This window comes from Apodemus sylvaticus, chromosome 10 (assembly GCF_947179515.1).
Source record: "Apodemus sylvaticus chromosome 10, mApoSyl1.1, whole genome shotgun sequence".
NCBI lineage: Eukaryota > Metazoa > Chordata > Mammalia > Rodentia > Muridae > Apodemus > Apodemus sylvaticus.
This window is the reverse complement of record NC_067481.1, coordinates 104,788,738-104,910,633: the sequence shown is the minus strand read 5'-3', so window position 1 is coordinate 104,910,633 and position 121,896 is coordinate 104,788,738. Positions and strand designations below refer to the sequence as shown.

The 121,896-nt window shown below is 43.4% G+C and overlaps 1 protein-coding gene and 1 pseudogene across 1 annotated transcript; both read right to left on the bottom strand.

Annotated features, from left to right (window-relative positions):
- Nucleotides 1-2,123: 2,123 nt before the first annotated feature.
- LOC127694788 (60S ribosomal protein L39-like) lies at nt 2,124-5,353 on the bottom strand. The gene is made up of 3 exons (XM_052196460.1): nt 5,316-5,353; nt 5,091-5,168; nt 2,124-2,463 (listed from the first exon to the last, which is right to left on the bottom strand). Exon 3 carries the CDS (start codon nt 2,432-2,434, stop codon nt 2,279-2,281), a length of 156 nt encoding a protein of 51 aa, XP_052052420.1. The 5' UTR covers nt 2,435-2,463; nt 5,091-5,168; nt 5,316-5,353; the 3' UTR covers nt 2,124-2,278.
- A 9,600-nt stretch (nt 5,354-14,953) lies between these two features.
- On the bottom strand, nt 14,954-100,862 carry LOC127694510 (dnaJ homolog subfamily C member 30, mitochondrial-like; annotated as a pseudogene).
- Between the last annotated feature and the right edge of the window lie 21,034 nt (nt 100,863-121,896).

Below are 121,896 nucleotides of genomic sequence, written 5' to 3'. Positions count from 1 at the left end.
GTTGTGATTAACAAGATAACAGAATTACTTAAGTGAAGCCTTTGCATTACTTGGACTATTAATGCTGGTTAGCATTAATTAGATAAGCATCACTGAGGTGAAATCTTCTGGGAAGTGTTTTCTGAGAGCACAAAGAAGCTGTGTTCCAGAGATAGCCAAGATTGTACTGTGCTGCAGCTTTACCTGGTAATGTTTAAGAGTCATTCAGGTGGTACTGGTTTTGAAGGCGTGAAGGGGTCATGAAGAGCAGCTGAGGCTTGGCACTGTGTGAGGCCATGGAAGGCCATTGGTGAAGGTGCAGCCTCAGTTGCAATTGATGGCTCAGGACTGAAAGGATCATGCAAAGGATTTGAGGCTTGGCACCATGAAGAGAGACTATGAGAGGCTATTGGTAAAACCTAGTTGCAGTGTTTTGGAGATGCCAGTACCATGAGATGACCACCAATAAGTGGATTGCAGGAGTGGACTGTAGGCAGCTGGAGCCTATTAGACAAGCTGTGTGCTACAAAGGGCAGTGCTAGAGAAGTGACCCAAGCCCTTGGAGGAGCCCAGAAGACTGTGACTGGATCCCAGACATTGGATGGTTGGAGTTTTAATTTGGTTTTGATTGTGACTGTGCCCTGCTATATTTCCCTCCTGAAGGAAGAAAGTATTTTAATGGAGTCCACAGTTAGGAAACTTTTAATTTTAAAAAGACTTTGAATTTTAAAAGATATTGGATATTTTAAAGGAATTGAACTTTTAATATGTAAAGACTGTGGGACTCTTAAAGATATTTAGAGATTGGGGATGCCAGTACTATTAATCCTGTTGAGGATTAATAGCAAGGTGTTTGTATGTAAAGTTGCCAAGGGGTCAATTGTACTGGCTGGTTTTGTGTGTCAACTTGACACAGGCTGGAGTTATCACAGAGAAAGAAGTCTCCTTTGAAGAAACGCCACCATGGGCTCCAGCTATAAGGCATTTTCTCAATTGGTGATCAAGGGCGGGGGGCTTTGTGGGTGGTGCCATCCTTGGGCTGGTGTTCTTGGGTTCTATAGGGAAGAAAGCTGAGCAAGCCAGGGGAAGCAAGCCAGTGAGTTAACATCCCTCCATGGCCTCTGTATCAGCTCGTTTCCTGACCTGCTTGAGTTCCATCACTTCCTTTGGTGATGAACAGCAGTGTGTAAGTTATTGAATAAACCCTTTCCTCCCCAACCTGCTTCTTGGTTGTCATGTTTGTACAGAAACACAAACCATGATCCGACACCAGGCATACATTTTTATACAATGTGTCCCTGACCTCAAGGTTATTAGTTAAGCCTGATGCTTCACTACCTCCCTGCTTCGTGGATCCCTTAGGCACAGTAATTAAAACTTAAAACAAGCTGGGCGGTGGTGATGCACACCTGTAATTCCAGCACTCTGGGAGGCAGAGACAGGCAGATTTCTGAGTTCGAGTCCAGCCTGGTCTACAGAGTGAGCTCCAGGACAGCCAGGGCTATACAGAGAAACCCTGTCTCAAAAAAAAACAAATTCAAAAAACCAAACAACAACATCAACAACAAAAAACCTTAAAACAGCTTTGGCTCTCACAAAAACTGCAAAAATCACTAAGGGATTAAAGAGCATCAGAATCATTTACAGAGATGTCAGAAATATGCCAAGAGATTTGATGTCACTTACTTTGAAGACAATCAGATTATAACCATGTCCTGGAACTAGCTTTGTAGGCCAGGCTATCCTCAAACTTACTGAGATCCACCTGCCTCTGCCTCCTGAGGCAATAGCCGCTTTTTAACATTTGTTAATAAGATATAGATCAAGGACCAGAGAGCAATTATTGATTGAAAAAGAAATAATCTAATTTCAATAATCATGTGAAATGATAGAGAAAATGAGTCTTGACAAGTTTCTTTTTACTTCTGTCACTCAGGTTTGGAGTCCTCCAAGCATTCAGAAGGCTGCAGAAGGAGGATCATGAGTTTGAGGGAAGTCTGGATATGTCTCAACCCCAAACTACCCAAACAAGATCCAGGATATACCTCACTGATAGAATACTTGTCTATTATGCAAATGTTCCTGAACCACAAAATAAGTTGTAACACACAAGCAATTTTGTTCTAAAGAAAATGTTTCACATATTTATTACTGAACTACTGTATGAACCCCACAAGAGCACAGAAAGAAAACTTATATTCCTAATAAACACACACAGCTGTCCAGACAATGGTAATGTTGCAAACTTGATACACTAAGTTAACGGTAACCTTCAAACAGCATAAGTATGTGTGGTTCCTTATAGACCCAATTTGGTTCGTCTCCAATGTCTCCGCTTGGAGTTGTACATGATTTTATTGCCAGTTTTCATCTGAATCCATTGTGGAATGGGACGATTTTGCTTTTGTTTCTTGGCCAGGAATCGCTTGATCCTGAAGGTCTTGTGAGAAGCCATGGTGAAGAACCAAGTCAGATGGGCACACACTGAATGAAAAAGAGATTGGCAAAAACGTCTAGTCATTAAAAACAAGACAATGAAAGAGGCAATCAAAAGAACAAGCAAGTGAAGCACCCACACAGTTGATCCAGAAATGGTGGTTATACACAAAAAACTCCACTGAAAACCCAACCAATAAATGTGCATATAGTCCTCAAGGTCATCCTGTGCTGAGACCCAGCCTAAAATTTTCAAACAAAAACACAGGAGTGGGGAGGGATAAGAAGCTTCTCAATCAGTCAATTCAGTCAGGCAAAGATTTTGATAATCAGAAAAAGGGGTTGTACGAAGTAATTTTCTTTAGGTATCATGAAATTAGCAGAAATATATTCTACGAATAACCTAAGAAATATGTCCTATGCTATGTAAGTTAAAGAATTTTATAGCCTTACTCTTATGACATTTTAAGTACTTTCTCAAACAGTATTGCCTGTGTGTATACAATTTTTTGCCAGTATTTAAAAATCTTTTGAGTGCTAAAATGATCACCTATTTCTTTCTTTTACTTTACTATAACAAAATTAGTTTTAAAATACATCAAACAAGTATACTACCTAATTCTGATAATGCAATGATTCAATTTTATTTGAATTCAAGTATGCTACAAAACAAAAAGATGATCCAGGCATGGTGGTGTATGTATGCCATTTATATTAGTATTTAGGAGGCAGGAAGATCTCTACTGAGTTCAAGGCCATCCTGGTCTATCTACACAGCAAGATTCTAGCCATATTGCCAGTGAAAGCTATAAAGTTAGAACCTGTCTTAGGTGGGGGGGGGGGGGATGGAGAAAAAAAGGAGAAAGATCATTTTTTCTTTTGTTACCAAAATAATAATTTGATGGTGTAAAAGATAGTTGAAAAATAGAGTACTTGTTCTTCCAGAAGATCTAAGTTCAGTTCCCAGAACCCACATGGCAGCTGACAAACATCTGTAACTCCATCTCCAAGGGACCTATCACCCTCTTCTAACCTCTGTGGGACCAAGCACAGTGCACATGCATACATGCAAGTACTCATCAAACTTATACATCAAAATAAATGTAAAAACATTTAAAATTAAAAACAAAAATGAAAGGAGACAAAGATGCTGAAATTCTCCTTTATCACAAAGGCAACTTTGCCTTAAGTTTTCCCACATTGAAATCAAGATCTACTTTAAGATTTTATATTCATTTCCTAGCTTTTTCCTCTGGAAAAGAAGATCGACTGATATAGTGAGAACAGACTCTCCTAATATGCTTGCTATTTGTGGTGGTTTCACTAAGAATTCACCCCACCCAGTCCCACAGCCTCATATGGATGGCTAGTCATCAGGGCTTGGCACAATTTTGAAAACAATTAGGAGGGATGGCCTCATTGAAGGAAATGTGTCTCTGCAGGTGAGCTTTGAATTTTCTAAGCCCACACCAGACCCAGTGTATGTCTCTGCTGACAGATGTGGTTGTAGTTCTTAACTACTCTTCTAGTACCTTCCTACATCCCACCATGCTCCTCATCATGATGATAATGAACTAAGCCTCTGAAAATATATGTAACCGCCCCCATTTTTATACCAGTTTGCCTTGGTCATGGATCTTTTCACAGCAATAGAACAGGTCTAAATTCCAGCATTTGAAGAGTCAGTAAGAACACGGACTATAGGTCAGGATGAACCTTGGTATGGGGGAAAAACTACTAAGATTAAATTAAGTGGAATCAAATTAAGCTTAGCCTGGTATATTGATGTTTATATGTAATCATAACCCTTGGCAGTTAGAGGCGAGAGATCAGTGAGTTCAAGGTCAGGCTGGACAGTGAGATTTTTCTTTCTCTCATACTCAAACAACCAAAAATGGAATTAAATTTCACCTTTCATTGATCTCAGAGATATATGCATCTCTTGGGATAGTTGGGATTAAAGACACATGTTACCATGCCTGCTTATGGGTATATTTTGAAACCAACATAAATCTAGTCATTGTAGCACTGTTATTGTTTAAATTTCTTGTGAGATGTCCTCATGTAGCAGGGAAGACCTCAAATTCTTAAGTATGAAAGATGCCCTTAACCATGGATCCTCCAGTTTCCCTTTGTATAAAACAGTGACCTCCAGCCTGCCCCTTGCCTGGTGTGCTATCTGAGAATAACCTCAGAGGCATCTCCTTTGAACACAGAGATACCACCAACCATAAGGCTTAAAATGATAAACTATAAAAAGACAACAGTATAGGAGGCACAAAGATATAAAACCGTCTCAAAACAAAAGGCCCCACACATACCGAACATACCAAATGAAAGCCTTAACACCCTCAACTGGACGCCTTTTAAAAAGCCCGTGCCATGCAAAAAACAAACAAAAAAACCAAACATAAATAAATAAACAAATAAATAAGTAAAACAAAAGGATTTCTGAGTTCGAGGCCAGCCTGGTCTACAGAGTGAGTTCCAGGACAGCCAGGGCTACACAGAGAAACCCTGTCTGGAAAAACAAACAAACAAACAAAGTGGGTCAAGAGGACGAAATTAGTGGAAATTTTTTAAGGGAAACAAAAGGGGCCGAGGAAAGGAGAGGTGGGAAGGAACTACCTAAAAGGAAATTGCTGGGCTTTTTAAAAAACAACTAATTGCCTTACCTCCTCCCGGTGAGTCTAAGCCAGTGGATTAGAAAATCTTGGAAAGGCAGGGTGGAGCGCCTGACTCTGCCAGGTTTCCTAGAAAAAGACAAAAACCCGAAAGGTTTCCTTAGCAGCGAGGCGCAGGCCCGAGCCCCAAAGCCGAGGTGGTACCACAAGCCCAGGCCGCACCGCCACACCGACCCCACCGGTGAGCCCTGCACAGCGGGAGCCCCGACCACACACCTGAACAGCTGGCCCGCCTGGCAGTTAAAAGAATGGCGGCCGCCGGAAATCCGGTAAGGCCTCGTGGCTAGGGAGAGGCAGTGGGTGTTAGTACGCAGGCGCAGATTCGCAGGCGCAGATTACGTAAAGGCAAAGCCCGTAGCGCTAGCTTCCGGGCAAGGAGCCTTCTGGTACATTTTGCTTGCAGGTCTTCCCGGGATGACCGTTAGAACCGTTAATGCCTTAGGAGCTTGTGATCCAGAAACTGCAACATACTGGTGTGCAGACGGAAGTGTCCACCTCTCAAATATAACAGGAATGCTGCTCTCCGCCCCCAAGACTCAAAATGTTTACTAGTTGTGAATTATCTGCAGATAAAAAGGTTGCAGACATGAAAGATTAAAAAATAATAATAACATGACATGTGCCGTCGTGGCTCTTGGTCATAATCCCAACATTTGCGAGGTACAAGAGAGAAAAAAGCCACGCATAGCAAATGCCAAGTCAGCCTGGGCTACATAAGACCCTGCTCCAAAAAAGCAAAATCACATGTCAATGCTACGTGTATGATCCATGCTGGCAACTAAGTCCAGGAACTCAGGTGGACAAAGCTGTTAAAGAATCCGGCAAAGGCTTCTGACCTCAAACCCATATTTATACAGAACCCACGTAAAAAACGCCATTCTGCCAAGGATAATTGATTCTACAGTAGTTTCAGTCACTTGTTTCGGTGGCTCTAAGGACATGTAATGCCAGGCATTTTGTGCTAAGTTATAGCTCCTGTGTCCACTGTCAGCCGTGTTTTCTCTGACTCACACCATGTTGTCTAAAGATAAACTGGTCCCTATTAAAGGGTAAAAATATCTCCATTTGAGATCGAAGCTTCCCACACTCAGTGGTACCTGATAGCACAGATGGTTCCTATCTGAAACCATGACTCAAAAATCTCGGCACAAGTGTTCCTTATCTGAGAGGGCTGAGTGGAACCTAAGCCAATAAGTTTTTCACTGGACCCATCCTGATAGTCATCTCTGCTTTCAAAGCCCGCAGGGCCTCACCCTCATATGACAACCTCTCATTCGCCAAATGAGACTTGGAGTTATGCTCATGTTTCTTTGTCACATGGTTCCAGGATTTCTTGGTGGGTAATGTCCAGGGTGAGGATTGGTGGGTATTTCAAGTCCTGAGCTTGGGTCCAGTTCAGGGATTTGGTAGGATTTTGTTTCCTGGCCCTGTGCCTGAGATCAAGTCAGCATCAGGGTGTTTTTCTTTTTTTTTTCTTTCTTTCTTTCTTTCTTTCTTTCTTTCTTTCTTTCTTTCTTTCTTTCTTTCTTTCTTTCTTTCTTTCTTTCTTTCTTCCTTCCTTCCTTCCTTCCTTCCTTCCTTCCTTCCTTCCTTCCTTCCTTCCTTCCTTCCTTCCTTCCTTCTTTCTTTCTTTCTTTCTTTTCTTTCTTTCTTTCTTTCTTTCTTTCTTTCTTTCTTTCTTTCTTTCTTTCTTTCTTTCTTGAATTTGGTTTTTTCGAGACAGGGTTTCTCTGTATAGCCCTGGCTGTCCTGGAACTCACTCTGTAGACCAGGCTGGCCTCAGAGTGAACTCAGAAATCCACCTGCCTCTGCCTCCCAGAGTGTTGGGATTACAGGCGTGCGCCACCACCGCCAGGCTCAGGGTGTTTTTCCTTTCACATTTTCCCCCTACATTGCTCAGATTCAGATCTAAGCCAAAAGAAAGTCCGTATTAGCAAGCTGGTAATTATGCTGGGTGTTTAGGATCCCAGTGTAACCCCTTTCTTGGGGTGAGATTTAAGCACAAAAACCATATCCTGGGTTGGCGTGCTTTAGCTAACAAGAACAGATGGCCAGAAGCAGAACTACAGAATCCAAAAAGCAAGGTTATACATTTATAGATCCTCCCAGACCTGTGGATTTTGATGGATTAGGTCTTTATTTTTGTTTTGGAGGGTGGTACTGTCTACATGCCTGAATGGTACTTCCATCATGGAATCAGTTGTGCTAAGGTATGGGACCTACTAAGTTCAGGGAGCCTGTTACACCTCCTTCTTGTAATAACGTACTTCCGCAGCCTATTTCCTTAGAATGCATGTCCTACAGTCACATCTACTGCTCTCCAAACAATGCACCTAGCTTCCAACACCAATCTCTGAACACTTGTGACGATTAAAATGAAATAATTTCTATTCAAGTATACTCTCAGGATATCTGAGTATACAGAATAATGCTAGGTCCAAATTGGGCTACCAAATGGCAGTGCTGTTGACAATGTCCTAACAGGACTCTGACCTTTTAACAGAGGGATTGATATATTGAGTAAGCAGAAGGATGCATTCAGCATTCCTAAGGACTAGAGTAAGGCAGGCCTCTATTTACCAGGTCAGCCACTACTCCCTTATCCACTAACTTAGTGTGGGTTTCCATTGCTGTGAACAGACACCATGGCCAAGGCAGCTCTTATAAAGGACGACATTTAATTGGAACTAGCTTATAGTTTTAGAGGTTTAAGTTCATTATCATGGCAGGAAGCATGGCAGCGTGCAGGCAGACACGGTGCTGGAGAAGGAGCTGAAAGTTCTACATCTTCTTTCAAAGGGAACAAGGAGAAGACTCTCAAAGCCCACCAGTAACACACTTCCCCCAACAAGACCACACCTATTTCAACAATGACACACTTTCTGATAGTATCACTCCCTATGAGCCAAGCAGTCAAACACATGAGTCTATGGACACCAAACCTATTACTACATCCACTCCAATGATCAACTATCTCGGGCAAGGGTATGTAGTTCATGATTAACTCAGTCTGCACCAATTCCAAGGTTTTTCTGGCCTGTACTACTTCTCCTGGTGCTAACTGTCCCCTTAAAACTGACAAACCTTTCCCCACTGCCTAGTGTTCTTTGTCTCCTAAAGACAGCCCAGCAGTTTGATTACACAGATAAACTCTTCTTTTTACTCACAGAGTGGTTTAGTTCCATGGTTTTACTGCACTCTCTCTCAGATGGAAAGGCTGGTCTGTCCTGAACTTAGCTGTTGGTTGTTGCCGAGACAGGCGTCCACTGCTGCACATTTAGAGATATCTTACCATCCTGGTCATTATTGGGCTTCATAGACATCACAGCTGGGTAGGAGTAGAAGTTTAACCACTATTTGTTCAGAAAAACAAACAGCAAAACATTATAATACCCCAGAGTGCAGAGTCCAGACAGTTGTGGTCAGTGCCTTTACTATCCCAGCCCTTGTCTTTCCCTTTTGTAACAGCTGTTAGATTGGAAAGGTGACAGTTACCCCAACATTGCTAAAAATAAATTTTTTGGGGGGGGGAGGTTCAAGACAGGGTCTCTTTGTGTAGCCCTGGTTGTCCTGGAACTCACTCTGTAGACCAGGCTGGCCTTGAACTCAGAAATCCCCCTGCCTCTGCCTCCCAAGTGCTGGGATTTCAGGAGTGTGCCACCACTGCCCAGCTAACTTTTTTTTTTTAATCTTTTAAGTTTAGTTTAGTTTAGAGGATCTTTCCCTGGTGGTATCAAACTCTGCAACACACACACACACACACACACACATACACACATGCACACGCACACGTGTGTCACTCTCTTGTACCACATATAACATATAACGTTTAGCAAATATAAACCATGTGATTCTTTAAGGTTTTTTCAAGTATCCTTTGTGTTACTTGGCCCCCTTCCCTTCTCTCCATCTGTATTGACCTCCCCAACCTCAAGCATGATGACAGCCCTGCCCCCTACTTGTTTCATTTCCCTCTTCATATCCCGTGTCCTGCTCTTCCTGGTTTCAGCATCAGTCTACATTGTGTACTCAGATCTGAAGATGTGGTGCTGGGAACCACAGACGGAAGAACAGTTATCATTTGTCCTTCTGCATCTGGGTTAATATAAAGGCTTTTTGAACACAAAGTTATCTTAGCAATCAGGAGCCAAGAAACACCGCAAAGTCACCCCATGCAACAAACCTCATGTAGAGACCTGCTCATGAGAAACATAAAGTACAGCCACCTCTGAACAGGAGGAGAGACAGCAAGAGGGCTGGGCAGGAAGAGAAGCTTCTATAGCGTTCTTGGATCATTGGTAGTGAGCTAGTAGAAAAGTACAGCATGGCTGGCTTGGACACCAGAGCTGAGTCACCAGGGGACGGGGGAGCCAGGGGCAGGGTTTTCTCTTGGCCCCAGTCCCTACACACTCCATGTACTATTTTCTAGTTCCATGTGGCTGCAGATTATATTTTCCTTTATAGCCAAGTGCATACGCACCACAGTTTCATCACTCTTTCATCAGCTGAAAGACATTTAGATGGGTTGTGAAAAAAAAAATCTCTTCCAAGAGTAAAACATTCAGGGAATGTCCTACCTAAAACAACTTCAGAAGTCCCTGAAATTGATCAGATTCTCTAGTTTCTCCCTCCAAGCAACAGAAGTGGAGAATCCCTACCAGACAAAGGAAAGCAAGCTGCAAAGACACCTCTGAGGACAGCCTGGGAGAAACAAACTAGCCAAGCTGCCTGGGAAGGTTCAGACTAGACTCAGTTGGAAAGTACACTCTCCACCCTGCTGAGCCTCTTGCGGGCTGTGCAGACTCCCAAGCTTTTGTCAGGTGTCACCATGCTGTGGTGGCCTTGGTGATACAGCTGTCTTTGAGTCTTTTCTGCCCCTGTAGGTAATCAGACCCTCACCCATACTCCTGCAAGTAACCCTAATGAAAGTCTTGGGTTCACCAAGTCAAACTTTGATGGTATCTGTACTTTAGTTTGCCATGGGATCCCTGTTCTGAAGTATAATGTGGCAAGGGGGTGTCTTTGGCAGCCTGAGCCAAGGCGTAAAACCGAGAAATTATACAATGCAACAGATATGGTATAAAAGAGTTTTGTTTATTGGGGCAGGAGAAAGGAGTGGGGAAGGGATAGAGGCAGATAAGTAGATATTTAGACAGACAGACAGACCAACAGACAGACAGGTGGGGAACAATGAGAGAGCCATGAGGGCAAAGAGAGGGCACACGTGGGGGCAAGGGGGACATAGTTGCAGGGAACAGAGAAAAAGAACACTGGGTGGGGACTGGGGTTTCTGGTCATCCTTTCTGTCTGCAGCACTCCTGCAATCCTGGTGGTAGTGGCAGGTGATAGCGGCAGATGAAGACTTAAGCAGTTTCTAGGCAGCTGAGAACAGGCCAGTAAATTGCCTGTACACTACCATCCCGCCCTTTTTGTTTAATTAAAAATGAGGAACTAGGAAGGGGTAGTGAGGTAGGAATGAGGGCACTGTGATCTTTAGACTGCTTCCTGCTGCCTAGAGGTATCAACATCTTTGGGGACCTTAAGGAAATTAGGGTGCTGGCCAAGTCCTGAGAGAGGTGGTTGTTTCACTTGTCAAGGGTTTTGAATGAAGCCAAGTTGTAATAAAATCTGAGCCTTTGGAGGAAGAGATAGATAGACAGACAGACAGATAGACAGATAGATAGACAGACAGATAGATAGATAGCTCCACTTGCTTAGCTTAGCATAGGCAGGAGGCAGGAAGGGCACATGGTCCACATGGGAAGGCTTTGTGTGTGGTGTGTGCACTGCAATTTCTGCTCCTATCTGGCTCCAACTTCTAGTCATTGCACACTTACAGGCAAAAAAACATTGATGCAGTGTGGGGAGGGAGATCAGACAGAAAGAAATAGGGCTTGGAGTAAGGAAAAAGGAATAATGAAAGAATGTTTTCATGTTCCCCTGATCTCTTGGGCAGTATTTGGAAGCCAGGCTTGATAAGTATAGAAACTAGATGTAGAGGCTCTGAGGACACTGTCCCATGGGTGAGGAGTGTGGTCCCAGGTCTGGGTGTGAGGCATCCTGGAGACCTAGGGCATACTAAACCAAAAAGGCACAAGCTACCTAGTAAATCATCCTCCAGTGGACAGGGGCCAGCACTAAGAGCACAAGTAGACACAGTTTACCTTGTACCAGGATTTTCAAGAGAACCCAAGAGGGCAAGAAACCATGCTGGAAAAACGAAGTCTTATCCAGGGAAATGTTCAGAGAAGTATTTAAGCTGAGTTAGAAATAGAGGAAACTCACCATTTTTTTGTGTGTGTTTGTCCAGTGGACCAGAAAACAGATCTGTTGTAGGTATAGCCAGCAGATGGGTTCCCAGTGTTGCCAGACTCTAAGACTATTCCTCAGATGACATGACACCAATGTTATAAAATATAATGCAGTGAGGGGCTATCCTTGGTAGCCAGAACCAAGGTGTACTAAGAGATCACACCATGCAACAGATCTGGTGTAAAAGAGATCTGTTGAGGGAGGGGGCAGAGAGAGGAGTGAGAACCTGTGGAAGAGATAGAGGCAGACAAGTGGACATATAGACAGACAGACAGACAGGGAACAGCCAGAGAGCAATGCAGGTAGAGAGAGAGAACATGCAGGGGAGATGACATGCAGGGAACAGAGAGAGGCCTGGCATGGCTGGCAATGCTTTTCATCCTCAGCACAAACCTGATGACAACTGCAGGTGATGATTTGTCACCCAATGGGTTGTTTCTAGTCCCTTGCTAGTGTGAGTAGAATAGCAATGAACACTGCTGAGTGTCTGTGGAGTATGATGCTGAGTCCTTTGGGCAGATGTCAGGGAGTGATGTAGTTGTATTGTATGGCACCTTGAGTTTTGGTTTTTGAGAAATCACTACACTGATTTCCAGAGTGACTGCACCAGTTTACAACCCTACCAATAGTTACTGAGCCCTAGCCTTTCCTCCACACCAGCTCCAGCATTTGTCAACAGTTGCTTTGTTGGTCTTAGTTATTCTGATTGGGGTTGGCTGAAATCCAAAGCTGTTTTGATTTGCATTTCCATAATTGCTAAAAATGATGAACATTTTTGAAAAATTTTTAGCCTGTTTGTTTGTTGAGTATCTCTATGTAGCCCAGGCTGGCCTGGAACTCACTATGTAGATCAGGCTGTCCTCAAAATCTAGATATCTACTTGCCTGGAGTGCTAAGATAAAGGTGGGAACCATATTGATCAACCTTATTTCTTCTTTTGAGAATTCTCTTCAGATATTATTCTGGTTAGTATTTTGTCAACGATACAAGCTAGAGTTCTCCAGGAAGTAGGAACTTCAGTTAGGAAAATGATTCCATCAGACTGGCCTGTAGGCATGACTATGGGGCATTTTCTTGGTTGTGATTGGTGTGAGAGTGTCCATTGTGGGTGGTGTCACCCCTGGGCAGGTGATCCTAAATTATACAACAAAGCAGACTGAGCAGCCACGAGGAGCATGACTATTAACAGCACCCTTGCATGGCTTCTGCTTCAGATCCAGCCTCCAGCTTCCTGCTTCCTGACTTGACTTCCCTCAGTGATAGATTTACTTGGAAGTGAAAAATGCAGCAAGCTTTTCCTCTACAAGCTGCTCTGGTCAGGGTCTCTAAAGCAGCAACAGAAATCCCAACTCAGACAGACCAATTTTTTTTTTTTTTGAATGGATGGCTGATATAGGATAGCTGATAAGTTTAGGGATAGAGATTTCTGTGCCCACCAGTTGTGTTACCTGCTGAGTTTTAAAATAATCAAGCGGTCTAGTGTTTTTCTTCTGCGGTGGGCAGGAGAGAGAAAGAAGACAGGGCAGTTGACGGTAGCTTGGTGAAGGTGGCCAGGAGGAAGAGGTCTGCATATAGCAGCTCCCGGCTTTCCCAAGTTGTGAGTGATCCAGAGCTAAGCTGGAAGCGCAGGCCTTGGTCCCCATCAAAGGAGGAAGCATGGCTTTAAAATTACATGCAACATATTGTAGTCATTAACTCTCTATCAGATGTGTGGCAGACAAAGATCCTCCCCTAGTCCCCGGGCACCCTGTCACTCGATTGCTTCCTGGGCTCTGCAGAAGCTTCTTCAGTTTGTGAGGCTCAACTCGTCCATCTTTGTCCTTAATACCTGGGCAAATGGAATATGATTCAGAAAAGTTCTTGCCTACACCCAAATCCTCTTTTATTCTAGTGGTTTCAGGTTAAAGGGTTTCACGGTGAGGTTTTTGATCCATTTAGAGTTAGTTTTTATGCAAAGCAATAGATATGGTTTTAATTTAATTCTCCTACATGTAGATATCCAGTTTGCCCAGAAACATTGTTGGGAGGTACTTTTGTGATGGCTAACATTATGTTGATTGCTAAGTTTATATTTAAAAGTTTAAAACTTACTGTGCTTAAGAGAACTACCAAGCAGAATTAGACCTCCAAACGTTAATTATTTTAAAAACTAATTATCTGGTCTTATTTATGCAACTCTTGCTTATGGTCAGAAGGTTAACTGCTGTTTCTGCTTCTGTAAATAAAAGCTTGTTTTTGTTTACTGGAGATAACCAGGATATCTGCAAGACATGTATGTGCAAAATAGAATGTAACCTTGTGCTTGTAGGATGTATGTTTTCACATAAACAGAATATACCTTTCTGTTCCTAGCTAATGTGGCTGGGCATTGCATTTGGGATTCTCTAGTCCCTGTTATGGTCCTGGTGTCTGTATTGTCAAAATTGCCTCTTTTGTTCAATATATTCACAGTCACAGGTGAATCTCTGAATGACCTCATGACTCATATGAATGATCAATAACATGTTCTTTTCTTCAAGCTGCGTTTTTAGCATATTTGTCAAGTATTAAATAGCTGAAGCTATGTAGGCTCATATTTGTATCTTCCACTGTTTCATTGGTCTACACATCTGCTTTTCTTGCAGGGGGTGGGGGTGACTGGCAATCTTTGACTGCCTTTTTTCTTTCTTTCTTTCTTTCTTTCTTTCTTTCTTTCTTTCTTTCTTTCTTTCTTTCTTTCTTTCTTAATTTCTTTCTTTTTGTTTTTTTGGATTTGTTTTTTGTTGTTGTTGTTGTTGTTTTCTCGAGACAGGGTTTCTCTGTATAGCCCTGGCTGTCCTGGAACTCACTCTGTAGACCAGGCTGGCCTGGAACTCAGAAATCTGCCTGCCTCTGCCTCCCAGAGTGCCAGATTACAGGCGTGCGCCACCACCGCCTGGCAACTGCCTGTTTTCTTAGCGGGGAAGGGGTTTGCGAAGACAACCAAGCTGCGGCCTAATCCCAGTGCCTTCGGCTGCCGGCATCCGCTCACTGAGTCCCTAGCGCCTGCTGGGTCGGTGATCAAGTCTCACCTGCGGCTTGGGGTAACACAGAAAAACAAATATCACTGGAGTCCCCAAGAATTAAGTCTTTGTGGCATCGGACAACCAGTCGTATTGCACGGTTCAGAGGTTACAGGGGAAGCGCCACCTATTATACAGACATGCGGCAGGGGACAGGGCAAATCTTGCTCAGGGCTTCCGGATGGAACCTGCTGCAAGTGCTCCGGGAGTTGGCTTCTGGAAAGTAACTTCTAGAAATGACCAGGCACCCAGGGCATTCTGGAAAGCAGTTAAATTTCTGGTTTTCACAGTTATCTTTATACCGGGGCCTCTTTCTTGCCCTCTGAGAAGCATCTTTTTCTGGACCAAAGGAGAGTGATGTGTTGGTCACTGGCCAGGCTGGAGGGTCTCAGGAGGGTCAAGAGGACACCCCTAGAGGAAGTCAATCGCAGACCAATAATAGTTCAACGGTCTAGAAAGGCAGGTTCCTTGGGATGGATTCCTTTCCCTCCTTTTCTCTGATTAAATACAAAAGCCAACACAGATGAAGATAAGGAAATATGACAAAGAAAGTGGTGTCGTCCCAGCAGGGCGCCTTGTTGGCCTGATCCTCCTGCTTTTTGAGAAGGACTTCCCTCCAGGCACACAGTCAGTCGCAGCTCTTTCTCTAGCTATTCTCCTTAGTGTGCCTGGTAGAGGGTGTCAAAGTCAAACATAGTGGAAGGTCACCAGGAGAAACCCGAGAGCCACCGTGAGCTCGAGGGGTGTAGGGAGGAGGGCAGGGAGGAGTGAGATCGGACGGGGGTGTCTTATACCCCAGGTCCACGCACTGGTCCTGGTCGCTGAGCAAACCTCGGTCATACCTCCGACAGGGGATAGTACGACTGCCCAAGATCAGATAAGCTTCGGAGATGTGCGTGAAGCGCCTGGTGGCCTCAATGCTTCTGGGACTGAGATCGGGATGGTAGAGGAAGCTCTGCTGGTAGGTAATAGGCTGCTTTGATCTGCGCCTGCGTGGCCATGGAGGGGATGCCCAGCACATAGAGGGTGGTACTGGAGGTAAGTCCTCACTCGCGAGCATAAGACCGTGGCCAAACTTTGAGGACCTGCCACAATCTCCCTGGTGGTGACAGGGGCCACCCAGGCAGCACGCGGCCACCATGTTGTCTACACATCTGCTTTTATGCCAGTACTATACTGTTTTTATTACTATGGATATGTAATTAATTAACTAATTTATTTATTTCGGGGAGATGGTGTCTCTATATAGCCTAGTTGCCCTGGAACACGCTATGTAGACCAGCTGGTCTCAAACGTACTTAGTCCCATCTCTGTCTGCTGAACGAAAGTGCTGGGATTAAAGATGTGTGCCACCTTTCCATCTTCCATACTACATCTCGAATTCTGGAATGGTGATGGTAATCCCACTAGCATTTTGGATTTTTTCCCTCAAGGGTTGATTTGCTTATCTGATGTTCTTTGTAGTTCCAAGTGATTTTTATGATGTTCTTTCTATTTCTGTGACTGCAACAAACCTGCAAATAGCTTTTGGTAGAATGGTCATTTTTCACACCATTAATTCTACCAGTCCATGAGCATGGAATAGCTTCCCATTTTCTGGTGTCTTTCTCAGCCTCTTTGACCTGGACCAGTAGGTTCTTTTTCAGTGACATGTTCATAAGAGAAAGGACCAGGGAATAAGAAACAAAAAAGAAGATAAGGAAGCTTGACAGCAGGAGATCTTGCACAAACTGGTGGCTCTCACAAGCAAGTTTATTGAGAAATATAGTAATTATGTGCTGTTCTCAGGGGGAAACTGGGACAGAGTCATCAGAAAGCCATCACACAATCAGAAGAGGACAGAAGGTAGCTAAGCAAACAATGGCACACAAAAGAAACACAGGATATCTCAAGTGTATCATAGACAGAGCTCCCAGTGATCTTAGCACTGATGACTTCAGATTCTTCTGGGGGAAAAGTCAGGTTCCCAGAAACCTTAACTCCTTCAATACCTGAGCTGCAGCTGAAAGGTTAGAAAATACAGCCTAACTCTCTAATGACCCCAAGAAGTCAGAAGTTTAAAATGCTATTTCACTCCAAAAAAGCTCTAACTCCAGCCTTCTAAGGAGCCCCAAACACTTCATATTCCCGAGCCCACTTTTTGTGCTCTTTGTTAGAAACTAAGTAAAAGGTCACATTCCAGAGCCCACCCTTTGTTAAGGGCTAGGCAAAAAGGCCTTGAATAGGTTATCCTGGCCCCGTAAGGTAACTGGAAATGAGCTAATTATCTGCTTATCTTGCTTCTGTAAACTGCTTACACCATTACCCCCACCCAGGAGTTCACGCAGCTATAGACCTCCAAGAAAATAGGATACTAATTGGTCCACAGAGTGTGGGATCTGATAATTTAAACCGATTGGACTAAAAACTATGGAGTGGTACAAATCGATTGGCTTGCACTATGCGGGCTCTCAATGCTAAGGAATAATAGGTTTGTGAATTGAGGGCTTTGTTGTAAACTTATAAAAGCTGCCCCAATTTGGAACTCAGGGTTCCACAGTCCTCTACCCCTGTGTGGTGTATGACTGTGGACCCCAGAGCTCTGGAATAAAAATCCTCTTGCTTATTGCATCGAGACCATTTCTCTCGAGTGATATGGGTGTCACCTTCCGAGGCATGGGACGTTGGGGCGCCCTTGTTTTTCAGGTCTACACAGCCTTGTCTGGACCTTGGAAAGTCTGCTCCTGGTAAGGACACAGAATTGCTGTTCTCTTTGTCCTTTCGTCGTGGCCTCTGAGAAATCCTTCTGTCTGCCTGGTTTCCAAGACTTGTTATTTAGAAACTTGAAGTTTTAAGTGTAGAAGTATTCCATTTCCTTAATTAGGTTTAATACTTGTCTTAGAATTTCCATTGTTGTCAAGAGACACCATGACCAAGTCAGGTCTTATAAAGGACAACATTTAATTGGGCCTGGCTTACAGTTCCAGAGGTTCAGTGCATTATCATCATGGCAGGAAGCATGGCAGTATCCAGGCAGGCATGGTGCTGGAAAAGGAGCTGATCCACATCTGAAGGCTGCCAAGAGGAGACTCTATCTTCCACACTGGACAGAGCTTGAATATAGGACCTCAAAACCTACCTCCACATGCTTCCTCCAACAAGGCCACACCTTCTCCAATAAAGTCACACATCCTAATAGTGCCACTTGCCATGGGTCAAGTATATTCAAACCACTACAGTCCTCACTATTTTTTTCTTGAGGCTATTGTGAATAGGAACGTGTGCATTTCTTAGTGTGTTTGTTGTTGGGGTATAGAATATTTTTGTTTGTTTCTTTTTTATTTTTCATAAGTTGTTTTTGCGTTCTGCCACTTTTATAACAATGTTGATCATTTTGTGAGGCCAAGATGGGAATGATATGCCTTGCAGGTTAAAGGTTCTGTTTGTAGAAATAAAAACAGTTAAAAAAAAAAGTTCCTGTGCGTCCTATGTAAGGTCTTACAAGTTAAGGTATTTATTTATAATTAAGAAGTTCCTGTTTTTGTTAAATCCTAGTTAAAGAGTAAGTCCCATCTGGGTTGTGGTGGTCCGTGCCTTTAATCCCAACCCTTGGGACACAAAGGCAAGTAGTTCTCTGTGGAGAGCTCTTGGGGCTGCTTCCAGAAATTTGGTAAGAATATAATATTGGGCTAAGACAAGAAAGCAGGCTCAGGATGAATACAGCTGAGGAACGTGTTCTTTGTATCTTGATGAGTCTTGCTTGTTAAGACCCTGAATACAGTAATCTTGGGACTTTTGTTTATTCTTTCTTGGTCTTTAACTACTTTGTTTATGCCTTTGGACTGACCATATTCTTTATAATGTACCTAGAATGAACAAATTTAATTCATCCTCAGCACTGACTGGAGTCATGTTATAATGTTGTCTAATTGTCTTTTTCTTTTCAGGCCTTAACCACCTCCCTTGAGACCCTGTTTGGATGACTGAGCTGGTTTGGTCAGATGGTGCCTTAACACTGGAGCTCAAGTATGAGGGATATAGTGAAGGATACTGAAGAAAAGGATGTGCATGCAAAGGAAAATTTGGGCCAGTGGGGAATAAACCCTGTAAAATGGGACAAGGCAATGGTAGAATGCTTTTTGTATATTTAGAGTTATGCTAAAATCTAATGGAGCAAGGATAATTCTCATCCTGGACCCTGACTAGAGATAGTTCAGACTCTGGACTTGACAGCGAGAGTGAGTGAGGGAGAGAGAGAAAGAGAGAGAGAGAGAGAGAGAGAGAGAGAGAGAGAGAGAGAGAGATTTTTAAAAGCAGTTCTCTCCCCTGTGTAGGATGCTTTGGTAAAAGAGAAGGAAAATAAATTAAGCTGTTTCAGAGCTCTTCTACTGACAGGAGCAGGTTATATTACATCCTACTCCCTCTCTGCCTCCTACTGGAAGAAAGTTTATTTATGGCTCTAGGTCCCTTGGGTAGGATATCTGGGTCCCTTTGGTGGCATATCTACTTCTCTTCCCTCTCTCTCTATATTGTCTGTCCTTGGCGCACCAATCTGTCCCTATCTGTCAGTTTACATCTGTGTTTTCATTTTATTGCTTGATTTGTGCTCTGTGTTTCATGTTGAGAAGAAAAAAATGGATAAAACTTTATCTGCTGGTCATTCACTCCTCGATTTAGTTTTAACTCATTAAAAAAACAAACAAACAACAAAAAAACAAACCAAAAAAACCGGGAGTCCCTGCACTGGTAACCTGTAGCTAGGAGTCTAGCACAGGTGGAGAAGACCTGCCGGGGACTGATTGACTGTAGAAGCAACACTTAAAAGGGGGCCAACAGCTTCTAGGCTTCTCTGGATAAGAAGCTGATGTCTCTTAGAAAAATCTCTGTGACTGTTGTTTATTAGGTTCAGCAGGTGACACGGTGTGTCTCCCTTGAAATTACAGTTAGAAAAAAAGTAAGAAAATTTTGTTTAGTCTAAATAAGTAAATGTGCGTAGCCACTTCATTTTTGATTCTGACTGGTCTTAGATGAATAAGTATGCTCTACATGTCTTGGTTATATATTATTGACTTATAAGTTATTGGGTATGGTTAAGAATTTGTAACATTGGTGACAGAAAGTTAGCTTAAAACTGGCAACTCAGGGTTGGAGTTATTCTAGACAACAGCACATGGTTTGAGCCAATCTAGGGAAACAGGTCTCTAAAGACATCTCTAAATTGGGATGATTAATTCTTGTCCTAGAAACCAGACTTATGACATATAGGGTTTAAAACAATGTCTCTTTAATGAGGTATTAAAAGCTGCATCATCATGCATTCATAAATAAGAACTGGCAGACAAACTTTTTAGTGGGAAAGCAATGAACTTGGTATTGATTTTAGAGAGAATAGATTGTTTACACTGTTAAAAATTGGTTTTGCCTTCCAAAATTATGGTTATGTTCTGATACTGCAAAAGAAACTTTTAACAATTATAGTGAAGTATATATAAAGCTAATGGAACATTGAGAATTTACAATTGAATCACAAGCTCAAGATTTTAATTCTTCATGCAACTCACTTATATATGTAAGTATGAAAAATTAGGCAAGTATAAACTATTTCAAGATTTATGAAAGATTGATGAAACTATGGGACTTATGGGGCATTACAATCTGGCTTACCTACTCCAGGTGCCATTTTAAAAACTATGTATAAAATTATTATAGATTTAAAAGATTGTTTTTATACTATTCCTTTACATCCTGATGATTATAAAAGGTTTACATTTAGTGTGCCTGACTGTAATTAAAAAAAAAAAAAAAAAAAAAAAAAAAAAAAAAAACCCGTGAAGTAATTTCATTGGAAAGTTTTGCCTCAAGGAATGGCCAATAGCCCTACATTATGTCAAAAATTTGTTGCTGCTTCAATACAAGAGGTTAGAACGTTGAATCCTTCTGTATATATTATTCATTATATGGATGGTATTTTATTAGCTGGCCCCTCTGAAGGGGTTTTACTACAAGTCTTTGCTCTTATACAACAAGCTTTAAAATAATGTGTATTAGTTGTTGCTCCAGAAAAATTTAAATTTTCAATATTTGGGGCATCACTTATATCCTAAACATTTTGTGGCACAGAAAATTCAAATAAGAAAAGATAACTTATTTACGTTAAATGATTTTCAAAAGCTGATGGAGAACTTAAGTCTCTGTTTGATATTCTCAAAGGAGGTGCAAATCCTAATCCCCTGAACAATTAACTGATGAGGGAATAGCTTTGCAGAAAGTAGAGGAAGCTATTAGTCAACAACAGATACATTATATAGACTATGATCTATATAATCATATATAATACTGGCTGTTTGCATTCTTGCTAATTCTCATGCACTCACAGAAGTTCTTTGGCATAAGGGACCATTAATGTGAATTTATCTCTCTTCATCTCCAAAGAAAGTCTTAACACCCTATTATGAAGCTGTTGCTATGTTAATACTACAGAATTGCAGGTTAGAATCATGAAAGTATTTTGGGAAAGAACCTGATGAAATATTTATGCCTTACTCAAAACAGCATTAAATTGGTTATTGCAGAATACTGATATTTGGCCTATTGCATGTACAAACTTTTCAGGCAAAATTGATCATCAGTATTCAAAAGACAAGTTGTTACAATTTGCTTCTATGCATGCTGTGTATTTCCTGTAAATTTACACATGCGGCCCATAGAGAATTCACTTATTATATTTACAGACAGCTCATCTAATGGGAAAGCAGCACATGTAATTGGATAGCATGCTTATTCTCTTGAGTTTCACCCTGCTGCTTCAGCAGAAATAATTTAAATATGTGCTGTAGCCGCTATTTTTGAAATGTTGATAGCTTATGGTTTACAATTTCTTGAGAAATTATTTCTTTTTTAGATATGGCTAATTCTCAAATTTTGCAATTATTTATGCAAATATAATTTAATTCAAGAGAACATAGTGTTCCTTTTTTTGTTTTGTTTTTTTGTTTTTTGTTTTCTTGGGTTTTTTTGAACATACTGTTCCTTAATTTATAGGACATTTAAGAGCTCATACTGGATTGCCTGGACCCCATAGTGAGGGCAATGGCACAGCAGATTTGTACACCAGGCAGATTATAGGCCTTACACAGGAACAATTAACCAAACAATCCCCTTCTTTACATCATCAAAATAGTAATAGCTTGAGACAATAATCTGGTCTTTCTAGAGAATGTGCACTTCAAATTGTAAACACTTGTCCTGAATGTACTCAATTTCTTATTGCACTGTATAATGGTGTTAGTCCTCAAGGACTCATACATAATCAATTATGGTAAATGGATGGTACTAATATTTCTGATTTTGGAAAATTAAAATACACACATGTGACTATTGACAACTTCTTAGGCTTTCTGGTTGCAACTGCTTTAGCAGGAGAAGCATCTAAAAATGTAACTAGTCATCGCTTACACTGTTGCTATATTCTGGGTGTTTCAAATCACATTAAGACAGATAATAGAACTAGCTATTGCATTCAAGCATCTGAGATGTTTTGTAGACAACTTGATATTACCCATATTACCAGGATTCCTTGTATTGAAGGGCAAGACATTGTGGAACTTCAAAACAATATCTTCATAAAATAAAAAAAAATGGGAATTTATATCCCTGTACACAACCGAATTACTTGAATTATACTCTTTTTATTTAAACATTTTAAAATTTGGATGACAAGGAACTTCCTGCTGAGTGTCTATGGCATCCTTATGTCTACATGAAATGTAAAGATCCACTTACTGGTATCTGGAATGGTCCCAGTCGGGTATTAATATGGGGAGAGGGCATACTTGTGGGTTTTTTTTTGCAGGATGCTGCAGGAGCATGGTGGCTTCCAGAGTGGTGAGACATGCTGAAAGTGGGACAAAGAATGATGCTGATTGTGAGCTTGCTGAGTGCCCTGACAAGGGTGACAGGAAGCTGTATTGGACATAAGTTCCTGACCCACCTTTGCTTGACTATATTCCAGACAGGTCAAACTGCCTTGCCTCAAGCTTTTAGATCCTGTAGGATAGAGAACATGTGTTGGACCGTAAAAGACAGTCTGTGTTTTGGTTGAGCTAGGTTTGAACCCCGGCGACCCAGTGGATTTAATCCATGAGGGACAGAAGACTGTTTACCCATGCTCCCAGACACCAGGCTTACTCCACAAGGCCTTCAACTCCATAATTCTGTGGCCATCAGTCACATAGGGCCAGTCCCCAAACCCCTGGTATTCTGGCTGAACTCCACCCCCACAGTTACCTGGCTACAGCCAGGTTTGTCCTGCCCTACAGTTACCTGGCATTATCCAGCCAGGTAGCCCAGCCCACTATAAGAGGGATGCTTGGCCCCTCCTTACTCTCTTGTCCTCTGTCTTGTCCTTTTCTCTTGCCCTTTTCTCTTCTCTTCTCTTCTCTTCTCTTCTCTTCTCTTCTCTTCTCTTCTCTTCTCTTCTCTTTTATCGTTTCTTCTCTTTGCCTCCCCCTCTCTTCCCTTCCCTTCCCTTCCCTTCCCTTCCCTTCCCTTCCCTTCCCTTCTTTCCTCTTCTCTCTCCCTTTCTCTTATCTTTTTCTTTATTCTCTTCCCCTTCTTTCCACGTGGTCATGACAGGCTTTTACCTCTCTATCTCCCCTCTCTCACTTTATTTCTCTACAATAAAGCTTGAAAATCATGGGCTGTTTCTTCTTATCTAAACCTGCCATGTTAGAGTAATGGAACAGGCCTCTCAGAGTCTCCAGCCAACAGACCGAACCGAGGACTCCCCTGCCCATCTGGGCTTCCTCCACAGGTACATGGGCCTGTAAAAGAACAGGCACAGCAGGAGACTGTGGAAACTGCCTTAAAAAATTTAATCAATCAGAAAAGTTGTTATAATGACCCATTTCTTTCTTTCTTTCTTTCTTTCTTTCTTTCTTTCTTTCTTTCTTTCTTTCTTTCTTTCTTTCTTTCTTTCTGTCTGTCTGTCTGTCTGTCTTTCTTTCTTTCTTTCTTTCTTTCTTTTTTTTTTGTTTTTTTGGATTTGGTTTTTTCAAGACAGGGTTTCTCTGTATAGCTCTGGCTGTCCTGGAACTTACTCTGTAGACCAGGCTGGCTTCGAACTCAGAAATCCACCTTCCTCTGCCTCCCAGAGTGCTGGGATTACAGGCCTGCGCCACCACTGCCCAGCCATTTCTTTCTTTTAATGTGACCAGTTATTCTGACTCAGTCATGGACTGATCTGGAAATCAATCAAACATTGGGCCAAAGGAGATGCCAATAGGTTTTTGGCAATCAGAAACAGGACATTTCCAATACCATATCTAGAAGCTAGCTACAGCTGTCTATGAAGTTTCGTTGTCAATAGACAAAATTGGGACAGGATCTGGATTTTGAACAAATGTTAGTGCATGTGTTAAGGCTCCTATTCTCTTATTAATTGGTCATGTTAAAATTACTTTTGTTGCCCGGCGGCGATGGCGGTGCATGACTGTAATCCCAGCACTCTGGGAGGCAGAGGCAGGCAGATTTCTGAGTTTTGAGGCCAGCCTGGTCTACAGAGTGAGTTCCAGGACAGCCAGGACTATACAGAGAAACCCTGACTCAAAAAAAAACCAAAAAGCCAAAAAAAATTTTTTTGTTTCTTCTACTGTATTTGATGTAAATTGTATTTATTGTACACTTTCTAATTAGTGTTAGCATATTGAAATCTGGCATGTCTGTTATGGTGGTCTATCAACCAGCTTTTGTTTTATTGCCTGAAAATGACAGGACCTTGGTATTCTGAAAAATGCTTGCAGATAATGGGAATAAAGGAGTCAGGCATTAAGCAGAAACAAGAGGGTAGTGAGCTTGATTATATCTGGTATAGCAGCTTTGATTAGATTAATAACTAGCACCACTGCTTTTGCAATTCTTTGACACAAGAAGGTGAGACAGCCACTTTTGTCAATAATTTGGCAAAAAAGGTACAATTTTCTGAGTATTAAAGAGGATTTAGATAGGGATTTGGAACAATGAATTGATACTCTTTATGATACTATTCAATTTCTTGGACAGGAGGTTCAGAGTTTAAGAGTAAGAAGCGATCTTGAGTGTCACAAAAAATACGAATGGATTTGTGTCACTTCTAAAATTAGACAATCACTGTAATTGGAAGAAAGTTTAAAGACACTTGTAGGGTATTTAGCATAATTCTAACACCTCTTTTGCTGAGAGCCAAAGGGTATATCTTAGCATATTTGACTCCATGTTTGATTCACTTATGAAAATAAGTTAGAAAATAAGTTTCTATTTCTCACAGATTGAACTGTTTTTCAGTAATCAGCTGACCTTCTTTTGTAGTTAGGCAGTTAGTTTGAAAGTAGATGGCTGCCCTGATAATACATCCTGCTTGGCAGAATTCTCTGTTTCACCATAGGAATTTCTACCCCCAAACAGTTTAGAGTTTCCTCCTCGTTTACTGCTTATAAGCCAGAAAAAAGTTTCTTTCGAGCTTGATCAGATAACCTGTCTTGCTCTCACTCTTTGTGTCTCTTGTTTCCTTCATTCGTCGGTTCTCTTCTCAGGTTCATGCTGAAGACCCCATTGGCTGGGGCACTCTCTGGATGTTTTAACTTTGCATAACGAGAATATGAATTTAAAGAGTGCTGCTGTGCTGGGTTTTAATACTGCAAATATTGCTGATAATATTATTCAAGTCTTAAGGTCTGTTTTTCCATCTTGGTCAAGCTTCAAGAATGGCTAATAAGCTTGATCATACTAGGCCTTCTTGTCTTGGGAATAATTTTATTCCTGCCCATCGTGATAAAACTTGCCTTTAACAACATCAACAATTTGGTGACCAAAATACATGGCTTGAAGCTAAGAATGGATCCCTGTACAGAGTCATTAATTTAACAGGCTGGCAGTCAAAGATAGGTAAGATTCTGCACATATCCTAATCAACCTAAGACAGAAATGCATTGCTTTTGACAATGCATATCTCATGATAGGTAAGTAAGGTATTTTTGTCAGAATGATCAAAGACATGCTCAGTCTTGTTTATGACATAAAAAAAAAAAGAGGGAGATGTATGGAGTTCATAGGGATGCTTCTAGAAATGTGGCAAGAATTTGACATTGGGCTGCTAAGACAAGAAATTAGACTCAAGATGAATACCGCTGAGGAATATGTTCTTTGTATCTTGATGGGTCTTATTAAGACCCTAATACATGATTACTGTATTTAGTGTCTTAATAAGACCCATTAAGATACAAAGTTTATCCTTTGTTTATCCTTCTTTTGTTCCTTAACTACTTTGTTTATGCTTTAGGACTGACCATGTTCTTTGTATGTACTTAGAATAATATAAAAGCCATCTAGAAAAAAATAACCCCCCTTCAGCCTCAGCACTAGCTGGAGTCATGTTATAATGTTGTCTAATTGTATTTTTCCTTCAATCCCCACTCTCTCCATTGAGAACCTGTTTGGCTGACTGAGCTGGCTTGGTCAGATTTCTATGAGTTCAAGGCCGGCCTGGAGAAAACCTGTCTTGAAACCTCCCTCACTTCTCCCAAAAGAATAAGTCCCTGTTTTTCCTGTGTTAAGTCCTTGCAAGTTAAGTTTTATATTAGTAGTTAAGAATAAGTTTATGGCTGGGGCAGTGGTGGCACACGTCTGTAATCCCAGCACTTTGGGAGGCAGAGGCAGGAGATTTCTGAGTTTGAGACTAGCCTGGTCTACAGAGTGAGTTCCAACACAGCCAGGGCTATACAGAGAAACTCTGTCTCAAAAAAACCAACCAAACAAACAAACAAACAAAAAAGAATAAGTTTATGTTTCATAGATCTGTTGTAAACTGCTTGCAACTCTGTGGTGGTTTGAAGAAAATGGCCACCATAGGCCAGTAGGAAGTGACACTATTAGGACATGTAGCCTTCTTGGAGGAAGAATGTCACTGGAGGTGGTCTTTGAGGTTTCAGAACTCAAGCCAGACTCAGTGGATCACTCTTTTCTTCCTGCTGCATTTGGATCCAGGTGTAGAATTCTGAGCTACGTCTCCAGCACTATATCTTCCTGCATGCTGCCATGCTTTTTGCTATAGCAAAAATAGACTAAATCTATATGCCAGCCTCAGTTAAATGCTTTCCTTTATAGTAATTACTGTGGTCAAGGTATCTTTTCACAGCAATAAAACCCTAAGACCAACTCGTTCACATAATTCATATAACCTTACCTTGCTCTTTCCCTTTCATTGTACCTTTCTACCAATGTGTAACAACCAACTTGTCCCTATGAACACCTTTCCTTTCCCATAAAAGGACTTCAAGAGTTCATCAGGGGCTGCTCTCTCAAATCTTGACTTAGGGTTAGACAGCAGCTGGCCAGTCCCAGATGCACCCCCAATACATCTTGCTTTAATTATGCAACCATTGATTTGGTTTTGTTCTTCATGATTTTTGTTGTGTACAAGATTCACCCACAAACCACACAAACACCAGTCTCAGTCAGACAGGGATGGTTTATTGAATGCACACCCTGAGAGTAATCAATCAGGTCAGGGCTGTAGCCCAGAATTCAGGGGCTGATGCCAGCCCAGTATACAGAGGAAGTTCTAGGGAAAGTCAGGGCTTCTCAGAGAAACCCTGTCTCAAAAAACCAGATAGATAGATAGATAGATAGATAGATAGATAGATAGATAGATGATCAATAGATGATAGATAGATGATAGATAGATGATAGATAGATAGATAGACTATTCCCTCACCAAATTTTGAATCATTGGTACTGTTGTAATGCTTCCCTGTTGGTTTCTGATTTGATTAGTTTAGGTCTTCTGTTTCTTTCAGATATTGGGGCCAACGTCTCCTGAAAGAACCACCCTTTCCTTTCATTGATTGTTTCTTCTTTTCTTTGTTTCTATTTCATCAATATCTTTTCTGAGTTTTATTATTGTTTGCTATCTACTAGATTTGCCTTTTTATTCTTTGTTTTCCAAACACTTGGGTTGCATCAAGTCATTTCTTTCTAATTATTTAATGTAGGCATTTAACATTTACCCACAAATTTCTCATAGGGTTTTTTAAATGCATTCCAAATTATTTTCTTTTCTTTTCTCTTCCTTCCTTCCTTCCTTCCTTCCTTCCTTCCTTCCTTCCTTCCTTCCTTCCTTCCTTCCTTCCTTTTTTTATGGTTTTCTTTTGAGATAGGGTCTTTACATGGCTGGTCTTCAACGACAATTTTAAAAGTCCAAAGTTCAAAGTCTCTTGTGAGATTCTTCCAGTCACTTAACCATAATTCCCAAAGCAAGACAGGGTTTGTTGACTGCAACAAACTTCTTTATCCTGGGCTGGTCCTATTCCCTTTTAGCAGTTTTCCTTCCTGACAGCGCCCGCGGTGCCACAGTCTGAGTATCAGGCGTAGGCCTCGGGGATTAACAGAAAACACAGACTTGGGTCATTCTGGTGAGGAGAATGCCAAAACTTTACTGAGGAACTAGCAATATATACTAGAGGCCAGGAAAAACAGCAGGAAAAAACAATCATAGCCATAGGTCAGGCACCTGGGAAGTCCCTACCACACCGGGCAGGAAAACAGGAATCAAGCTAAGCCGCAGGATGTTCCGCTCTCAGGAAACCTGTGCAAACAGCTCAGCTGGGGGCGTTGAGCTAAGCTCACCGATGCCCAACACATTAGCAGATAGCCCATGGCTCTGGCATCTCCAGGTGCCATCGTGGGGGTCTCCCAAGCAACTTCAACTTTACACCTTCTTGTCCCACTGTTTCTTGTTAATCACTGCTAATGTCTTAGCTCCAGCTAACCAGCATCAGTTGTCCTAGTAGTTTCCTTCTCCTCTTGATTCTAAAACCACATGGCCTCAAAGCTGTCAAGTTCTGGTGCTGGAACATGGCCCCCTGTACTATTTTATTATCATTCCAATTCCTTCACTGTTTAAACCTGACTAGCCTGGAGCTTGCTCTGTAGATTGACCTTGGACTCAGGCCTTTATGGCTCTGTTTCCTGAATGCTGGTATTAAAGCTGTGTGTCACCACATCTGGACTTTACCTTTCTTCCCTTGACACTTGCTCTGTTCCAGGTTGGCCTTGAACTCAGAAACCTGCTTCCCTCTATCTTCTGGGATTAAACACTTGTATTACAATATCTGAACCTAAGCTTTTCATAGCCTTTATTCCTCGTGATCTGGATTATATGCCTGTGTATTCCATTTCTGGATTGCCTTTCATTCCAGATTGAAAATACAAATGAAAGCAATAACCAAATAATAACAATGTGTAGGTATAGCTATTCCTTGTTCAATAGCAAATGTATGAACAATAAGCTTAGTTGGGTGGGAGCCTGCCCCAAGGTCTCCACCTCCTTTATCTCTTTACCTCCTTGAATATAATATTTAGCTCCTTTTTACTTCTTGGTTCTCTTTTGATACTTAAAACATACATTTTGTATTTTTTCTTTCTAAGTTTTCTACTTTTCATTAAAACTCTCTTCATAAGAGTAAACTTCAGTAACTGTACAACAAAATTTATATCTGACTGTTTTGAGACTTCCTTTGCCAAAGTAATTAATCTAAATCTTTTCACCTTAGCCATAGTCAGACTCTTTGGACAATGGCAAAAAGCAGCCATATTCTTTACCAAAATATCACAAAAATAGTTGTAGGCCGCATACTAAAAGCATGGAGGCCAGGCAGTGGTGGTGCATGCCTTTAATCCCAACACTTGAAAGGCAAAGAAAGGTGCATTTCTGAGTTTGAGGCCAGCCTGGTCTACAGAGTGAGTTCCAGGAAAGCCAGGGTTTCACAGAGAAAAACCCTGTCTCAAAATAACAACAACAACAACAACAACAAAACCAAAAAAAAAACCCAAACAAAACAAAAAAGCCTGGAGGCTTCCCTCTTATTCCCTTGTGTGTCTTGTCTGGATAGGGAGGTGCATTCTGTTTTACTTTCAGTTCACGTGGTATCTACAAATAAAGACTGACCATCCAAGAGACAGAACCAAGGACTGGCACCTCCCCACATGGCCTTCCTCTACTGGAGATGCTGCAGGGCATACAGCTGTGGCATAACGAACCACAGAATTCCCCCACTAAGCACAAGGGTAAGTCTAACACACGCTTTCCTCGATTCTCCATTTCTTGTTAGTTAACCCTTGATTCTTGTCTCACCATGGGTAGCCTCCCCTCCCACAACAAGGAGCCCTTAAATGAGTTCCTCTTTGACCCCAGGGGCATGCAAATCAAGTCGTTGGATCTGGAAACCTGTGTTGAGGCAGCAGTTCTAGCCCCATGGATCTCTCCTGAGAATGCTGGACCTGTTTCGCGAACCCCAAAGGCCAAGGAGATGATTCTGATACAATCACACTAGGGTCTTTATTCAAGCTCGAGCTTGGGCCACACCATTGTCACTGACTCAGCTGGACAGGAGGGTGAGGCCCTGAGCAAAGGCAAGCACACAAGCAAGGGGGTTTCCAGCTTGGCACATATCTGATGGGGCCCCGGGTGGGGGGGGTTAGGGAGTTTGTTGCCTTTTAAAATGATTGTCTGGTGCTGGGAACTAATCCATAAACTTTTATAAGTAAATATCTTTAGATACAACTGTAGCTTCTGCTTTCTTCCTGGTTGGTGGTTGTTAGGGAGTGACCTGGAGACTACTGCTAGGTGCAAACTTGTTAGAGCCTGGAGGCTACTGTTGGGTGCAGGCTAGTTGGTTAACTTGAGTTCAACCTTAGTTCAGGTTCACTGAGATGAAGCCTGAGCCCAAGATGGAGTTGGTCTGGTCCCTTATTCCCCCCTTTCTCTATTAACTAGAAGTCCCAATCATGGGGCTTCCTAGAGCTTGTAGTCTTCATTGTCTAAGTTTTGGAGGATTGATCGTGACTCCTAATGACCATAAGCTGAATAGTCTCAAGTCTTTCTTTTATGAACTGGACAAATCTGTTTAGAATGCAGGGACCAAAAGTGAGTGGCAGAAGCAAAATGAGCAGAGGGCCCAGTAGGGTGGATATCAGGGTGGTTGCCATGGGGAACTGTTGAACCATGATTCAAGCTGACCTTGTACCTGTTCTCTTTCTCTTCCTTTTCACTAGGCCCTCCCTAACTTTGGCCATTGAGTCTCTGACTTCCCCTGACATAGAAACAGTATTCTTCTTTGAGGGCTGCACATAGTCCTCCTTGTTGATCTAGGCCCCTTCTGTCTTGATGTAGTACTTCTTCCAGGGAGCCTAAACAATCTTTTCTTTTTTTTTTCTCAACATATTTACATATTTTTATTATTTGAGAATTTCGTACAATGCATCCCGATCATACTGGCTTCCTATTCCTCCCAGGTTTACACTCTCACCCTCATACTGCAACCCTCAAACCCTACCAAGTCTAATTTGTGTTGCACATATATTCACTGGTGCATGGCTAAACTCCCAGTAGCCGGGCCCTTAAAGAAAACTGAGCTGTCCCTCTTGCCCCTGCCAGAAGCTGTTAACTGTGAAGAGCTGCACCTCAGAATCTCCATCCCAGTCTATAAGGACTCTTTTCAGTAGCTCCCTTTCTATATGGTTTCTTTTTTTTTGAATTAGATATATACTTTATTTACATTGCAGATGTTGTCCCCTTTCCTGCCCCCCCTGTCGAAAATCCCATAACCCACCTCCTCTCCCCCTGTTCCCCAATCAACCCACTTCCGAATCCCTGTTCTGGAATCCCCTACACTGCAGCATCGAGCCTTCCCAGGACCTCTCCTCCCCTTTGGTGTCTAACAAGGTCATCCTCTGCTGCCTATGCATCTGGAGCCATGGGTAACTCCATGTGTACTCTTTGGTCAATTGTTTGTCCCTGGGAGCTCTGGGGGTACAGGGTGGCTCAGCTTGTTGCTCCTCCTATGGCGCTGCAAACCCCTTCAGCTCCTTGGGTCCTTTCTCTAGCTCTTCAATTGGGGACCCTGTGCTTGGTTCAATGGTTGGCTGAGAGTGTCCACCTCTGTATTTGTCATGCACTAGCAGAGCCTCCCAGGTGACAGCTATACCAGGCTCTTATCAGCAAGTACTTGTTGGCATTCACAATACTGTCTGGGTTTTGTAGCTAACTGTATATGGGATGGATCCCTAGGTGGGGCAGGCTCTGGACAGTCTTTCCCTCAGACTCTGCTCCACATTTTATCTCTGTATCTCCTTCTATGGGTAGTTTGTTCCCCCTTCTAATAAGGACCAGAGTATCCATATTTTGTTCTTCCTTCTCCTTGGGCATCATTTGATCTGTGAATTGTATCTTGGGTATTTCAAGCTTCTGGGCTAATATCCACTTATCAGTGAGTGCATACCATGTGTGTTCTTTTGTGATTGGGTTACCTCACTCTGGGTGATATTTTCCAGTTCCACCCATTTGCCTAAGAATTTCATGAATTCATTGTTTTTAATAGCTAAGTAGTATTCCATTGTGTAAATATGCCACATTTTCTGTATCCATTCCTCCATTGAGGGACCCAGATGGGTTATTTCCAGCTTCTGGCTATTATAAATAAGGCTTCTATGAGCATAGTGGAGCATGTGTCCTTATTACATGCTGGAAAATCCTCCTGGTATATGCCCAGGAGTGGTATATACCAGGAGTGGTATATAGCAGGATCCTATTATGCCAAATTTTCTGAGGATCTGCCAAACTGATTTCCAGAGTGGTTGTACCAGCTTGCAATTCCACCAGCAGTGGAGGAGTGTTCTTTCTCCACATCCTCACCAGCACCTGCTGCCTCCTAATTTTAGCCATTCTGACTGGTGTGAGGTGAAATCTCAAGGTTGTTTTGATTTGCATGAGCCTAAATAATCTTGAAGGTGGGAGATCGCTTTTTCTAATCTTTCTGCATCGGGAGATGAGCTGTGCACAAATAGTCTGGGACCAGGTTAGGCACTGATCTTGAACCCTGGTGACCTAGTAGGCAGGGCTTCTCCCTACATGGATGGAAGGAGGTTGCTCACACCCCCTAGGTTCCCTAGTCCCTGTCATAGTTACAGCCCCCATATCCCCCTACAGGAGAAGTGTGTGGTTATCAGTCACATAGGAGCAGCACTAAGCCTTCCCTCATGTAAATAAGGTTTCACCAAGCTCTCTGTGCAAGCCAATGAGAAGTACCTGCTGTCAAACCCCGAATCACCCCAAAACTGTATATAAATCCTATCTAGGGAATTAAAGGTGTGCGAGAACTACTCCGTTGTCTGAGAGTTCCTGTCATAAGAGCTTCCCATAGGAGGGAAGAGGTCTGGTCTCCTGAAACACTACCAGCAGCTCTGCTGCAATCCTCCCTGGATTTTGTCGGCCCACCAGACCTGACTCAGTGCTTGGCGATGCAGGTAACCAAGACAATAGCACAGCAAAGACTGAGGCAGAAGCGACTTCTCTGCCTTCTCACCTCCTCTCCCCTCTGCCAGAACTCTTGAACCCAGCAGGGCCTCTGCCCCACAGGCCCACATTTCTGTATCAGTGTGTATGGTCCAACTTAGACCATCATAATGTTTGTTTTGCAATGCCAGGGAGGTTATCCTGGTTTCAGTGTCAGCTATATCTAATCCCATGGGAACAGCTAGTGTCAGGGCTGAGATCACATCTCTCTTGACTCTAGCGGGGGCCAAGTTTGATGCTCCATACAGGAAGTATAGGACTTGGTCGTCAATGTGGTAGATGATCCTAGGCAATAGCTGAACAAGTACACAGAATTCTTTACCTTTTAAGTTTGATTACAGACGTGGCCATTGATCTCAGGAACTGTCCTTACAGAAGTGCCCTGAAATATATTAATTGTAAGGTTAGCTTGACCCCTCTTTGCTGCCACCTGCATTCATTAGGGTCCTCAGTCTCAGTGAAGTTCCCAATTAGGGCTGTCTTCAGAACAGGGCAGCATTATCTCATAACAAAACCAGCATGACTCAGTTAATTCAGACCTGGAGGCATTGGTGACCTGAAAGGACTGGACCATCATACTTCAGAGGGGCCAGGGTTGTCATCAAACTGTTCCCATAGTGTCCCTGGGGCTTGGGTAGGGAGCCCTGAGGTTGAGTTGGCAATGGGGGAGGTGGTGTTAGTATAGGGTAAGGGCCTAGAGCTATATGGGGCACTTGGATGTATAATGAGATCATAAACAATCCTCCAGAGTCTTTTCCAGGCCTTTTTTTCCCCCGTGTATGTGTGTGTGTGTGTGTGTGTATATGTGTATGTGTGCATGTGTGTATGTGTGTGTGTAGTGGATCCATGCTGCAATCACGTCCATCTTTAGTGTGCTAGGTGTGGTCAGGATGATGGCAGTCAGGTGTGGTCAGGATGATGGCCGTCTCAGCTATCTTTAAGTTGGCATCTAATCCTGACATGTGCACGCCTGATCAGGTTTCTCAGCTTTTGGATACCCATGTGGGAGGAACGATGAATCTTTTTCAGCATGCAAGACACCAAATCAAGCCTGTTATTTTCCATAGAGATTAGATTTTTTCCTTTCTGATGTTGGGGGGCAATGGATGGGGGGCCCTTTAATGCTTGTAGAAGGGTGACAATCATGTCTTTGTTTGTCTTTGTTTTCGATAGTCTATCCTTCAGCTGTCAAAAGGCCCCTCTCTCTATAGATGGCCTTGTGGACATGTACTGTGGTAAATGCATATAGACTGTCTGTGTATATGTTCAGTCTCTTGCCTCTTCATAGTTCTAGGGCCTTTGTTAAGGCCATTAATTCAGCCTTCGATGCTGATGTCCCTGTGGCGAGGCTTTAGCCCACACAGTTTCAGTCTCTGATGCCATGGCTGCTTATGTGTCTGTGTCCTTCTTAGATGACACTGCTGCCATAGGTGAAACATGTCACCTCAGCATTCATCAAGGGGGTATTCTGAAGGTCTGGTCTGGTCCTGTAGATGTGGGCTAAAACATCAGAGCAGTCATGCAGTGGTCTGTCAAGTTCTGCGTCAGATAGGAGGGTAGTGAGGCTCAAGGTAGCTGGAACCTTAAAGATTATCCTAGAAGGATTTAAGAGGAGGGACTGGTAATGAGTCATTCTGGTATTGGTAACTGGGTGTGGTGCTGTTTGAGTACCCCTTTGATAGCATGAGGCTTTGGCCTAGTGACAGTTTGTTGGTATCCTTAACCTGGAGGGCCATGACAGTGATGATGTTTTGTTTTGTTTTGTTTTTTTGGATTTGGTTTTTTTCAAGACAGGGTTTCTCTGTATAGCCCTGGCTGTCCTGGAACTCACTCTGTAGACCAGGCTGGCCTTGAACTCAGAAATCTGCCTGCCTCTGCCTGCCTCTGCCTCCCAGAGTGCTGGGACTATAGGCGTGCGCCGCCACCACCACCCGGCTAGTGATGATGTATAAACAGGAGGCAGAAGGCAGCCTCTGACAACTGGGTCTAATTTCTTTCACAGGTAGGCTACTGGTTGACCCCAGAGAGTGAGAGTCTGAGGCAATATTCCTTTTACTATCCCAGATCTCCTGTCTATGGAGAGATGAAAGGGCTTAGTCACATCTGGAAACCCCAAAGCTGGTGCAGAAATTAAGGCTTTTTTTTTTTTAGGCATTGAGGGCTTTCTGATGTTCATCCATCCAGACAAAGCTCTCAGGAGGTCCTTTGGTGGTCTCATATTTCTGCAAAGCCTGGTGTCCTTATTCTGCAGAATCCAGCAGATCCTAAGAATTGTCTTACCTGGTAGGGAGTCTTGGGTGTCAGGAGACACAAGACAGTTTCCTTCCTGTCCTCAGAGAGCTTCCTCTGACCTTTTAATATGTAACCTAGATAGGTTACCTGTGGTTGGCAGATTTGGGCCTTCTTAGCAGAGGCTCAATAGCCCAAACTCCACAGGGCTTCCAAGAGGTCTCCTTTAGGCATTATTGTTTGGTTTCTGCTGTCACCATAGAGTCATCCACATACTGTAAGAGAGTTGGGTTAGGATGCTGGGTTCTGTACTCACTGAGGTTTTCATGAAGGGCCTCATCAAAGATGGTAGGCAAGTTCTTAAGTCCTTGGGGCAGATGGGTCCAAGTAAGTGGTCTGCTAATCCTATGCTCAGGATATTGCTTTGCTACTGGGAAATTCAGTCCAGAAAGCTGAACTAAAGGTTCTAACCCAGGCCTTAAAACTGACAAAAGTGCCCATAGTTAGCATCTACACTGACCACAGATCTGCCTTTGCTGTGGCTCATGTGCATGGGTCCATATACCAAGAGAGGGGATTATTGACTGCTGATAGAAAAGCCATCCAAACAAAGGAAGGATTACTTGCTTTATTAGAGGCATTATGGCTTCCTTTCAAGGTGGCCATAATTCATTAGCCTGGGCATCAGAAAGGGACATCAGAAATTGCTCAAGGAACACAAACAGGCTAACTGATAAAGCTGAAAAGGCCACCCAAGCTTCCGCTGCCAACGTCCTGGTAGATTCTGCAACCCCTGCACTCCCAGCCATCCCTGAATATACTGCTAATGACAGATGAGATCATGTGAAATGCCAAGGAGTTTGCAGAAGAGACAGATGATGCCGACCTCTGAAGACTGCAGCATCCTACCTGAGGAGTTTGCTGAACAACTTATACATCAGATTCATCAAGCTTCCCAACTGGTCGCCAACATATGTAGGAATTGCTGTGAGAGGTAAGATACAAAGTATTTGACTTAGGCCACTTGGTTGATCAGGTAATCTCAGACTGTGCCACCTGCCAGGCTGTGAATTCCTCAATCAAGGAGCCACTCCAGGCACCAGAATCAGAGGTCAACGGTCAGGGGCTAATTGGGAAACAGATTATACAGAAAGGAAACCAGGAACATATGGATATAAGTATTTGCTAGTTTTCATAAATACCATTGCTGGATGGGTAGAATCCTACCCTAAAAAGAAGGAGACTGACAATGTAGTGGCAAAGAAGCTTCTGGAAGACATCATACCCAGGTATGGTTTTCCTACCTTGCTTGAGTCTGATAATGGACCAAGACTTATCTCTCAGGTAACTCAATCTCTAGCACAGATTCTGGGAACCAATTGAAAATTACATTGTACATACAAACCCCAGAGTTCAGGGCAAGTAGAGAGGATGAATCAGACCCTGAAGGAGGTCTTGACCAAATTAAACCTTGAAACTGGTGGTAACTGGGCATCCCTCCTACTTTATGCCTTATACAGGGCTAGGAACATGCCCTATATTTTAGATTTCACCCCCTTTGAGATCCTATATGGGAGGCCCCCTCCCATGCTGCCTAGCCTCCAGTATGATATCTTTTATAAAATTGAATATTTTCTTCATTTACATTTCTTTTTTGTTTGTTTGTTTGGTTGGTTTTTTGGGTTTGTTTTTTTCAAGATAGGGTTTCTCTGTACAGCCCTGGCTGTCCTGGAACTCACTCTGTAGATCAGGCTGGCCTCAAACTCAGAAATCTGCCTGCCTCTGCCTCCCAGAGTGCTGGGATTACAGGCATGGGCCACCACTGCCTGGCTCATTTACATTTCAAATGTTATACTCTTCCCCAGTTTTCCCCCTCCCACCTACCCCCTCCTCAATTTCTCCATGCTGGGGCATCTTTCAAACCTTCATAGGACCAAGGACCTCTCCTCCCACTAATGCCCAATAAGGCATTCCTCTGCCACACTTTTGGCTGGAACCATGTGTACCCCTTCATTGATGGCTTAGTCCCTGGGAGCCCTGGGGGGTCTGGTTGGCTGACATCATCATTCTTTCCATGGGGCTGTAAACTCCTTCAGCTCCTCCAGTCCTCTCTCCAATTCCTCCATTGGGGACCCCGCATTCAGTCCAATGTTTGGCTGCTAGCATCTGCCTCTGTATGTGTAAGGCTCTGGCAGGGCCTCTCCAGAGACAAAGATAACAGGCTCCTTTTGGCACTCACTTCTTGTCATCCATAATAGTGTCAGGGTTTGGTGGCTATTTATAGGCTGCATCCCCAGGTAGGACAGTCTCTGGGTGGCCTTTTCTTCAGCCTCTGCTCCACACTTTGTCTCCAGTATTGCTCCTGTGAATATTTTGTTCCCTATTTCAGAAAAATCAAAGCACCCACACTTTGGTTTTCCTTCTTCTTGAACTTCCTGTGGTCTGTGAATTGTAACCTGATTATTTTCAGGTTTTGGGCTAATATCCACTTATCAGTGAGTACATACCATGTGTGTTCTTTTGTGATTGGGTTACCTCACTCAGGATAACACTTTCTAGTTCCATCCATTTGTCTAAGAATTTCATGAATTCATTGTTTTTAATAGCTGAATAGTATCCATTGTGTAGATATAGCTCAATTTCTGTATACATTCCTCTGGACATCTGGGTTCTTTCTAGCTTCTGGATATTATAAATAAGGCTTCTATGAACATAGTGGAGCATGAGTCCTTATTACATGTCAGAGCATCTTCTGGGTATATGCCCAGGAGTGGTATAGCTGGATCCTCAGGTTCTACTATGTCTAATTTTCTGAGGAGCCACCAAACTGATTTCCAGAGTGGTTTTACCAGCCTGAAATCCCTCCAGTAGTGTGGAGGAGAGTTCCTCTTTCTCCACATCCTCATTTTCTCCTGGGTTGTTTTGATTCACATTTCCCCGATAACTAAGGATGCTGAACATTTCTTTAGGTATTTCACAGCCATTCAAGTTTCCTCAGTTGGGAATTCTCTGTTTAGCTCTGTACCCCATTTTTAATAGGGTTATTTGACTCTATGGAGTCTAACTTCTTGAGTTCTTTGTATACATTGGATATTAGCTCTCTATTAGATATAAGATTGGTAAAGATCTTTTCCCAATCTGTTGGTTGCCGTTTTGTCCCATTGACATTGTCCTTTGCTTTACAGAAGCTTTGCAGTTTTATGAAGTCCCATTGACAATTCTTGTTCTTAGAGCTTAAGCCATTGGTATTCTATTAGGAAAATTTTCCCTGTGCCCATGTGTTCAAGGTTCTTCCCCACGTTCTCCTCTATAAGCTTCAGTGTATCTGGTTTTATGTGAAGGTCCTTGATCCACTTGGACTTGAGCTTTGTACAAGGAGAAGAGAATGGGTCAATTTGTATTTTCTACATGTTGACCTCCAGTTGATCCAGCACCATTTGTGAAAAATGCTGACTTTTTCCACTAGATATTTTTAGCTCCTTTGTCAAATATCAAGTGACCTTAAATGTGTAGGTTCATTTCTGTGTCTTCAATCTATTCCATTAATCTTCCTGCCTGTCTCTGTGCCAATACCATACAGTTTTTATCACTATTGCTTTGTAGTACTGCTTGAGATCAGGGATGGTGATTCCCCCAGAAGATCCTTTGTTGTGGAGAATAGTTTTCGCTATCCTGGTTTTCTTGTCATTCCAAATGAATTTGCAGATTGCTCTTTCTAGCTCTATGAAGAATTGATTTGGAATTTTGATGGGGATTGCATTGAATCTATAGATTGTTTTTGGCAAGATGACCATTTTTACTATATTAATCCTGCCAATCCATGAGCATGGAAGATCTTTCCATCTTCTGAGATTTTCCATTTCTTTCTTCAGAGGCTTGAAGTTCTTGTCATACAGATCTTTCACTTGCTTGATTAGAGTCACACCAAGGTGTTTTATATTATTTGTGACTATTGTGAAGGGTGTCATTTCACTAATTTCTTTCTCAGTTTGTTTATTTTTTGAGTAGAGGAAGGCTACTGATTTTTTTTAGTTAATTTTGAATCCAGCCACTTTGCTGAAGTTGTTTATCAGCTTTAGGAGTTCTCTGGTGGAATTTTTGGGGTCACTTAAGTATATGATCATATCATCTACAAATAGTGATATTTTGACATCTTCCTTTCCAATCTGTATACCCTTGACCTCCTTTTGTTGTCTAATTGCTCTGACTAGGAATTCCAGTACTATATTGAATCCATAGGGAGAGGGTGAACAGCCCTGTCTGGTCTCCGATTTTAGTGGGATTGCTTCAAGTTTCTCTCCATTTAGTTTGATGTTGGCTACTGGTTTGCTGTATCTTGCTTTCACTTTGTTTCGGTCTGGGCCTATCTGCTAGGTTTATGAGTTGCACATCCTCCTAACCTTCATTGCTTTGAACCAGGTGATGAGGTCTGTATTAAGAGATATAACCACAAGACATTGGAACCTCACTGAAGGATCTCACACCATGATCCTGACTACACCTACAGCTTTCAAGATAGATGGGATCAGGACATGGATATACCACTCCCACTTTATTGCTGCAACGGTGGATAAACTGGGATAAACTCAATATCTGGGTACCCAGGGGGTGATACAACAACCTTGTCATCAAGTTCACAGTGACTGGCAAGAAGGCTGATTGGACACCAGTTCTTAACTCCTCTCATCCCTGACTTAACACAGAACTATTGGTTATCAGACAGGGATTCTGTATTGGAAATAAGGTATCCCCAGACTATTCCCACATCTCAACTGCACTGTAACCTCTACTGTTGCAGGATACATGCTGCACTCAGTGAATTCTTGATAGGCTTGTACCTTGGGGATTACTCCCTGATTTTATGACATGGTTGTAAATATGACTGATGATTTTTATGTTCTAGTATAGCTTGTACCCAGAGTGACTTATTACTCTGGGGAGGATATTGTCAACCATCTAGCTCCTCCAACAATCAGGTTAAAAGGGTGGCTGTGTTACTAGGTTCTCTTCTTGGCATAAGGCTGGTCATAGTTGCTACTGTAGGAGCCTCAGTTTGCCCTTCCCCAGCCTTGAGCAGGCTGAACAGACCTTGAGTGTTTGCCATGGGCTTAACTACCTAGGTGGAGTCATCAGCCTTGGCTGCACATGCAGCTTCCTACAGGAACTTAGAAGAATAGACTGCCCCCTGAGCTTGCTTTGCAACATAATCCAGGTGAAACAAAGGAACGGTCTGTGAACTCTTCCTATATAAATGCAGGATTGAATATTAAACTTTGAGTCTTGATCAGAACCTTGCCTTGGCTTCATCCTTCTCTCATCCCCCTTCCTTTTCATTTCCAGCCCCCATTTCAGGTAGACCCAGTTCATTCATGGCTGCAGGATGGCTACACCTCAGCTCTAATACTCTAACATAAAAATTACACTGCCCTATAGATGGCAATAGATGCAGGTATACAGGAGAGAGAAAAGTCCATCAAGGCCCTGCAGGATTCCATGTCCTCCCTGGCAGTGTAATACCCCCAAAAACTGAGGGTGTCTCAGCGCCCCATGCTTCGGAAGGCGACATCCAAATCACTTGCGAGAAAAGGTCTCGATGCAATAACATGAGGATTTTTTATTCCAGAGCTCTGGGGTCCACAGTCATACACAATGCAGGGATAGAGGACTGTGGGACCCCATGTAACTGAAGTCAGGGGTATTTAAAGGGGAAAAATCACAAGAAAAGGGGTGGAGGACACAATTCACAAGGCAAGGAGTGGAGGACAAATTATGCATTGAATGGGGAAGTACAGAATGAGGAAGTCAGGCAATAGTTTATGCCTTAAGGAAGGTTAGATATTATTTGGAGCAAACATCCTTGGGGCATTGTATAAACATTGGAACAAGAACAGGGTGGGCTATCTTTCTCAAGCTGAAAGCAGAAAAACAAGTTACTCTGTGCTGGGCTAGTTTAGGGGTCTAAAAACATTGAGTTGAGGTCTCTCAGCAGAAGGAGTCTTACAGAACAGAAGAGGCCTAGACTCTTCCTCCAGCAAGGAGGACTCTGTGCAGCCTCAAGTGAGGAATGTTGTTTCTATGTTGATCATTCAGGGATGGTCAAAGAATCCATGGCCTTAGTCAGAAAGAGACTCCATGAGAGAAGAATAGAAAGAGAACAGCCTCAGGGTTGGTATGAATTCCTCTTCAACTGGCCTCCTTGACTGACTACCCTTGTCTTTGCTCTGACCAGTCTTCTTCTTATTCTATTGATGTTAGCCTTGACTTTTGATCCCTGCATAATCAATGCTTTAGTTAGGTTTTTTAAGGAATACATTTCTACCCTTCAATTGATGATTCTCAAACGACAATACTGGCTAATAGAAACATCTCAAGGATTTGAGATGGCCCAAAACTGAAGGGGGGAATGAAACAGACTGACTTCATGTCAGGCTTCAAATTGAGGCCTAAATCTCTGCTTCCAAGAACTGGGCAGTCCAGGCAAGTTCAGGCCTCAGAAGCTACCCTGACACCTGGCCGGAGGCAAGGACAGTAGGTCAGCAGCAGTTTCCAGACTTCCTTAGCAACAATTTCCAGACTTCCCCAAGAATGGTTCTGGAATGTCCCTAGAGATAGGGCTAAGGACAGAGGTCACCTACCCTTCCATGGAATTCCCCTAATGTGCTCTAAGTCAGGCCTGCTCGCTCACTTGGGAACATCCATCTTGGAATGGGAGACCCCAGGATGCTGGACTTCGGCAGAATAAAATACTCTTTGCTTTTACATGCTATATGAGTCTGGGGTGTCATTCTTCAGTGAATCATGGACCCTTACACCTAGGGGCATACATCAGTGATAGGGGTCAGGCATGGTGGAAGTTTGCTAAGGATCAAGAGGTACTGGTGAACCCATCCCACACAATTATTAAAGTGTAGTTTCTTGAGTTTTAGCTGACCAGTGACACATGCCCCAGGTACCTGGATAGCTGGAAGGTGCACTGACTCTTGGGAAAGGTGTTTTATAAAGCAGTTTTAGTTGGAAGGAGTTGGTTTCCAAGCAGAGAGAAAACAAAGGGGTGTGGGGAGTGAGGGGTTGGGTGTGGGATATTACAGAAGCTAGATATTAGCCCTTAAAGCCCCCACACCAGGGTAAAGTTTTCCCAGCAAGGGTTTAAACAATTTCTTTTTCTCTTTTTTCTTTTTTTTCTTTCTTTCTTTCTTTTTTTTTTTTTTTTTTGGTTTTTTGGATTTGGTTTTTTTTTTTTTTTTCTGAGACAGGGTTTCTCTGTATAGCCCTGGCTGTCCTGGAACTCACTCTGTAGACCAGGCTGGCCTTGAACTCAGAAATCCGCCTGCCTCTGCCTCCCAGAGTGCTTTCTCAGCCTGCTTATCCTTTGAGTATAGGAAGGCCACTGATTTGCTTGAGTTGATTTTATAACCTGCCACTTTGCTGAAGTTGTTTATCAGCTGTAGGAGCTCTCTAGTGGATTTTTTTGGGTCACTTAGGTAGACTATCATGTCGTCTGCAAATAATGATAGTTTGACTTCCTCCTTTCCAATTTGTATCCCTTTGACCTCCTTATGTTGTCGAATTGCCCGAGCTAGTACCTCAAGTACAATATTGAAAAGATAAGGAGAAAGGGGGCAGCCTTGTCTGGTCCCTGATTTCAGTGGGATTGCTTCAAGTTTCTCTCCATTTAGTTTGATGCTGGCTACCGGTTTGCTGTATATTGCTTTTACTATGTTTAGGTATGGGCCTTGAATTCCTGTTCTCTCCAAGACTTTAAGCATGAAAGGATGCTGAATTTTGTCAAATGCTTTTTCAGCATCCAATGAAATGACCATGTGGTTTTGTTCTTTGAGTTTGTTTATGTAGTGGATTGTATTGATGGATTTCCGTATATTGAACCAACCCTGCATTCCCGGGATAAAGCCTACTTGATCATGGTGGATGATTGTTTTGATGTGTTCTTGGATTCGGTTGGCAAGAATTTTATTGAGTATTTTTGCATCGATGTTCATAAGGGAAATTGGTCTGAAGTTCTCTTTCTTTGTTGGATCTTTGTGTGGCTTTGGTATCAGCATAATTGTGGCTTCGTAGAAGGAATTGGGTACTGTTCCTTCTGTTTCTATTTTGTGGAATAGTTTGAAGAGTATTGGTGTTAACTCTTCTTTGAAGGTCTGGTAGAATTCTGCACTGAAACCATCTGGTCCTGTGCTTTTTTTGGTTGGAAGACTTTCTATGACTCCTTCTATTTCTTTAGGCTTTATGGGACTGTTCAGATGGTCTAGTTGGTCCTGATTTAATTTTGGTATTTGGTATCTGTCAAGGAAATTGTCCGTTTCCTCCAGATTCTCCAGTTGTGTTGAGTACAGGCTCTTGTAGTAGGATCTGATGATTTTTTGGATTTCCTCAGTTTCCGTTGTTATGTCTCCCTTTTCATTTCTAAGTTTGTTAATTTGGATACTTTCTCTGTGCCCTTTGGTCAGTCTGGCTAAGGGTTTATCTATCTTGTTGATTTTCTCAAAGAACCAGCTCCTGGTTTTGTTGATTTTTTGTATGGTTCTCTTTGTTTCTACTTGATTGATTTCGGCCCTGAGTTTGATGATTTCCTGCCTTCTACTCCTCCTGGGTGAAATAGCTTCTTTTTGTTCTAGGGCTTTCAGGTGTGTCATTAAGTTGGTAATGTATGCTCTCTCCATTTTCTTTTTGGAGGCACTCAGGGCTATGAGTTTTCCTCTTAGCACTGCTTTCATTGTGTCCCATAGATTTGGGTATGTTGTGTTTTCATTTTCATTGTGTTCTAAAAAGTCTTTAATTTCTTTCTTTATTTCTTCCTTGACCAAGGTATCATTGAGTAGAGTATTGTTCAATTTCCACGTGTATGTGGGTTTTCTGTTGTTTCTGTTGCTATTGAAGACCACTTTTATTCCATAGTGATCAGATAGGAGGCATGGGATTAGTTCTATCTTCTTATATTTGTTGAGGTCTGTCTTGTGACCAATTATATGGTCGATTTTGGAGAAGGTACCATGAGGTGCTGAAAAAAAGGTATATTCTTTTGTTTTAGGATAGAATGTTCTATATATATCAGTTAAATCTAATTGGTCCAAAGCTTCAATTAGTTTCATTGTGTCCTTGTTTAGTTTCTGTTTTCCTGATCGGTCCATTGAGGAAAGTGCAGTGTTGAAGTCACCCACAATTATTGTGTTAGGTGCAATGTGTGCTTTGAGTTTTAATAAAGTTTCTTTTATGAAAGAGGGTGCCCTTGCATTTGGAGCATAGATGTTCAGGATTGAGAGTTCTTCTTGTTGTATTTTTCCTTTGACCAGCAAGAAGTGTCCCTCAGAGTCTCTTTTGATGACTTTGGGTTGAAAGTCAATTTTATCTGATATTAAAATGGCTACTCCAGCTTGTTTCCTGAGACCATTTGCTTGTAAAATTGTCTTCCAGCCTTTTACTCTAAGGTAGTGTTTGTCTTTGACCCTGAGGTGTGTTTCCTGTAAGCAGCAAAATGTAGGGTCCTGTTTACGTATCCATTCAGTTAGTCTGTGTCTTTTTATTGGGGCATTGAGTCCATTGATGTTAAGAGATATTAAGGAATAGTGATTGTTACTTCCTATCATTTTTGACGTTATTTTTTAAATTTGATTGCTTAACTTCTTTTGGGTTTGATGAAAGGTTACTATCTTGCTTTTTTCAGGGTGAAGTTTCCCTCCTTGTATTGGTGTTGTCCTCCTATTATCCTTTTTAGGGCTGGGTTTGTGGATAGATATTGGGTAAACTTGGTTTTGTCGTTAAATATCTTAGTTTCTCCATCTATGGTGATTGAGAGTTTTGCTGGATATAGTAGTTTTGGTTGGCATTTGTGTTCTCTTAGAGTCTGCATGAGATCTCCCCAGGACCTTCTAGCCTTCATAGTCTCAGGTGAAAAGTCTGCTGTGATTCTGATAGGTCTTCCTTTATATGTTACTTGGCCTTTTTCTCTTACTGCCTTTAATATTCTTTCTTTGTTTAGAACATTTGGTGTTTTGATTATTATGTGACGGGAAGTATTTCTGTTCTGGTCCAGTCTGTTTGGAGTTCTGTAGGCTTCTTGTATATTCATGGGCATCTCTCTCTTTAGGTTAGGGAAGTTTTCTTCCATAATTTTATTGAAGATATTTGCTGGCCCTTTAAGTTGTAAATCTTCACTCTCATCTATGCCTATAATCCTTAGGTTTGGTCTTCTCATTGTGTCCTGGATTTCCTGGATATTTTGGGTTACAAGCTTTTTGCATTTTGCATTTTCTTTAACTGTTGAGTCCATGGTTTCTATGGAATCTTCAGCATCTGAGATTCTTTCTTCTATTTCTTGTATTCTGTTGTTGATATTTGCATCTCTGTCCCCTGATTTCTTCCCAAGGCTTTCTATCTCCAAAGTTGTCTCCTTTTGAGTTTTCTTAGTTGTTTCTACTTCTGATTTTAGATCCTGGATGGTTTTGCTTAGCTCCTTCACTTGCTTGTTTGTGCTTTCCTGTAATTCTTTAAGAGATTTTTGTGTTTTTTCTTTCATGACCTCAGCCTGTTGACCAAAGTTCTCCTGTATTTCTTTAAGAGATTTTTGTGTTTCGTCTTTCATGACCTCAGCCTGTTGGCCAAAGTTCTCCTGTATTTCTTTAAGTGTTTTTTGCATTTCCTCCTTGTTGGCTTTTGTATTCTCCTGGATTTCTTTCAATGATTTTTGTGTTTCCCTTGCAAGGGCTTCTAACTTTTGATCCATTTTCTCCTGAATGTCCTTCATGTGTTCCTGTACCAGCATCATGACCAGTGATTTTAAATCCAAATCTTGTTTTACTGGTGTGATGGGGTATCCAGGACTTGCTGGTAGAGGAGAATTGGGTTCAGATATTGCCATATTGCCTTGATTTCTGTTAGTGACGTTCCTGCGTTTGCCTTTTGCCATCTAGCTCTCACTGGTGTTACTTGGTCTTGTCAGTGCTGGACTCACCAGTGCAAGCTGTCCCTTCCCCGTTGGCCTCTGGTGCACAGCTTACACCCTGCACTGCCTGTAGACAGGGTGCTGTTGTCCAGGCTGTTCAGATCCCGAAGCAGGCACCTGAAGGCTCCCGCTGGGGCCCGCAGGATTTATTGGAGCACACCGACTTCTCCCAGCTGGCCGCCCGGAAGCCCCCACTAGCCTCTTGAGGGACCTGGAGATATGGTGCGGCCACCCAGGCTGATCTGAAGCGGAGAGAGTTGACCTGAGGGCTTCTGCCTGAGGCCTTGCCCCAGATTGTGTCTGTGGACCAGATGGAACCCGTGTGCACCCCCAGGGAGCTCCGAAGGTGTATGCTGCTGTGACCTCCCCTGTGTTCTGCTCACTCTGCTGGGCAGCCGATTTCCCCAACCGTGCTGGCGCACACTAGGTTAGCCTTGTCGCCCAGGCCCTGAGTCCAGGCAAAAGCCTGGGAGGCCAAGGTCCGAGCAAAGTTCCCCTAGGGCTATGACTGTTATTTGGGTCCGCCAGGTGACCCGGATGGCGGGCGTGCGCGTCCGCGCTCCCCGAAAGCACCGGGAGAGTCTGTTGTGCTAATAACCTCCTGGGCGGGTTGACACACAGATGGCCCACCAAGCCGCCCAGTTCTTGGGGTCAGTCCTGTGCCTTTTGGGGCCTAGACCCCCGTTTTGTTAGCCTCAGGCTACGCTTGTTAGCAGTCTCTGCCCTCCCGAGCACTCTGGGTCCTGTAGGCAAAATGGCGGCGCGTGCGCCGGCCGGGGCAAAAAAAAAAACTCCTGGCTGGGTTGGCGCCCCGATGGCCACTCGAACAGCCCAGGGCCTGGGTGCAGGCCAACGCCCGTCAGGCTCAGACCCCTGCGGTGTTGGGCCTAGGATTATGTTTGTGTACCTTAGTCTGTCCGATCTCTGGAGCCCGGAATGAAGATGGAGGTGAGTCTCTCCTGACTGGCGGGAAGCCGAGTTCTGAAGTGGCTTCCGTGCAGCGAAAGGCTCCGCAGAACCACAGCTGCTTGCCGCCCGACTGGTCAGCGAAGGTCAGTGGTCGTGGGCGCAGGGCCTAACTGGACCCTGTGTCGCCTTGGTTCCACCGCTGATGGCCCTTCAGCTGGACCAGCTACTGCTGCAGCCGCCGCCGCTGCCGCCGCCGCTGATTCGATCCAGGGGCTTTTTTCTTATGTAATCCAGCCATCTTTTTTGATTACCTATTCTTTTTGTATCTCTGCTCTCTTGACTGCTACATCTGGTTCCCCTTTCTTCCCTCTCCTTTCCCCTCCCCCATCTCTTCACAAGGCTCAGAGTCATGACCACTAGGGACTCTCCCAGATGTGTCTGCCTCTGGCTACATTTTCCTGTTTATCTACAATAAACTTTCTCCTCCTTGATTCCTAGGAGTGGTCATTTACTTTCTTTTTTATTTCTCTTTCTCCTTTCAGTTTCTATTCTAACTCAAGAGGTGACTGTCCTTTGCCCATTAGTTGGAGTTTGACCTATTGGATGGGCTGGTCTGAGAGAATGGATACACAGGAAATGAAGTGGGAATCACTGGTCCGGCCATCACATTTCTGTAATGCCATAGTAGATATTTGTGTAAACACAGGTTTTGTCAAAGTCTTACAAGTTGGGGGAGATAAAACATTTGTTTTATCTTTGTCTTATTTAGAGTTTCATTGCTATAAAGAAATACCATGACCACGGCAACTCTTATGGAAAACATTTAATTGAGGCTGGCTTATGATTTCAGAGTTCATTACCCTCATGGTGAAGAAACATGGCGAGTGCAGGCAGGCATGTGAGATGGAGGAACTGAGAAGTCCACATCTGGATCTGACAGCTGCACAAAGAGATTATGTGCCACACTGGGTGTAGCTTGATCATATATGAGATCTCAAAACCCAGATCAACAGTGACAGGCTTTCTTCAGCAAGGCCATGCCTACTAATAGTGCAACTCTCTGTGGGCAATCATTCAAACACACGAATCTATGGGGGCCAAACCTATTCAAACTACCACATTCCTAAATACAAGTCTTACAGTATTTGATAGAAAAAGACTAATATTTAATACTGTTGTGAGTTAAGTCCACCAAAAAACACACAGAGACACAATTAAAGCAGAATAGAAAGTGTATTGCTGACTTGCTACTGAGAGGAAAAGTTGTACATGGAGCCCACAGCTTTTTGGCATTCGTGTGTGTGTGTGTGTGTGTGTGTGTGTGTGTGTGTGTCTGTGTGTCTCTGTGTCTCTGTGTATGTATGTATTATGTATAAAAACCACATCCTGGTTGACACAATTTAGTTAGCAAGAGCAGTTAGCAGAAAGCCAAAAGACACAAAAGTAGAACATTTAGGGACTTTCCTGGGTCCTGGAAAGATGGACTAAACCTTTCACAGATTAGGCCTTTGATCTGATTTTGGTAGGTGTTGGAGCCTTTGTGCTGGGAGCCTGTTGGAGCTGGGTTTTAAGGTCAGAATGGTGCCTCTACCATGCCTTAGTTGTGCTAAGGTATGGGGGCCTGTTACAATATTTTCTTGTATTCAATAAACCAATTAAAAGAGCCAAATTAAAGGGGACAGCAGCAAACAGATTGATTCAGTACGGCTACATTGGCCAAAGGGATGGAGTGATCCAGTGAACAGCCGGAGTTTGGCTTCAGGATTTTTTTGTTTGTTTGTTTGTTTTTTTCTGGATAGGGTTTCTCTGTGTAGCCCTGGCTGTCCTGGACCTCACTCTGTAGACCAGGCTGGCCTTGAACTCAGAAATCTGCCTGCCTCTTCCTTCCAAGCGCTGGGATTAAAGGCATGCGTCACCACTGCCCTGCCAGCTTCAGGATTCTTAAATGAGATTAAAGTTTAAATAGAGGATCTAAACAGAACCAGTCAAGACTTGATCTGGCTTGCAGTTTCCTGCTTTCGATCTCATCCTAAAATGTGGTCTTACCAGTGTGTGTTTTGTGTCCAGGAGTTAATTTCCTCTGGGCTGGGGCCTTTTCTTTCTCCCAGCATGAAATTCCTGGTGGAATTTTCATTTCCTTGGGGTCCTGAAGGACTAGGTATTAAACAAACCCCCTGGTAGGAGACAAATAAAAGAAAGTGAAGGGGCCCTGGCTAAATAATAAAATTTATGCCAACTTCCAAGATGGCTGGCTTCTAATTCACTCTTCGGACCTGAGACAGAAGCCCAGCAGCTTAAGACAAAGGCCTCAGAGGCCTTTTTTTCTCCTACTGCCAGCAAGGTGGACTGGATACACATTCAGGGCTGCGGGGGTGGGGGAGGGTGAGGAGGGGAGAGGGAGGGGAGGGGGAGGGGAGGGGAGGGGGAGGGGAGGGGGGGACAAGTGTTACACAACAGTTAAGGGCCAATCAGCTATCTTGTCTTTCTTAAAACTGACATACTTTAGGGAGAAAATCTCTTCAAAAACTTTAACCTTAGTTCTCCAGAAGAGACTGGAATTTTCAGCCTCTTGAGTTCAAGTCTGCTTTGTGAGGTGTGTGTGTGTGTGTGTGTGTGTGTGTGTGTTTGCTGCATGTGTGGGTTTGTTCACACCAATAAATGCTTTTCTTCGACTGCTGATTTTTGTCTGTCCCTGTTTGCAGGGTTTGTGATTTCTCTATGCTATTTATAATGCTCAAGATATTTTCTGACTTTTAATTCTTCAACTGGTAGAGAAAATGAACCTATTCAAAACCAGTAGATCGTAACAGCGTCAATTGTCTTAAAGTTAGATTAAAATACACAATTGTTTCTTTAGAATGTCTTCATTTTTGTTGAAGGGATAAAAGACTACATAAGCCCTGCTTGTCTCCATTTAAGAACCAGGCTTGATTTTGAAAAGAAGGCCATAAGGCTCCAGCTCCAGGAGCAGACCATAAAATCATCAAACAAGGTCATAATCCCTCATTCCCTCCCAAAGAACAGCCTGGGGATAACCACAAAAATGGGGAAATACCTTATCTCAGAATGGGCCATCTGCCCTAATGTATCACATGACTGAATGCTCATGACATAGTAATGCAGGCCACCTGTGACCCCCTAGCACCCACCAATGGAATATTAGATTATCTAATCCTTCAAGAGAGTTTCTTCAGGCTCCCTAAAAAAATCTTGCCTGCCTTTGTTTGGGGTAACCATGTAAAAAAATGGTTGACCCCTGCATGCTGGTCATGCATGCAGAATAGTAGCTCCCTGTCTTTGCATATCATCTGAGCCTGAGGTCTTGCTTCAGTGATTTTGGGACCCTTACATTGTCAATTCTAGATTGGGATTAAGGTCACAAGTCTACTCTCTGCTTATACAGTGAGTTCAACTCCAGACTGGCCTGCAGGAGACACTCCAATAATATTTCAGTGAGTAGATAAATACTTAACAAACCCTTAAAAAAAAGTATGATAGTTCTGGCCATGACTCCTTAGAATGCAGCCTGTGGACAATGCAGAGAATGCCTGCTGTGTGACAAAACTTCTTGGAGAGACGTGATACACATGTCTACTTGAAGAGGTCAGCTCCAAGCCATTGGAAAATTCTACTGTGCACTCCTCCCCTCCTGGAAGAGATAGGTCAGAGAGCAATAGGCCAGAAGGAAGATACTGATTAAGCCCCTACTACCTCATTCCCTAAAGACCAACCAGTTTAGAGGGTGCACTGTTCTGCCAATCCTATTGTGCCTACTTGCTGATGCTCTATTCTGCCCCTGGAAACTGTATAGAAACTTGTCAAACATGTGCTGTCCCTCCTTTGGGTGCAGGAAGATGAACCCAGCACACTAGAACAATAAATTCCTCTTGCTTTTGCATTGATCCCCTGCTCCAAGTTACTGCCCTCATTTATATCTGACGTGTTACCTGGATGGGAAGCTGGGGATGTGAGATGCATAAGACCAAGACAACAGTTGCTGATCAAGGTCCCAAGGTTTAAAGGAGGACTCAGAATTTAAAGTTTCAGGAGAGACCCCTCCCCCAAATTCCCAGGTCTGTTCAGGAGAACTGCTCTGACTGCTCATCGGGCATTGGTTCCACTGCTCAGATGGTAGGGCAGGTCACCTGCTTAATTCAGGAAATTATAGATCTGGAGGAACAATGAACTTCACCATGGTCTGGGCACTCCACCCTAGATGGGGTGAATTATGGCTAACACAGGTCTGGAATTCCTGCTCAAGGGCTTGGAGGGGAAGGCACAATTTCTCCCTTTTGATTTATTAAAAATTGACTGGTGTCCTAACCCACAGGACAGTCAACAGGGTCCCCGGAACTACCTAAGAGGAAGGAGAGAGACAAGAGACATGGAGATGAACAGCAAGTCTGTATTCCAATCAAGTTGGCATGGAGATCTAAGTGAGAATGATTCCTGGTATCAAGATCTCCTGGTATTGAGATCTAGGTGGGGATGGCTCCTGGTATGGAGAGTTCTTGGCATTAAGATCTAGGTGAGAATGGCTCCTGGCAGACTGGACTGGGGTAAAAGACCTTCTTATGCTCCATAGTCCCATCTGGGAATTATGGTGGCTGGGGCCCCGCCTGTCTTAGGTCAGAATTCTAGACTTTCTCTTACCCATCTTTGGAAATGCATGACAGCCTGTTTGTGTATGTTTATTCGCACAAACACGGCCTTTAGCATTTATTATAAATAAGCACGGCCTATAGGCACAAGTTCCTGTCTTAGGTTGATGAAAGGTCATAGAATTACATGTATCCATCTCTGGCTTGAAGACCTTCATAGCACACCTTTTCCCCCATATCAGACCAAAGCCACACGGACCTAAATAAATACACTCAGGAAAATTGTCATGGCGAGTCACTGAGCCAGGGGAGCCTGGATGGAAACAACCAGCCTGCTTAAAATATTTTAAGCATGTCAGAAGTTAGAAGCAAAACAGGACTAACTTGTCTGCTGATGTCCCAAGATATCAATTCATTTGCAAATTAGCAACTGTCAGACACAAGGCCTGACTTCCCAGTGTGGCTGAGGTGACTTTGAAAATCAACAGAGAGACTGTTTTTTTTTTTCAAGTATACACCAGATAAGTCAGCTGATAAAGATTTTTAGCCATCCTTAGTGATTAGAATCATAATTACTAGAGAATCCACGATCTGTGTCCACTTGATGAACCAATCTTTCCAACAGCCATTGGGCTGCATCTTCTTTTTGTGAAAAAACACAAACAGAACCTCTTCCCCATATCAAAACAAGGTCTGGACCATTCCATGTATTAGTTAGAGGGTCCAGCCATTTAACCACAGCACAAGAATTGGAAATGGCCAGGCGTGGTGGCGCACGCCTGTAATCCCAGAACTTGGGAGGCAGAGGCAGAGGCAGGTGGATTTCTGAGTTCGAGGCCAGCCTGGTCTACAGAGTGAGTTCCAGGACAGCCAGGGCTACACAGAGAAACCCTGTCTCAAAAAACCAAAAAAAAAAAAAAAAAAAAAAAGAATTGGAAATGACTGGATGCCAGTGGCGATCTGATGCAGACTGACCTTTAGCATCAGTTTGCAAAAAAATCAAAACAAATAAAACAAAAGCAAGATGTGCTTTTGGTGATTTTGAAGGGTATAATTCCACATTTTTTGTTTTTAAAAGCAAATTTTTCAGAGTGCAGTGTGCATGCTCAACAATTTCTTGACCCATTGGGTTATAGGGAATCCCAGTTTTATGTTCAATACTGAATTCTTTACAAAATGATGTAAAGTTGTTGCCAGTATAAGCTGACCCATTATCGGTCTTTTTTTTTTTTTTTTTTTTTTTTTTTTGGTTTTTCAAGACAGGGTTTCTCTGTATAGCCCTGGCTGTCCTGAAACTCACTCTGTAGATCAGGTTGGCCTCGAACCCAGAAATCTGCCTGCCTCTGCCTCCTAGAGTGCTGGGACTACAGGCGTGCGCCACCACTGCCCAGCTCCTTTATCTGTCTTAATGACTTTAGGTAATCCTGTAGTATTAAAGGCTTATAAACAATGATCAATTACATTTCTAGAGGCCTTTCATGTATGCATATAAGCAAAAAGGAATCCTGAATAAGTATCAGTGCAAACATATATATATATATATGCATAATTTTTCCAAATTTGGCATAGTGAGTTACAACCATTTGCCAAATATGATTGGGCATAAGGCCTTGTGGATTAACCCCTAAATGAGGAACTGGTGATAATGTAAGTCAGTTAGGGCATTGTTTCACAATCTTTCTTGCTTGCTCCTTAGTTATCTTATGTCTGAGCCTTAAGATGTGGCTAGAAAGATGAAACTTATTATGATCACTTGTATCCAACGCAACAGGATCTGAAATTAACACCTCTCCTATTAGAGCCCTGTCAATACAATCATTGCCTGTAGCTAAAGTTCCAGGAAGACTGGAGTGAATTCGTATATGGCCAATATAAAAGGGATTTTATTCTATCAAGAATGACATTTTGCAATTGTGAAAACAAAAATCCTGCTGGCATATTAAAAGTAAATGTGCCACAAGTTTCCAACAAAGGAACAGATTTGGCAACATACAAACTATCAGTAAAAAGGTTAAAAGTAATATCAACAGATTGAAAAAAAAACATTTAGTACTTCTGTCAGTTCTGCTAACTGGGTTGAGAGCACAGGGGTCTCTATTACCACCTGTGGATTATTCATAAGATATCCAGCTCATCCTTTAGAGGAGCCATCTGTGAAAATCAAAAGAGCATTATGCAGCTGCTGTAAAGCTGTCATATAGGAAATACAACCTTATGCACATTTAAAAATTGTATCAACCTATCTTGAGGATAATGGTTATCTATAGTTCCTTTAAATTCTATTTGAGCAAGCAACCAATCTGTACTGTGCTGCTTCAGCCAAGCATCTTGCTCTACGTTCAAAGGCTGAATAATGGTATTTGGTTCTTTGCCGAAATAAGTCGGCACCTGCTTCCTTCCAAGTATAATCACCTGGGCTACTGCTTCATAATATGGCAGGATATTACGTTTAGGAGACACCCTCAAATGAATCCACATAAGAGGAGCCCTTTGCCACAATAATCCTGTAGGCGTATGAGTCATACTAAAAATCAACAGATGTAAAGGCAAAGAATAATCTATATAGGTAACAAATTGTTTTTCAATAGCTCTTTCTACTTGCTGTAAGGCCAGCAGCCCTTCTGGGGTTAAAGATCTAGGGAATGTATAATCAGCACTCCCTTTTGGAGTATCAAATAAAGGTAGTAAGCTTTAAATAGTGGGGAAGCCAATTAATGTCACCTAACAACTTTTGATAATCATTTAAAGTTTTAAAACTGTCCCTGAAAATAATTATCTTCTGGGGGACAAGGCTTGATCTGTAAGTCTGAAGTCAAAATAATTATAAGGATCCTGAGTTTGCACTTTTTCTGGAGCTATTTGCAGTCATTTATCAGCTAAAGCCTCTTGCAAATCTCTATAACATAAAAGCAAGTCCTGAGGGTCTTTTCATGTTATAAGGACGTTGTCTGTGTAATGAAGAATGTATACTTCTGGTCATTGCTGTCTTATAGGCTGAATGTCCTGTGCCACAAACTTCTGACATAAGGTAGGACTATTGTCCATGCCCTGAGGAAGAACTTTACATTGGTATCTTTTCATAGGTTCCATGAAGTTAACAGAAGGAACACTGAAAGCAAATCTTTCACAATTTTCAGCGTGCAAAGGAATAGTAAAGAAACAATCTTTCAAATCAACTACTATTTTATAATATCCTCTGGGAATAGCCACTGGAGATGGAAGCCCAGGTTATAAAGCTCCCATAGGTACCATGGTTTCATTAACCTTCCTTAGATCTTGTAACAATCTCCAATTACTGGATTTTTTCTTGGTAACAAATAAACATGGGGGTTTCCATGGAGCCTGAGATTCTCTTAGATGTCCTGCCTCTAGTTAGTCCTACACTAGCAAAGAGATGGACTCTATCTTTTTCTTTAGATAAGGACCACTGATCAACCCATACTGAATTATCATTAAGCCATTGAATTTTATCAGCATGGTGGCTCTTATGGAAAATGCCACAAACCTCTATTGTTAGTGTGAGGCTTAGGACTTTCAAATTTTTTAATGTCTTGTTCTTCTTTTTCTAGCCCCCAACCAGGCAAACATCCTTGTTCTAGCATTTGCTTAGCCACTACCTCATTAGGACTATACATTATAAGGCCCATCTGTGACAAGAGATCTCTTCCCCAAAGGGTAATAAGTAAGTTTGGAGTAACATAAGACTGAATTTTTCTGAATTCAGGAAGATTTTCCAAAGATGAAGAAGATGCCTTTTTCATCTTTCCAGGTTAGAAGTTCAGCGCTTTGCTTTGGGTTACTGGCATAACTGATCCCTTGGAGGTGCGTGAGTGTTTCTGACAAGGGCCAAGTTGAAGGCCAATCTTGTCCTCTAATAATTGTCGCACCAGCTCCAGTATCTATCAATCCTTCAAAGCTTTATCCCTCAATTGTTAATTTTAGGTTAGGTCTCTTACTAGTAATAGATTGAACCCAATACATATCAGAGGAACCAAAGCCACTCTGTCCTCTCTTACTCTTAATGAATCTGGAAGGTAGCAGATGCAAGGGAACTAAGATAAGTTGAGCAATTCTTTGGTTAGCAGGCACAGTTATAATACCATGAGGGGAAGCAGCCATAATTTTAATTTCTCCCCCATAATCATTATCTATGACACCTGGGTAAATCTGCAGTCATTTTACAATGGTCCTGCTTTGTCCTAGTAGCAATCCCCAAGTTTCTGCAGGCAAAGGTCCAAGACTCATGTAGGCAGGGTCTGAACTCCCATTTCTCCCACTGCATGTGAGGTGGAACAGAGGTCCAGTCCTGTACTTCCTGGTGTTAGCCTGATAAGTTGACAAACAGATTTCCTTGACCTGGCAGCAGCTTCATGGCCCCATAAGCTGCTTGCCGTGGGCGTCTGGGGGTCTGAAGCTGGCCCTGCTGCCCATTTCCTGACACAGGACAGCCCTGAATATCTGTCTTAGACTTAAAGACTCTGGCCCAGTGATTACCTTTCCTGCACTGAGGACAAACTCCTGGGGCATAATCTGATTGCCTGCTTATGGCACTTCTGTTCCTAAAACAATCGTTTTCAAAATGACCCAAACCTCCACATTTAAAACAAGCTTTACTCCCTCATCTCTGTGAGAGTATTGCTTGCACAGTGGTTCCTTGCAAAGATGCAGCTATGACTTGACCTGATTGTATGAAGGCCCAATCTCTGCACAAAGGCAAATATACCCAGTTAAGTCTGTTCGTCCTCCTAAGGTCTAATGACAGCACGACAAGCTACATTAGCATTCTCATAAGCCAATTGTATGAGAGGCAATTTTAAGCAGGCAAACAGATTTCCTGCTTGAGAATCTCCAAAAATTCTATTAGCTGATTTCAGTAACCTACCCACAAAATCCTGAAAAAGTTCATCAGGAGCCTGTCTAATGCTAGCTAAACTTCCACTGAGATCCCCTTTAGTCAGTAATTGATTCCACATGTGGCTGGCAGCCATTGCAATCTGTGCCTACATTACTACAGGGAATCCAATCTGATTAGCATTGTCTTCATATTGACCTTCCTCTAGTAGCATGTTAGTATCCCAATCTGTATTACCTGCCTGAGCATTCATCACAGCAGTTCTCTTACTAGCTTCACGCCATTCAAAACTCCAAAGCAAGAAATCTCCTCCTGTCAAAGCAGCCTTGCATAAAGTCTTCTAATCTAGTGGGGTTAAATTTGGCTCCATCACAGCATCCAACAATACTTGTGTAAAAGGAGCCATAGGGCCATACTGTGCCATGGCTGTTTTTAATTCTTTTATCATTTTGAACTCCAGGGTCTGATATTGTCTAACTCTATTGTTCTGTTGGTCCATGATCTCAATGACAGGGAAGGCCAGCACATCAGATGTAGCCTGTCATTTTCTGAGAGCCTGACTCACAGCTCTTTCTAGCGGCGATTGGTGTTATCTCAGAATCACTTCTCCTTCCTGCACTTGATGCCCCTTTTAGCTCCTGTAGCTCATTAGTCAATCTCTACAACTTAATTTCAAACTCCAGTTTATGTAGTTGCATATCCATTTGGCTATCATCTCCTACAGTAGAGGCCATAGGCCGAGCAGATGATGCACTAGGAGGCCAATCCTCATCATAATATTTGTCAGCTTCTTCGTTTGAATGAGCTTCCTCCTCTAATGTTAACTCATTAGTAGTATCTCTATATCTTTCTACTTTAGGGTTGAGAAGACTCTTTTCTGAGAAAATTCTCTCTGGTAGACTTCCTTCTTGAGATTCCTCAAGTTCACCCTGGATGCTATCTGATGCCTACGAGGTCTCTTCATCAATAGCATCTTTTATAAGCATCCAGAGGCAGAGGGTAGTGTTATCTGCCTGGGTGGCTCTTAAAGCTTTTCTATTTTTTCCCAGGTTCTCTTATCTAAAGTTCTTTTTATTTCTCAGAACCATGGGCAACAAGGATCTACTTGATTTAAAAGGTCTTCTAAACCATTGTTCTTCAAACCCTACTCTTGCCTGAAGCAGCTCTTGAAGATTGCTGACAAATGCATGCTTAGAAATTTCTTGTCCGGGGCTGGAGAGATGGCTCAGCGTTTAAGAGCACTGATTGTTCTTCCGGAGATCCTGAGTTCAAATCCCAGCAACCACATGGTGGCTCACAACCACCTGTAATGAGATCTGATGCCCTCTTCTGGTATGTCAGAAGACAGCTACAGTGTACTTACATATAATAAATAAATAAATCTTTAAAAAAAAAAGAGAAGAAGTTTCTTGTCCCATTTTCCACTGTCAATTCCTAAGTGAGCTCAGTGTTTGGTTGACGCTGTCCCACCTAGCCCGTATCCTTCTGCACCTACAACAACAGCGTAAAAAGATGAAATTTAAGACTAGCACTAGTATTTAGTGCTGTAGTTGCTCACCGTGCAGGATACTGTCTTTTTCCATTTTCTGCAAAGCTCTGCTAAGAGAAGGTCCCTCGGGAGACCTTCCCATGTCCAGCCACATGTTCGGGTGCCAATCTGTAACTGCCCACAGTTACATCGAATGGGTTACCTGGAGGGAAAGCTGGGGATGTATGGGAAGGCGGCGAGAGACGAACAAGACCAAGACAACAGTTGCTGATCAAGGTCCCAAGGTTTAAATTTAAAGTTTCAGGCAAGACCCCTCCCCCAAATTCCAAGGTCTGTTTAGGAGAACTGTTCTGACTGCTCAGCAAGTATTGGGTCCACTGCTCAGGTGGCTAGGCAGGTCACCTACTTAATTCAGGAATTTGTAGATCTGGAGGAACAATGAACTTCACCATGGTCTGAATGCTCCACCCTAGGTGGGAGGGATTATGGCTAACACAGGTTTGGAATCCTGCTCAAGGGCTGGGGGATGGGGTCTTACACTTGGTGCATGGGCCAGGAAGTCGACCCCTTATGGGCACACACTGGAGAGTTGTGAATTGGAGGTCTCAAACAGGTACCATGGTTTCTTGTCTTGCTGTTTGTCAAACTCAGAGTCTGTAAGTCTGTTTGAACCTTTGGTTTGCTTGGAAGTGTGGGGTGGGGGGTTGGAGAGCCTACGGTGGTATGGTCAAGTGCGGGGGTGGGGGTGGGGATGGGGGTTGGGGGGTGGGGAGGGGGAAGCAGATGTGCCTTATTGTCATGACCACAGGGAGCCTGGAGGATGGTTCAGTCCCCCTGGAGGCAGTGACTCTGACCCTTTTGGAAACAGTAAGACTGTATTGGTGGGAGCTGAGTCTTGCTATAACCTGGTTTATCTGGGTCCTACTTTACTGGCAGGGGCACCTGATTTGTCTCAGCGTGGCTGGAGCCAGATGAGCGACTCTGTTCTGTGTCTGAGAAAGGGACAAACTGTAACTGCGCCTGTGGGATAGGGCAAACTGTGTGTTGATTGTCTTTCTCTGTGTTTGTTGGTGTTGGCTATCTCATTCTGTGTTCTTGGACTTGGACTGATGCCATTTCTAGACACTGCACAGACTGGATCTACCCTGTTAAACATACTAGTTAACCAGTGGAGGAAAAAACAGGTTATCTAAAATGGTCAGCTTCTCTGAATGGTCTACCTTCAGGGCAGGGTGGCTACCTGTAGGGACCTTTGACTTGCAGGAGATCAAAGCAGTAGAGGAAAAGTCTGTAGGCCGGGATTCCTCAGGCACTCAGACCAAGTGCCCTATATACATACCTGGAAGAATCTAGTGGAGTACCCTCCCCCATGGATAAAAGCCTTTCTTTCCCCGAGACCCACCTCACAGATTCTGGCTGTCAGGAAGAAGGAAGCATGGGAGTAGGGATCTGAACCTAAGAAGAAGTCGATGCTCCCAGACCCTTCCACAGCAAACCTGTTGCTCCAGGACCCAACTCCTTCATATACCCCGACTCTTGCACCCACAGCCCCACCAGTGCTGGCACCAGCTCTGGGATCCTAAGCCCATACAGGACTGTGGCCATTGTGCCCCCTACTTCACTGGAGGGAGGATCGGGAGGAGACCCCCAACTTCCTGGTCCTGCCATGAGGACCCAAAGTCTGAGATCCACCTCCCCTGATACCATTGTGGCTCTCCCACTGAGGCCATATGTGTCTCTAGAAAAGGGCAATCAGGCTATTCAATATTGTACAACTGGACAGTCCAACACCCACCCACTCTCTTTTCCAATGGGAGCGATTAATCTCTTTGAGACAGTTTTATTTATAATGCAGGAAGCCAGAAAGAATGCCCCTTCAGACATGGGGTACTACTGATTGACCACGATGTCATCGACAGTTGGCTTCCTCTGAATTAACATGACTGTGACTTTAATATGGCAGAAAGTAAGGATCATCCATTGGCAGGTCTCAAGGGGGCCACACGATGACCCACGAATTTGACCAAGTATGTGAGGTTAGACAGGGATCAGATGAGTTGCTGCTGCCTTTCTAGAGTGACTCATGGAGAGATTCTGTCAGTATATACCCATGACCCCAGCAGCAAGGAGCAGAAAGGAAGCGACTGTGACTATGGCTTTTATAGACCAGGCTAGTAGAGATATCAGGAAAAAGCTTCAGTGTCTACAGGGACTACAGGATAAGCTGTTGAGGGATTTAGTTCCTGACTCTCAGGCTGGAGGATGAATATAAGTTTTTTGAGTCATTGAACAGGGTACCCCAGGACCTAGACTGGTGGCTTGAGACCTTTTCCCAGGCATGGCCTGAGACAGCAGGGATGGAAAGAGCCACCAACCAGACCCCCATCCGTGTGGAGCTCAGATCCTAAGTCTCCCTGGTGTCTGTGTGCCAATATCCGATGTCAAGGGAGGCCTGGGACAGAATCAGGCCCCACATCACCAGGCTCTTAGAACAAGGGATCCTGCAGAAGTGCCAATGGGCTTAGAATACTCCCCTCCTGTCTGTGAAGAAACCTGGGACCCAAGACTAAGGAGGACTGTCTAGAGGGGACTAAATACCTCTTAGAGGAGCTGGGAGGATTGGGATACAGAGCCTCAGGCAAGAAGGCCCAAAACTGCCAGAGGAAAGTAAGTTATTTGGGCTACCTGCTGAAAGACGGCCGGGGCTGGCTCTCCAGTGCTTGAAAGGAGACCATCCTGCACATCCCTCCTCCACAGAACCCCAAGCAGGTACGGGAATTCCTGGGCAAGGCTGGGTTCTGCCAGCTATGGATCCCAGGGTTTGCTGAGTTGGCAGCCCGCCTCTACCCCCTGACTAAAAACGGACAGCCCTTACATTGCTAGGAAGAAGACCAACAGGCTTTTGACATGATTAAGTAGGCTCTGCTTGAGGCCCCTCCTACTGCCTGATGCCAGTAGACCTTTTCACCTTCATGTGGCTGAGTACAGGGTGATAGCCAAGGGGGTACTCACTCAGTGGTTGGGCCCCTGGAAGTGCCTAATTGCCTATCTATCAAAGAAATTAGACCCTGCCACTGCTGGCCTGCTTGCCTATGGATAGGCAGCTGCCAGGAGCCATCCTCACTTGGATCTCAATGCCAAGAACTCTCCATACCAGGAGCCATCCCCACCTAGATCTCAATGCCAGGAGACCTCGATACCAGGAATCATTCTCACTTAGATCTCCATGCCAGGAACCATTCTTACATAGATCTCAAAACCCCCTCCTTTTGAAGCTCATCTGTGGATAGGTTACTATAGCAACTCCTTTCCACTTCATCTCCTCATGACCCCCTTTCTCATGCCAAAATTCCAGCAGCAATAACTAGCCTTACCCAGAAATTATGAGAAACTGTTTCTTAGAAATGATGCCAACCCCCTGAGATTGTTCCCCCTTTCCCCCCCCCAAACCTTGTGAGAACATAAAATTGTGTAAAACATAAAATTTGACAGCTTGATTGGAATACCAATTTGCTGTCCGTCCTTTTGTGTCTTTTGCCCCTAGCCTTCTTCTTAGGTAGTTCCAGGAACCCTGTTGACTGTCCTGCGGCTTGGGACAGGCAGTGGTGGTGGTTCTAGTTAAAGATGCTGATAAATTGACTCTGGGGCAGAACCTGACTGTGACAGCTCCCCATGCCTTGGAGATCCTTGTTTGCAAGGTCCTGGATTGATGGCTGACCAAGACCCACATGACTCGTTATCAGACTCTGTTGCTAAATTCAGATCAGGTAACCTTTATGTCACCAATGACCATCAACCCAGCCACTCTGTTACCCAACCTTGACCTGCCAGCTCATGATTGCCAGCAGATTCTATCTGAGGACCAGGGATGTTGAAAGAACCTGTTGGATTGCCTCCTCCTTGATGCTGAGGTGACCTGGTTCACTGGTGGCAGCAGCTACCTGGTGGAGAGACAACACAAAATGGGGGCCATCATTGTGGACGGGCACCAGGTGGTCTGGGTGGAACAGCATCATCTGGGAATGCCAGCCCAAAAGGCAGAGCTGCTATCTCTGACCAAAGCCTTGGACCTTGGGGCAAGCAAAAAGATTGACATCTATCCAAATAGCAGGTATGCCTTTGCCACAGCCCACATCCATGAGGGTATATACCAAGAGAGAGGACTGCTCACAGCAGAGAGAAAAGAAATAAACAAGTAGGAAATCTTGGATTTCTTGGATGCCCCGATGAAGCTGGCAAATGTGAGCATTATTCATTGCCATCAGAAGGGAAGAGACTTAGTGGCCCAAGGCAATAACAGGCAAATCAAATGGCTCCAGAAAGTGGCTCTGTAGGAGCCTGTCCTGGCTATGGGCCTGTAAGAGACACCATTGGAAAATGGGACTGGATTAAGGGATGGCCTCACTTAAAATATATGGAAGAAAGGACTCAGATTGCTAGCCACCCTACCAACTACTACCTAGAGAAGGAAGGGTAGTGGTACACACAAAAAGGAAAAACTATACTCTCTAGAAAGCAAACAAAAGACTTATCAGGCCAAATGCACAGATGGACTCATTTAGGGGATAAAAAGCTTGTCCAACCAGTTAAGGGACCAAACGTGTATATATAATAGAACTCAGGTTTTGGGCCAGAGAGATAGTAGAACAGTGTAAGGTATGCCAGTAGGTGAATGCTTATGTTGCCAAGAGTAAACAGGGCAAAAGACCTAGGGGAGAACAGCCTAGAGTATAATGGTAGGTTGATTTTATAGAAGTTAAGCCAGGAAAACATAGTTACAAATACCTTCTAGTGTTTCTAGATACTTTCTCTGGATGGGTTGAGGCTTTCTTAACCAAGCAGGAAACAGCCACCATGGTAGTTAATATATTAGAGGAAGTTTTCCAGAAGTTCAGAGAGCCCAAGGTAATTGGATCAGACAATGGTCCTGCTTTAGTCTCTAAGGTAAGTCAGGGATTGGCAGAGATATTGGGGACTAACTGGAAGCATGCCATGTGTGCATGCCATCCCCAGAGCTCAGGGCAGGTAGAGAGAATAAATAAAACCTTAAAAGAGAGCTTGAATTGTCCTTGGAAACTGGCTCAGACTGCGTGGCACTTCTCCTCTTGACCCTGTTCCAAGCCTGGAACACCCTCTACCATTTTAACCTGATCCCCTTTTAAGATCCTGTGGCCCAGTTTAAAGGGCACACTGTTCTGCCAGTCATATTGTGCCTAATTGCTGATGCTCTATTCCACCCCTGGAAACTGTATAAAAACTTGCCAAATGGCTACCCAAGGCTTCCGCCTTTCCTTCAGGAGCAGAATAATGACCCCAGGATGCTGGAACAAATACATTCCTCTTGCTTTTGCATCAATCCCCAGCTCCACGTTGTTCAATCAGGGGGGTCTCCAGTAAGCTAACACTTATCAGAGTCTTACATACTCACCTCAGACAGGGAGCCCACAGCATACTAGAATACAAATACCATCTCTGCTGGTTTGAATAGGTATGGCCCCATAGATTCATGTGATATTTGAATGCTTGGCCCTCAGGGACTATTTGGAGGTGTGGCCTTGTTGGAAGAAGTTTGTCACTGTGTAGTCAGACTTTGAAGTCTCATGTGTGCTCAAGATACATCCAGTGTTCCCTTTGGATCACAGCCTTTAAATGAAGATGTAGACCTCTCAGCTTCTTCTCCAGCACCATGTCTGCCTGAATGCTGCCATGCTTCCCACTGTGATGAAAATGGACTGAACCTTTGAAACTGTAAACCAGCTCCAATAAGCCAGCTCCAATTAAATGTTTTCCTTTATAAGAGTTGCAGTAGTTATGGTGTCTCTTCACAGCAATAAAACCCAAACTAAGACAGAGGCTGGTACCAGGTACTATTGCACTGGGGTATTGTTGTGATACACTCAACAATGTTTCTGTTTGGAAGAATATAGGCATTGGGACTGTGGATTAGAAAAGTAGTTGAATCCAGGTGGTGGTGGCACACGCCTTTAATCCCAGCACTTGGGAGGCAGAGGCAGGCAGATTTCTGAGTTCCAGGACAGTCTGGTCTACAGAGTGAGTTCCAGGACAGCCAGGGCTATACAGAGAAACCCTGTCTCAAAAAAAAAAAAAAAAAAAAAAAAAAAAAAAAAAAAAAAAGAAAGAAGAAAGAAAGAAAGAAAGAAGAAAGAAAGAAAGAAAGAAAGAAAGAAAGAAAGAAAGAAAGCAAAGCAAAGCAAAGCAAAGCAAAGCAAAGCAAAGCAAAGCAAAGCAAAGCAAAGCAAAGCAAAGCAAAGCAAAGCAAAGCAAAGCAAAGCAGTTGAAAGCTTTAGGTGAGTCTTAATGGGCCACTCTAAGAACATATGAGACAGTGGTGCTGATGGTGATATGAACTGTGGGTACCTGGCTCAAGAGGTTTCAGAGGAGAAAAACTTTAGTATATTGCCTAGAGATCATTCCTGTGATATTTTGGTAAAGAATGTGGATGCTTTTTGCCCTTATCAGAAGAGCATGCCTGAGTCCAAAGTGAAGATATTTAGACTAATTACACTGGCAAAGAAAATCTCAGAATATGATAGTCTAGACTGTCCTGTGTTTCAGTTTTATGAAAAGCATATTGATGAAACAAAGAAAGTTCTGCAAGAAAAAAAATACAAAATGTATGGTTAAAGGATTAAAGGAGAACCAGGGAGTAGTATGTAGCTAGTTCTTATGTTTAAGGAGATAAACTGATTGAAGATATTAAATGAAATTAAGAGAGTGGTGACCACTGATCAAAATCCCACAAAGTTATCTTACATCTTGTGAAAAGGAATTGAAGAAAAAGTTTAGGATTAAGTGTGGTAATACCTTTAATCCCCACAATTAGAAGACTGAGACATGCAGATCTCTGAGTCCAAGGTTAGCCTGGTCTGAACAAGTTCCATGACAGCCAAGCTTAGGCAGTGAAGAAAACCATCAAAACCAGAAAGCTGTAGAAGATGTGATTAATAAGAGGTCCATATTCCAGTCTCAGCAAACAGTAGAACTAGGCAGTTTAAGTCATATGGTTCTAGCTTTAGAAGAATAGAAGGAAGGGGTTATGGAATCTCCTTCCTCAACTAAGGAAAGTCACTGAGGCGAAGTATGTGGCAGGGGCTTCTCTGTATGGAGGCCTAGAGACACCATTGTGTGAAACTGTTAATGTGAAGTCTAGATTGTGTTGGAGACCCCAAGAGGTTAGAGATGTCAGAGCCATGGGATATCTGCTGAAGAAAGCTGCCAACAGGGAGTAGAAACAGCCCAAGAGAGAGAAATATATTGTAGTCAACAAAGCTGAAAGGATTTGAACATCTGAAAAAAATTTGCCATAATATATGCAAATGCAGAGTTTGGAGATTGTCCTGCTGGTTTTCAGTCTTGCTTTGGTCCAGTATTTCCTCACTGTGCTTCCTTTTCTATGTTTTGGAATAGTAATGTATATCCAGTGTCATGATATATTGGATGGATGTGATCTGCTTGTTTATTTTGATTTTATAGGGGATTATAGTTAAGAAACTGGATGAATCTCAGAAGAAACTTTGAGTTTGGACCTTTAAACATTATTGAGACTGTGATAGACCATGGTTATAAGGAGAGGGTTGTCTGAGTCTAGCTATCTCAGGGCAACTTCTCTGTCTTGCTTTTAGGGCCAACTTCCTGTTCCTAGGCCCAGAAATGAACTCCAATCTTGTTTCTCCAGATGTTTCGTGTCTGTTAACCAGTAAATTACAAAAGAATGTAAAGAAAGAAGTTGCTTGTATTGAAACCAAGGTACACACATCCTTAACTCATACAACTGACTGCCTATCATGACCTAATTGATTACATTCCACTTGCCTACTCCTTTCTTCTCTTATCATTTTGAGTTATGGGCCAAATACCGAAGGTAAGGCCTGACCTCCAAAGCTCTAAGTCAAGGACTGTAGGCAGAAATTTTTTGCAACCTACTTTTAGCCCAATAGCTCTAGCTCTACCAGACGTATGGGAAGGAAAAAGTTATTAGTATATGGGGAGGTGAACCTCTTAGCAACCAGAGACCACCACTCTGATTTAAGCACACAAGAATCTTTTTATTCAAGTTTGAACTCAAGAGGCAACCCTCTCTGTGTAGCAGGTTAGGAATGTGACACTTGGGTCTAGGGGCTTAAGGCTTATTATATAAGGGAAATTCGCAAGCTGGGACTTTTGAGCCTTGGCGTTACACAATTGGGTAAATGGGAAAGGAATGTTATCCTTCAAACTGATAAAGTCTGTTTTGACAGCAAGGAGGGACCATAAATCTGGAATAGTACCTCTTTGACCTGAGAAGGAATAACTCGTCCTGTTATCAATGACCAGTTCATTCTTTCCTGTTGTTGTAAGCTGACCACAGATGCCATGTCTCTTTTCTACTGCTGGGAATGCTCTGTTGTCTCTGTCCCAGAGCTTAGGTATGGGGGCCTTATCACTTCAAGGACATTGATTTTCTGCCTTCTCAAAGGACAGGAGACAGCTGCATGGGGTGGGGTGAGGGGAGTGCTGCTCCTAAGCCCAGCGGCACAGGGGCCTGCACCTTGCCTGCATTGGGAGGAGTATGTGGCCTCCATAGACTCCTGGGCTTGCACGGCTGGCTCATGGGGAGTAGCACTATTAGGAAATGTGGCTACTTTATTGCTGTAGCATGGCCTTGTTAGAGGAAATGTGTCACTGTAGGGGCCAGCTTTGAGGTCTTTTTGGTAAAGCTACACCTAGTATGGAACACAGTCTCCTCCTTGCTGCCTGCAGATCAAGATGTAGAACTCTCAGCTCCTTCTCCAGTACCATGTCTGCCTGTAGGCTGCCATGCTTCCTGTTGTGAAGATAATTCATTGAATCTTTAAAATAACAAAGCTCTCTAAAAACCATAAAGCCTCTTTTAAAAGTCATCTGTGATGATCTATAAAAATCAAAATTATATTAAATACCTTCTTCAAGAGTGAAGAACCTGGGCATAGTCACAATCTGAACCAAGCAAAACAAAACTCCAACAAGTATAAATAACCCATATTCAGTGTCTGGGATTCACTCATGACCTTCTGGGCTCCTCCAAAGGGCTTGGGGTCATTTCTTCAGTTCTGCCTATGTAGAGCTCTAGGCTCTGGTTGACACCACTCCACTGCTGCTGCTGCTGCTGCTGCTGCTGCTGCTGCTGCTGCTGCTGCTGCTGCTCTTGGTGGTCATTTCATGGTAATGGCAACTCCAAAACAATGGGGTCTTTTGCAGCTGGAATGCACTTCCACCAAGAGCCTTTCATACTATCTTCATGGTACCAAGCCTCAGCTTCCTTGAATGACCCCTTCAGTCCTGGGCCTTCAACTGACACTGAGGCTGTACCTGTCCCAGTGGCCTCTGCTGGCTTCTCAGGACCTCTCATAGTGCTGAGCCTCAGCTACTCTCCAAGACCACTTTACGCCTTCAAATCCAGTACCACCTGGGTAACTCTTACTCATTACCAAGTCTGGCTGCAGCACAATGTATAACTTTGGCCACCTCTGCAACACAGCTTTCCTGTGCTGTCAGAAAACACTTCCCAAAAAAATTTCACTTAAGTGATACTGGTCTCTTCTTGATCACTCCTAATTTCTTAGTTCTAGCTATGCTGTATCTACTGTCTCAGTAATGTAAAAGTTTCTGGTATCTTGTTAATCACAGCAGATTCTTTAGCCCCAGTTAACAAGATCCACAGACTCTTAAATCAAAATAGTAATGGCCCTGATAGTCTTTAGTCTTTCCTCTAAAATTTCACAAGCCAGACCTTCATCTTCTATACTGCTCTCACATTCTTATCTTCTAAGCTCCTACACAACATCCCACTGAGGTGTCAGCATTCAATGGCTTTTCTAACCTAAAGTTCCAAAGTCCTTCCACAATACTCCCCAAAATACAGCTAGGTCTATCACAGCAATACCTCACTATAGTGGTACTGAAAGAATAGAAAATGCAGCCTAACTCCAGCCTTCTAAGGAGCCCCAAACACTTCATATTCCAGAGCTTTGTGCTCTTCGTTAGAAACTAGGTAAAAGGTCACAGTCCAGAGCCCGCCCTTTGTTCAGAGCTAGAAAAAAGGCCTTGAATAGGTGACCCTGGCCCCACAAGGTAACTGGAAATGAGCTAAGCTTATCTTGCTTCTGTAAACTGCTTACACCATTACCCCTATCCAGGAGTTCACGCAGCTATAGACTCCAAGAAAATAGGAAACTAATTGGTCCACTGAGTGCGGGCTCTCATAATTTAAACCGATTGGCCTAAAAACTATGGAGTGCTACAAATCGAAATGGCTTGCATTTCGCAGGCTCTCCATGCTAAGAAATGATTGGTTTGTGATTCGCGGGCTTTGTTGTAAACTTATAAAAGCTGTCACAATTCGGCACTCGGGGTCCACAGTCCTCTACCCCTGCGTGGTGTACGGCTGTGGAACCCAGAATTCTGGAATAAAGAAATCCTCATGTTATTGCATCAAGACCGTTTCTAGCGTATGATATGGGTGTCGCCTTCTGAGGCATGGAGTGCTGGGGCACCCTCAGTTTTTGGGGGTCTTACGGTACTAACTATTTTAGTAGGGGTTTCTATTGCTGTGACAAAACAACATGACCTAAAAGTAAGTTGGGGTGGAAAGGGTTTATTTGGCTTACATTTTCAGATCATAGTCCATCATTGGAGGAAGTCAGGATAGGAACTCAAGCAGGGTTGGAACCTGAAGGCAAGAGCTGATGCAGAGGCCATGGAGCAGTGCTGCTTACTGGCTTGCTTCCCTTGGTTTGCTCAGCCTGTTTTCTTATAGAACCCAGGATAACTATCCCAGGGCTGGCTTCACCCACTGTGATGGTTTGTATATGCTTGGTCCAGGGAATGACACTATTAGAAGGTGTGGCCCTGTTGGAGTAGGTGTGTCACTGTGGTTATGGGCTGTGAGATCCTCACCCTAGCTGCCTGGAAGTAAGTCTCTACTAGGAACCTTCATATGAAGATGTAGAACCCTCAGCTCCTTCTGTACCATGCCCACCTGGACGCTGCCATGCTCTTGTCTTGACAATAATGGACTGAACCTCTGAACCTGTAAGCCAGCCCCAGTTAAATGTTGTCCTTATAAGATCTTCCTTGGTCATGGTGTCTGATCACAGCAGTAAAACCCTAAGACACCCACATGGATCACTTATTGAGAAAATGCCTTACAGCTGGATCTCATGGAAACATTCTAACTAAAGCTCCTTCCTCTGTGATGACTCTAACTTGTGACTCTCCTGTGTGTTTCCCAGTAAGTCTCTTGTATGAGGTCTGTGGTGCTCTGTGATTTTCTGGTATTCCTTGGCTCCCAACTGCTAGCATACCTTTCCCTTCAGAGCTGTAACATACCTTTTACCTGGCTGGTGCTGACATTTACTTCACTAACAATGCAGAAATTGACATGGAGGCAAACATTTGCTTATGAGAAAGAAGTCTGTGTCATGGAAGCTGTCTGTGTGTGACCTTGAATGGAAGCAAGCCCTGCTCACAAAACTTAAATGTGGTCATAGATGGATGTACTCAGGACCCTGGAAACAGAATTCTGTGAAAGGGAAATGTAAGTTGGGTTAAATAGGTTGCACCTGACAAGGTTCTATAGTCACACATTTCAACTTAAAATATTAGGTAAGTAAGACTGCCTCTGTCAACTCTGTGGATTATGTTGAGTTGATAAAACAGGAGAAGAAACAGTAACAGAAATAAAGAAAGTCATGGCCTCTTCCCCCACCTCTCCACTGGTTCATGGTACAACCTCCAGCCCGCCCCACTTTCATACTTCCTCTATTGAACTGCTTACTTTGTGCACTATGGTTTTTGTGTAGCTGGTAAGTGTTAGAGATGGGTGATCTAAGAAACAGTACATGTTTATGTATTGTTCTTCATCCCTCTTACCTACACATGTGCTTAAATAAAAACTAATTTTTAGGGGGCAGAGAGATGGCTTAGCCATGAAGAGTAATTGTCATTCTTGCAGAGGACCCAGATTCAATTCCCAGCATGCACATGACTTCTAATCACTAACTATAACTCTAGTTCAAGGGGGAATCTTATGTTCCTTATTGACCTGCTAGGGCACAACATGCACATTGTGAACAGACATATATACAGAAAAATACTCATACACATAAAATACAAACAAAATCTAGGGCTGGGTAGGGTCATACATATCTTTAATCCCAACACTTGGGAAGCAGAAATATCTTAGTGGTGATGCACGCCTTTAATCCTAGCACTTGGGAGGCAGAGGCAGGCGATTTCTGAGTTTGAGGCCAGCCTGGTTTACAGAGTGAGTTCCAGGACAGCCAGGGCTATACAGAGAAACCCTGTGTCAAAACAAAACAAAACAAAACAAAACAAAAACAAGCAAGCAAAAATATCTTGAATTCAAGATCAGCCTATGTAGGGAGTTCCAGGTCTGCCAGGGTTACACAAATGAGACCTTGCCTGAAAAAAAAAAGGGCTGGAGAGATGGCTCAATGATTAAGAGTACTGACTGCTCTTTAAGAGTTCCTGAGTTCATTTCCCAGCAACCACATGGTGGCTCATAACCACCTATAATGAGATCTGATGCCCTCTTTTGGTGTGTCTGAAGACAGCTACAGTGTACTCACATACATAAAAAATTTCATAAAAAAGTCACTATTAAAAAATAGAAATAAAAAGCTTTTAATTCCAGCACTTGGAAGGCAGAGACAGATGGATCTTTATAAATTTGAGGCCAGCCTGTTCTACAGAGTAAGTTCAGGACAGCCACGGCTACACACACACACACACACACACACACCCTGTTATGAAAAACTAAAAAGTAAAATAAAATAAAATGAAAAGAACAGAGTCAGAGAGCTGGCTCATCAGCTAAAGATATTTTCTGCCAAGCCTAATGACCTAATCTCTTACTTGAGTTCAATTCTCCAGACCTGCAAAGGGGAGAAGTTGTCCTTTGACAGTCATACATCTTCCATAGCAGGTGTGGTCACATGCACATATGAGCATTCATACAATCAATTGATGTTAAAAAAAATAGAGTTAAAATGAAAGGGTTAGCTCAGAAACTTTGAAAAGGTCATAGAACACTGGCCCCTCCCACAAGGGAGAGGCTAAATTACATTCCTCAGACCACTGGGTGGTCCCAGAGGCTAGGAAAGGCCCAGAGTCCGTTGGCCACCTACCTTATCCCCTATCAAACAATTAGTTGAAAGGTAACACTGTTCTGCCAATCACATTGTGCTTAATGGTGGCTGCCCCAAGAACTGTATAAAAGGCCCTCGCAGCCTGGAGTGTGCGTCGTTCTATCTTCATGTGCAGGGCGGCCCCAGCATGCTGGATAATAATAAAAATCCTCTTGCTTTTTGCATCAATTCCTGTCTCTGTGTGGTCTACTCAGGGGGTCTCTCTGGTAAGTTAAGACTCCCTTGAGTCTTAACAAAAAACAAAGCCATATTTCTCAGAGCAGAGTGCTCTAAACTCATGACACCTGTGGTGGTTTTCATGCTAATGACCTCTATAGGCTCATGTACTTGAATGCTTGGTCCCCAGTTGTTGAAGCTTTTTGGGAATTAGAGGAGTGGCCTTGTTGGGAGATGTCACTAGGGTGAGCTTTAAGGTCGTGAGAAACCCCAACTCAATGTTTTTAGACCCCTAAACAACTAGCCCAGCACAGAGTAACTTGTTTTTCTGCTTTCAGCTTGAGAAAGATAGCCCACCCTGTTCTAGTTCCAATGTTTAACTATACAATGTCCCAAGGATGTTTGCTCCAGATAATCTCTAACCTTACTTAAGGCATAAACTATTGCCTGACTTCCTCATTCTGTACTTCCCCATTCCATGCATAATTTGTCTTCCACTCCTTGCTTTGCGAATTGTGTCCTCCAACCCTTGTCATACCCTGTGCGGTGTATGACTGTGGACCCCAGAGCTCTGGAATAAAAGAAATCCTCATGTTATTGCATCGAGACTATTTCTCCTGAGTGATTTGGGTGTCACCTTCTGAGGCGTGGGGTGCTGGGCACCCTCGGTTTTGGGGGGTCTTACAGTCACAAAAGACTCAGCATTCCTAGTGTGATCTCTGCCTACTGCTTGAGGATCCAGATGTGAGCTCTTAGCTGTTCAGTCACTGTCCCTTTACTCCATCGCTAAGGACTCTAAGCCTCTGACACAGTAAGTCCAAACTAAACACTTTATTTTAGAAGTTGCCTTTGTCTTGGTGTCTTATCACAGCAATTAAAAAACTAAGACATTACCGGAAGTTCAGTGCCCAGAAAGGTAAAAGGATTAAAAAGAAAAGACTGATTATTTAGGTGGGCATGGCATACACACCTATTATTCCAGCACTTGGGAGGTGGAGGCAGGAGAATCCAGAGTTCGAGGCCAGTCTTGGCCCCATAGGCAGCGGGAGGCCTGACTTGGTTGCGCAAGATTTTGTTTTAAAAATGAACTAAGAATGGAGACAAAAGGCCAAAAGTAAAGGCAAAATTCCCCACAATTTAACCTGCAGCCCTACTGCTTAGAGCTCAGTAGCTCAGAGTTTCTAATACACACTCATGTAGATCTCAGTGACCCAAATAATCCAGTGACCTGTGGGGAGCGTTGGGGGTTGCTTTGCAGGAATCTGACTTTGGTCAAGGACAAGGAAGTAAGCTCAGGCAGGAATCTAATTTTAGGCTAAAACAGGGAAGTAAGTTCAGGCAGGAATCTAAATTTAGGGTGGAACAAAAGAAGTAGGCTTCAGGCAAGAAGTAGGCTTCAGGCAAGAATCTGATTTTGGGCTTGGACTGGGAAGTGGGCTCTGATATTTTGGTCGTCCTGACAAGCCCTTGGAAACATCGGTCACAGGAGTGATCACAGGATTGATTGCCTTGCTTGTTCCTTGACTATTTGTGTCTATTGCACTGTTCGCCCTTATTGCTTGCACGTAATTAAAACAGTATAAAAGCGAATTGGGAAAAAAATAAACCTGCCTTCAGCCTCAGAATTGACTGAGGCCATGCTGCAGTATTGTCTAATTGTCATCTTCTTTTCACTCATTGCTTCTGCGCTGGAGAACCTGTTGACTGACTGAGCAGGCTTGATCAGTGACCCATGGAGCTTCACTCCAAACGACAAGGCTCAAGAGAGGCAACTGGTGCTGGCTGGTTAGCAATCAATTTCTAATTTTTTTCTTTTGCAAAGTCTCCTTATCATGTGATGCTAGTTCTTCTGGAGCTTCCTCTGTAGTCTCAGAGAGAGGTGGGGGAGAGTGTCAAGTATCAAAGAGATACCCAGCTGCTCTGATTGAAGGTCTAGGCAAGATCTGATCAGAGAAGTGTGAACGGGTGAGTATGGTTGGTCAAGGCAGCAGTCACCTCTTATTTCTGGACCAGTTCAGGGTAGGGTGGGGGGAGACTTAGCTATTCCACCTTGCTGAAGCTTAGCCTCATAATCTACAGCCAATCAGCTGGTTTAAAATGATAACAGAGTCAGGAAAGAAGAAAGGACCACAGAGGGCAAGTTAAGGTTAGTAGTTAATCCTTGTAGAATGGTTTCATTAATGTTAGCAGTTCTTCGGGGTAATAAGATGTTTACATCTGGCTGAACGGACGTTCTGTTTCTTTTCTTTTCTTTTTTTCTCTCTCTCTCTTTCTTTCTTTCTTTCTTTCTTTCTTTCTTTCTTTCTTTCTTTCTTCTTTTTTTGATTTGGTTTTGTTGAGACAGGGTTTCTCTGTATAGCCCTGGCTATCCTGGAACTCACTCTGTAGACCAGGCTGGCCTCAAACTCAGAAATCCATCTGCCTCTGCCTCCCAGAGTGCTGGGATTACAGGCAGACGTTCTGTTTTAACAAAGGAAACAAAAGCAAGAAAGACACAAGAAGAAGCAGGCGCACCTTTACAGAGAAGATTACACCTCTTTTAAAAGAAGGATCTGGGAGTTGAATAAACAGGCTTGGGGAAGTGTAGGTGCTCAGCAGGGGGGTTCGTGGACACAAAGTTTGCTTTATTGGGTTTGACAGGAGAAATGATTATTCAGCATATTTTACAGTCATCATAAATTTGAGGCCAGGATTGTGCATGTAGGGTGTTCCAGACCATTCTCGGCTTTAGGTGTTTGTAGATCCTTTGTAACAAATTACAGATGTTGTGAACCTTCATGTAGGTGTCAGGAATCTAATGGTGGCCCTCTGGAAAACCAGTCAGTGTTCCTAACCACTGAGCTATCTCTCTAGTCCTCATTTCCCTTGTTTTCTTGAGACAGGGCCTCTCAACGAGAGTCTCTTACTTGCCTCCGCTGGCCGACCAGTGAGCCCCAGGGATCTGTGTCTGCCTCCCCAGCACTCGGATGATAAGTGAACATGACTCAGTTTTTCCATGTAGGTTCAGGGGAATTCAGGTCCTCATGTATACTTAGCAACCACTTCCCTGACTGAGCCATCTTCCAGTTTCAGGGTTGGCAAGCCTTAGTGACTTAATACCTTGGCTCAAAAGGAGATGGGCTCAGTGGTTAAGAGCACTGACTGCTCTTCCAAAGGTCCTAAATTCAAATCCCAGTAACCATACGTAATGAGGCTCACAACCTTTTGTAATGAGATCTGAAACCCTCCCTCTTCTGGAGTGTCTGAGGACAGCTGCAGTGTATATACATATAATAAATAAATCTTTAAAAATAAATGAATGAATCTCCTAGAAGAACAAAGTAAGCTAAATGCAGATCAGATGTGACTGCACTGAAACTCTTTGTAAAGTCTGTAAAGATGGGTTCTATGACTGACAGAAAAACAAAATTACTGCAAAGGCCTGGGGGAGGATCTGGTGCCAGATCAGCCACACAGATAGAGCAGAGGTTACCAGGCTAGTGAACACACCCGCCATAGTCTTCTGGGTAGTTAACAGCTTCTGCATTTATTCCTTCCCTTGAAGGAACAACGCCAGGGGCTAGCAGTCCAGATTTCCTAGTGTTTGTCTGTGAGCAGAGAGCCCTTTGTGCCCACTACAGTGGAGGATGGCTGTGCACCTGAGTGAACACCGGATGTGTGCCATATGTCTGGCACCACACTAGGAACACAAAAGATGCCTCCCTATAAGATTATCAATGTGGATTGAACCTGCAGGGACACAGTGAAATCATATCAGGAAAACCAGGCCTAGGGACTTACTGAACATGTCAAAGGAAAGATATATAAAAACTGAATAAAAGCTCTATTACTCAACCCAAAATGGAGGCAGTACTTGATAGTGACAGTGCCCAGTGTTTTCATCTGGCTACCCAGTGTGTGCACTAAGGACCCACAGTCAGAGGACTGATGCCCAAAGGACTTCAGCCCCAGCTGGGTCCCTACCACTGATGCAGCTTATTCAACTGCCCTCCATGTCTTCCTGTTTGTCCATTTGGGTCTCCTGTCCATTTTTCTGGACATTTCCCTGTATAGCTGGACTATAAGCCCACCTTACATTGTCCTAACTCTGCAGTGTTGCTTTCAGACCTGGGACTCACAGTGGCCTGACTTGTGCTACCTACAGCTTTCCAGTGTCTTCTCTGCAGCTTGGCTGGGCTCATTAGCTCGTCAGTACACACTCAATTTATGCTTTTATTCATCTCTTCTTAGGACTTCTGTTTTTTGTTTTGTTTCTGAGAACAGCCTTAATACATAGCCTTGGCTATCCTAGAATTCTCTATGTAGACCAGGCTGCCCTTGAACAACAGAAATCTGCTTGCCTCTTCTCCCACTTGATGGGATTAAAGGAATGAACTCCCATATCCAGAATTCTTAGGACTTTGGAAACCTCTTGAATTCTTCTGTAACCTTTTAACTCTTTACCTGTAACCTACACACACACACACACACACACACACACACACACACACACAGAGAGAGAGAGAGAGAGAGAGAGAGAGAGAGAGATACTATATTCCTGTAAGCGATCCACAACACATTCCTCTAAGTAACTTCAATAAATTTATTGGTTCACCAAGATGGAGATATTGTTACTTTTATACTTTTTTATACTTTTATGTGCTGTCAGTTCCCCATGTGGGGAAAGTGGCTTTTTGCTTGCCTCTCTTCCCAGGAATACTGCTACACAAGAATTGGCAATGGGAACCAATTTCCTAATGAACAGTGAGAAATTAGTTTGAACAGGAATGGCCCTGGTAGACCAGTGTGTTTGAATGCTTGGTCCATAGGGAGTGGTACTATTAGGAGATATGGCCTTGCTGGAGGAAGTATGTCACTGTAGGGGCAGGTTTTGAGGTCTCAGAAGCTCAAATCCCAGTGTGTTTCAGTCTCTTTCTGCTGCCTTCAGATCAAGAGGTAGAACTCTCAACTGCTCCTCCAGCACCATGTCTGCCTGCACACTGCCATGCTTCCCATCATGATGATAATGGACCGAACCTCTAAAACTGTAAGCCAGCCCCAGTTAAATGTTTTCCTTTGTAAGAGTTGCTGTGGTTACGGTGTCTCTTCTCCACAATAGAAACACAAACTAAGACAAGCTCTATTAAGCTAATTTAATTCTATGATTAAACATGGATCAGCTAAACAATTTTTATTCTCCTTGAATTTTTTTAAAAATAATTTTTGTTTTGCTGAAATTAGTGGTATAGAATCAGTTGTTTCTATGACAGGGCAAAGCAGTGTAGAGGTTCCTCCATTTTGTATTCTTGCTGAAGTCTTTTGCGGTTTAACTAGAATTTGATCTCCTTGATGGTAAATCTCTTGGAAAAATACCCACCTCTATTCTCGGAACCAAGGCCAACATGCCCCAGATAACTTAGTTTATGTTAAGCTGTCTGCTTGTGCAAACTTCCCCACCCCAGCTAACTGCTTATTTTAGATTCTGTTGAATGCTTGCTTGTACATCCTGCCCCCCCTTTCAGTGGCTTAGTGAGATACCAAGATGTGTTTTTTGCTTTAAAAAAGCAAAACAAAACAAAACAAAATAAAGCAAAACAAACCTTACCCTTGAAGGGCACATGCCCTTATCCCAGCCCCCAGGAGACAGAAGCCAGCAAATTTCTGTGAGCCAGGCTTGTCAACAGATTGAGTTCCAGGAGAGCCAGGGCTACACAAAGAGACCCTGTCTCCAAAAACCAGCCAACCAACCAACTAAACAAACCCTTACCCTAAACACTTGAAGTTACACTAGGGTCCAGAATACTTGAATGTAGCATCTGCCAGCTGGGAAAAAAGTCTTTAGATTGGGTCTAGAATGTCTGAGTAATCTTCTCTGGTGGACTCTCTGTAACATTTACACTAAAAAATTGAAAATGTTACAATCTATTATTTCCTGAACATTACACATTCTGATTATAATCTGCTATTGATTTCATCTTAAGAGCACTGTTGCAGCCAAGTGCTATTTTCCTGGGATAAATTTAACAAGGTTGCACATTTGTGGAGAAAATTAGGGTGTTTTTTTTTTTTCTGAAGCAATTTTTGCCTAGAAGCAAATATAATCCTGTGTGATATTTAGCTGTTCTCAGTATTAATTTGCATTTATAGTTTATAGCCATAATACTCACTGTAATTTAGTAAAACTGTGATAGTTTGCACTCATTTCTTGCTTACACCATGAGAGATAGTTAAGATGGTCTGTGAGTCAGAGATCATAGAACAGCTATTAATCGAGGGAGATGGGAGAAGAAGGGAGGTGCTGGCCTGTAAGTCCAGATACTTGGGAGGCTGAGGTAGGAGAATCACAAAATCAGGGCTAGCCTGGGCAACTGAGTGAGCCCCTGTTTCCATAGAAAAAGTAAAAGGGTGTGTAGCATTAGAGTGCTTTCCTAGTGAGTGCTTACCTATATGTTCCTCCCTTGGGCTCTGCTCCTGAGAGGGCTAATGCTATATTTTAAGTTTAAACACCACATTTCAACATCTATAAAACAAAAATGCCTCTAACCGATAAATCCTACTTGTCCAAGGACAAATAACTTCCTGGATTGCTGGGAATATTGTTCGTGTATGATAACAAGCCACGTGTTTTCACTTTTGTTTACAGAACCCAAAAGTGCAGAATGTGCTTGGGCACTTGTAGGTGGGAGGTATGGTAAGCAGGCAGTAGGTATCTCAGGATGTATACTTGGCCCCGGTTGGATGAAGGCGGGATGTACTCTGGCTCTGTGGGGTCTGCCTTTATAAGTACCTGACTAATGTAATCTGTGGGCATTCTCTGGGAACCCCGGGTTTGAATCTGGCCAGTGTCTGTTGTTCTGGCCAGTATTTAATAAAGGTTGCTTCAAACTTGACTCAAAAATTTTTGATAGTGGTCTTATTCTCACCTGGTGGGATTAACATTTTCTTGGGGCCCCAGTGAAGTCAGACCACCCTCCCAAGTTCTAAAGCTGGACTCTTATTCCAGAACTCTAGGGCTGAAGGGCTGCCTCAGAAGTGTACACCTGAGGTGTTCTAAGGCTCTGGAGAATGCCTTAGGTTTTATGGGCTGTTGGAGTCAACTGCTGTGCTGAGAGACACAGTAAGTATCCATGAAGACCTCTCCTGGTAAGTCAGTCTGGTTCTGTTTTGTGGGGTTCTGATCTGGGATATAGAGGGGTTTGATAGGACCTAGATCTCTCCCATCCAGGTCAAAAAGAGAGAAGCCACCCACCTGATTCCAGTTGTTTGGAAAGTTTTGTCTGTGTGGATGTGTGGGTGTGTTTGTGTTTTCTGGTGTGTCTATAAGTCTTGTTGCAAACACGGGGGCTGAGATGGAAATGACTGAGGCTCAGCTATGTGTATGAAGGACAGTGGCCACTGCATGGTTTGTTTCTGACTGGACTGAGCCCCAGCCACCATTACTACCATGGCTCATTTGATGGCAGGGTTCAGAATTTGTATCTGAGCTTTCTGGATTCAGTTTAGCAGGGATTCCAATGTCTTTTTGCGTGTGTATAATGTTGTGATCATAAAAAGAGAAATAGATGTGAGAATATGTCCTACAACGGGTGGGGGAAGGGGGTGCCTCAGTGGGCCCATGCTGAGGCATCGCTTCCCCCTGAGAGACCAGACACACAATGATATAGTACAGAATGGAGTTTATTCAGGGCATGGGGAGGGGAGTTGAGGGGGTAGCAGAGGCAGAGAAAGGCAGAGAGGGAGAGTAGAGAAGCAGACCAGGTCACGATCACGTGGAGAGAGCAGGGAAGGGAGGAGAGCCCATGAGGGGGCAAGAGAGAGGCTAAGAGAATAAGAGGCAAAAGCAGCAAGAGAGGCAGGAGGAGCAAGCAGCCCCCAGACCTACCTGGATATTGCCAGGTAATGGTGGGGAGGGGCATGCCTGGCTGTTGCCAGGTAGCTGTGAGGTGGAACTTAGACAGAATCCTAACAGTTAATATTAAGATTGTTGTAGCCGGGCGGTGGTGGCGCACGCCTGTAATCCCAGCACTCTGGGAGGCAGAGGCAGGCCGATTTCTGAATTCGAGGCCAGCCTGGTCTAAAGAGTGAGTTCCAGGACAGCCAGGGCTACACAGAGAAACCCTGTCTCGAGAAAAAAAAATCCAAAAAACCCAAAACAACAACAAAAAAGATTGTTATCTGCTGTTTACTGAAAAGCTGGCTCTGGAGTTGGGTTATGGCTCTCCTTCTCTAGACCCAAGCCCGTGTATTTAAGCATTTCCGCTATGTCCCGTGTCAAGCAATCCTCCTGACTCTGTGACAGAAAAAAAAAAAGAGAGCAAAACCAATCAGCTAAAAAAGGTTATTAGTTCCATTTCATTGCCTAAAACTTTCCTAAGATGTAAACCTGATCTCAATATTTGTTTGTTTGGTTTTTTTTTTGTTTGTTTTTTGTTCTTTTTTAATTTTTTTTTATTTCTTTATTATATGTAAGTACACTGTAGCTGTCTTCAGACACCCCAGAAGAGGGCCTCAGATCTTGTTAGAGATGGCTGTGAGCCACCATATGGTTGCTGGGATTTGAACTCATGACCTTTGGAAGAGCAGTCGGTGCCCTTAACCACTGAGCCATCTCTCCAGCCCCTGATCTCAATATTTGTAAGATTTATATTATGTGAACTTTCTGTCCCTAAAGATTTACAAGTTTATTGGATATGTCTAACATCTATAAAATCCATAAGAAAAAAGTTAATTTAAACTTATAACACAGGGGTTTGATAGTTAAAAATCTATACCTAGTTGATCTTAAAAGAACCATGTGTCATCTCCATCTTGGGATATGATCAACGTGTGACTCACTGCCATCTTAGCTGCTCTCCTTCAGGATGGAGGCAGCCATGCGGCTGGCAGCCATCTTTGCTAGGGTTGGAGAGGAAAGATGTCATGTGACTTTACCACCATCTTGATTAAGGGTGACTGCATCACATGGGCCAAACATGGGGACACAAAAGATCTCCAAGACTCTTTTTTGTTGTTGTTGTTGTTGTTTTTATTTGGATTTTTTGAGACAGGGTTTCTCTGTGTAGCCCTGGCTGTCCTGGAACTCACTCTGTAGACCAGGCTGGCCTTGAATTCAGAAATCCACCTGCCTCTGCCTCCCAGAGTGCTGGAATTACAGGCATGCGCCACCACCGCCCGGCTCCAAAACTCTTTGGATTAAGATAGATCTATGTATGATAATTCCTGTCCTGAAGACAAAGTCATAAAAACAAGGTTTATGAAAGGTAGGGTTTAAAAATAATTCCTGGTTAATAAGATATCAAAGCTACACCTCTATGCATTCATATACACGAATGTCCCTCATACTGGCAGGCAGCTAAACTTTGTAACTTAAGAATCCCTCAGGTATTGGCTTTATAAGCATGAAGGGGTTGTGGACAGCAGCTGAGGCTTGTCCCTGTGTGGAAGGGAGGAATGGAGTTCCTAAAGAGAAACCGGATGCAATGGGTACTCCAGAAATTTTGGAGATGCTGGTGCTGTGTGATAGTCACCAGAGACACCAGTCGTAATGAAATGAAGCTGGCTGGGTCCTGCTGACGGCAGGGCCAGAGAGAAGACCTGCAGCCCTTCGAGAAGCCCAGAGGAGCTTGAATGAATCCCAGATATTGAGCATTGAGTTATTTGCACAGTTGGAGTTTGATATTGTCTTGTTGTGGTTGTGCCTTGCTTTCTAAGACCCCGACCCTTGGTCAGTGGTACTTCGAGATGCCCCCGAGTGAGACACCAAGATGCAGACTGATGAAAAAGGGTCAAGCCCAGATCAGTCGCTCAAGGCGAGTGATGGGAAGGCAACCCCCATGTCTATTACTAGCAGTTTTTATACATTTTAGGGGCACAGGTTATATCAGCAAGATTACAGTTTAAACTTATTGGCTAAGCATATGACCTTTAAATCTAGCAAGCATGACATGCATTTGAACTCTACCTGGGACTTTCCAGAGGGTCAGTTGACTATCAGTCAGTATATTCTGAAAATTTTTTACTCAAGAATGTTCCTATTGGTAGAGAATGGAACTTGGCCTAGACTTGACACTAGTCGGAAGGGAAGCTATAAAAAAGGTGTGGGACTGGAAAACCCCTTTGGTTCCCCCAGTTTCTTCTTTCTTGATGTGAAAAATGGTATGTCATTTTTTAATATTATTGGAATATGAAGCTGAAAGCATTTATTTTATTTTGTTTATTTTTGTTGATTCTTTTGAGACAGGGTTTCTCTATCTAGTCCTGGCTATTCTCAAACTCACTTTGTAGACCAGGCTTGTTTGGAACTCAGAGATTTACCTGCCTCTGCCTTCCAAGGGCTGAGATTAAAGGCATAGATTTTAAAATTTTTAAAGGAAAATTTGAATTTAAAGAAAATTCAAATAAAATCTGGATATTTTCTTTAAATATTTAAATTTATATGGCAATGTGACATTTTAAGTTTATAAATATTTTATATTATTATGTGTTTATTAATATGTAAAAATATGAAATAAAAAATATGAAAGTGACTTAAGGTAATGGAAAAATGTTTTAGCTTTCTTTCCCCCTCTATGCTAGATTGTTACACTAAGATTTCAAAAGTTCAGAGTTTTAACATTAATCAATGGAGTTCTTCTGATAAGCTGGTAAAGCACTGGCCACTATTATCAGACATGAACTCAAGATTTTAAATTCCCTCTGGTTGTCTTCTAAGTATAACTTAAACGTACTTCTCAGCATGCTAAACCATCTTTGTGCAAGCTGTATGTATCCAACCCTCTGGCAGAGAAACGATGCTTATGCTTTTTAACCTAAAGCCACGAGCATGATTCTGCTCCAGGTTTTTTATAGATATCTGTTAGCTGCATTTTTTTTTTACAATGTGGGTTTTAGTACAGATTAAAAACAATGGCAATACTAATATATTTAGAATCTTTATCTTTTTATAAACTATCATCCTTCCACTACCAGGACTATGGCCACCATAGATTCATGTGTTTGAATGCTTTTCCATAGGGAGTGGCAGTATTAGGAGATAAGGCCTTACTTGAGGAAGTGTGGCCTTGTTGGAGGAAGTGTGTCACTGTGAGCTTGGGCTTAAGACTTCCTAGCTGCCTGGAAACCAGTCTTCTTCTCCTGTTTGCCTTCTGAACAAGATGTAGAACCCTCAGCTCCTCCAGCCCCATTCCATGCTTCCTGCCGTGATGATAATGGAGTGAACCTCTGAAACTGTAAGCCAGCCCCATTCAATGTTGTCCTTTATAAGAGTTGCCTAGGATTTCACAGTAATAAAATCCTAATTAAGACAGGCCTGAAAGTTCCAAATATAAGATTTTCCATTAGGGTCCTAGACTTTAATTTCTGTCCCTAGTCTTAGGATAATTCTACTTGGCTAACAGACATCATCTAGGTTCAGTTGTGGGCTACAGACTGCTCTAAATGGCTGCAAGCCTTGGACTTGCTGAAAACCGATGTGGTTGCTCCCCGTCTCTTCAGCTGGGTCCACAAACCAGATACTTCTGATGAGTATTCTATTTCCTGAACCCCTCCCAACATTTGACTAGCATTGCATGCTGCCAGGGGCCAGCCTCAGCAGCTGATGGGTCCCAGAGAGAAGGTAGGAAGTCAGTGAAGGAGGAATGAGTCGGGATGGTGGTTGGAGGAATCATGCAGCCCTGACTGACTAGCAATCAGGTCACTTCTTTATGTATACAGAGTTCATAAAACAAAGACAGACTCATGATTTTCCAAGAAGTACAGATCATATCATTTTGTCTCCACACTTGTGTTTGATTTTTCATTGCATGTTTGAGGTTGCAGGTTTAATTACAGTTAGCAACTAGAGATAGAACAGATTTTATTTTTACTATGAGCCCTATAGCCCTATTTCAAAGAGAAACAGCAGTTATCAGAGGCAGTCTTTTTATGAATGGAAAATCCTGAGGCCTAACTCCTTTTTTCTTATATCCTTTCATCATCTATACATATTATTATGTAGGAAAATGGGTATTTTAGCCAATCAAACCGTATAAATCCTGTCCAGCCTCCTATATGTAAGCTACATTTTCAGGAAGTTCTGAAGAAGACCTTCAGAATTATTGTAGAAGGAAACCTCTGATCTGTTGCCAATTCTCCTGGCCAGTCGGAGCATGTCAACTACTTCTAAGTTTATTCTGTTCTGATTATTTTATTTCTGAGGTTTCTTAATGACAGATATGCCAAGAAAATCCTGGAATCATGGCCTCGTAAAAAATGTTCTGCATCTCTGTGCTCATCACAATCTCCAGGTCAAAAGAAAGACTTCCAAATGGGGCAGAAGATTATTTCTCTGAAAGCGGAAGGGGATGTATGCTTGGGACTATCCTAAAGAGATTCAGACATAATTTCTGCTAGAAAACACATGAAATGAATCAGAATACAGAAAGCCCCACAATAATACAACACCCAGAGACCAAAACTAAACATTAGAGGCAGTAAGCCAGGCACTGCAGCATCAGGCCCAGCTTTGCTGGGACTGTGTCAGAATGCTGGCTTCATGACTTTCTCCATCTTCATTGGATTTGTCTGTGCCACCATCCATCCTGGACCTGACAGCCATGTCCTAACTTTAACATGCAGTGTTAGGTTAAAAGGAAACCCCCTTGCATAGGGGACAAACCGGCTACCTATAGTGCCTATTGATGCACTAGGAAAGGTACCTGTTAAAATCAAATAGACCCAGATTTATCAACAGGTATGTTCATTAGCTGAAATAGTTCTGCATTATGCCAGGACACTTGACCTGCTCTATGTAGAACAAAGAAGCTATTGTGTGACTTTAAGAGAAAATTATTCTTTCTTATTTTTTATTAGAATTTGATCAGTTATTTTTTTTTATATTGAAAATAGGTTATTTTCTCATACAATAGAGGACAACCAGTTTCACTTCTGTGATGGTTTATATATGCTTGTACCAGGGAGTGGCACTATTAGAAGGTGTGGCCCTGTCAGAGTAGGTGTGGCCTTTTTGGAACAGGCATGGTACTGTTGGAGTAGGTGTGTCACTGTGGGCGTGGGCTTTAAGACCCTCCTCCTAGCTGCTGCCTGGAAGTTAGTATTCTGCTAGAAGCCTTCAGATCAAGATGTAGAACTCTCAGCTCCTCCTTCTCCACGTCTGCCTGGATGCTGCCATGTTCCTGCCTTGATGATAATGGATGAAAATGCTGAATCTTCAAGCCAGCCCCAATTAAATGCTGTCCTTCTAAGAGTTGCCTTGGTCATGGTGTTTGTTCATAGCAGTAAAACCCTAACAAAGACACCTTCCCTCTATTCCTCCTAGATTCCCCTTACCTCTCCTTACCTCAGATCCAGTCCCCTTGGTTTCCCTTAAGAAAAGAGCAGGGTACCAAGAAACAATGACCAAACAAGACAAAATAATGTTATATAGTAAGACAAAAGCCTTCATATCAAGGCTGGACAAAGCAACTCAATATGAGGAAAAGAGTCTCAAGAACAGGCAAAAGGATCAAATATTCACCAACTGCCATTGTTAGGAGTGCCACAAAACCCCATGTAGATATGTAAGACCCCCCCAAAACCAAGGGTGTCCCAGCACCCCACACCTCGGAAGGTGACACCCAAATCACTTGCAAGAAACAGTCTCGATGCAATAGCATGAGGATTTCTTTATTCCAGAATTCTGGGTTCCACAGCCATACACTGTGCAGGGGTAGAGGACTGAGGACCCTGTGCAACTGAAGTCAGGGGTATTTAAAGGGGAAAAAATCACAAGACAAGGGTTGGAGGACACAATTCACAAGGCAAGGGGTGGAGGACAAAGCATGCACGGAATGGGGAAGTACAGAATGAGGAAGTAAGGAAGGTTAGAGATTATCTGGAGCAAACGTCCTTGGGGCATTGTATAGTTAAACATTGGAGCTAGAACAGGGTGGGCTATCTTTCTCAAACTGAAAACAGAAAAACAAGTTACTCTGTGATTGGCTAGTTGCTTAGAGTTCTAAAAACATTGAGTTGGTTTTTAGAATATTGGGGTCTCTCAGATACTTGTTATGAATGCTAATTATGTTCCCCAAAATTCTGTTTGTACAAGAAGGTGGGCACATAGCTTCTGGGAACCTTCCCATACTTGGTTCTAATTGATAAATAACGAAGCCAACAGCTAATAGTTGGGGAGGACAGACAGAGGTGAGATTTTAGAAATCTAAGTTTCTCAATGTTTTTAGACCTCTAAGCAACTAGCTTAGACCCCCCAAAACATTGAGTTTTGGGAGGGGGGGGTCTCTCATTCCCCACTCCTTCTCTTGTTAATAGTTCTAATCTTAGAACCATGGAACTAAATCTCTGACTCTATATATTCTGGATTGTCCTGCCCTAATCTCTGATATTGTTGGCGTAGCATAAGAATCTGCATGGCACTTATACGTTTCCCTAATAAAAACTATTAACTGGTTAGTCACACAGGTTCTAATTGTAAGCAAAAGGAGTAAAATTACAAAGGGTCTCATCAAAGCAGAAAGCAGAGTGGTCAGAATACAAGATAAGGGCCTTTCCATCAAGTCTCAAGGTATTCTGCGCAGTGGCATCTAACGTAGACCGAACCTCTAACTGGAAACAACTTGCAAATCTCTTTCTCCTGAGTAGGCCTTCCACACTTGCTGTCTCACCCACTTGAGGGTCTTGAGCCTAGAGAACAAAAGCCTGAAGAGCACAAAGGGTAGGAGAACTATCTAATCATTAACACCAGTCTCTGTGGTCAATTTGGTGAGGGTTTCTTTCATCAGGGTCCCAGCAACAGTTCCTGAAGCCTTCTTATACAGATCCAGTGCCTATCTGGAAGCAGTGAGGAGTTTCTGGCATGCCTGGAGCATTTAAGGCAAATCTCATATTGTGGGACACCTCCTGGGAGGGCCCAGTGGACACCAAAGGAGTTGGGGTATCAAAGAGGATCTCTAGGGGGGTCAGGTTAAAATGGTAGGGGGCTCTTCAGAAACAAGGGGAGAGGCACCACCTAGTCTGGGCCAGTCTCCAAGGTCAATTTAGTTAAGGTCTCTCATAGGGTTTTGTTTATTCTTTCTACCTGCCTTGAGCCCTGGGGACAGTACGTCCAATAATGTTTCCAATTAGTCTCCAATATCTCTGACAATTTCTGACTTACCTTAGAAACAAAAACAGAACCATTGTCTGATCTAATTACCTTGGGCACTCTGAAACTCGAGAAAATTTCTTCTAACCTTGGCAGCTGTTTCCTGCTTACTGGGGAAAGTCTCAACCCATCTAGAGAAAGTATCTATAAATGCTAGAAGGTATGTTATAACCATATTTTCCTGCCTTAGCTTTTATAAAATCCCTTAATATAGTCTAGGTTGTGCTCTTCTAGGTCTTTTGCCCTGTTTACTCCTTACTGCATAAGCATTTACTTGCTGGCATATCTTACACTGTTCTATTATCTCTCTAGCCTAAAACCTGAGTCATAAATATATACGTTTTGTCCCTTAACTGCCAGGACAGTTTTTCCCCCCTAAATGAGTCCATCTGTGCATTTGACCTAGTGAGTCTTTGGCTTACTTTCTGGGAAGTATAGTTCTCCCTTCTTGTGTGCACCCTCTCTTGGTAATAGTTGGTAGGGTGGTTAGCAATCTCAATCCTTTTTAAGTGATACTGTTCTTAATTCTGTCCCATTTCCCAATGGGTGTCTCTTACAGACCCATAATCAGTATAGGCTCCTGCATATCCATTCCTGGAGCCACTTGCTCTGCCTGGCTATTGCCCATTGAGTCTTTCCCCTTTGCACGTCCTGGGCAGTGAATAATGATGGTGGCTGACTTCATTAGGACATCTGAGAGGTCAAAGATTTCCTATTGGTTTCCTCTGATGTGAGCAGTCCTCTTGGCATATATCCCTGTGGACATGGGCTGTGGCAAAGGCATACCTGTTATCCATGTGGATGTTGATTTTCTTGCTGGTTTCAAGTTTCAAGGTCTTGGTAAGGGCAACGAGCTCTACTTTCTGCATTGACATGCCAGGGGGTAAAGATTCTTCTACCCAGATGACATTTGTGCCATCTACCATAGCAGCACCAGCTTCCATCATGGAGAAAACTGCTCCAGTCTGTAGCAGCTTTCAGCAGGGGTCAGTCTCTCTTGGGCCAGTTAGCTGCAGGCCGGTTGGGCAGAAAGCATATCTGCCCCTCTCCCCATTTTGGAGAGTATGTCTTATTCCAACAGAGAGTAGGAACAGTCTGGGGTGACCCTAAATGAATGGGCTACCCATCCCATCCCTAGGTCCGCTGTTCTTCGGGTAGTCCATGAATACATTTTGGTGCCAGGGGCTTCTTGGATCCAAGATCTTTTCTTGGAAACAGCACCATTGGCTTGGAAGACTGAGTGTGGCGCCCCTGTGTCCACCAAGAACTGAGTGGGTTTCTCTTTTACTACCACAGTTATCCTGGGTTGGGGGAGGAGGTCAGAAAACCCATCTCCCCTAGTCGCTGTCTTCACCCAGGGCTAACCACCTGGGTTTGCCATTTGGGGGCACTTTTCCCAAGACCTGGGAATTCTTGCTCCCAGCTTCTATTTCTTAGGGCACACTCTGGCTCAGTGGCCCCTTTCCTTATAGTATGCACACTGGTCCTTTACTGTTTCCCTTTTCTGCTTTTTCTAACTATTATATCCAGGATTCTCTGTAGCTTCCTTCCTTCTCTGTCATTTTCTTTCTTTTTCTCTATTTCTTCTCCTCCTCTGTCTCCCTGTCTCAGCAAACTGTACTAAATCTCTCTATAGACTTTCTTAATAATCTATACTACTAAATCCTTCTACAGACCTTCTCAGCAACTTGCACCAAATTCCTCTAGCCTCTGAAGCTTTTTCTTGATATCTCTCCTAGCCCTGTCTATAAGAGACATTGTCATAGTAGCTTTATATTCCGAGCCCCTGGATTCATAGCATGTATATTGGCAGAATGCCTCTATGAGCTGCCCTAGAAAAGCTGTAGGTGACTCATCTGGTACCTGCTCAACCTTACATACCTTGGCCAAATTTGTGGGCTGTCATGCCCTCGAGACCTGCCAATGGAGTCTGGTGTGTTGGTCTTTTAGGTGCCTCTTACCTTTTTCCTGAGGGGGTAATCCCTTTGGCTTCCTGTATTACAAATAAAACAGTCTCAGATTGATTAGTCTCTTGGGAAATATATCCTTAGTGAAAAAGCTACCATGGTATCAGGACAGGTGGTCTCAGGTCCTCTCCTACTCCACTCTGTGGTCCTCTCTAAATATCAACTGAGCATAATTATAACCATTTTGTAAATTATAAACTATAAGATAGATATCACACCTAGTTTATCATCTCTGTCAATTAAACAGAACCCTTTCATCTATATTATCTTAAAAGACTGTCAAAATTAACACTTAAGAATTAACATTGTAAGAATTGACTCATGTCCTGGCTTTAAATTTTATGTCACCTGAAAATCATTTATTTAAATATATCTCAGCATTCTCAGGATTAAACAGCTTGGGCTGTCTGCGAGACTAACAGTATTCAATACCATCAGAAATCTAAGAGTGACCAATGTCAACTGAAAATATATAGAAAGCTTAACACAGATTTTAAGACTTAAACATCATATACCATGGATTTTTTATGTTTTTGAAAACCAACTATCTATGAAAAGTAATGTGGACTGTTGTCTATTAAACTATCTTCAGCTATTTCTGATTAAAACCTAGAAAACATCCTAACAATAAACTCAGAGCCTTATATCTCTATTTAGCCCTAAACTCATAGGCTTAAACATCTCAGATCGGTAATAATAACAAAGAACTGGGTGTAAATACTGTACTTTCAAATTTAGTATTTATACCAATGAAAGCCTTGATGTTGTATCAAAATAAACCCTGTATCAAATAAGAACTATGCCTTGAACTTAATACCAATTATAAAGATTTTAGTATCACAAAGACAGATTTTTTCTCTTAATATTTTAGAATCTAGTCTTCTGGAGGTCTCCCTTATTTTGACCTCTCTCCCAGAGGAACAATATAACCACAAAGTTTAACATCACATCAATCATAACAACTTAAACAAGTTAAAATAAAAGAAATAAACCATTTTTACCAACTTAAACCCAAAATTCTCACACCTGCCACACTGAGCGTCTTGTTAAGACTTGTTTTCCTTTTCAGGGGGCATCAGAGCCCAAGTATTTTGTCTCTCTTTTTGTTCTAAGTGGGTGCGCTTGAGTCATGTGACCTGATTTTGGTGCCACAGAATTGCTTTTCAGTCAAAGTCAAAATAATATCATCTGTCTAAGTCCAAGAACACAAACACGATACAAAACAACACCACATAGACAGCCTGACTCTGCCACCATCAGGCCTCTAGATTCAAGAACACAGAGCAAGGAAAATCACACAATTTGCCCCTAGAGGGGCCCAGTTTCAGACACCAGGCATCCCTGTACACACAGCAGGGATCAGATAAAACAGATTTCAGCAAAGCATGGCTTCCACCATTATTGATTTATTGTTTGCAGATGGAGGAGAGCCTTATTCAGCTCTCTCCCATGTCTAAAGTTTCCTCCAGACCCTCACGGTCTCGACTCTAGCAGCTGCCAGTCAAGCCCTGCACCAGACAGGTTCTCTGAGCCCCAGAAGCTTGCAAGCAAAATGGAAATTTTCAGAATGGCTTATAGACTCAGACTTTGACACACAGACAGACAGAAAACAAACCACGGCACCCACCTAGTGGTCAAACTGTAGACAGAGACACACAAACTGACAAGTATTTGCCTCCACTGAGATGGACAGAACCAGATCAGAAAACCAGATGGCCGGGAGGGCATATAAGTTTTCCAATTCAGTAGAACTAACGTGTCCTCTCCAACATTCAGATGGGAATCTTCCAGGGAGGGTCTCTGGATTTCCCCCAAAATACCTGGGAACGTCTCCCTGAGTTGCAGCCTGTGGTACAGAGCACGTCTGCTCACCACGGTCCTCTGGTTCTCACGAACCCGAGAGGACAGATGCCCACTGAAAACTCGCATCTCCTCAGATACAGAAAACAGAGCAATACAGACACTCAGGACACAGACCAACCGGCACACACACATTCCAGAGGGGATCCTCTTTACCTCTGAGTTGGTACTTGCAGGAAAGTCACACTTCCCGGCCCATGCACCAAAAAAATGTAAGATTCCCAAAAACTGAGGGTGCCCCAGCACCCCACACCTCGGAAGGTGACACCCAAATCGCAAGAAACAGTCTCAATGCAATAGCATGAGGATTTCTTTATTCCAGAATTCTGGGTTCCACAGCCATATACTATGCAGGGGTAGAGGACTGAGGACCCCTGTGCAACTGAAGTCAGGGGTATTTAAAGGGGAAAAAGCACAAGACAAGGGTTAGAGGACACAATTCACAAGGCAAGAGGTGGAGGACAAAACATGCACGGAATGGGGAAGTACAGAATGAGGAAGTGAGGAAGGTTAGAGATTATCTGGAGCAAACGTCCTTGGGGCCTTGTACAGTTAAACATTGGAGCTAGAACAGGGTGGGCTATCTTTCTCAAACTGAAAACAGAAAAACAAGTTACTCTGTGATTGGCTAGTTGCTTAGAGTTCTAAAAACATTGAGTTGGGGGTCTCTCAGATACTTGTTATGAATGCTAATTATGTTCCCGAAAATACTGTTTGTACAAGAAGGTGGGCACATAGCTTCTGGGAACCTTCCCATACTTGGTTCTGATTGATAAATAAAGATGCCAACAGCTAATAGTTGGGGAGGACAGACAGAGGCGAGATTTTAGAAATCCTGGGCTTGGGACCAGGAGGAGGAGGAGGAGGAGGAAGAGGAGGAAGGAGCGATCTGCTATGTAGGGAGAGTGTGGAGGAGAGGAGAGATGCCGTGTCTGAGAAGAGTGTGGGACAGGAAAGCATTGCCACCAAGTGAAGGAGCCAGGAGAGCATGGCCCAGAGAGCAGCCAACATGGGACACAGAAATTAATACGTAGAAACTTGGAATTATCAACGGGAGGTAGATTCTAGCAGCCAGGAGGCTAGACAGTGTCCCAGCCATCGGGCTGCTCACAGCATACTAAAAGATAAAGGCTGTGTTTGTGTCTTTCTTTCAGGAACACATACCATTGGGTTGGGTAGCAACTCTGTGATAGGATTTATTAATTAAATATTAATACTACACTTAGTGGGTCTCCAAGCCCACTTCTCCTGAGATAGAATGGTCTTTTTGTTCTTAACGCTTCTTATGCCTTTGTTTCTGCTCCACCAAGCCTGGATACTCTTTCTTTCTTTCTTCCTTTCTTTCTTTTTAAAGATTTATTTATTATATGTAAGTACGCTGTTGTTATCTTCAGATGCACCAGAAGAGGACATCATATCTCATGGATGGTTGTGAGCCACCATGTGGTTGCTGGGATTTGAACTCAGTACCTTTGGAAGAACAGTCCAAACTGTTAACTCTTAACTGCTGAGGCATCTCCCCAACCTCCTTTTTCTTTCTTCCTTCTTTCTTTCTTTCTTTCTTTCTTTCTTTCTTTCTTTCTTTCTTTCTTTCTTTCTTTCTTTCTTTCTTTCTTTCTTTCTTTCTTTCTTTCTTTCTTTCCTTTCTTTTTTTTTTCCGAGATAGGGTTTCACTGTGTATCCCTGGCTGTCTTGGAGCTCAGTCTGTAGACCAGGCTAGCCTCCAACTCAGAAATCTGCCTGCCTCTGCCTCCTGAGTGCTGAGATTAAAGGTGTGCGCCACCACTGACTGGAGATACTGTTGCTTTTATTTCGACTTTGCAGTTACTTGTTAGGATGTTCCGGTTGTCAACCGTACCTACAGATGCACACCAAGTATTATGGATGTATAGATTACTGGATTCAGTCTTACAGAGACTCAAGTGTCTTTTGGGTATTGATGATATTGAAACATTACTGCTTTACTTCACTGGAGAGATGGCTCTGGAGATGGGGTTTGGCCTGCTTGCTTCAGACAGAAGCACGTTTATTTCGTTTCCTCCACAGCTTCTGACCTTGCTGCTGTTATATCTCATGGTATTTTTAAAATTTTTTTTTAAAAATCAAGATACATATTGTAACTACAGATATTTCACTCTCTAAACCATCCTGCTTCTTGGTTGTTGTTTACAAAAATGTTCCCTTATTTAAGGTCATGGGTATATATCTTCAAAGCTCTTGCTGAAATGTAAACTTTTTTACTCTCCGAATTTGTAAGACCATTTGGGGGTAGGTTTGAAAAAGCTGTTAAAAAAAAAAGGTTAATTTAAATCAGGTAATCTTACCTTGGTATAATGCTCAATGTGTAAATTCCTAAGTCATGCTTATAAAATTTAAATTTTCAGGCCCCCAACAATGATGCCCAAATGTCAGCAGGAAGTTGTCATAGACAATCACATTGACTTTTATTCATTTATTTTCAACAAAAGGCTGGGATGTTGAATTTCAAACCTGGGGACAAGTGGGACCTATTTAACACCACATCAAAGCAGACTGGGCTACTGGGCTTCCAGCACCTTACAGTCCCTGCCTGTTACAGGGCATGGCTGGTACACCCCACCCTCTACCCTGAACTTTGTAGCTAAGGGGCTTGGCTTCTCTTCCCTATATAATCCAGAAGAGAGAGAGACAGAGAGAGGGGAGGAGAGGGAGAGAGAGAGGGAGAGGGAGAGGGAGAGGGAGAGGGAGAGGGAGAGGGAGAGGGAGAGGGAGAGGGAGAGGGAGAGGGAGAGGGAGAGGGAGAGGGAGAGGGAGAGGGAGAGGGAGAGGGAGAGGGAGAGGGAGAGGGAGAGGGAGAGGGAGAGGGAGAGAACTTCTGTACACAGAGAGAGCTGTGGCTGGCTGCAGGCAGCCTTTTCATAAGCAACCCTCACCCTCACCAGGCACAGCTGATGTAAGCAGATGCTCAGTCCCTGGGAGGAGCTTAATGGAATTGCCTGTATGCTAATAATGCTCACTCTGGGCTCTCCCAGAAGTGTCTGCCTCTGGCTATGCCTCCCACATGTCTATAATCAGCTTTCCCCTCTACCATACCTAGGAGCAGTCGTGTCCTTGTGTCCTTTCCTGCCCCGTTTATTTATTTATTTAATTTATTTTCATTAAAAGATATATGTCTAATCACTCTGTCTTTGCTAACTTTGTTAAGTTTTAACTATTTGGAGAAACTGAATTGTGTAAAAACTATAATTTATAAGAGCTCGCTATAAAGTGATTAGAAAAATGAGGTTCCCAATCTCTATAGTTTAAAGCTTATTTTGATACTTAAAGAGCTTTATTTCAAAACTATCACTTTTAGGGTTTAAAATCTTAACAGAGATAAAATTATAAAATTCCACTCTTATGAGAATTACTAACTTATTGTAAATTAAGACATGCAAGTTAATGGTCAGTCATCATATAAACAATCAAGCAGTACATAGAAATAATTTTTTTTATACAGCGATATTTTCAAGTAAGAATGTTAATAAGAAAAAAAAAATCTCCAAAGAAAGCTTAAACTAGGCATTCTTCAAAGCTGATGACCTTATTAGGACTTCAGTGATTATGGGGAGTTTGGAATTTACAAGTTCAGAGCTAAATTACCTTGGGCCACCTTTCACCTTTTAGTAGCCACTTCTGTCTCTCCTCTGTGTGTGAATTAAAAGCTTGTGACCATTAGGTAAAACATCAGAATGTACAAGCAGACCATTAGCTTTCCTTTGGAATATATTAAGCCAGAGGGGGTGAAAGAATCTTGGTTTGTGTTTTCAGGAAAACTATGAAACTAGATGATCTGAAAGTGTGTTCCCAGACTGGGGTCACTGGCTCCAGAGTAAACCACCTCTTAATCCCCTTGAGGTTAGCGCTGTGTTTTTGCTCTGCAAGAGCAACTAGTCATGATTAAGGCCTAGGCATATCTAACCTTTCTCCTTTCCTACCCAGTTAAGCTTCAGTTTCCAGGTAGTTTACTAGAGACCTCTTTACACTCAAAGCCTCATCTTAACAGCTTCCTGTAGCCCTGGTGACTCATGGTTTTATCTTATCAGATGGTAATCCCACCCAAAGCATCTCTCTCCAGCACCTTCCTACTCTCTTACTTATAAGGAGGGGGAGGGAAGTTTCACAGCATCACTTTGAGATGTGTAGATGGCTACTGCTGAGATAGTTCAGCTTGACTGTGACAGCCATACTGGGGTGAGCCATTTTTCCTGGGTTTGAATCTGGTTTACACTTCTTCACTTCCTGTAATACAGATTTAGGTAACTCCAGAGTCCATGGTCCAATGTAGAGGCAGGTTTTTTGTTGTTGTTATTGTTGTTTTTGTTTTTGTTTTTTTTTTTAAGCTTTTATAGTAACAGAACAAAGACAGACAGTTATAAATCAAGACTCTTCAAAATGTTGGTGGAGATAGCAGAGAGGCAGCTTTATAGCCAAGTGGAGAACCTGGCTATAGGCTTCAGATGTTATCTGGTATTGTCTTTAGCCCTTTGATTTGTTGAAAGTAGGATTTTGTTATGTTAGTACATTCCAAAAGGTTTGTTGTTGTTGTTGTTGTTGTTGTTGTTGTTTTAATTAGTAACAGACTGTCCACTTAGACTTTTTCTGTTAGTTACAGGATGCTTGGCAATTTAGAGGGGAAAGATAAATTGTAGTTAGGCTCAGGATCTGCAACATTCCAATGTCCCCACATCAGACAGTAAGCCTTTGCAGACATAGCTTCTCTCCAGAAATTCTCCTTCATAGCAGCAAGCCCGGGGACCCACTTGTTTCCACCTCCCCAGTGCTGGGGTCATGGTGCACACTTCTGTGCTGATGTGTTACATGAGTATTGGGGATCTGACCTCAGGCTCTCACACTTACATAGGTATCAATCTATCCATTAATGAAACTTGGAAGACCATAGATTTTTGTTTTGTTTTGTTTTTTGGATTTGGTTTTTTCGAGAAAGGGTTTCTCTGTATAGCCCTGGCTATCCTGGAACTCACGCTATAGACCAGGCTTGCCTTGAACTCAGAAATCCGCCTGCCTCTGCCTCCCAGGGTGCTGGGATTACAGGCATGCACCACCACCACCCGGTGACCATAGATTTTTAAAAAAGATTTATTTATTTATTTATTTATTTATTTATTTATTTATTTATTTATTTATGTGAACACACTGTCACTCTCTTCAGACACACCAGAAGAGGGCATCAGATCCCATTATAGATGGTTGTGAGCCAACATATGGTTGCAGCGAATTGAACTCAGAACCTCTGGAAGAACAGTCAGTGCTCTTGACCACTGGATCATCTCTCCAGTCCCCAACCATAGACTTTGCCTTAATAAACTCCAACTCTGATTCACATTGCTCATTGTGAAATTCTTTTCAAGGGTCTGGCTGCAGGTTGCTGGCAGCAGTTCTGGGATGTCTCCAGCTGCAGCGTAGCTGTACCAGGGCTGCCAGGATGAATGAATGATCACAATTAGTATACGTCTGGGTGTCAGGCGCCTGGTGAGTCTATTATGTTGTAAACTTCATTTAACTGGAGATCTTGGTGGGTGGCCTGGCCATATCCCATCTCAGAATACCTCTGCATCTATTTAAAATTAATTTATTTATGTGCATAAGTATGCTGCATGAGGGACTGGAGAGATGGCTCAGCAGTTAAGAGCACTGACTGCTCTTCTGAAGGTCCTGAGTTCAAATCCCAGCAAACACATGGTGGCTCACAACCACCCATAATGAGATCGGACACCGTCTTCTGGGGTGTTTGAAGACAGCTACAAAGGCCGGAGTGAGCAGAGGTCTTGAGTTCAATTCCCAGCAACTACATGAAGGCTCAAAACCATCTGTACAGCTACAGTGTACTCATAATACATAGAAATAGATAAACCTTTAAAAAGAAAAGTATTTTGTGTGAATGTTGGTCTGTGTACCATAGATATGCACTATCTTCTGCGGTCAGAAGAACTCCTTCTGTGCTGGAGTTACAGTGATGAGCCTCCATACGGGTGCTGGGAGTCAAGCCTACTTCCTGTGGCAGAGTAGCCAGAAGGTTTTTTTGGGGGGGGGGTTGTTTTTTTTCGAGACAGGATTTCTCTGTGTAGCCCTAGCTTATCTGGAACTCACTTTGTAGACCAGACTTGCCTCGAACTCTGAAATCTGCCTGCCTCTGCCTCCCAAGTGCTGGGATTACAGGCGTGGACCACCGCCGCCTGGCTCAGCCAGAACGTTTAACTGCTGAGCCACCCCTCCATCCCTGGTGTTTAAAGTGCACCTCACTTTGTTCTTGAGATACCAAATCTTTTATGTTCATTTTAGACTCCATTTTAGAGAACCTGACCTAAGTTTGAACTCAGGTAAACTAACAGGCTGGTACCTAGCATTAGTCTCCAAGTTGACCCCTCTTCCCAACAAAATTCAAGCCTACCTCCAGTCTCTAGGCTAATCCCCAACAAACCTGCACCCCAGGTTACAAGCCCACCCTCTGCCTAACAATGACCAATGCAGAGGATAGCAGAAATTAAGTTTATGATATGACTCCTAGCACCAGCCAATTATGTTAAAGGCCACAGAAGCTCTCCAATTAGACGCTTGCATACTTACCTTCCCCCACCACTTGCTGCTCACTATAAAGTCTTACATCTACAGACACTTGGCTCTCCCACACCGCCAAAACCGTCCTGTGTGACAGAGGTACACTGGTGGGCCTGAGCTAGCTGGAACAGAATAAAGACCCTGCTGTGAGTTGCATCAGATAGGCTCCTGTCTGTTTTTGGGGATCACTAACATTTCTCTGTACTACATTTTTACTTTGGCTCCTCATTTATAGAGACAAACTGGAGACAAGGGATTAAGAAATTTGCTCTTAGAATCTGAAAAAAAAATGTGTCTTTTGCTTTTGAATTTACCATATAATTACATCATTCACTTTCTATTTTCTTCCCTCTAGTCCCTTTTTGCTTTTTCAGATCTGTGGCTTCTTTCTTGATGAATTATTGTTACATGCATATATGTCTGTATCTATACATATATATTCCCAAATACATAAATACAACCTACTCAGTCTGTATAATGTTACTTGGCTAACTAATCCACATTTTTTTCATAATTTAATTTTCCAGAACCTTAATGAATATTTACGATTAAAGAAACAGCTGGTTGGCAAGATGGCCTGGCAGCTAAAGGTGCTCACTGTACATGACAAAGTGTTAGTTTGGACCCTTGATCCCAAGGTAGAAGGAGAGAATTGCTTTAAATCATACACATAATAATATGTTAAAATGTATTTATTCATGTATAACTGTGTATATGTGTCTGTGAGCACATGCACATATGTGCATGTATGTGGGATGCCCCTACTGTAGCATGCATTTGAAGTCAGAAGACAGCTTCAGAGAGTCAGTTCTTACCTTCTACTTCCTTGAGGCTGAGTTTCTCTTGTTTCTGCCATGGTGCATAATCTAGACTAGTTTCATTTCGCTGAAAGCAGTATCTTGTGTTTGTTGAGACAAAGCATATTGTATCCAAGGCTGACCCCAAATTTACTGTGTAGCTGAGGGATTGACATTCTTGTCAGTTCCTTGAAGACTTAGGTGGGGTCCTTGGATCACTTTATCTGCTCCTCTTCCTAAAGTGTCTGAATAGTAGTACGGACCTTGATATTGCTTATCTAAATTGCTGGATTGGGTGGGTAATAAGCCTAGCTTATTGAGGTTGCAGGTTGCAATAGACTTGCATTTGGGGGTTCAACAGTTAAGTGTTGAAGTGACTTTTTTTTTTTTTACTTTGAGTGAAAATGTGTCTCTGTATCTTCAATTGTTAGTTCTATATTGGCAGAGAGCTAAGTACCGGAAGGATTTTGGTATTGTCACTCCTATAGCCCAAAACCAGCTTCCTATTTGTAATAGTCCTTTATGCCTTAGGCAACCAAAGAGATGTATCAGATGTTGTCTCTCTGCTGATTGGTTATAGTATAGATCTGACAGCAAGTAGACAGGGTAGGAAGTACATGGGTAGAATTTCTGGACAGGGGAATGATGCAGGACAAAAGCAGAAGCAGAAAATTTGAAACTGGCTGTGGAAAGGAACAGGCAGAAAGTGGAGCAGAGAGATCTAGAGCTAGCCACATGGTGGAGATGCAGGCCAAGTTAAATTAGAAGGTAGCTGGGAGACTGACCCAGAAAAGGTCCTAAGCTTTAAACTATATAGAATACTCTGTGTCTTTATATCTCAGGTGGGTCTGAAAAAATTCACACAATAATTAAGAGTATTTGTGTAAGGGTCTGACAAATGCTGAAGGAAGACCCCAGACTCAAATAGTATACAAAAACAAAGAATGTTTATTCTGCAAAAACAACTAGCATGCTGGGGTCACCATCCTTTCAGAATGGTGACACAGACAAAGACATTCGAGTCCCTTTCATAACAGAACTGCTCAATTGCTTCTGAGATAACAACAGACTTCTAAAACCTAGAGCATACCCCAAGGGATTATAAAAGCCATTCACCAAAGGTCATAAAGAAGAAGGTAAGATATCCATCACAGGTGCAAGGACAGGAGATAACATAGTGATTGGGTTTATTTATACAAAACTTCAAGGACAGCTTAGTTATGGTTCATAACCCTCTGTGAACCTCTAAGCTAGTAACACATGATGAATATTTAGCCAGATAATTACTCCTAGTGGGTATGCACGTAGACATTCTCTGTTATAAAGCTCTTATTCAATTTATGACCTGAATTTATGTGCAAACTCATAGTGAACTTCTTACCATGTGAGCATGCGCTCTGAAAGTCCTACAAGTGCCAAGAGCAGAGACAGGCCTCCCTCCCCTTTTCTTCCCTCAGAGCAGAGATAGAACAAAGGCCTCTTTTCCCAGCCTCCTGCTGTTTTTACTATGAGGTACTAAACCAGAGACTGAAGTTTCTAACTTCAGAGCAACTCAGACAGGCAGATCAACTGCTGAAGCAAAGTACTATACACTTAGGATGGATAGCAAGAACTATGGATTTTGATGGATTAGGTCTTTGTTTTCATTTTGTCAGGTGGTGCTGTCTATGGGCTGAATTTTACAAACTGAGTGACACTTCCATCATGGAATCAGTTGTGCTAAGTTCTGGGGTCCTGTTACATTCTACACTGGTCTTATTGAATGAGTCAAGTTATGGACTCACCTTATCTTTAGTTTAAGATGTAGGGCCCTGCTGTTAACTCAGTAAGAATGAGAATTAAAGGCTCAGTCAGAATTGATAGAGTAGTTAGCCAGGGGACGTGGCAATTTTCTTTTAGATTACTCATGATCAATTAGCATAGAAACAACAGGTTTCTCCCAAAGCCATACATAGGTTTTTGTTGCTGTTTTGCTTTAATCGCATGAGAAGTCTAAGACCCTTCAATTTTGTAGTGTCAGTTCCGCGAGGGAATTGAATTATTGTTTTAAAACTTCTATTGTTTTAATACCTGTTGTAGAAAGTATTTAATCTCAATCTGGGGTTTGGTCATTCGGTTCCTGGGTAAGTCACACACAACCTTTACATTTATAACACGCCTTAATCAGTCCTAGATCTGGGCAGATATCTATCCTCTCTGCCATTAAAATCTATTTCCTATTGATAACCCCAAGTTATTACTTGCCATGTTCCATCTGGGCTGCTCTTGATTACAACTGGCTGGCCCTTGCGGCCATGCTTTCTTGACTCCTGACCTCTGGCTTTTCTCCTCTCTCCACCTTCTCCTTCCTCATGGTCCCTCCACCCCCCAAGCCCGGGGAGCCCCAGACCCCACCTAACCCTCTTCCGCTCAGCTATTGGCCAGTCAGGGATAACTTAGAGTCGGTTGGGTACGTATAGATTCATCCCTGGGAGCAACCAGGCCTGGGCGGGGGGGGGGGGGGGGGGGGGAGGTCAGTGCTTGTTATAACAATACATATCAAAAGATCAAACCTCAACAAATATCTGGCCAACCTGTATGCTTAGTTTGGAAAACATCATAAGAGGCATATTTAGTCAAACTTGCATGCCCTCCAAGTAGTCTCAGGGGCCCAGTAATATTCCTGTCATGCAGATGAATTAACCCATAAAACAGAATAGCTGGCATCAGGATAAGGAGAAGTGCCTAGCCTAAAGGTTTTGGATATTAGGTAAGTTTTAGCTCCTTGTAAGTTCTTTAACATTAATTTGGGCTGTCCCCAGTCACAATGAGTTTTGTCAATCAGTGGGCTGATAGTCTGCTTAGTTCCTATCCCTATGTAATGAAGGAGCTGGGAGTCTAAGCATAACCAGAAATCCTGACCAATTTCTGCCTGGTTTTTACTAACCCGATCCCCAGGCACCCTTCCTGTGGCATAGAGTCTGATTCCCCAGGTTTTTCTTGTTCCTAAAGGACAAAACCTTTTACAGAAAAAATTTTCCAGGAAGCCTCAGTTTTACATACCCAATTTTTGCAATGGAAACTCCCCTGCTTCTGGCATCTAGGGGCCCAGCCACAGGGCATGCATAGAATTGTAAACTCTACACTCCTATTTCAAAGATAAAGCCTTGCAGGGGCATTCAGAGGAGGGCCTGCTTACCTGCAGAGGGACACCTGGCTAGGTGGGGTGTGTCCTGGGGCCGGTTTGGTGTACCTGTTGAGGGAGATGACAGGGGTGGAATCCTTGATCAGGTCTGGTGGCTTGAGACGCTGGGAGGCCTGTTCCATTGCTCCAACACGGCAGGTTTAGATAAGAAGAGACAACCCATGATTTTAAAACTTTATTATAGAAAATTAGGGGCAAAGAAAAGAGATAGAAAAGTAAAGAGGGAAAGAAGAGATAGAGAGGTTAGAGCCGGCCATGACCATGTGGAAAAAGAATGGAGAGGGGGAGCAGCGGGGCAAGAGTCAAGAAAAGAGGACAAGAGAGAAGGGCAAGGGAGAGCAAGGAGGGGTCACGCATACCCTTTTATAGCAGCCTGGCTACCTGGCTATTGTCAGGTAACTGTGGGGCAGGGCAAACCTGGCTGTAGCCAGGTGACTGAGGGGATGGAGTCCATCCAGAACACTAGGGGCCTGGTGTGCGGCTCCATGTGACTGATGGCTGCAGGGCTTTGTCCAACAAAGTCTTCTATCTTTTCCTTCTCTGACATCACCAGACACTTAAAGTGGGCATCAGTGGGAAAGGTCAAGATGAATATGAGTTGCTGGTCTGTGGTCACATTAGCTAACACCTTCCCCGTATCTATTTGTCTTCTTAGTTTCCAGGTCCAGGCCTAAGATTGATGGGGGTTGGACCATAACCCTGTATTCATACAAAACACAAGGCTGAGGAGATGGTAGAAGAGGAGGGGGTGGAAGGGCCCAGAGTCCAAGGAAATCTTAATTTCCACGGGTCCATAGTGCAGAGATAGTCCATTTGGCAGCAGCATCTGTGGCTTTCACTTTCTTAATATGGGTGTGGAGGATCCACGGTGCAAGCCATGGAATGTTGGAGCCACAGGGTAGGTGTGGGGAGAATCCCCATGGGGTCCTTTCCAGGCTAGACCCAGCGTCCCTGTGGCTACCCACTTAACCCAGATGGACTCAAATAAGCTGGGTTTCTCAGATAGCCCGATGAATAGCCTATATGGAGAACTGGAGGGCCTGTGAGGACTTGAGAAAGGAATGGTTACAGAGTTCTGCCAGCTGCTGGTCTCTGAGCATGGGAAGCAGTAGGGAGGTCTTCCTACCAGTCTCATAGGTGGTAAACTCCTCCCATACAGTGGGCTAAGGCAAAGCGAAGGAAGGAGGCCAAGCCACCCTTTGGTAGACTCTAATGAGAGTTTTCTTAAGGTTTCTTGTAATACACTGCTTTCTCTTTTTACCTGGTTAGAACTCTGAGGTCTATATACGCAATAAAGTTTCCAATCTATGTGTAAAGCCTTGTCTATTAATTGAGGAGTTTTGGCTATGAAAGCCAGGCCATTGCCAGACCCCATGCCTAGCAGGAGGCTAACTGAGGGGACCAGTTCCTGGGGGGGTGTTTTTGTTATGATTTGAGCAGTTTTGGTTTAGGTGGAGAACATTTCTTTCCACCCAGAAAAGAAATCTATAAAGACTAGCAAGTACTCCATCATCTCCCAGCAGGCAGGACCTCGGGGAAGTCAGTTTTCCCAGAGTTCACTGGAGGAATTGGCCTCTTATCCCAAACCCTCCCTGGGTGAGGGCCCTTGGCTTTGGATATACTTGAGCACAAACCTGGCCTCTGGTGGAGACACCCTGTGTTAGGCTGTTCACTCCATTTCCTTTTTACCATTGAGTCTCAGGCAGTGGTGGCTCAGGGTATGTCATCAGACCCCACTGGTATTAAGGCCATTTTCTGGGCGGGTTAGAAGTCCAGCAGTGGAGAACAGTAGTTTGTATTAGAAGCCAAATGGCATGTAGGAGGGTCAAATATTTTTACTATCCCTTTTCCCAGTGGTGAGAAGCCCTCATTCTCTATAGATTACACCATGAACATACCCAGTAGTGAAAGCATACTGACTGATAGCCCATGTATCAGTGATTCCTCCCCGATTCCCAACTATGTCACAGATGCCATGAGTGTAGGATCTTGACCCAGAGTTAACTTGTTTGTTGTTTTTGTGTTTTTACTAAACTTGTAGCAGCCACCATAGGTCTTAGCATGTGGGCCCTCCTGTGGCTACAGGGTCCAATTGTCACTGGGTGTTTTCATGGCTTCAAAGTTTGGGTTAAAACGCCCATTGTTGGAAATTCTAGGGCTGGAGTGAAAGTTAGAGACTCGCATGTCTTTTGTTCATCTCAGTTCACACTGGGGGCTCAGTGCACTCTCTGTTGCAGTCTGTAGATGCCTTGCTATTTCCACAAACTCTGGCATCCAGAGGCAGCAATACCTAGCCGCACCTAGGGAGTCTTGAATCCGTAGCTTAGTTTTTGGGGCTGGGATCTGAAGGATGGCAGCTTCCGTTCTGAGACAGGCTCCTTTTGCCGCCCCTCAGCTGGTAGCCAAGACAGGTAGCCTCTGATGCCTAAGAAAGCTGGGCTTTCTTAGCTCACGTTCTGTAGCACTAGGTCTGTAACTCTTGCAACAGCCCCTCAGAGGCCTTTTTATAATCTGTTTTCCCCAAAGAAACCTCTCATGGAAAGGCAGGAAGTCTGAACTTAGTGATTTAAATGATGGGGCAACCTGGTCCAGGTTTGTTACCTGTTGTAAACTCCCACTGGATCTGTTCATTTAAAAGCAAAGATGGCTTGATTCACATTTGCCAATGGGAGGCTAAAGAACACATCTTTCATGTCCAAGTTACTACACCCATTCCTCTGGAAGAGTCAGAGGCCTCAGGCTCTCTCACAGACATAGTCCAGGGTGACTGACAGGGCACCAGGGTTCCTGTCTCTTCAAGCCAGACAATATGACTGCAATTTCCTCTTTTCTTACTAGGGCCATTTGAGCATTGCTTAATCTGGAGTTGAACAATTCAAGGTGGTTGGCATTGGGCCAGTCTGGGTGGGAGTGGGGGCTGGGAGGTAGGTTAGTTTCTAATGACAGAGCGTGAGACAGAAAATTGTGCAGGGTACCTGTGAGTTTAACCCTGTCTCATCATCAGAGAGTGTGATAGAAGCTTTCGGTTGCTGTAAAAGGTCTTGTCCCAGTCAGTCTTCTGAGGTTAAACACCTTTAAGCTGCCTCCAGCAATGAGACCTACTTATACCTTTAACATAATATCTGGGCCTGAGTGGGTGACAAAGGAAATCTTTGTAGCAGCTGCCTTTAATCTTTCTAAAATGTACATTAAAAGTCATGCTGATGCCAAAGGCCTGGTGTTGATGGCCGCGGGTAGACAGGAGCCCTTTTCCCCTGTCTTAAGGCAGCTGCCGCCCTTTAGAACAATATTAGCACACCTGCAAAATTGTTCTTTTTGTTTCAGCTAAAACTGTTTGGAGAAACTTCAGAGGAGCCAGCCCAGGTCACTTTGGCTTCTTCATTTAGGTGACTTAGCACATTTGGACCATTATAATACAGAAATGAGCATGCCCTGAAGCACCATTGTCTGCTATCACTCCACATAGCTGTTACTTTATTTATTTCTGTATTAATTCTGTTCTGCAAGTTCTCCCATTGAATATGAAATGTCTCACGTGCTTGGTATGCAGTTTCCCCGGTGGTGTTTTGGGGGTTGTGGAACTTTCAAGGGGTGAGTGAGCCTAGGATGCAGGGTATTAGGGGTGCGTGTTAGGGGGCTCTAGAGCTGTTTCTCTCTGGGCCCACCTCTGCTTCCTGGGTGGCAGGATGTGACCAGCCATCTCTTGGTCTCACTGCACCAGGTATTCTGTCAAAGCAATAGGGAGCATCTGTATTGATGACCCATTTCACCGTCACAAAACACCTGACAAAAGCAACCCAAGAGAGGAAGTGTCTGTTTTAGCTCCCGATTCCAGAAGGCACTTCCTTTGGAACTGGAGTTATGGGCAGTTGTAAGCAGCCTGTGGTGGTTTGAATGTGCACGGCACTATGTGGATTAGCATGGTGTCCCACATCCGGCCCAGGACTCTGACTGCTGAGGATACAGGAAGCTTGGCTGCACATGCACCATGCAGACGCTGGGTGGGCGTCTGCTGTGAGAAGCCGCAGGACCTGCTCTAACATCTTGGGGTTCTCCAAGGCAGCTTCAACTTCACAGCTACTTGTTCCAATGTCTGGGATCCACACATGATCTTCTGGGCTCCTCCAAAGGGCTTGGGTCACTTCTCCAGCTCTGCCCTCTGTAGAGCTCTCAGCTCAGGTTGATCCACACTCCACTGCTGCTGCTGTTTTGGTGATCATTCCATGGTACTGGCATCTCTAATTCACTCTCCAGTGTGATTCTTCTGCCGCAGCAAGGATTCAGCAACAGCCTCTCATAGGCTCTCTTCATGGTGCCAACCCTCAATTTTTGAACTTCTTATTTATTGACTTTCAGTTATTCATTTTATATTCTGCTCACTGCTCCCTTCCTGGACACTTCTTCCCACAATCCTTGCCCATTCCCCCTCCCCTTCTCCTCTGAGCAGGTGGGGACCCCTGCATATCCCCCAACCCTGGCACATCAAGTCTCTTTGAGGAAGCTTGGCATATCCCCTCCCACTGAGGCCAGTGGCAGCCCAACTAGAAGAATGTATCCCATAGGCAACAACTTTTGGGATAGCCCCCACTCCAGTTGTTCAGGACCCACATGAAGACCAGGCTGCACATCTGCTACATATGAGAGGGGAGGCCTAGGTCCAGCCTGTGTATGTTATTTGGTTCATGGTTCAGACTCTGAGAGCCCCAAGGGTCCAGGCTAGCTGACTCTGTTGGTCTTCCTGTGGAGTTCTGGTCACCTTGGGGGCTTGTAGTCCTTCCTCCTACTCTTCCACAAGAGTCCCCAAGCTCCATCCTCTGTTTGCTTGTGGGTGTCTGCATCTCTCTAAGTCAGCTGCTCAGTGGAGCCTCTCAGAGGACATCCTTGCTAGACTCCTGTCTGCAAGCAAAACGGAGTATCATTAATAGTGTCAGGGATTGGTGCTTGCCCATGGGTTGGGTCTCAGGTTGGGCCAGGCATTGGGTGGCCATTCCCTCACTCTCCCTCAGTCTCTGCTCTGTTTTTTTGTTTTGTTTTTTGTTGTTGTTGTTGTTTTTTTGTTGTTGTTGTTTGTTTTAAGACAGGGTAAATTTTGAGTTGAAAGTTTTGTGGGTGGGCTAGTGTCCCTATTGCTTCACTGGAGTTCCTGCCTGGCTACAGGAGGTGGCCTCTGAAGGTTCTGTATCCCCAATCTCCCCATTCCTCTCCCCATGCCCTCTCTCAGTCAGTTCCCTCCCTCCCTCTGCCTCTCATGACTATTTTGCTCCTCCTTCTAGGTGGCATTCAAGCATCATTGCTCACACCTTCATTTTGTTTAGCTTCTTTGGGTTTGTGAAGTATATCATGGGTATCCTGTATTTTATGGCTAATATCCACTTATAAGTGAGTACATACCCTGCATGTCCTTTTAGGACTAGATTACCTCATTCAGGATGATATTCTCAAGTTCCATCCTTTGGCCCACAAAATTCATGATGTCTTTGTTCTTAGTAGCTGAATAGTGCTCCACTGTGTAAATGAACCAAATTTTCTTTATCCAAATTTTCTTCAGTTGAGGAACATCAAGGTTGTTTCCAGTTTCTCAGTATTATGAACAAAGCTGCTATGAACATAGTAGAGCACATGTCTCTGTGGGAAGGCAGAGCATCTTTTGGGTATATGCCCAGGAGTGGTATAGCTGGGTCTTAAAGTCAATATACCCAGTTTTCTGAGAAACCACCTAACTGATTTCCAGAGTGGTTGTACAAGTTCGTACTCTCACAGCAATGGAGGGGTGTCCCCTTGCTCCACATCCTCACCAGCACATACCATCTCTTGAGTTTTTTACCTTAGCCATTCTGATGGGTGTAAGATGGAGCCTCAGAGTTGTTTTGATTTGCATTTCCCTGGCAACTAAGGACTTTGAACATTCCTTTAAGTTCCTCTCAGTCATCAAGACACTTCTGCTGAGAATTCTGTTAATCTGTTACTCCATTTTTTAAGTTGGCCTGTGTGGGTTGTTCTTGAAGGCTTCATAAACTTCGTATAGTGGCCCTCTGTCAGATGCAGGGTCGGGGAAGAACCTTTGCCAATCTGTAGATTGCTGTTTTGTCCTAATGACAGAGTTCTTTGCTTTACAGAAGCTTTTCAGTTTCATGAGGTCCAACAATTTATCAATTGTTGATCTTAGAGCCTGAGCCATTGGTGTTCTGTTCAGGAACTGTCTTCTGTACCAGTGTGTTCAAGGGTATTTCCTACTTTCTCATCTATGAAATTTAGTATATCCTGTTTTATGTGGATGACTTTGATCCACTTGGACTTGAGTTCTGTGCAAGGTGATAAATATGGATCTATTTGCATTCTTCTACTTGTACACTGCCGGTTAGGTTAGGCCAGCACCGTTTGTTGAAGATGCTTCCTCCCCCCCACCCCCGTTGTATGATTTTGGGTTCTTTATAAAATGTCAGACTCTGACATTTTATAAACAGTCAGAGTTCTTGACTGGAAGTGTAAGACCTCCAAAAACCAAGGGTGCTCCAGCACCCCACACCTCGGAAGGCAACATCCAAATCACTGGAGAGAAATGGTCTCGATGCAATAACATGAGGATTTCTTTATTCCGGAATTCTGGGTTCCACAGTCGTACACCGAGCAGTAGAGGATTGTGGACCCTGAGTGCTGAATTGCGACAGCTTTTATACATTTACAACAAAGTCCACGAATCACAAACCAATCATTTCTTAGCATGGAGAGCCCACGAAATGTGAGCCAATCGATTTGTACCACTCCATAGTTTTTAGGCCAATCAGTTTAAATTATCGGAGCCTGCACTCAGTGGACCAATTAGTTTCCTATATTCTTGAATGTCTATAGCTGTGTGAACTCCTGGATAGGGGTAATGGTGTAAGCAGTTTACAGAAGCAAGATAAGCTTAGCTCATTTCCAGTAACCTTGTGGGGCCAGGATCACCTATTCAAGGCCTTTTTGCCTAGCTCTAAACAAAGGGCAGGCTCTGGAATGTGACCTTTTACCTTGTTTCTAACAAAGAGCACAAAGAGCGGGCTCTGGAATATGAAGTGTTTGGGGCTCCTTAGAAGACTGGAGTTAGGCTGTATTTTCTATTCTTTCAGAAGCAGGGATGTCTGGGAAGGCGCATAATAAACAGACACAGACTGCTTTTCAGGTACAAACTGACAGACAACTTTTCAAGACTTAAAGTTCCCCCCTTCTCTCTCTCTCTCTCTCTCTCTCTCTCTCTCTCTCTCTCTCTCTCTCTCTCTCTCTCAGTCGAGACTGCGCACACTCTGCATTCTCTCACACACTCTGCTTTTCTCCTGTGAGCTTTCCTTTTCTCAAACTCCCACACTCCTACACACCTCTGTGCTTTCCCTTTCACTCACACACACACACACACACACACACACACACACACACCTCACACACACCACATGCACTCTCTCTCCTTTCACTCACACATACGCTCTCCTCACACTCTCTCCACTCACTCTCCACACACAGCTCACACTCTGCCTTCACTCACTTCACATTCTCTCTGTTTCTCTGTCTCTCTGTCTCTCTGTCTCTCTCTTTCTCTGTCTCTCTGTCTCTGTCTCTCTCTCTCTTCTCATACTCTCTCGCATTCCCTTACTCTCACTCACCTCAAGCACACCTCATGTGTACTTCACTCTCTCTCTACTGTCTCTCTCACCTTTTTCTTGCTTCCGTCTTTTATTGTTATTCCAAAAGCAGGAAGAAAAAAAAGACATTGTATAATCATTGCCAAATTAAATTCAAAAGAATAACCACATCCCACAAAGAATCAAGAATTAGAATTTCTCCCCAAAGTTTCAAGCTTCCCTATTCCTAGGCCTATAGCCAAAATAATAATAATTGCAAACTTATCATTATTTAAACTTTAACGCTTGACTTATTATACTTCAGAGCTCAGAGCCCCAAGCTCAGCTGCTTGCATTTTCTTGTGAAGCTCTAATGATAAATGACATGGGCAAAGCTGCCAGGCAGCGGCCAGAAGAATCAAGTTAACCCTTAACTCCGTAGTTCTCCTAGCTTTCCGCTTCTGCACATTGCACACAATGACTCTCCTAAGAGTCCCAGTGTTTTTACTTAGTTTTCCTAATACATAATTACATATATTCCATACTTGCTTATCCAGGATCCACTCTCAATGTTGTGCAAAACTTATTTCATAACTTCAATAGCTTTTTCCTTTCTCAGGGTCCCAATGTTGGCTCTATTTTATTTTCTAATAATTTCTTCAAACTTTCTTTGCAAGTCAAACATTAATCCAAAACTACCCTTGTGCAGTTATTACATTGTTTCCAAGATGAGAGCACACAGCATGCACCTGGGCCATTAGGACTGTGCTGGGCCCCATGCCTCAATTTTTAATTAAGGATCAAAGAACATCTAGTTTCACAGAATTCACCAGAGCAGAAGGAGAATGAAATAGGAAAGTCAGATAGAATAGGATAATTACGCACACCAAGGCCAAATGGAAAGAAGTTACACACAAAGGAAACCTATACAGCTGGTGTCCAGGGCTAAGGTTAGGAGAAATGGGAACAACTGTTGTTACAAAGAGCTTCTGAGGGCTACTGAGATGTCTCTATCCTGGCCTACTGCAGGAAATCCCTGTCATTGTATGCTGTCCCCAGCAATAAAAAAAATCAAGTGTCCAAAGGTGTGTGGGTTTATTTCTGGGTCTTTGATGTGGTTCCATTGATCAACTTGCCTGTACCAATACCATGCTGTTTTTATCACTATTGCTCTGTAGTACAGCTTGAGGTTAGGGACGGTGATTCCTCCAGAAGTTCTTTCAATGTTCAGGATTGTTTTGGCTATCCAGTTTTTTTCCCCCTATGAAGTTTGGAATTTCTCTTTCAATGTCTATAAAAAATTGTGTTGGAATTTTGTTGGTAATTTTATTAAATATGTAGATTTTTTTTGGCAAGATGGCCACTTTCACTATGTTAATCCTACTTATCCATGAGCTTGGGAGATTTTTCCATTTTCTGATATCTTCCTTGATTTCTTTCTTCAGAGACTTGAAGTTCTTGTCATACAGGTCTTTCACTTGTTTGGTTAGAGTTACCCCAAGATATTTTATATTATTTGTGGCTTTTGTGAAGGATATTGTTTGCCTAATTTCTTTCTCAGCTCATTTATCATTTGTATAAAGGAGGGCCACTGGTTTGTTTGAGGTAATTTTATATCCAGCCACTTTGCTGAAGGTCTTTATCAGCTGTAGGAGTTCTCTGCTAGAATTTTTGGGGGTCACTTATGTATCATGTAATTCTCAAATAGCAATACTTTGACTTCTTCCTTTCCAATTTGACCTTTGTTGTTTAATTGCCTGGCTAGGACTTTGGCACTATATTGAATAGTGAAAGAGAGGGTAGCCTTGTCTTGTCCCTGATTTTAGTGGAATTGCTTCAAGTTTCTCTCCATTTAGTTTGATGTTGGCTAGTGGCTTGCTGCATAATGTTTTTATTATGTTTAGGTATGGGCCTGTGTCCCTGATCTCTCTAATGCTTTTAACATGAGGGTTTTGTTGTTGTTGTTGAAGGTATTTTCAGCATCTAATGAGATGATCGTGTGATTTTTTTTCTTTGAGTTTGTTTATGTAGTGGATTACATTGATGGATTTCCATATATTGACCCATCCCTGAATCCCTGGGATGAAGCCTACTTGATCATGATGGATGATGTTTTTGATGTGTTCTTGGATTTGGTTTGGGAGTATTTTGTTGAGTATTTTTTGTATCAATGTTCATAAGAGAAATTGGTTTGAAGTTCTCTTTCTTCCTTCTGAACTTTTGAACCTGTTTTTTCCTTTAAAAAACCTGCCCTAAGAACAGATCGGCATCACAGTTTGGCTCCCGAGTCCTCGTGACCCTGATTGATCAGTATTGCATTCGATAAGCTATTCTTGATTAACTGAGCTCAGTATGGTGTGATTTGTGTGGTAATTCCTGAACCCCAACAGTGGTTGCTATTTAAAAACAGTTGTTTTCCTAGTACATCTGTCTGTCTGCCTGTCTGTCTGTCTATTTTTAATGAGTTTCATCTCTGTTACATGGACATATACCCTAAACAATAGTTGAATCTCATATACAGATATCCGTGTATAGATTTTCAATGATAATCCTTTTGTTATAAGTGGAAAGACACATTTTGTTGCAGATTAAACTATATCCAATGAGCAACTTACAAATCCTTAGATAAGAGTTTACAGCACAGTCTGAAACTTTCATTTTTTCTTTTAGAGAGCAGATTGAAAAGAAATTAGAGATAAAAGACTTGAGGGTAGAGAAGCAGAACCTTCAGGGCAGAGCGAGTTTAGATATAAAATATTTCAGGATCATTCGTCCGTGGCAGTGGGAATTTGGAAATCAGCGGTGCCAAATTCCGCCCTTAGAATGGCACCAAGACTGTTGTAATAAAATCCAAGTCCACGAAGGAAGAGCGAGCAAGCGAGCGAGCGAGTATGCTTAGCGTAGTGTGGTCTGGCTGCAGAAAGCCAATCACATGGTACACGTGGACAGCTGTGAGTGCCAGTGCCACTTGTAGGTCACAGCGGGCTACAGAACTAGTCTCTAGAACTCGGACTCAGAATCACAGACAAATGCTTCATACATATCTCAGGAGTGGTTAGATTCACGGCTTGGTCTTAGCAGCCATTAATGGTGGGCACGGGTCTGTATGTGTGGAGTGCAAGCAGAAAGTTTGGGATCCAAGTCTTTGGAGACAATGGGATCTGCTGGCACGACCATTCCTGCTGGTAGTACTTGAACTACAGAACTATAGTACTAGAACTATATTGGCAACTGAGCAGAGGAACGGGGCATTGTTCCCAAAAAACTGGAATAAGGAAATTCAGGCCAATTGCAAGTACTCGGGTAGGAATTTTCAGGATCAGGAAGAATATTGAAGTCTAGAGTGCCCTCTGGTGGCCATTTAGACTATCTACTGAGGCCAGGCTGCGGAACAAAGGAAAATCAGGTATTATGGGCGGCACAAGGTCTGGGGCAGGCACAATTTGGATACATTTTCCAGTAGATACACTAAGGGCGTCTGAGGATTGGAGTTTACTCTCGGTGGTGACCATTTTCCCAGCATATGCTAGAGACCCAAAGACTGTGCAATTCTATGTGATAGCCTTGTGTCAGTTGTCTCTGTTTCCAGAGACTCCCCAGAACAAAGATTGTCTTTGTTCTGGAATTGGCTTGCTCTGGCAAGGCTGGGGTCTGGCAGGGGATTGACCCAGAAGTTATCTGGTATTTCTAGGCAATGGCTAGGAAAGAATGGGGGTGGGGAGGCTTATCCAGTCGAAAGTCCGTCACATCAAGCAGAAAGAAAGATGAGGGGGTGGGGGGCTGGGAGGGAGGAGCACCACATGGCTGGGTTGGCCTGGCCACTGAGCTAGGGGCTCAACTTCTCTTGAGACTTCGACACCAAGAAAATAGGTTTTCTCTGCTGACGAAATAAGCCAACTCAAGCTGTATTGAAAGTACAAAAGCAGATGTATTGAGGAGCAGCTCTTTGGGCGGTTTAGTCACCCCAAGGAATAGGGAGGGGGCAGAAAGAGTGAGAGAGAGTGCTGAGAGAGAAAATGGAGAGTGACAGGGACAGGGAGAGACAGAGACAGAGAGAAGGAGGGGGAGAGACAGAGAGGGAGAGGGAGGGAGAGAGGAGGGGGGAGAGATGCAGGAGCACACAGCAGGCACATCAAGTGAACGTTCGCAATTGTTAAGTTCAGTGGGATTGCCTGTATATTAATAGGGTTAGGAGGATTTGAAAATCAACATGGACCACCATCTCTCACTATGAAATTATGTTTGTTTGTTTGTTTGTTTGTTTGAGACAGGGTTTCTCTGTGTGGTCCTGGGTGTCCTGGAACTTGTGAGCCTTGGCCTCAGAGATCCACCTGCCTTCAGAGTGCTGGGATTAAAGGTGTGCGCCACCACTGCTGGGCTATGAAATTTTGTTTTGTGGCTTTATCTGAATGGCAGTCCCTGAGTGGCGGTGGAGTTCCTTGGGGCACTGGTGTTGGGGTTTGGCTGGGTCTTCCTCCTGTAGCTGACAATACAGTTTGCTGTGTTTTCTTTGTTTCTTTGTTTCTTTGTTTCTTTGTTTCTTTCTTTGTTTCTTTGTTTCTTTCTTTCTTTCTTTCCTTCTTTCTTTCTTTCTTTCTTTCTTTCTTTCTTTCTTTCTTTCTCTTTAAAAAATATAGTTATAAAACTGGGCAGTGGTGGTGCATGCTTTTAATATCAGCACTTGGGAGGCAGAGGCAGGAGGATTTCTGAGTTTGAAGCCAGCCTGGTCTATAGAGTGAGTTCCAGGATAGCCAGAGAGACACAGAGAAACCCTGTCTCAAAAAACCAAATATATATAGTTATAATTCTAATTCTAACAATATTTCACTGAAAGAAATTGGAGGTGGGTGTACAATGTCTGCACCTTCAGTCTTGACACTGAAGAGGTTAAAGAAAGAGTATTGTCTCATGCTCAAAGCTATCTTAGTCTACATATCAAGACATGCTACTGAAGTAAAGAAAATTAGAAAGAAACTCACAACTATCCTTTGACATTCACCATCAAAGGACTAAAGCTGAGACAGCTTGGCAGTTATGTAAATATTATGATATAGTTTATAAGGAACTCTTTTGAGTGCCCCACCCCCATTATCAAAGTCAGTTCAGTATTATTGAATAAAATGCACACCAAACAGAATATTCCATCCAGGCTAATTGCAAAAGAGAAGGAAACTGTAGTCATCACTAACTTGCTAATCAGCAGCACAGCAGGACGTCCTCAGTTCCACAGCCAAATGTCAGAGCAGAGCTTGGAAGAGGAGGATCTCTGCAGAGGATGCCAGCGACTTAGACTCACCCTCACGCACCCCGGGGGGTGATGCCCATTTAAGGTTGATTGCTCTCTGCTGCCTATCTCAACACTTGAACAATCGTGGACCTCCGAATTGACCATGGCCCATCCCCAGGCTCCCCACAAAAGCTTCTCAGACGAAGACTGAGCACAGTACTGATCTATAGATCTCAATGTAAAGATTTAGGAGGCAGTTTGATAGAGTGAGCACTTAGCAGAAACAGCAGGCCTCGATGCCCTGGAGGGCCTATGTTCTTTGCAGTCAGGGTTTATAGTGGCAAGCGGGAATTCCTTCCCATAAAGAAGGCCTCAAATCTAGTCAGAAAGCAGTCAGTGGCCCCTATAAAAAGCATGCCACTGTTTCCCACCAGGGAGTGCCTGGCAGGTGGGTGTTACCTGTGACACACTGGCCCAGCCCTGGATGAGACTGGTGGTGACTTTTCTCCTCATCTCACTAGACCATGAATAAATTCTCTCTGTTGAAGTTAACCAGAGCCTGGATGCTAGAGATAAAACAGGAATTTAGAAGTGCTTACACTCTTTCCATTTTTTAGGTATATTGCCTTTCTTTGTTAGTTAAGATCATCATCATATCAAAACCAAAACAAATAAGACAGGAAGTGATCTCTTGGGCTACCAGAGACAGCTTGAGTTTTCAATGTCACAGAGACTCTTCTGGTTTGGTTTCCTCCTTTGTGTAATACATTATCTAGATGACACCTACGTGTGTGCATTTATATCCTGTGTGTGATTTAAAACACAAAATGGGATGGTGGCAGGCAAACGAATCAGCCTCTCTTTCCTTCCTCAGCTTGGGTTATGAAGAACTTCCTTTAACTCCTTTCCAATTCTATTTTTTTTCCATTTCTGATTCTAAACCGTATTCTCTGTATTGTCTGAGTTCACTCACTGATGCAAGGGAAACACATCCAGCTGATGCTTCGTAGAAGCGGGGCGGCCATGCGTCCAGGCCTCCTTTCTCCTTGCAGTGTGGTGCGTGCCCCAGATGTGGCTCTAGGAATTAAAGCTTCAGTGTCCTGTACACTGTGCGGACCGCTGTCACTAGACTCTGTTGGCAGTTGACACTTTGGCAGTTGATTCTTTCTTCTCCACTAGGAGGGGACTGACTTCCTGCACACCAGGCAAGCTCTCTAGCCCTGAGCTGCAGACCCAGCCTTAAACACCTTATTTTTCTGGTATGTGCGTACATGTGTGTGCAGGCATGCGTGCCTGAAGATGCTGAATGGCCTGTCCTACCAGTGTACCCCTTGAGGTAGGCTTCTCACTGAATGGCTAGCCTGCCAGTTTCTTGATACATTTAACTTGGGTGGGAAGACCTTCTCTAAATGTGAGTGGCACCTTCAGTGACAGCCTAAATAAAGGAAGGACAAGGAAAGAAAGCGTTTGCCATGTGCCTTCCTGTCGCGCATGCATGTTCATCTACTCTGCTGCTGCTGCTGCTGCCACCATCATCCTGTGATGCCACCAGAACCAGCTGGCCTGGGCACTACAGGAGTCCTTGAGGCCTGCAGCACTGGTCCGGCACTGCCGAGGCATCTGGCCTGAGGGACTCAGCAGGCACCAGGTTCTCGGCTACTCCAACCAAGACAGCCACGGTTGGGCTGTCCAGTGGGCTTTTGCGTAAACCAGTCCAATAATTCTCCTTTTAATACACATTCATTCTCTTCCTCTAGCGAACCCTGACCAACAAACAAGAGCATGTGTTCCTTCCCAGGAAACGTCTAAAAGCCAGGGTGGCTTGTTGCTGTGAACTTACCCTGTCCAACTGTTGGGTATTTCTTGTTGTTGTTGGTGGTGGTTTTTGGGACAGCACCTTACTGTGAGGACCTATATTTTAATTTTAATGTGCATTGGTGTTTTGCCTACATATATGTCTATGTTAGGGTGTCAGATTCTGGAGTTGCAGACAGTTGTGAACTGCCATGTGGATGCTGGGATTTGAAGGATTGTAACACAGTATTTGAAGTATTGCGGGTCCTGGGCAGGGTTTTTAATGGATTTATTGAGAAGCTGGTACTTCCTGGGACATAATGAGTGAACACACACATACACACATACAAGTACACATAGACATACACGTGCATAAGAAATGCACACAAATACATATATTTACACAAAAACATAAATACACACATACACACATACATAGATGCATACACACATACATATACAGACACATACACATAGACACACGTAGACACATGTATACATAGGTAAACACACAACCCCTGGCTTCTGCTGCATCTTTGTGTGTTCTGCACAAAGCACACCGAGTAATTGCTGAGAGCTGAGGGCCAAGCAGAGTGGGAAGAGAATGTGAATTGCAGGGAGGGGGAGAGAGGGAGGGAAGGAGGGAGGGAGGGAGGGAGGGAGGCAAGGAGGGAGGGAGGGAGGGAGGGAGGGAGCGCAGAAAATAACAAACTGCAGACTGGGGGCCCCTCTCAGGCTGCCTGGACTCTTAAGCTTGGTTCAGCAAATGCTCCTCGAAAACCACTGGAGACGGCTTCAGGGACAGGGACGGTGTAGAAGGAGACAGAGTCATGTCCAGCAAAGGCTGACCCAGCAGTTCTGGGTCACATTGCTGAGTAATGACATACAAACCTTGCACTGGAGATCCTACACTGACACCAGCAACAAACACTCTCCTGCAGTCCTGGAGGTGGCTATCTCCTTTGCAAGAGGTTCTAATGGTTATTCAGTGTTCTGCAGAAGTTGTTGTCTGCTCAGTTTCTGAGGAGAGAGAGAGAGAGAGAGAGAGAGAGAGAGAGAGAGAGAGAGAGAGAGAAAGAGAGCAGTGTACCCCCTGTTCCTCAGCTTGATGTTACTGTAATGAATATCCAAGGGAACAACTTACCAAGATAAGAAGCTAACTGTGGCTCACACAGGGTAAGCGCTGTGGCTTCATAGCATGTCAAGGTGGGAGTCTGTGGTTGGGCGTGCCTATTTGTTTATTATAGCTAGAAAGCAGAGAAGAGAAGGGCTGGGCTTTCAGTGACCTTTCAAAAGCATGCCCCAGGACCTCTTTCTTCCAAAGGCCCCACTCCTCTTTTATTAAGAGGTCCCACGACCTCTCTTTTATAAGTTATTTTTACTTTATGTGTATGGGTGCTTTGTCTGCATATGCATCCGTGTACCATACATGTACCTGGTGCTTGAGTAGGCCAGAAGAGGGTGTTGGATCCCCTGGAAATGGAGTTACAGAGAGTTGTATCTGCCATGTAAGTGCTAGGAATTGAACCCAGGTTCTCTGGAAGAACAGCCAGTGCCCTTAACCAGTGAGCCATCCCTACAGCCCCTCCACTGCCTCTTTTTCCCCCTTTAGTCTCCTCTCATATGATGCATCCCAACTGCATCCTCCTCTCCCTCCCCTCCTTCTAGTGCCCCTCACCCCCAGATCCACTGTGCCTCCATTTTCCTTCAGAAAAGAGCAGGGCTCCTAGGGATATCAACAGACCGTGCACAACAAGATGCAGCACGATTAGGCATAAACCCTTACTATCAAGGCCGGACCAGGCAACTCAGCCAGAGGAAAAGCGTCTGTCCCATTAACACACAACTAGCTGGAGACTTCCCACCCCCACTGTCAAGAGTCCCACCAAAACCCCAAGCTAAACAGCTGCAGCATATATGCAGAGGACCTAGCCTGATGGCTGCTCCAGCCTCTGTGAGCCCCTGTTAGCATTCTAAGCTCCACCCCACAGTTACCTGGCAACAGCCAGGTAGACCTGGCCCACTATTAAAGAGGCTGCTTGCCCCTCCTCTCTCTCTTCCTCTCCCTTGGGCTTTTCTCTTTTCCCCTCCCTTCCCCCCTCTCTCCACGCGGTCATGGCCGGCCTCTGCCTCTTTACTCTCTCCCTCTCTCTGCCTTGCTCTGCCTCTACCACCCCCTTAACTCCCCTCCCATGTCCTGAATAAACTCTATTCTATACTATACCATTGTGTGTCTGGTCCCTCAGAGGAAGGGATGCCTCAGCATGGGCCCACTGAGGCACCCCTTTCTCCCACACCGCCCATAAAACATATTCTTACACCTCTTTCTCTTTTTATGATCACAACAAGCCTCGTAGCTGATTCTGTGGGCTGGGCTGGTGCCCTCAAGCCCTCTGCTTCCTAGAGTCCTCCCCCCTCTTTTGTGGGTTCCCTGAGCTCCACCTGATGTTTGGCTGTGGGTCTCTGCATCTGCTGCCATCAGCTGCTGGAGGAAGCATCTCTGATGCCGACTGAACTAGGCACGGATCCTATGGAGTATAGCAGAATATCCCTCCACCACCTCTTAACGCCAGCGCAGAATCCGCGAGCCTTTGGGAGACATGTCTACAGTATATATTCTTGTGTCAGTACCTTGTCTAACACATGGCAGATTCTCAAAAAGTATTTATTAAATGAAAAGCCCGAAATGTTGTCACTATTAATTCACTTTCACTCTCTGTCTGTCTGTCTGTCTGTCTGTCTGTCTGTCTGTCTGTGTGCACGCATGCATGTGCACATGCAGGTTGTGTCCACACACACAGGACTGTGTGTACATATGGAGGCTGAAGAACAACCTTGGGTATCTTTCCTCAGGCTTGGTTCATGTTTTTGTTTGTTTTTGAAACAGCATCTCTCAGCGGCCTGAACTCACCAACTAGATGTGACCATCTGGCCACTGAGTCCCAGAGATCCATCTGTCTCCACCTGTTTCTGCCTCCCAAATGCTGGATGATAAGGCTGAGCGCCCGCAACTGACTTCCAGTGGTGGAACTCACAGATGCAATACAAGCGGTTTACCAACCGAGGTGTCTTCCTAGCCACTGGGTTCAATCCCTAGCTGTGTAGACTGGGTGTAATCTTGGAATTTAGGAGGAGGCCAACGACTTAAAAGCTCAAGGTTATCAGCTACGCAGTGAGATTGAGGCCAGCATGGTGTGCTTGAGATTGTCTGAAAAATAAAATAAAATAAAATAAAATAAAATAAAATAAAATAAAATAAAATAAAATGGGGCTGGAGAGAAGGCTCAGTGGTTAAGAGCACCGACTGCTCTTCCAAAGGTCCTGAGTTCAAATCCCAGTAATGAAAAGCATTTCAGACATGGTGGCTCACAATGAGATCTGACTCCCTTTTTTGGAGTGTCTGAAGAAAGCTACAGTGTATTTACGTATAATAAATAAATAAATCTTAAAAATAAAATAAAATAAGCTGGGGAAAGTTCTCTTTGCCTGGGGAAGCCATTGTGAGCCATGCCTGCCACCGCTGTCAGAGGCAGGGGGGAGAGGCACAGCTGTGTGCTGCTGCCTGCAGACACCTGAGTTCTCTCCAGAGATCTCTGCTCAGGTGAACCTGGATCCTTGACTTCATCACAGAAAAGCATTTCAGACGAGCCAGTGCGAAGCAAAGCTGAGATTTATCAGCAAGAGTTTGGAGTGCAAGTTGAACCTAGAAGGTTGTCAGAGCAGCCCAGGGGAAAAACTGCTGGAAAGTGGGACGTGGGCGTGGGCGTGGGCTTCTCCAGAGCCTTCTCAGCAGACGGACGCTTTAGTGGCTCAGAGTCTCTCCATGATAGAGTCTAGCGTGGTCCGTGGTCCTGAGGAGCTAACAGCTGGTTTCATGGCTCAGGAGGTTCCCAGGGGCTTTGACTGTAAGCCGGGCTTCCTGTGAGATTGCTAGACAGTTTCAGGCTTACAGCTGGGAAAGGACAAAGCTCTGCTTGGTGCTGTACACTTAAGCCGTAAGCATAGACCATTGCTGTTTTAACATTGTATCTGAACAACTTAGGTAAAAGAAACATTGTTTCTACATAGGGAACATCAGCTGCTAATGGTGGTTATGTTTGAATCCCTTATTCTCCGCTGGCAACAAGTTCAATCAGATGCCAGGATGAGGATCCCTCCCTCCCCTCCCCCCTCCCCCGTTTTTCTCAGTCTCTCTAGCTGGCTTCATTAGGATGACCAGAAGTTCAAGTCATCTTTAGCTCCGTTAACAAACTCAAGAGCAGTCTGGACTTCATAAAACTCTGTGTTTAAAAGGAAAAGAAAAGTTCTTGGGTCAGTAAGATGGCTTAATGAGCAAGGAAGTTTGTTGGCAAAGCTTGATGACTTGGGTTCGATTCCCGTGGAAGAGGATGTGATTCAGGCAAGGTGTCTTCTGACCTCTATGTATGCGTTGTATCACAAATGTCTCCCTGCCCCCAATAAACATAGCTTAAAAAAGATTTCTCCATCACTTTCAAAAAATTTCAAGTAAGTTTCATGGGGCATGTGTGCGTGATTTTTCCTTCCAAAACTTTCTTGGCACAAAGAGTTGCCTTGTCAAGTTTAACTTGTGAATCACGTATCTAATCCAACACTAAACTGAATCTACAAACAGAATTGAAAAGCATATGTAAGGCACAAACTTGCATCCTGTTATAGAAGAGCCGGGTCTGTCAGATGGAGCTGCCTAATTGCTCAGAGTTAGTTTTGGATTGATCAACGAATTCTCAATGATGGCTGTGAGTCATCGCCTCCTGGGAGCAGTCAGTTTGGGGCTTGAATCTTCCCATGTTTATCCTCTGTGATTACACAGACTGAAACAAATATCTGCATGATGACGTCCCCACTCCCCAAGCACCTTAGGCCAGCCAGGTATATTCTGCTGAACACATTTTAGATGCAGAATCCCTGGTGTCTCAATGCTGGCTTCTAGAGTCTGGTAGAAACATTCACGTCCAGGTTTACTTTGGTTGAGAGGCAGTGAGTCATGGATTTTATAACTTTTCTTCCCATAAACCATCTGGAAAGAACAAAATGTAATATACAGGAGAGAGTGGGGATTACCATATTTTTTATAATGATTGTTCAAATGCAATTCTCAAAATGTTATGAAGCATACTTCTTATACAAAGGCACCATAATTGTTCCAGAACTCCATTCGGCTTATTAATGAGGAAAGCAAGAAGATGCAAAAAGCTGGTACAAAGGAATATACAAGTGACTGAACAATCTGGGGGTGTGCCGGGGCTTTCAAGGCTGCGAAGCCTGTGACCTAACACGGAGCAGAGGCCAAGCATGCGTGGGATGCCCCAGCCTGAACCAGAGGAATGAGGGAGAACCAAAGATGAAGAAATCAGCCACATGTACATGGTGTTCAAAGCCCGGGAAGTGGGCGGGTCCTCCAGGATTCAACTTGGTTAAACGAATTATGCAATCTTTATGCTCTAGAACATTGAAAAAGAACCAGAGAGAAGTGTTCCAGATTTATTGCAGATTGGAAAGTACTTGTGTTAAAGAATGCACTACAGACACAATTCTGTTTAGCTGCAAAAAAGTTAGGTGCATGCAGCATGGGGGTATGGTATTTATCTACCTATGCCATGGTTTGAATATACTTGGCCCAGGAAGTGGCACTATTTGGAGGTGTGGCCTTGTTAGAATAGGTGTGTCACAGTGGGTGTGAACTTTAAGACCCTTATTGTAGCTGCCTGGAAGTCAGTCTTCCACTAACAGCCTTCAGATGAAGGTGTAGAACTCTCAGCTCCTCCTGCACCATACCTGCCTGGATGCTGCCATGTTCCTGCCTTAATGATAGTGGACTAAACCTCTGAACCTGTAAGCCATTAATTATAATTAAATGTCTTTTATAAGACTTTTCTTGGTCATGGTGTCTGTTGGCAGCAGTAAAACCCTAAGACAGAGATTGGTACCAGGAGTGGGGTATTGCTGTGAAAGGCCTGACCATACTTTTGTTTGAAAGAATGTGGATTTGGGGACTTTGGATTTGGAAAGCAGTGGAATGCTTTAAATGGGGCTCAAAATGGGCCATCCTAGTAGGAATATGGAAGACATTGTTACTGAGAGTGATTTGAATTGTACGAACCTGGCCCAAAAGGTTTCAGTGGAGAATTTCAATATGTGGCCTAGAGACTGGTTTTGTGGGATTTTGGTGAAGAATGTGGCTATTTTTTGCCCTTGTCTGAAGAGTCTGCCTGAAGCTAAGGTGAAGAGACTCAGATTAATTGCATTGACAAAGGAAGTCTCAGAAACGCCCATCATAGACTTTGTTCTCTGGTTAAGTCTCATGAAGAGAGAAAGAAAAAATGTAAAGTGTATGGTTCTAGTATCAAAGGGACACGAGAAAGTGAAATGGAACTGAATCCTATGTTCTAGGAGATAACAGATTCAGGTGCGAGATCCTACCTAGCTAAGTTTAGATCCAGGCATGGTGATATATACTTTTAATTCCAGGAGACAAAACCAAAGAGTTCAATGCCAGTCTGAGACAAAGCAGGCTCTAGGTGA

Bases quoted from the DNA above. Each gene is read 5' to 3' on its own strand.
- LOC127694788 (XM_052196460.1), bottom strand. From the start codon at position 2,434: ATGGCTTCTCACAAGACCTTCAGGATCAAGCGATTCCTGGCCAAGAAA.